Source organism: Lygodium microphyllum, chromosome 22, assembly GCF_053477565.2.
Source record: "Lygodium microphyllum isolate KBCC chromosome 22, Lygodium_microphyllum_v1.1.10, whole genome shotgun sequence".
Taxonomy (NCBI): Eukaryota; Viridiplantae; Streptophyta; class Polypodiopsida; order Schizaeales; family Lygodiaceae; genus Lygodium; species Lygodium microphyllum.
In genome coordinates, this window is record NC_141156.1 from 127,887,881 (window position 1) to 128,032,059 (window position 144,179).

Here is a 144,179-nt window from a genome sequence, read left to right on the forward strand (position 1 = left end):
TATGTCTTCATCTTCCAGGTCTTGGCTTGTAAATTTAAGCCTTCTGACAAATGCCCTTGAGTCCCCCACTGCATGACCAGATGTGGATTCTCCACTGATGTCTTGGCTTGTCAGTGTAGGACTATTCAAGGAGCATCTATTGTCAGGACTGTCACATCTAGTCATTCTCGCTATTGTAGCCTGATATTGTTGCCTTCCGCTTTGACTAGATGTAGTCCAAATGCAACACGTATGTGTTTTTGTAGTGTGGCCTCCTTGCCCTTGTTGGCTAGAGTGGCCCATTGAGGTTCTAGGGTCTCTGTTTCTCTCGGTTTGAGTATGGGATTTTGGTTGCTCTTTTGTTAGCGAGGATCCACGTTCGTGTAGAGCCACTACTACACTGAGGTCTAATTTGGGGGACCTATCACAGCGCGCGTTTTCTCTCCCACCTACTTGGGGGAGGTGCGAAGGGGGCAGAGCCCCCTCTGCGGGGGTCCGGTGTTTTTCTAATATATTACCTCGTTTGTTTTTGGCCAATCAGATTTTAGCTGCTCAGCGTTTTGCATCTAGGTCCCTGGGTTTCGCTGCTGCCTACCCCAAACTGCTAAGTGGCTGCTCCCTACGATTTCCATGTGCCAGAATCAAGTTCTGAGCGTCAGAAGGACTTTCGACAGTTTGCGCTGCTGAGCTCCAACCAGGTCAGGTCAAATTTCTGAGAAGTTGACAACAATTTACACTCGGCCCAGCTGGTTCGAATTGCAGGGTCCGAGTGGGTCACTCTGACGGGCCGAGGTGTTTGGGCCGAGGGCCAAATTCGTGACTCAGACAAGGTAGACTCAGATGGGCCGAGGCACTTGGGCCAAGGGCTGAATTTGACACGTGGTCGAGGGCCGAATTGGTCGATGGTCCGAATGATCGACTCGCACGGGCCGAGTAGGTCTGGGCCGAGGGCCGATTAGGATTTCGGGCTGAGTGGGCTGAGCAAAAGAGGGCTGAGGACCGATTTTGTGACTCGGCCTAGAAGCGGCCACTCGGACGGGCCGAATGCGGTGTGAAGACGACAGTGAGATGTCGATCTTGCTCGATTCGTGCGATTTACCCAATCATAGCAAGCATAAACCTCCAGATCCTATCTAGGGGGATAGGGAAAGGGATTCATATACCTGGATAGAGCAGTAGGCTCGTCGATGGCGAGATCGGAGCGAATCGTGCAATGGCTCTCTCTCTCCCTCTCTCTCTCTCTCTCTCACACTGAAATGGTCACAAATGAGCTCTCCCTTGGCCTCTTGGCTCTTATGCCCCTTCCCGGGTATGGTGTTGATGCCCCCAATCACTCACTTGCCGACCTTAGGTATCACAAGCGATCTTTTTATCATTTTTGGCACAATTTTTGCCTTGTTTTACCCTATTTTGCAACAGTAAACCCTAATGCTTATTTTCTTTGTTTTTCTTTGTTTTCTCCTACTCTAATGCATCCAATTCACAAAGTAAATACCTACACTACTCCATCTCACAACATAGATCTCAAAAAATCAAAAAATCTACTTGCCAAGGAGATTGAATACCATCTTCAACCCCCTCACTTCCTACCTATCTCAAGCATCGGTTCGGGGAAAGCCCTTACTTTGAAGCGTGCAAGCACTCAAGGCTTGAATCCATAGGTCTTGGCAACGGAACCAAAATGTGGGAGCTTTCGCTCAACTGCCAAGACCCATGGACCACTAATTGTTTCAAGTGTTCCAAGCTGAGCACTAATGGCTACCTCTCACATAATCGATGTGCCATCCATATTTACGGGTGTAGTGAGCTTACCTCCATGCCGTTCAAGTTACCTCCTCTCCTGCGCACTTCGATAGCTCCACAATCCAAGTGCAAGCTTCAAGCAAGCTCCATCCTCAAGCCCCATGCTCCAAGATTCATCACTGCGAGCAAGAGAAGAGAAGAGAAGAGAAGAGAGGAAGAGAGGAGAAGATGGAGAGCTTCTCCACCCCACGGTCCCTCACCCTCACACACTCACCCCCTCACACTCTTACACTCCCTCTCTCAAGCACAAGCTCAAGCAAGCAAGTAAGAAAAAGAAGAGGAGAGCCACTTTTTGCCACACACAAGAATAAGCTTCTCATTCACTTTTCAATTTTATATACAAAACCCTAAATCCCTTTTGGGCGGTCATCCCCTTTTCCCTTTTTTTACATGGCCGACTGTAGCCTAGGCCCTTTTTCCCATTGTTCTTCTATCTTCCTAGCTTCCTTTCCACCGCCTGTCTACATTTATAAATTGCACGGGTGAGAGCCCAACACTCCTTGAATTAAACCATGATGCACTTGCGCTCTTTTACAAAAGTTTTAACTTGCGCTTTTCCTTGTGCACCTTTCTCCCTTATTTAGGACTCTTCTTCTTGTGCGTCTTTGTCTTCCGTTTCTCTTTGCCTTGGCCTTTGTATGCTCTCGACCACTACATTCAACCCCCATACATGAGTAGCATCTCCTTCTTTTGCTAGATCAAAACCTTCAGCTCTGACAACCTATTCAATGTACTCTTGGTCTTGCTAGGCATTCTCTCCAACAATGACTCCAAGTTAGCAATGTAATCATAAACTAGCCTTGCATACCCAAGCCCCGACATTGTACAAATATCACTCATAGGCTTTATGAAGTAAGGCTTCTTTCTATGAGGGACACTAGCTTGTGAGGCACCATTTTCCCTTCTCCATGTCTCAATCTTCTTTTTCAACCCCTCTAGCCTACTCATGCACATCCAAATTACTATTTTCCCAAACCTAGCCCATGCCACTTTGTGGCCTACAGAGTCTTCCATCCCATCATGGCATCACTCAAATGCATAGCACCATGCAAACCTAGCTGTGATCTCACCACAAGATAGAGGTACTTGATGCACCTTGTGGAAAAGCAACCTGCAATCTTTCACCAAGTGAGGGTGCACGTGGCTCAGGTAGATCTTTGCACCTTTTTGGTGCTTATGCTTGAAGACGATCAACCACTGGTCTTTGTAGAGGGCGTCTTCACTTAAGTCCTTTGGAAGCACGCCTTTCAAACTCAAGCCATACTCATCATGCAGCTCCTCTACTATGTAGAAATTTTTGCTTAGTTGTGGGTATGTTGTAGATTCTAGGTATTGGTCAATGGATGATTAAAAATTTCCCCTTGACCATATTTAAATGGTTCCCAGGTTTTGACCGGCGCACAGAGACAAGCCATCTAAAGTCCTTGTTTGGGTTGAGCTCACTAACCTGCTAAGAAACCTCTTCCCCTTTGTCAAAACCCTAGTAGCTCCATTAGGAAGATTATTAAGACAAAGACCAACGAATCTTGTTAACCCTCCCATGGGCAACCTCTGATTCTATCTAGTTCAACATCTTCCATGGCTACATAAAGGAGGATCAAATAGGGCAAGCCTATAGACTAGCCAATAAAGGTCTAACATCTTAGAAAGATCTATGGGACTATGACAGGGGGCAATGGAAGAATCTCAAACAGCTAAGAGTAACAAAGAGTCTTGGGCAAGAAGACTTAATACTCATCCAACAAAGAAATACTTGTTGGACACTATGCTAGCTAAACAATCCAACTGAATATGAGTTTATATGTAAGAGGCCTATGTTGGCAAGAGAAAAAACCTCTAGTTCCCTTGCCCAACATCAAATACCTACGAATTACTTTGTTCAACAAACTCAACAACATATGGAAACTAAACTAGTGTCCCAACCAATAGAATTACAGATTCAAAATGATATGGAACAGTGTAATACAACCAAAAATCTCATTTTTAATGTGGCTAATCATGCACCAAGCAGTGTGGACAAATAGCAAGGCAAACAAATTAGATATTATTTTTGGTATATGTCAATGATGTCACAAAGGTATGGAAACTATCCCTTATTTATTTCTCAATTATGAAGCCAATACTAATATCTTGAATGTTATGTAGCTACTAATAGCTCTTTCCACACCTCTACAATCACATTGAAAGAACTGCTAATGGGAAAAATCTATGGATTGCCCCCAATAATTTGGAATTGTTAAGAAGCCTCTTTTTGTGGTGCATCTAGTTATTAAGGAATAAGCAAATATTTGAAAAGAGTATGCGAGATCTAGTTCACACATTCATTTTTTGAGTTCATGTGCAGGTTATGCAGGTCAACAAGCCTGAGAAGGAAGACGACAAATGGTTGAACACCAAAGCAGATTAGCCAAGAGTTGTGGATGCAAATCAGAAGATTGCATGAAAATGTAGACAAGAGGCTCACAGACTGGAGATTGTAGGGAGAGAAGCTCAGATGGAAGACTTAACCACCACTTCATCCTCTGCTGAAGTAATGGATACCCTTCTTGAGAGAGCACATGACTGCATATTCATTCAAATCAAATGAATCATAGAACAAGCCTACCACTAATGACTACCACTGTAAATAATTATACATAACTTTGGACTTACCAACAAAATAGCCAATGTGACCGCCTTCAAGATGTCAATTTTGGTTCAAGTCATTGTTTTGGTTCAAGTTAGGTTAGTAATGTTAGTAGAGATCGGCAAGACACCCTAGCTAATCAAGTTAAGTCCAAGGTTAGATTTCCTAGTTAAAAAGTCGTAGATTTAACAACTTTCTTTTTATCATTTTAATACAAATTAACATTCACAAAAAAATAGATGCAAAAAGTTAGAGTTGAATTAATGAATATCAAGCATTACATATAACTATGGCCACTTGGCATGGGTATCAATCATAGTAAATCCGTGCCTATTACCACTTGAAGTTCAAAGTTACAAAATAGAGAACCCACTTTAACCTTTAAGAGTAAAAATATTATATATTTATCAAGCACATATGATATGCTTTAAATTATTTTTGATTTTGGATGGGTATTCCTTGTTATTGGTCATCCATAAACATTTTTCCAAAAACTTTACAGCTTCATATAGATTTACAATCTTTCAAGTTGACAACCTGATGAAAAGTTCCATGTTACTTTGCCATCCTTATGACTAGTGGACTAGCTTTGCATCTTAAGTTTAATCTTGCCATATAGACAATTGAATCTATGCTTTATCCGACCCCAATCACATTGGGGTAAAAGGCCCTTGGGTCTCTGCCCATGTACACTGACCACCCATATTCTTTATTCATATATATGCGATAGTGCATTAAGGCTGTCATATATCATTCTTGATAGCACCTACATTGTGTGTGCTCTTCTCTCCTGCATCTTCCTCTTCTCCTTCTCCACTGCCATTGCATCCCCTTCAAGGTATTAGAGCTTTAGATCAAAGCTTGATCGTGGAACTTGGCCCGGCATTACTTCAGCCCAAATTGAAGACCTAGAGCTTGGAGCTTCAATGCTAGCCATGGCTTCTTCCCCCCAAGGTAAGATTTCATCTCCCGCCTCTCCCCGACCCTCATAGGCTCTTTGCAAGTGTTCCTTGGCTTCATTGGGCACCTTGTATGGCCCCATTTTCCCCCTTATCCTCAGGATAACTAGCAGGCCCCACGGTAGCAGCTCACGTTTTTTTTGTGTCTATTTCAAAATCTGGCTCAAAAATCCCATTTTTTCTCATATCTTGGGCATCCGGAACTCAATTTAGGCAAAGAGATTCTAACTTGGGGTTTTGGCACGCTTCGGACGTAATGACAACGTCAGATCTGCCAAATTCTGATTGAATTTTTTGCAATAGATCTGTGTTTGATTTACAGTAAGAAAATGTCATGCTCTTAGCTTATGTGATGCTCTCGAGGCTTGATATTTGATGCCCAGATGCTTTGGGGATGTTTGCCCAATGTTTTGAGATGCTTTGGGACTTGGGTTTGAGCTTCCATAGCTTTATTTATGTAGGGATTTATTGCTATACATTGTTTGGGCAGCAAGGTTTTATCAAGGACTGCTTATGCATAATGCTCTTTATTGACATTCGGATGTCATTTTGGATGTATTGATGCTTGATCATCATGGTTTATGCCCGGATATGCTATTTGAGAGCTATTGAGCCTTGATTTGGATGCAGACACTTCATTGGTGGTTGGGATTTATGCTAGCTTGGTTGACAGGTTATTTTACCTCCAATTTGGTTATGCTTATGGTCTATGGGTATTCCCGACTACTCGGGATGATATTGATGATGTATTTGGATGATGCCAATTTGATGTTTATACTTCCGAATGCTTCTTGAGCAATGAGGAGAGCTCAATTCTTGGTTCACTATCATTTTCTTTGCAGTTGGCATTTCACTTGACAAGGTTTATGCCCCGTGCTACCCATTATGGGACTGATGTCTGATGTGGATGCTTTTGGGTATGGCTGTAGTATGGCAGATGTTTGGGCTTGAATCGACTTGCATTTGAGAATTTTGTGGAGCAGTTTGCATTTGGTCGGCTTATCACTTATGCAACTTGGATGTTATTTGGCCTTTAATGCCCCGATTATGGATCTTGGATTTACTTGGATGAAGATACATGTTTGAGCAGTGCTTGCTCCATTGTCTTGGTAGTTGGTTATTGAGCTTTCATTGCTCATTGATGCTTGGTTCTTTGCAGGTTACTCCTTGATCAGTGGACTTCTTGACAATGCTTGGATTTAGCAGTTATGGCTTTGTTGCTTCTATGTTGCTTAGCTTCTATGCTAGTTGGGTTGCTTTTGCCCATACAGGTCAGAGAGCAATTACTCTTGATGCTTACCCGGCTATGCACTTTGTCTATTGTCATGTACTTTATAGAGCCACTTATTTGGATGTTGTTGAACAGATACTTGGGCTTTTCTTGGAGCTTGACTCTTGCAGGATTTTTTGCCTCTTGCTGATCTTGGCTTGACTTGGATTTTCCAGATGGCATTATGTGCTGCAGAGCTATGCTTATGTGTATGGCTACAGGCTGATTTATGGTTGAAATCCATATGCTCTTATGATAGATGTCTTTTGCTTTATGCTACTATGATTGGCTATGTCATGCAGTTAGCTACGAGGTTTGTTCATGTGGGAGCTTCTGCATCTTTGCTTAATACCTCTGTGTTCCCTTTTTCGTTGTGGATGGATGAGTCCTTGCAGCAACATGCTTCTTCAACTGATGTACTTGCATATGGTTGTCTTGATGAGCAGGTTCCCTCTGTTGGGACATCCCTACACTCCTTGAGATCTTCAGATGTCTTGAATAGCCCTATTGATGAGACTTCAAATGCTTCATCATCTTCTTCTTCTATAGATGTATGCTTCCATTGTGGGAAGCTTGGGCATGTTAAAAGACAATGTTTTAGATGGATTAGAGGGCAGTAGAGACAGAGACGGACTCGACATGAGCAAAGAGTCAGCGATGCAGCAGGTGTTACCCCTCTAGTGGTGAGGTACATGAAGTTACCCATGATGATGCAATTGAGCATGTCCTCCTATCATCTAGTTTCCCTACAGTTTACTTGCTCAATGATCAGGCCTATGTCTTTGATTGGCTGTTGGATTCTTCAGTCTCTTGTCATGTTTCCATTGTGCAGTTTATGGACCTATGACTACCCAGTCACTTGGTGGAGCTTTGCATTTTGTGACATTTGTGGATCATGCTACCCACTGTGTTTGGGCTTTTCCCTTGGTACGGATTGAGGATGCTGTAGTTATGCTTGATAGGTTTATGGATTCTGCTGGTTGGAGGCCTAGGTGCTTGTGCATATGGATTATGAGAGTCATGCTATCTCTCCCACCTTTCAGTCCTATTGTCAGGAATCTGGCATTGATTTCCTATGCCCACGGTATTACGAGATTGCTCATGGCATGTGCCTAACTCCAGAGGCAAAGGTTGCTTCTATGCTTACCACAGCTGGGTTATCTTATGGCTTTTGGACTGAGGCCCTTATGACAGCAATCTACTTGCTTAATAGGATGCCGTGCTTGACTTTGGATGGTATTACACCACACGAGGCATGGAGTGGCATGAGACCCTCCTATGATTACTTGAGGATGTTTGGCTGCCAGGCATTTGTATGTATGCCAGATATGCCTATGTTACATAAATGTGTCCTCCTTGGTTATGGAGATGGTGACTTTCAAGCTTACAGGTTATGGGATTTGGATGCCCAACAGGCTATATGCAGCCGTCATGGTGTCTTTTATGAGATGTAGACATCTCTCAAGCATCTTGATGCGCATTCAATGTGCTTTATGGTTGATGCTACAGCCGTATGTCAGTCTTCCGCTTTGCTGAGGCCACATACTATCTTGAGACCTCGTTTGACATGTGTCCGAATGCTAGCCCTCCTTCTATGATTGACTTTGGAGAGTCTATGTGCTCTTAGCTATCTCCTATGCACCACACGGATGCTATGCACTACTTTGATTCTTATGCATTATAGCCTTGCACTCATGAGTTGTGCTTGCTTTATGAGAAGCATTCTTGGATTGCTCCGCTGTATGGAGCTACGAGATCGCTTATCTCCTGGATGTCATGGGCTCGGGGATGCTTGGCTCTTCTTTCACAGAGGTTTCCACTTATTGCACAGCTCGCTTTCCAATTGGGCATTAGGTGAGATGTCATGATTCCTCACCTTGTCTCTTTTCCTTTTTTCTTTGTTTTTTCACTCCCTGGCCCATTGGCCTTTTAGTGGGAGGTTGTCAGGGTAAAAGGCCCTTGGGCTTGCCCGTGTACACTGACCGCCCATATTCTTTATTCATATATATGAGATAGTGCAATCAGTTGTTATATATCATTCTTGACAGCACCTACATTGTGTGTGGTCTTCTCTCTCGCATCTTCCTCTTTTCCTTCTCCACTATCATTGCATCCCCTTCAAATCAGTCAATCAAGATATCTTAGTGGTGTCCCAAGTTATACAGTCTTAAAGCTGATCTCTATGAGTCAGCTTGGGGGAGTGTCCCATGAGAGCATGATCATGTCTATTTTTGTCCTCCTGATTTTAAAGCCAGATGAGACAATAAAGTCTTCATATGTTTGAAAGAGTTCTTTCATGGAAGATTACCAAAAACCCCATCACCTAAGGCTAAAGGTTGCTCCAGACCCTGTCACTTGTAAAACGTTGCCCCAAACCCCATCACTTGGAGGGTTCCTAGTAGAAAGGATCATGAAAGCCTATCATAAGCTTTTTTGAAATCCATGATAAAAACAAGGTCTCCAATTTGCAGGCTTTTCTCACTCCTGAACACAATTCTCACAGTCACCATATACGAGGGTCGCAACCGTACGATATGAGGGACTTTTGCCATTGACATGGGGATCTCTTGCTTGGTGGTGACCCATGTATGGTTCACCTCACAAAAGGGTCACCACCAAGCGATATGGTACTCTTCGCCCTTGGGAGGGGCCTCTTTTGCTTCACAGTGACCCATTGTGGGTTTAAACAATGTGAGGGCCACCACCGAGCAACAAGCTCTTAGGAATTGAAATAGTAAGATCAAGCAATAATGTTGCTTTAATGTCACCATTCACCATATGTGCCAGTATAGTTGACTACATGAAGTCTTAGCTAAATGTGAAAAAATACAGGACAAAAGTGAATCTTAAATAAAGTAATACCATGGAAGCTTACCTCTAGGTTTCGTTAATGACTTGTCTTCATCACCAAATAGGATTGGCATTTTCTCATATTGCTCCATGGAGTAGCTATCCTTGCTTGCACCAATGTTTGGGGTCTGCGTCTCCTCTAGCACGGATCATGGTGTCTTGTTGATACTGTGAGGGGATTTTGTCCCCTCCTTATGCTTCATCATTGGGGGCTTCACTAGGGTGGATTTAACAGCCCCCTTCCTTGATGAAGTCCTCATGACAATAGGAAAACATACAAACAGGGTGCAAAGCACCAAGAAGAGAGTTTGATTAGCACAGTAAAGAGGCCTGGGGGTTACATTGAGAGCTTGATGGCTAGAGGGGGCTCATGCTGTATTTGGGGAGTGATCTTTAGCATGTCTTCTATGCCCCGTCAATTAGATGATGTTGAGATTCATTTGTGGGATAATACATTTCTCAATATTTCAAACTTGAGTCTACTTAACTAAACTCCATCCATATGTGATCATAATGACACCATACACGTACGTTGTAGCTTGACATCATTTGGGCTGGCAACTTGCTCAAAATTCTTTACAATTTTAACTTTTCTTACTTAGGGATTTCCCTCCAAAATCCAAATCAATGGAAGCACCAGCCAAGCAGAGAAAAAATTGGTCCTTTTCTTGTACCACCAAACCGTGCTTTTACCCACCAAGGGCTAATTTTCTTATATTGCAATTTTTTTCTAATGGTATATTTTATAAATTGCATAGCATATTCTGTCTCCTCAATTGCTTACAGGGCCAAAAATTGACCTCAAATCTCCCATAATAGCTAAAATATCTACAATTTGATAATAGGGGTGAATATGTCTCTAAGGCATTTGAGTTGTTTTGTGATGAGTGGGGTATTAAGCATCAATTGGCCGCCACATACACCCCACCCCAAAATGGTATTACAGAGCACATGAATATGACTATTTAGGAAAGAGTCCATAGTATGCTTAGTCAGGTAGGTTTACCATAGTACTTTTGGGCAGAGGTGGTTACTATTGTCATTCATTTGATTAATAGATCCCCATGCGCACTAATCTTGGTGATAGAGTTGAAGAGTAAGAGTAGGTATAGTCTGGTAAACCTCCCTCATATGCATACTTGCAAGGTCTCTGGATGTAAAGCTTTTTGTCATATTCCCAAAGACAAACACAATAAGCTAGATATGAAGTCTGTCAAATGCATCTTTCTTAGACATGGTGATGTAGATGAGATGCGTTATCGCCTTTGGGATCCATGGGCTTGGAAGGTTATCCATCTGCACAGTGGACAAAATCCGAGCAAGGAGTAGAGAACACACTACAAATATGAGAAGAATAGACATTGCTTTAATCTCAAATAAGCGAATACAAAGATGAGTCTATCCATCCATGCGCTTCTAGTATGAAGCTTAGATGTTGATCTAGATATATGATAGACGAAGAGCTTAAGGGTAGCTAAAAGAACTTTGATTGGGTAAAAGATAGATCAATAATGACTTTGGAGGGGTCTTCCTTTTATAGCCTGGAAAGGTAGTCTAGTTATTCTATTCGATCATATTATGAATATTTCCTAGTCGACCAGGGTCCCTAATAAGTCCTATACCCCGCAACTTGATGCATTGGGCCTTGAGTTGCTACCAACATAACTACTCTATCTAACCCAAAGGCTAGATCCACAAATGTCACATTTTTTCCATCCGATCACATAGACCTCATTTGACATATAAGTCAAGACCCAATTGTGCTCACACATGACTTCTCCTCATAATTGGAACCTTACAACTTAGAGAACCATGGATCGTCAGTGGGACCTTACGAGGGTGGAACATTGAGCATATATAACAAAGGAGTCATGTGGTTTGAGTATGATTTATGGCACAAAAACCATATATGAGATTTGGTTCCTTTTCCCAATGAGAAACATGCATTGCCATGTAAGTGGATGTATAAGTTAAAGAGAACCCTTGATCGTCATTGGTTGATAAGGCTCTTAAGCAAGAGAAGGGAATTGATTTTGATGAGAAATTCTCTCCTATGGTAAAGATGACTACTCTACACTTGGTATTGGCCTTCGTTACACTGATGGATCTGGACTTATACCAAATGGATGTGAAAATGATTTTTCTTCATGGGGACTTGCATGAGATATCTATATGTAGTAGTCTAAGGGCTTTGAGAAAAAGGGCAAGGAACACCCAGTGTGTAAGTTGAGAAAGAGTCTTTATGGACTTAAGCAAGCATCTAAGGAATGGTATCATGAGTTTGATGCATTTACGCATTCACTAGGTTACTACTGTAATGATATGAATCCATGTCTTTACACAAAGAAAGCTTGTGATGGTAGCTTTATCATATCGGTTCTATATATTGATGACATGTTGATTGTTGGGAGTGCTTATGATGAGCTAGGTATTTTAAAGAATTAGCTTAAGAAGAGCTTTGAGGTGAAGGACATGGGGTATGTTTCTCACATATTTGGTATGTGTCTTACATGCAATTACTCTAAAAGACTCCTCTACCTATCATAGATGGAGTACATTCATAAAGTTCTTAAGTGGTTCCATATATAGGGTAGTAAGCCTATTGGTTGCCTATTACCTTCTCATGTGAAAATCAATCAGGTAGATTGCTCCTAGTTAGATTATGATAGGGCCAAGATGACCAAGATTCCATATGTATCCATGGTGGGTAGCTTGATGTATGCCATGATAGCCACTAGACTTGGCATAGCATTTACAGTAGGAGTTATAACTCATTATATTGCAATACCTAGTATATGACATTGGGATACTGTGAAGGGTATTATGATATATCTTAAGGGCACTACATATATGTGCATTTATTATGATAGCCAAGATATCAGGGCTATGGGCCATATAGATTATACATGATATGCAAATAGTAGGAAGTCCCCACCTTTGGCTACTTCTTGGAGGTGCTATTTCTTGGATGTCTAGGGTGCAAAAATATACGGTCTTATCTACTATTGAGACCAAGTATATTGCAGCCATTGAGGCTTGCAAGGAGATTGTAATGAAGTAAATTATCAACATGAGAGTTAAAGCCTTTTCCAAGTATAAACTTTGTAAATACTTGAGCCAAGAGAAAAGAGGACTTAGGATTTAATATAAAAAGGCAAGAAGTGCTAATGTAGCGTCATTCTTTGGCATTATCAAAATTTCATCCTTTTTGTCTTTCACATTCTTGTACTTTGTTGACAATCCATGGCTACACTGTGCTATGGTAATGGAAGTTGTTCCATGGCATGGCCATGCTGGAATCTCAATTTGGTTTATTTCCTGTTATCTGTAGCTTAGAATAATTTGATTTCTTATTCATTTCCATTGTTAGATTAGACTCCTTTTACAGAGACCCTATGGTTAGGCCATTTGGTGGTAATGATCATGACTCCTACATTGCATTTGGACTCTATGAGTACTATTCAACTAGCACATAATCTGGTCTTTCATGTGAAGACCAAGCACATTAAGGTCATCATTAGAGAGGTGGTTGAGAAAAAGTAGATAGAGCTTGTCAAAATCTTAACTAATGAGAATTCTATAGATTTGCTCACTAAAAGTCTCCTAGTGGAATGTTATGTTTTCATTAGGAAGATGATGGGCGTAGAATGAAGTGATACCTATTCCTCATCCTATTATACTTCTATACACACTTTATTCTTTATCACTTTTTAAAAAAAAATTCTATACACTCAAATACATTTGCATTTAAATGGGAGGTTATTGGGGGTTAAAGGTTACACGTGCCTAGTTACCTAGATTTACTTATACAAACTACTCTAACACTTATACATTACAAGTGATGGCCACTTGTTATTATCTCTTTATTCTTTATATGACAATAGAATAAGGGAAGACAAGTCACAGATTATGATTGTTGGAGTTTCCATATATTATCTTACTTTCTCTTGCTTGAACTTCTATAGTTTTTATTTCTCTCTTGCTTCCACTCTTGCTCCACCTTTCACACACTTAGTGATCGCATGTACATATGTTTTAGTAGTTTCATAATGTATTTTATCATGTTGCAAGCTAAGTATTTTGGTTTCTAATATTCATAGAGAATTAAATGTGTTTTGAACACACACACACACACAGAGAGAGAGAGAGAGAGAGAGAGAGAGAGAGAGAGAGAGAGAGAGAGAGAGAGAGAGAGAGAGAGAGAGAGAGAGAGAGAGAGAGAGAGAGATCCAACCTCTTCAAGCTCAAGAAGAGAGGAGGACGACAACTTCACAATGCATATTTTTAAGGGGTGTTTAACTTGCAAAAAAAAAAGGATAAAATCCCTATACTCAAACACATTTGCCTTTAAGTGGAAGGTTGTTGGGGTTTAAAGATTATCTGTGTCTAGCTACCTACATTTACTTGTACTTATTGCTCTTACACGTATATATTGCAAGTGATGATTGATCATCATTCGCTAATTCTTTATTTTTTATATGACAATAAAATAAAGAAAAGTAAGTCACACATTATGACTGTTGAAGTCTCCATATGCTATCTTGCTTGACATGCAATGGACTGCGGGACCAACTTTTGGGTGGCATTTTAAATGGGGATCATTGCCCATTTTGGTTTCATTTGGGAGTATCGTTGGCGAGCCACCCGTAATGTGACGGACCTTCTCAAATGCGAACGTTAAACTGCACCTTTTGCCCATGAACGAAGCGCGTGCGAAGCCCCTCTTAGCCTTAGCCCCCGGTGCCTTTCCCAAAGTGATCATCGAGAGGAGTTGGCCAGCAGTTGGCCAGCAGTTGGCCAGCACCTTTAGCCCCCGGTGCCTTTCCCAAAGTGATCATCGAGAGGAGTTGGCCAGCACCTTTCTATTCTCACCAACGAGAGCAACAAACGACCATTTACGTTTAAATTCGAGAGCGAGCGAGCGAGGCGTATCGCCAATAAAGAAGACAACAATGGCGACCAAGCAGATGGAGGAGATCCAGCAGAAGCTCGTCGCTCTGAACTACCCAAGGGCCACCGCCCCTGCCCAGTCCCTGCTCTACGCCGGCCTCGAGCGCTACGCCCTGCTTGAGTGGCTCTTCTTCAAGTGAGCGTGCCGTTTTTGCTTGTTACATGTTTCTGCTGAGTGATCATGGCGTATTTTCACCTGTTTTTTTCCTCTGCGATGGCATGCCCTCACACAAGATAGTCTTTGATCTGTTCATGCTACAGATGAAAATGCAGTCGATTGAAGGGACATTTACCTTCCTTGTTTGTTCTCTTTGGTTGGGGGCAAAAGGTGGGGACGGAGGGTTTAAACCGGTGTTCTGATTAAGTTATTTACAATAGGGAGATGAAATGCTAAATTCACAGTACATCGATCCTGTTTCACAACGACTTTTGTGTGCCAGTGTCCTCAATCATACATGCCAATTCACATTATAAAGCGCGTGTTGGTTGCATGGATTTGGAGATCCAGGCCATTCCCAGCTAGAGACTTGTATGAAAGCCTGCAGGAGATTAGTTCCTTCTTCAAGGAGGAGGCCATGAGGAGGAGGTAGGGCCTTCCAAAGAGGGAGAGGACCGATTTGCGAGAGCAAAGATTTATACTATGAAGGAAGTGAGATCAAAGTACATGTTTCATACAAGGGCTTCCTTCCAGACTTAGTTTGGAGATAGGGTTAACAAGGATTTCTTTAGCCAAAACAGTCTAGATCGGATATGAGCCGTAGATAGGGTATGCGGAGGCCCAGAAGAGTGGATGGATCCATTGCGTAGGGCCCGCTAGAGGTGAGGTAGATGGCTAAAGAGTATTATACAACTTTGCTATTGTTGGCTTATTGCTCAGCCCCTTTACCATCCAATGGAGAGAAACTTAGTTGAATTCAAACCAGGGACTAAAGAAGGAGGTGGTCAAATCTGTGTATATATTGCTTATTTACTTTCCTTGATTTGTATAGTATTCAAAGTGTGACCCGAATCCCCATCACCAATCTCGGTCCTAGTAGATCTAGACTAGTTCACCAACTTGAATTCCATGTGATGGAGGAGCAAGAGATTTGGAGCATGTCTTCTTTTTTTCAAAATGCACAAGGGGAGGTCTATTACAAAGCTTGAATGAATAACTAATCAAGAGGTTTATAACGCCAAACAACTTGCCATCAATCTTGAAGCTAAAGAGCAGAGGAAATTGGTCAAACTTGAGCTCCTTCTCCATAACAAGGAGTAATCGTGAGCTTGTGAATAGATAATGCTTTGGAAACACTTTGCCATGCCTCAAAAGTGGATGATTTTGGATTGACAATGAGAAGAGGTTGCTAGGGTTGCATCTTGTTCATGTATGAAACTGTCCAAATCTGCTCTGCCTAGTTCGGTCAAAATCTGTTTGATCTAACTGAACAAAAAAAGGTGATTGTTGCTATTTGAAAAAAAGAGGCCTAATGACGATTTTTATTTTTGGCATGTTTATGACTAACAATCTACTTCTTTTTTGGCTGGCCCTCCTTTAAAAAAGAAGCTTGCCACCTCAAATTCCATCCTCAATCTCTCGACTTTCAAGATCCATCTCTACTCAAGCTCTCGCCTCAACTTCAAGTAGGCTCCATAACTCTACCTATCAAGTTTCTCTTTCTCTACCTCTATATACTCTACCTATCAAGTTTCTCTTCCTCTTCCTCTACCTCTACCTCTACCTCTACCTCTACCTCTACTTCTTACTAACTCCTCTTCCTCTACCTCTCTTACCACCTTCTCTTTCCTTGCGTCTTCACAAAGACTTTGCCTTGCACACCTCTCGTGTGCAAGTATTGCCCAAGCTCAAGAGGAGATTGTATTGATTAGAAGACTCGCCCTCTGTCATAGATGACCAATCCTCGCTAAAACTCCATTCATTAGCAGTGGTCTCTAACAAGAGGCCCAAGAGATAAGTCACTCTTATTGAGGCCATGGGAGGTGTTTTGAGCTTATTGCTGTTCCTTAGGAAGTGGCAAAGAAATGTAAAAATAGAGATTGCACTTATAATCATGAGTGCAATTTGCCTTTTAACATTTCTAGAGTGAATCATGGAAGAGAATGGTAAAGGCCATAGCTATGGTAGGTCCACGCGAGGGATGACATGGAGTTATCTACAGTGACATGTGCATAAAGAAGCTAGATGAGAAGAGGGAGAGAATGAACAAGTCCCTCAAGCCTGTTTGTGCTAGTTGCATAAAGTGTACATGCTCCATTCATTCGGAGCTTTGACTGTATTCTCTTCTTAGTTTTGTGTTATTTCGAGTGTTTTGTTAGCTTGTGTTGCCTTGCTGGATACTATTTAGCCTTATAGTGCTTGTGATTTGCCATGACATCATTTGTGGCTGCATTAAATACAGTTGTTCAGCAGCAATCGACCAATTTTTTGAGTTTACTACTATTTACAGACAAGGGGTGTTGAGCTAAAATACACTTTTTAGCTGATTAGCATTCTTAAACAGCCCCAAAACACACTTAATTAATGAAAAACCCTAAAAAGAGGAGCGGTCCGAGAGAGTTTCAATGGTCTTCCAAAAACCCTGATTTTTCGGGCACCCTTCCACATCTATAAATAGACAGGCTGCCCCCATTCAGCATCAAGAGGAGATTGTATTGATTAGAAGACTCGCCCTCTGTCATAGATGACCAATCCTCGCTAAAACTCCATTCATTAGCAGTGGTCTCTAACAAGAGGCCCAAGAGATAAGTCACTCTTATTGAGGCCATGGGAGGTGTTTTGAGCTTATTGCTGTTCCTTAGGAAGTGGCAAAGAAATGTAAAAATAGAGATTGCACTTATAATCATGAGTGCAATTTGCCTTTTAACATTTCTAGAGTGAATCATGGAAGAGAATGGTAAAGGCCATAGCTATGGTAGGTCCACGCGAGGGATGACATGGAGTTATCTACAGTGACATGTGCATAAAGAAGCTAGATGAGAAGAGGGAGAGAATGAACAAGTCCCTCAAGCCTGTTTGTGCTAGTTGCATAAAGTGTACATGCTCCATTCATTCGGAGCTTTGACTGTATTCTCTTCTTAGTTTTGTGTTATTTCGAGTGTTTTGTTAGCTTGTGTTGCCTTGCTGGATACTATTTAGCCTTATAGTGCTTGTGATTTGCCATGACATCATTTGTGGCTGCATTAAATACAGTTGTTCAGCAGCAATCGACCAATTTTTTGAGTTTACTACTATTTACAGACAAGGGGTGTTGAGCTAAAATACACTTTTTAGCTGATTAGCATTCTTAAACAGCCCCAAAACACACTTAATTAATGAAAAACCCTAAAAAGAGGAGCGGTCCGAGAGAGTTTCAATGGTCTTCCAAAAACCCTGATTTTTCGGGCACCCTTCCACATCTATAAATAGACAGGCTGCCCCCATTCAGCATCATTCCATCTGTACAAGTTTCTCACTCCATGTGCAGATTTCAACCATCAGCCTCCTCCCACGTGGCCATCCAGTCCTCGTGACTGCTGCCACTCCATCCATGTTTGCTCTTGCTGTTGGCACCTTCATCCATGTTGACGTCAGCTGTTGGCGATATCATCTGCTGTGATTTGATCATCCAACCATAGCTAGCCACATCAAACACTATTTCAATTTGCGTTTGCACCTGTGCAGTCTAGGCATCAACTATTCATTAACTTGCGGCAATTTCAAATCTGCATTTGGTGTCTGGGACAACCGCTAGCCATCACATACGCTACTACTATTTGCGTTTGCTGATCAACATCTGCTGTCACTTGCGTTTACAGCATCTACCTCCTCAGACACACTGATTAGTAGTTAGACTTGGGATTTGTCTCCGGTGGATGTCACACTCTGACATTGCTCTGCCCTTGAGCACACTGTATGCTCTTATATTCATTTACAACATTCATTCACTTCAGAGTTGTGTTCTCTCTTTCCCTTCTTCTGTTTGTATTTGAGGTTTGAGTTTTGCGTTTAGAGTTTGAGTTTTGTGAGTTTTGCTCTCTGTGTCTACGTCTGTCTCTTTGTGTTTCTATTGTGGTTGTACACTTTGTGTCCTCTGTGCAAACCCTAGCAGTTTTTTTCACATGGTATCAGAGTTGGTGCTCTTGTAAAGAGTATCCTACGGATATTGTAAAGAGCTAGTCTTTGTGCGAGGCACACAATACGACTCTAAACCGAATCACAATGTCCCAGATACCTTTTTCTCCAGTTTCTATGATGTCCTATCAGGCTTCTCCATCATTGGAGACCTTGAGATGGTATTATGGACTCAGTGAGGAGGACGACACTCCACTTTCACCTTCATCTTTTTTTTTCTACTTTTATTTCAGATTTTACTAACATGGCAGAGAGGAGGACTTTGAGGAGTACTATCGCAACAAGTACGTTGATGTTTACACCTCTCCTACAAGCTTTGCTACCACATTCGGATTGGTTGGTGAGATTGGCTACCTCTCCGATCATAGTCCATAAGAAATCCTTATCATAGTCTTATTTAGGAGCAGAGGGGGTTGGTTGCCTTTTCTTCAGGAGGAAAAACCACCAGTGGCAAGAATTCGCAAGATGTGAAGACAAGCCAATCAAAGGGTGACTCATTTTCCTCAGATGGAACCAAAGAATCTAGACCTATCTAGCAGCAACTCCTTAAGAAAAACCATTTTTGCACACACTGCTAGAGAGTAGGCCATGTGGACGAGGAGTGTCGCTCCAAGGCCCAAGGTCTTTCACCTAAAAAGCCTCAGCAGATTGTTGCAACTGCACAGTCTAGTGGGGATACGCCTTCTGCTCGTGCTTCATCTGCTCCTTCAACACCTGTTGTTGTTGTTGGATATGTGGCTTGAGTACAACCTCAACAACCCATCTCTTTTACTATCCCTGAGGGATTGGCTGATTGGTCTGCAGGTTTTGATCTCATTGCACTTCATACATCCATCTCATCTTCCTCTCCACCTCGTTACCTTGACAGAGCCCTACTATTGGACGTACGCAATGTTTGCCACCTTCTTAGCCTAGCATGTCTCTAGGTCCTTTCGGATACCCTAGGTCAATCTAGTATTCATTTTTTGCACTCTTAGAGTCAGGCCCATAGGATTCATTGTCCTTAGTTTTTCCATTCTTTTGTCTTCCGCTACATTTACTCACACACATACACATTCATTGCATTTTTTGAGTTAGATTTTCTTTGTGTTATATTTTGCTTTGGAGCATCTCACCACTAATCTTTGTGTTTGCAGATTCTCATCTCTTTTGCAGGGTTTTGTCTTTTAGTGTAGGGCTAACTTGCAGATTGCTTTGGTCCTACCTGGGCTAGAGACGTGGGGATGCGCACCGTTCCTTTCATGGTTTCATCATCGTAGGAGTGCTTGCTCTTCTTCTAGCATAGCGGTTTCCCCTCCTGAGACGGATCGTGCTGCATCTCTCTTGATGCTATCATGGCGGTGACTTCTACCTTGCTCTTCTAGCAGGGTGTTTCATCCACTTCATCTTCTTTCATTTCTTATGGTTCTCGGCACCATACGAAGACTGACATTAGGCTCCCCTTCCTTCTTCGGCATCTACATCCAGGTTGAGAGGAGGTTCCTACCCTTCTTGGTATTCTACAAGCTTTAGCACTTTGTCTTCGACATCGGTTTCTTTCCCCTATTGTATCTTACCCTTTGCATTGCGTGATTTCATCATCTTTGTACTGGGGTGCTTGGGCAAGTGAACAATTTTTCCATGAGGGACACTGTCCAAGTGGCACTTGTTGCATGAGCATTCTGCAAGATGTAGTATATTTTGCATCTCATTGTGCAGAGCACTACTTGAGCGGATCCTAAGCTGTTTCCATCGGCGGCTATTGTTTGATCACATGGATACCTCATTACCTATTTTTCCTCATCACATTGACACCTTGAGTGGTAGGGTAAGCTTGTTTTGTTTTGTGATGTGTTGGGTGCACCCTTCCTACTCCCGTCTTTTGGGTCACTATTACTCAATTGGCTGCATCCCATAAAATTTAACTCACTTATTAAAAAAAAACAAGTTCAATGTGGTTCCATCCGCCTTTGTAGGGTTTGGTAGGCCACTGGGTAGCCGACGTGCACCCTTTGTTTGATGCCTTGTCCTCTCTGGGGCGACTACTTGGATTCCCTTGGTAAGATAACCATTGCCTCTATAGTCTTGGTAGGCCACTGGGCACCCAACGTGCACCCTTTGTCTGATGCCCTGGTTGCTTTGGGGTGGGACGCCTTGGGGTCAATAAACATCACAGTGGTTGGCCTAACCTTTCGGCTCAGTTTTGGGCTTGAGAGTGGGTGTTGAGCTAAAACATGCTTTTCAGCTGATTAGCATTCTTAAACAGTCAAAAAACACACTTAATTGATGAAAAACCCTAAAAAGGGGAGCTGTCTGAGAGAGTTTCAATGGTCTCCCAAAAACCCTCATTTTTTGGGCACCCTTCCACATCTATAAATAGATAGGTTGCTCCCATTCAACATCATTCCGTCAGTGCATGTTTCTCACTCCACGTGCAGATTTCAGCCATTAGCCTCCTCTCACGTGGCTGTCCAGCCCTCGTGACTTCTGCCACTCCATCCGTGTTTGCTCCTGTTGTTGGTGTCTTCATCCATGTTGACATCAGCTGCTGGCGACATCATCATCTGCTGTGATTTGATCATCCAATCATTGCCAACCACATCAGACATTGTTTCAGCCTGTGTTTGCACTTGTGCAGCCTAGGCATCAGCTATTCAATTTCAGATCTGCGTTTGCTGTCTGGGACAACCGCCAGCCATCACACACACTGCTATTATTTGCGTTTGCTGATCAGCATCTGCTGTCACTTGCGTTTACAGCATCTACCTCCTCAGTCACACTGATTGGTGGCCACAGACTCGAGATCTGTCTTTGGTGGACATCACACTCCAACATTGCTTTGCCCTTGAGCACACTGTACACTCTTACATTCATTTACAACATTCATTCACTTCAGAGTTGTGTTCTCTCTCTTCTTTCTTCTGTTTGTGTTTGAGTTTTGAGTTTTGCGTTTAGGGTTTGAGTTTTGAGTTTTGCGTTTAGGGTTTGAGTTTTACTCTCTATGTCTACGTTTGTCTGTTTGTGTTTTTGTCGTGGTCGCACACTTTGTGTGTCCTCAGTGCAAACCCTAACAGTTTTCTTCACAGGGGGCAGATCCCTTCTCTTTTGACTCTTGTAGGTGCTCCATTAGGTGGTTGCAGTCTTCCTTGTCTCCGTTAGGTGCTTGCACACACTCCGTCACTGCATAAAGTATGCATGCTCCATTCATTTGGAGCTCTGTCTGTGTTCTCTTCTCAATTTTGTGTTATTTCGAGTGTTTTGTTAGCTTGTGTTGCCTTGGTGGATGCTATTCAGCCTCACACTGCTTGTGATTTGCCACTTCATCATTTGTGGCTTCATTAAATACAATCATCAAGCAGCAATCGGCCAATTTTTTGAGTTTACTGCTATCTACAAGCAGGGGGCAGATCCCTTCTCTTGATGCTTGTAGGTGCTCCATTAGGTGGCTGCAGTCTTCTCTGTCTCTGTTAGGTGCTTGCACACTCTCCTCATTGTCACCGTCACCTTCACTATCATAGGTGGTGTCTGTTCGTAGTTTTGTCAGCTTGTGAGTGAGTTTGGTGGGCTAAGCATGTGGGCTAGGCATTTGGCATTTTTTATTGGTCATTTCTATGATTATTTTGGCATTTATTGCTGCTTGACACTTATGGCACTATTTTGTGCTATATATTTTGGCTCTTGAGTCGTCCTCCATAGTTCATGCACTTTACCACTTGCAGATTCGATTGCACGGTTTTGTTGGAGAGAGGGAGCTGGTGCCAATGGCCATGCAGTCAGTGACTCACTATTATACATGTTTGGACTCTTGTCTCATTGATATATGGGTTCCATTTCCCGAGTATATCTTTCTCCTTTGTAGTATTCTCGTGTTTTCACTTCCCTCTCACTTCTATCTTGTGTTCAGCAATCTATTTCAAGATTCTTTCATACTTCCATTGTTGCACCCACTTTTGACACGGTATGAGAGCTCAAGATCTTCATTTGCATTGCTGTTTTTTTTGCTGATTAATATTGATCATCTTTGTCTGCTGCTGCCAATGCGCGACTTCTTTTTGGGACTTTTCAGTCATTAGATATTTGTGCTTTGTTGGTGTGATTCTCAATCCAGGCTGCGTTGACAACATTTAATGCTTGCTTGTTTGCGTGTTTCCCCTGCAGCATTTGCGTTTTCAGCCTCTTGGGCTCTTGACGGCCGGTGACAAGGCTTTTGACCTCTGTCCGTCTTATCTTGGCTGATTCTTCTCGTTTTTTGCAGATTTTGTGATCCATTACCCTCCACACTGCGTGTGAACTCTGTTTAGTGGTATGTGCTGTGCTTCACTTGTACTCTCTCTCTCCTTTTTTCCTTTATTTTCTCTTTCTATTCTCTCCAAATGGCTGCCCCTTGTCGTTCTATTCATGACAAACTTTATGGCCTTGATTACCTAATATGGAGTGTTGTTATGAAAGTATGGTTTGTGCAAAAGCCGTTATTTTTATGTTGTTTTTGGAGCTATTGAGCCTCATGAGCCTCCCACTCATAGTTTCCAGGTACAAAAGGTACGATACCGTATGGTACGATAAAATACAATACTAAATGGTACTTTAAGATTTTATAAGGTATGGTACGATATTACTACGAAAAAAGGGCATCTTGGATATTTTGTACTAAAGATGATAGAATAAATGTGTAAAGTCTAAATAGCAATGCTATTAGAGTATACAGGATGATTACTTGAGGGCATGTGCAATATGTGCTATGACATACAAGTTATGAGTACATAGATGGGATTGGATACATCATACATAAATGATCTTACAAATAAGAGAAGTATATATATATATATATATATATATATATATATATATATATATATATATATATATATATATATATATATATATATATATAGAGAGAGAGAGAGAGAGAGAGAGAGAGAGAGAGAGAGAGAGAGAGAGAGAGAGAGAGAGAGAGAGATCGCACGGAAGGTTTGGTCACTACTATCTGTTGGGATAACGGCCCGGTTTAACCTCCGTGTATAGTATACGCACATTGTACATGTGAATTCACCCTTACATGCCCTAAGTATAAATACATTTTATTCTTTGTGTATCAACAGAATTGTTAGTATACTCATATCGAATCGTACTTCACTCTGCTCTCTCTCTCTCTCTCTCTTTCTCTCTCCAGCCGTCACACTCACTCGAACTTTTGTCACTCTCAGCTGAGCTTTCCAACAACTGGTATCGGAGTTGTAGATTCTACACGTTTCCCGAGACCAAGGGCAATTGACAGCGCAGGCAGCTCGCGAATAGGTTGTCGTGGCCTGTGCAGCACAGGTCGTGCTGAAAATGACCACCGGGGAGTGGGCACCACCAACAGTTGACCAGCCGGTAGGCGGACTAGGACCATAGGCGGCAAGCACTGCACGTGTGGCAAACAGTGTGATGCGTGCAATGGGAGGCGACTGTTGCACGTGGGATGGCAACCAGTGTGATAGGCACCGGCGGGTTTCAGCCTAATGCGACGCAGTTTGACGTCCGTCAAATGCGCCTGACATACAAGTCAACGGACTCGTCATCCTGGTTCTTTTTTTCAAAATCAAAACCATTATTCTCTTCAAAATCTTTTCTTTTGAAACTCCTTCCTCTAACCGGGGTTCATGCGTGAAAGCACAATTGTCAATTTTGTGCGAAATTGAGCCAAAAATTTGGGGCTTTTCCCAAATTTGATTTTGTTTATGCCTGTCAGTGATTTTAAAGTCAGAAATTGCAGACATTGCGTGTGGTAACCTCAATTAATTTGGGGATTTTGCCAAATTGGTTAGAATTTTGCTCTTTTGAGCAAAATCTCTTGACATTGGATCCCATAAATTTGGGACTTTTTATGTATTGGCGAAATTTTGCTCAACTGGATCAGATTGGCTGACATTTATGCCATTTTGGACTTGAAATTTTGGGGGTTTGTGCAGAATCTAGTAAATTTCTGCATTTTTGCCCGTGTGGTTTGGCTGGTTCATGTACAAACAACAGAGATTTACTACTGTTTGAGGAAGAACAACAAGGTGTTTGCTGGTTAAGCACAAATTTGCTGGTTCAGCTTGTGCTTTTGCATTTCAGGGGCATTTACTCTCGTGTTCATGATAAATGGCTGTAACTTCTTCCAATTCAGACATCAAGAGCTTGATGGAAATCAAACGGTTTGATGGTCATGGCTTTGAACTCTGGAAAGATCGTATGCTGGGCATTTCGTTCCTAAAGAATTGTGAGGATGCTTTGCAAGAAGATAAACCCGCACTAATGTCTGATGCAGATTAGGCTAGAGTAAATAAAAAAGCTGTGGCTTACATAAAGATGGATGTCATTGATGACATCTTGACAGACATTAAGGGTTTAGATACATGTTATGCAATATAGGAGAAGCTGAAAACTACCTATGAGATCACCACACCTGTTAATAAGATGTATTTAATGCGCAAGTTGGTGAATATGCGATTGGATGAGTCAAAGCCTGCAACTGAGCACTTGAGTGTATTTACAGGGATTCTAAATTAGCTCAAAGATGCAAATTTGGATTTTGATGATAAGTTAAGGGCGATCTTTTTGATCATGACATTGCTTGACTCTTGGGAGACCTTGGTGGTTTCACTCAGCAATAACCCCAATCTCTCATATGATGGGTGAGGGGTTCTATCTTGAATGAAGAATTTAGACATATGTCTAGTGGAGAAGGCATCAACTCAACTTATAATGTAAGAGGCAGGGCTGAAAAGAAAAATGCAAATGCAGGACAGAGAATCAGGAGTAAGAGCAAAGGAAAGAAAAAGAGTGGCATTACTTGCTATCATTGTGGTCGGAAGGGCCGCAAGAAACTTGATTGCAGGTATTACAAGGAACAAGAGAGAAAGAAGAATGCAGGAGATAAAAAGAAGAAGGAAGATAAGACAGATGCATTTGAGGCAACCAAAGGCAAATAAAAAGGCCAATGTGGCCTCTAGTGTGGTCATAGAAGAGCTTTCAGATACAGAGATTGATGTATTATGTATAGTTGATTATGATGCCCTTGCATGTGACATGTAGGATATGCAGATTACCAAGACTGATGCGATTGATGCACTTTTGTTAGTTGATGATGGTGTTACTCAAACTTGGATTGTAAACTTTGGCGCCTCTTTCCATGTAACTCCTTGCTTGGAGTGTTTTGCTATGTTCAATGGAGGCAGTTATGGAAAGGTGTATCTTGGAAATAACCATGCTTGCAGCATTGATGGGATTGACACTGTACACTTGTCTTTAGACAATGGTCAAGAGCTTGTGTTGAACGATGTCAAATATATGCCTGGCATTAAAAAGAGCTTACTATTTGTTGGTCAGCTTGACTTGCATGGCTGCACCACATTGTTTGGTGGTGGTTTGTGGAAAGTGAAAAAGGGTTCCATGCTGATTGCAAAAGGAACCAAGAAGGGCACTTTGTATTGTTTGCACTGTAAAGCCTTGAATGGCAAGTTTCTTGTAGTTGCTGAAATTTGCAGCCACTTGGAGTTATGGCATAAGAGATTAGGCCATATGAGCCAAAAAGGACTTGACGTCCTTACCTCTCTAAAGAGGGTTGATGGAAAAGGCTCTAAACTTGATTTTTGTAATGCGTGTCAGTTTGGAAAGCAAATAAAAAAATCCTTTTGCTTTGGTGTCTCTTGTAAGTCCAATGTCTTGGACTTAGTGCATTCTGATGTATGTAGTATGCCCTTGAAATCGTTGGGTGGTGATGCATATTTTATCTCCTTTATTGATGACTGTTCCAAGTAGATTTGGGTATACTTGCTGAAAAAGAAAAGTGAAGTGTTTATTGTTTTTAAAACTTTTCATGCATTTGTGACCACTTAGACAAGTAGAACGCTGAAATGCTTGAGAACTGATAATGGGGGTGAATTCACATCAACTGAATTCAAGTCCTTTTGTGACTTGCATGGTATTAAGAGGGAGCTTACAGCCCCTTACAGTCCTTCAAATGGGGTGGTTGAAAGATATAATAGGACTTTATGTGAAAGAGTATGGTGCATGCTGTCCACTGCTAATCTCCCTCGTGAATTTTGGGGAGAGGCACTCAAAACCGTGGTTCACATTTGCAACTGCTCTCCAAACATGTTCTTAAATAATGGGATCCTTGAGGAGGTTTGGTTTGGCAAATCGGCCTCATATGACCATTTACGCATATTTGGTTATGATGCTTTTGTGCATGTTAGGGATGAGCTGAGGAACAAACTTGACCCAAAATCCACCAAAGGCATTTTCATGGGCTATGGTGATGAGGGTGAATTTTGCTACAGAGTGTGGTTACTTTAGTCCAAGAAAATTATTCGTAGCTGTAATGTTGTGTTTAATGAGGCAAAATTGCTGAAAGGTATTTTAGCCTCTAATGTAGATATGAAAAACGTCAAATTTCAGAGTTTGCAGCCACCTATTCCTTCAAAAAATGAGCCTCATGGTGCTGTACCATAGGTTGAAATTGATGATCAGTCGGATTTTTGAGCTAGATGATGATGGACAGCAAATAGGAGCACAAGGAGGTCATGGACAGCAAGATAGGCTTGCTGATTATGAAAATGCAGGTGCTAGTAATGGAAATGAAGGTGCTATACAGTATGAACAGCATGCTGAAAATGGCTTATAGTAGCCAATAAATGTTGAAAATAATATACCTCCAGATGTAGACCCGATTCCTGAAAATGTTGATCATTGGGTACGTTGGTCTATACGCGTAAGAAGGCAACCACACAGGTTTGACCCCTCGCATTATGTGATGCTTACAGATAAGGGTGAGCCTCTTAGATACAAAGAGGCCAAGTCATGTGAATTCAGCAGTAAGTGGGAGTTAGCTATGTAGGAAGAGATTAAATCTCTATATGTAAATGATACTTGGGATCTTGTGTCATTGCCTAAGGGAAGTAAGGCACTTCCAAACAAATGGGTAAGTACAAGGCAAGACTAGTTGCCAAAGGGTATGCACAAAAGAAAGGGATCGACTTTCAAGTCGTCTTTTCACTTGTTGTGAAGATGACCACTCTGCGTGTGCTTTTTGCTTCCAATGCTGTATTAGATTTAGAGCTGTATCAAATGGATATAAAAACAACTTTCTTGCATGGTGACATTGATGGGGAAATTTACATGAAATAGCTCGAGGGCTTTGTAGTTTCTAGAAAAGAGCAGATGGTGTGTAAGCTAAAACGCAGCCTATATGGGCTGAAGTAAGCACCACGACAGTGGTACAAAAAGTTTGACACTTTTATGCTATCTCATGGGTTTACATGCAGCCATGCAGATCATTGCTTGTACATGAAAAAGGATACAGATGGCAGCCCCATCATACTTGTTTTGTATGTGGATGATATGTTGCTAGCTGGGAAAAGAAAGACTAGCTTGGATGCTCTCAAAAATCAGCTGAAATCAGTTTTCTCCATGAAAGATTTAGGGAATGCAGAGCATATTTTGGGCATGAGGATTAGTAGAGATAGAATGCAGAAATTGCTGTTTTTATCTTAAGAAAAGTACATTGAAAAGGTACTAGACAGATTTAACATGGCTGAAGCTAAGTCTTTTGGGGTACTCTTACCTCCTTATCTTAAGCTTAGCAAAGCCAACAGCCCAAAAGATGACGTGGAAGCAAATTCTATGAAGGGAGTCCCTTCTGCATCAACTTGTGGCTCTCTTATGTATGCTATGGTTGCTACTCGTCCAAACATTGCTCATGCAGTGGGAGTTGTTAGCAGGTTTATGTCAAATCCTGGCAAAACACATTGGGAGGCTGTCAAGTGTATCCTTCGATACCTAAAGGGTACACAAAGAAAGTGTATTTGCTATGGGCAGGGTGCACTTAGTTTGCAGGATTATTGTGATGCAGACATGGCAGGTGACTTGGACACTCGTAGGTCCACCAGCGGGTATGTCTTCACAGTTGTTGGTGGAGCTGTTTCTTGGTGTTCCAGGTTGCAGAATATCGTTGCATTGAGTACCACTGAAGCTGAATACATATTAGCTACTACTGAAGCTTCTAAGGAAGCTATATGGTTAAGCAGACTTGCAAAGGATCTCAACATGTCTATGGATACTGCAATTTTGGGATGTGATAGCTAGAGTGCTGTGTATCTGGCTAAGAATGCCATGTATCATTCACGCACAAAGCATATAGATGTGCGATATCACTTCATCGGACAGATTCTAGAAGATGGTCAAATCACATTGACCAAGATCAAAACACAAGACAACCTTGTAGATGTTCTCACTAAAAGTCTAAGCAAAACTCAGCACGAGCATTGTATACGACTAGTGGGAGTTGGTTAGAGGTTCACATTGGACCTTTGAGTGGGAGGTTATTGGGATAAAGGTCCGATTTAACCTCCGTGTATAGTATATACACATTGTACATGTGAATGCATCCTTCCGTGCCCTAAGTATAAATACATTTTATTCTTTGTGTACCAACACAATTGTTGGTACACTCATATCGAATCGTACTTCACTTTGCTCTCTCTCTCTCTCTCCAGCCGTCACACTCTCACACTCACTCCTTGAACTTCTGTCACTCAGCTGAACTTCCCAACACTCAGCCATTTGGTTTTGAGTGGTTGGGCTATTGATGTCTTCAAAGGACTGGGTCTTTGGACGTCCCAAGTTTGTGGACTTTGTGCAGGCTGACATGAAAGTGCTCTTTCCTTTCATACACTTCTAGGATTGTTAGCATATACGGACCATAAGGAATGGATTTATCTTTGATGCTTCATCAAGCATGTAGAGTCATATAGCCTGCTTGAAAGGGCTTCTTCATTGGCAACTAGACTTGATTGAGTTAATATATATTCTCCTAGACAAGATTTGCTTGCTTGGCACACTGCAGTTTCTTCTATCTCCCTTTAGTCACCGTGCTTCCTTTGTACCTTCACTATGACTATGCATGATGGCCTAGAGCCATCCTACATCTTATAATCTCTTATAATCATGTAATCTTATACTTTTTTCATAATTATTATGATTACCTTTTATGAGAGAGAGAGAGAGAGAGAGAGAGAGAGAGAGAGAGAGAGGGTGGAAGCCAAGAGATGGGTTACTGGGAAAGTTAATAAATTATGGCATCTTCGGGATAGCAAAAAGAAGTGGCGGGAAAGATTTATCTAGCTTTGGAAGTCTTAAGGTTCCGTATCAAGGTAAAGTGTTCATGTGGAGGCTGCTCATTGGGGTTCTTCCAACGGGAGATGTCCTTCGTGTTCGAAAGATCTCTGCAGGTCGTCGTGTTTTCTGCACTACATGTGATGAGACATTGCTTCACCTCTTTGTCTCTTGCCTTGTTGCGTGACAGATCTGGAGTTTCATTTTCCGAGTGTGGTCCTCGGTGACTCAGCACCGCATACTAGCTTGTTTGTGGATTATGAGAAATATGTCCTCTATGTCTTCTTTGCATTCAGATTGTTCTTGCCTTTTCCATTTCCTTAGATGGACAGCCCTGTGGCATATATGGTATACTCATAATGCCTTTATTTTTTTATTCAACGTTAGGCACCCATGGGCATGTGGCCCGTGTGTGTGGATTAGTGCTATGGCAAATCTCTTCTATGATGTCAGCTGACCTAGTTCTTCTAGATATTGCTGCTCCCTAGTTGGCTATTGTTCACTCTACTCCAGCTGTTCTTTCTGTGTGATTTATTAGTGCTACTCATGTAATAGGTTGTTCTGATAGCTTACAGGCCTCATGTAAATATCTCCACAGAGAGAGTTTATATCTGTTAGTTCTATGCTGACTTGATGGTTTGATGTAGATATTTGCTACTTAATTTAATTATCTTCACGAGAGAGAGAGAGAGAGAGAGAGAGAGAGAGAGAGAGAGAGAGAGAGAGAGAGTAGAGTAGAGTAGTTTATTATCGTCCATGGAAGGCCAAATTATGACCCATGGGACCTTTCCAGATATACAATGATCCCCCTTCCCCCCCCCCATGGTAAGAAAAGGGCAGCTACAGTGAAAGAACGATTTATGTAGCGTGGTTCTTCCGAAAGCGTAATATGCGGGTGATGAGAGCCCATAACTTTGATATAGGAGTAGTGGTCAAAAATTGGTGAAGTGGCCCCTGTAAAGGGATATCAAAGTCAGCTCGTATGTGTGTATATGCTGGGCATGTCATAATCATGTGCTTCTCTGATTCTACACTCTATAGTCTACACAACTTGCATAACCTCTCTTTCTTGCCTTTCCACTCCATGCACCTGTCTCGATCAATAAAGTGTGTGATTGAGTTCGAAGTCGTGCAATACTCTGTCTAAATACCACAGAGAGCGGGTTGGCTATGTATGGCTGCATGTGTGCCTTTGCTTGCATGTAGGATTCCCAACATGAAGGATAGATATGCATATTGTAATAAGCAAGTTTGCCATTTGCTCCCTTGCTTTGATGTTTTGCTTGATGTGCTCATAATAGGTTTGATTGAAATGTGTCCATGCATATATCTTCGGATGCCATATCTAGATATCTATCCACTCTCCAACCTTTAAACCATTTTCGCATATCCAACACCCATCCTGTTGAAAGCACTTTACTTTTCCACGTTTTTTGTAGGCGTGTGTTAGTATCCCATACCCGTTTGGGGAGCCTATTGTCATCCATTTGACGTACCTGGGTGACATATCTCAGTACTCGGATCATAGCATGTATCTCAATTGGCCAACGGCCAGTTTCCAAAAGCATAAGTACGAAACATCATTGTTGAAGTCATCAAAGCCTTGGAACCGGGGATCAGCCGTCTTCTTATAATATGCAAACACACAAAGGAGGTTGTGTTTTGCTTTAGGAGAGCTTGAATGGAGGAAAAATCAGCAACAACTACAGAAAAAGAGTTGTGGATGTCCCACCTTTGTTGAACGTCACTTATAAAATGCTGTAGGAGAGCCTGAATGGAGGGAAAATTAGCAACAACTACAAAAGAAGAGTTGTGGATGTCCTGGCTTTGTCGAATGTCACTTCTAAAATGCAAAGAAATTGCGTTTACAGCAGCAAACAGCAGGCTGAAGTTTGAGTTTTCAGCAATAGTGTGGTCTCCTCTTTAGTTAGAAACTCCATGTCCTCACATAGGTAATGATACCATGTGTGAGTGCGCAATGGAAGAGAGTCACAAACACAAAGAGAAAAGGAGAGAAGAAGAGAAAGCAAGAAGAGAAGTATGATTTGCATTGAACAATGAAGGAAAGCTGAATACAATGAATGAGGACTAATCAGTCCTTGCACGCAGCCCAAGGTGTTAGTGAGGGCACCGGACCAAGTTGAATAGATGGTGATAGAGTTGGTGATGGTGATGGAGATAGAGAGTGTGTAGCCTGCTGTCCATGACGGAGATGGAGAAGATTGCGGCCACTTGATGGAGCACCTGCTAGAGAGAGAGAGAGAGAGAGGTGATTTGTTCACTGCTGTGAACTGCTATATATAGTAGAAAATTGACAAAACCGGCTGCAGCAATTCAGCTGTAAAATGCGAACATGGCAATCGTAGGCAGTTCGGGGAAAAGCGAAGGTAGTCTGGGGCTAAATATCATCTGGCAAGGCACACAAGTTGACAAACACACAAAATTGAGAAGAAAACATAGTCAGAGCTCCAAATGTCCTTGTCAGACTTCGACTAGGGCGGTGTTTCTTCTTCTCCCATTTCTTTCTTTTCTTCTCCTTGTGTTCTTTGTTTCTGTTTCTCACTCTCACACTCTCATCTCTGATTCAGTTCAGAATTGCTGCTGGTCTTCTTCAAGCTTGTGGGCTTATGATTGGTAGGGTGAAAGCTCTCTTTGAAGAAAACCTTCAAGATTCTACTATGGCTGGCCACTATTTATATTATTCAGCTTGCAAAATCTTGATTTTTTATCTATCCTTGTCCTATTCTTGTATCAGAGCGTTCACTAAAGCTTTGCACACAAACACTCGTCATATGTAGTCATCATCTGTTAGAGTGCAGCGAATGCGGAAGCGTATGGACAAGATTGAAAGAAAATGAACATGAGAGAAAAGGAAAGAGAAAGAGACAGAAGAACGCAGAAATGTGTAGTCAATGAATGTTGAAATGAAGAGGGCAGGTATACAAGGGTTGTAGACGTATCTCCTTGAGCCGAATCTCTCCCACTAGCACTTGGAAAACAAGTGTGTGGGGCAGGCTGCCAAGTGGGCCTAAATAGGAGAAAAGAATGCAATAAAATAATGTAGTCAGCTAGCAAAAACTGGCCGACTTGATAAAAAATTGCCGACTACAACATAAATGAATAAAATAATCAGCTATCAGACCTTTGAGAGAATTGACTGTACCAATAGTAACTTGAGAAATGCTAGTCTAGGGGATGAATAAACTCTAACACCCCCTCTCAGATCCTAGATGTGGCATAAGGCTTAGGGATTTGGAGTGCTGTTGTAGAAGAAGCTGAGTAAGTGCCTTTGCAAACAAATCTGCAAGTTTATCCTTTGTCTTGCAGTAAACCATATCAATGGTCTCATCCAAGATCATCTCCCGAATGAAATGATACTGAATCTCAATGTGCTTCGACCTAGCATGAAACATTGGGTTTTGTGCCAATACTATGCAACTCTCGTTGTTGCAATGAAGTATCGTTGGACCTGTCTGAAGATAGCCAAGCTCACCTAGTAACCTCTAAAGCTAGATTGTCTCACATGTGGTAGAAGATGCCACTCTATACTTTGCCTTTCTGGAGGAAAGGGCAACAATGGGCTGCTTGGTTTTTCTTCATTTTGTAGCAGTCGGCCTTCGTTTTTAATTAGATTTTTGGTTACACTTCATGTAAACTCTCATTTTGTAAAGTCTTTGTTGTTGGTTTGGTTGTATTCCCTCTCCGTATACCTTCTATTCTCTATCTTCTCTTCTTATTCTCTCCCAATGGCTCCTTCGCGCACTTCTATAGATGATAAGTTACATGGACCTAACTATCTTGCATGGAGGGCTGTGATGAAAGCTTGATTTGTGTAGAAGCGGATTTGGTACATTGTCAGTGGAGCTATTCCTCAGCCTCAACGACCTTTTCCTCTTCTCGACGATTTTGATGAGGAGAACCATGAGAAAGTTGTGCTTACATGGGATTTGGACGATGCACATGCGTATTCTGCACTACTTTGGTGTATTTCTAAAGAAGTTCTCTCGATGATTATCTCTTGCTAGATCTCACCAGAAATACGGTCCAAGCTTCCGATGTTGTACGAGACACCTTGTCCCATGTGCACTATGACCCTTTATGGACAGCTTTAGCAGATAAAGTTTGAGTTGAAGGACACCGTTCAGTCATTTTTGCTCCATGTTACACAGTACAAGATCAGCTTCGACACATATAGTCTACCCTTCCCGAGGCACATCTAGTGGGAACAACACCCTACAAGCTTCCCCCGAAATTTGAGCACGGTGGTCCTTTATTCCCAACAACCTCTCACCTAAAGGTAGCATGCCTTAAGGTTGAGAAAAGAATCAGCTATGTATAAAGTTGAAATACATATACTATCCAACTTCCATCATCTGTTGGTAATGAGCAAACCGCTCTACTAGTAGACCCTTCGTGAGAAGATTTGCATGATTATCATTTATATGTACCTTGACAAGCCCAATACTTTTGTTGTCAAGTACATCCCTGATAAAGTGATACTTCACCTGTATGTGCTTCGTTTTTGCATAAAAGACGGGATTCCATGCTAGCATGATAGCACTTTGGCTATCGCAATGGAGGACAGGGGTCTTGGTAATGCCAAGCACTCCCACTAGACATGAAAGCCATAAAGTCTCCTTGCATGCCTCAATGGCAGCCACATACTCTATCTCTATAGTAGACAATGCAACACACTTTTGTAGCCCGGAGATCCATGAAACTGCTCCCCCTATGAAGGTGAATATATATCTTGAAGTAGACTTCCTGTAGTCAACATGACCAGCATAGTCTGCATCCGTAAAACCAACGCCAGATGCCTTCTGCTTTCCAAAGCAAATGCACAAATCCTTTGTGCCCTTAAGATATCTCATGATATCTTTCATTGCTTCCCAATGCTTTCTATCGGGATGTGTCATATACCTGCTAATCGCTTCCACCCTAAATGGTATATTAAGACATGTAGCAACCATAGTATACATCAAGCTACCCATAGTTGAAGCATACGAAATCTTGGCCATTTCAGTCTTTTTATCATCAAATGTAGGGTTGTTCTCTGCACTGAGTTTCATATATGGAGGCGATGGTACACCAATTGCTTGTTTTTCCCTCCTCCATATTGAAACGCCAGAAAATCTTGGATAAATACTCCTGCTGTGACAAATAAAGAAAACCTTTCAATCAGTCCCTGAGCATATGCATGTCAAGAATGTAATTTGCCTCACCAAGATCCTTTATGTCAAACTGCTGTATAGGTTTTGCTTCAATGTGTCCAAGGCATGAACATCCCTACCACCAATTAGCATGTTGTCCACATACAAAATTAGCATAATAAGGCTACCATTTGCTGTCTTCTTGGTATATAAGCAGTGATCCACTTGACTTCTTTTAAACCCTTGAGATTGCATGAATGTATCAAACTTATGATACCATTCATGTGGTGCATGTTTCAACCCATACAAGCTTTTGTTGAGTTTACATACTATCTTTTCTTGCCCCTTGGCCACAAAACCTTTTGGCTGTTGCATATATATGTCCTCATATAGATCACCATGTAAGAAAGCAGTTTTTACATCCATTTGTATGAGTTTCATATCCTCATATGCAACCAAGCCCAATATGGTTCGTAAAGTAGTCATCTTGACTACAAGAGAAAAGATCTCGTCAAAGTCAGTTCCATGTTCTTGCTTGTACCCTTTTGCAACAAGTCATGCTTTGTACTTTAGCGAGGAACCATAAGCGACCTTGATCTTGCAAATCCATTTGCATGGAAGGACTTTTTGCCCCTTGGGAAAATGCACCAAATCCTAAGTATCATTCTTCTTTAGAGATTTCATCTTTGACAGCGTAGCTTTATGCCATTTCTTGTTGTCCTCTCTGTCCTTTGCTTTCTTGAAGCATGATGGTTTACCACAGTCTGTCAACATGACATAATCTGCAACATAATTTGTATCAAGAACAAATCTATGTGGTTGTTTTTTATTTTTGGTTGACCTACGGAACCAATGATCAATGTTTGTTGGTTGTTTAGCCTGCAAATTTGCATTAACAACTTGCTATTCAAGTGGTTCAGCATGTTGTCCCGGCTGCTCTAAAGGCACATTTTCTTGTTGAAACTATGGCATATCATGGAAAACTTCTTGCTGATTGATTTCAGCATCATTCCCTGCATTTATAGGATCATTTACAACAGGTATTTGCTGCTGTATAAGAGGCACTCTTTGTTGTCCTACAAGTATCTCTTCTTGAAACACAACCCTTTTGATTTCCTTAGTCTTTTCGGGCTATTAATACATGTGATCTTCTTGGAAGATAACATCATTGCTGCATAAAATTTTCATTTTCTCGGGATCAATTTATACCCCATTTCACCCTTGTCACCATATCCTAGGAAGATGTACTTATAGGACTTTGGCTTCAATTTGTTGCGTTGTTCCTTGCGTATGTGCACAAATGCCTTGTAGCCAAACACTCTTAAGTGTGCATACGAAGGTGGCTTGCTCGACCACACTTCTTGAGGGACTCTCTCCCCAAAAGACTTGTTCAGTGACTGATTTAACAAGTGTATAGCTGTCATAACAGCCTCTGCCCAAAATCCATGAGGTAATGCAACATGAGACAGCATGGTACAGACCTTCTAAATAGCCCTATTCATACGCTTTGCAACACCATTTTGGGGTGGATTATAAGGGGTAGCGAGCTCCCTTTTTATCCCTTTGCTGTCACAAAAGGCTTGAAAGGCCTTTGACACATTAATGTCTTACTGGTTATATTTTCAGTAAGTGCCAGTAAATTTTTTAACTTATCCAATGTCTTGTCTTTATGATGGATCAGATAAACCCATACTTTGCGTGTGGCATCATCAACAAATGTGATGAAATATTTCTTCCCCCCAAGAGACAACCCTGGCATCTCACATACATTTGAATGTACCAATTCTAAGGGTAAAGATTTTAATGAAAGAGACTTTTTATGTGATGTTTGAGAATGTTTGCCAATTATACAATGATCACAATGGTCAAAATTAGTATACCTCAAACACAGCAAATAGCCCAAAGGAGAGATCACTTTCATTCCAGTTTGGCTCATGTGTCCCAACTAGCTATGCCACAAAGACACACTTGGTTGCTCGGTTATAGCAACAACATGATTATGTACGCTAGATACGTGTAATGGATACAGAGTGTCACTCTTAGAGCCTTTAGCAACAATCCTAGATCCCTTACATATCTTCCATTTGCTATCCCCAAAGGTGGTGTGATAGCCTTTATCATCTAGTTGCCTTGTGCTTATCAAACTCTTCTTGAGTTGAGGTATTTGCCTCACATTAGCTTGGCTGCTCGGTTACGACGACAACATGATTACGCACACTAGATATATGTAATGGATACAGCGTGTCTCTCTTAGAGCCTTTAGCAACAATCCTAGATCTCTTACATATCTTTCATTTGCTATCCTCGAAGATGGTATGATAGCCTTTATCATCTAGTTACCTTGTGCTTATCAAACTCTTCTTGAGCTGAGGTACATGCCTTACATTATGCAAAGTGAACACTGAACCATGTTGAAATGCCAATTGCACACCACCAATCCCTGCAATGTCACATGCATAGTTGTCCCTCAAGTGGACAACGCCATGTCTACCGCCACCGTTGTCAGAAAGCCACTCAAGGTGTGGTGTTACACGGAATGAAGCACTTGAATCAAGGATCCAAGTGTGCATGTCATCATCAAAATCTACAATTAATGACTGTGCACTAAGAGAAGAAGCAAAGAGTACGTCACTGCCATTGTCACTCTTGTGATTGAGTACATTGACTTCCTCTTATCTTCACACTGCTCTTCTTTGCATGTTTGCTGTTCTTTTTCTCATCTTTGTTATCATCGGTGCTTTTGCCTTTGTCCTTCTCTTTCTTCCACTTAAAGCAATCCTGTTTGAAATGCCCTTTCTTGCCACAATGATGGCACTCTACATTTTTTCCATGAGACTTGTTGCGTGCTTTGTTTTTAGAATTACCCTTCTACTGGGATTTGCCTCTAGTATGCAGTAATCCTATTTGGAAGATTTTTTGTTGAAATATTTTGCCTATTTAGCTCTTCCATGAGTAAAGAGCTCTCCACATTTGAATATAATATCATGGCATTGGAGTTACTCATTACTATCCTAAAAGTGTCCCAACTCTTAGGCAAAGTGTATAGCAAAAATGTTGCCTTGAACTCCTCATCAATGTGGAACTCCAAAGCAATCAGCTGGCTGAAAACAGAGTTAAACTCATTCAAATGTATAGACATGGCTGCATCTTCCTTCATACGAAGATCCATAAACTTTTTCAACCAATAAACCTTGCTTGCTGCACTTTTCTAAGCATATAATTCCTCAAGTCTTTGCCACATATCATAAGCAAATTTCAATTTCTCTATGTTGAAGAGCAAAGTGATTGACACTGAAAGCTCCATGGTAGAGTGTGTAAGCTCATCTAATTCATCCCACGTATCTGGATCCGTGGTTGCTGGTCTTATCCCTTTTGTCTTTATGGGCTTCACTTGTTTCTTTTGTACCAAGACATTATAGCATTGCTTTTGCGATATAGCAAAGTTGTGTGCACCCTCAAGAGTAATGTGCAAAAGATTGATGCTATCATTGCTCCCAGCCATGATTTATTGCTCAAAAGTGACTCAAAAATCAACAAATGTGAGGCCAATTGTCACACAAATGACCAAGGTACAAAGCAATACCAACTAGCAATGAAAAAACAAGTAACTGCAGAAATTTCAGATCTGCAAATTGATTTTCAGAGTCATAAAATGTGTGCTACAGCACACCACAAGTAATTGCAGCTGTTCCACGGGCTAATACATCAAATTGCATGAGAAAGCGCCAAATTTTAGCTGCAATTTTTGCTCTAAATGTATCCATGGGCACAAATTTGATTCACATGATCAAAAGGCCCAAAATTTATGTGCCCAAAGTGCTCAAATTACATCAAACGTAACTCTTGAGTAGATTGCATAAGTCAATTTTGCCAAAATTTCACAAATTTTGTAAAAGTTTCAAATTTGTCCGAGGTTCAATCTGCGCAATTTGCATAGAAGTTGCACTGCAAGTACATACCAAGATTAAATTTGACCCAAACTTTGCAAATTTTGCGAAATCCCCAAATTATGCAAGGTCCAATGTGTCAAATTTTCAAGAAATTATACTTGTTTCACTGTAACTTTCACAACTACATGAAAAGCCTCAAATTTTGAGACATGAGAGAGTGCAAATTTCACAAATTTTACTCAACCAAGTAAAATCTTTAAGCATTTGCCAAAAGCCCCAATTTCCAAGAGTAGATGCGTGCCCAATCTCTTAGATTTGTCAAATTGTGCTTGTACATGCGTGATAGCTTGTAGAAATTTAATCGAGGATAAGCCCTTCAAGAAAAACACTGCCCCATAGCTTGCACGAGTCTTGCACTGATTGTGCGACTTGTTGCTTGATTGCCAAACAGTCTTCGTGAATTGTGACCTGTGCTTGCACCGTGCGCCTGACTCAAATTGATGACCTGTTGTTGGTACGGCTTGGACTAGCTCTAGGAAGCATGGTCGGGATGGCCTTCAGCTTTGACACCAATTTGTAGTGATGGGTGCGTAGTGGAGATGCGACGTTCAGCAATGGCAATGGCAAAGAGAGAGCAGCAGTAGAGAGTGAGAGTAAGAGAGATGCACGATATGTGGGTACAATGAGTTTTACCTCTTTTAGGTTTTTGTGGTAGTTATATGTAAAGTACAAGTGCTAAGGGTGTGTTCACACCCGAGCACGTATAAAAGGCACAGTGGCTCTTTATTCCCAACATAGCTGAGGTATGGACATACAACTAGGGATTGGAAGAGGAATGTTGATACCCCAACTTCCCTTGGAGGAATGAGTCAATCTTCTCATTCCAAGTAGTGGAAAGAGTCTTTTTTAACCTGTACACCTGCCTATCTAATGAGGAAAAGCTAGGAGGTTGTTCAAGATAGATCTCCTTCTTCAAATCACATTTAAAGAAGGAAGACTTCATATCAAGTTGATAAACCGGCGATCTCCTATGACTGGCTAAGGCAAGAATGGCTCTAATGGTAGCCATTTGAGCTGTAGGTGCAAAGGTGTCATGGAAATCCACCCCTGGTCGTTTTGCGAAGCCCTTTGCAACGAGCCGTGCCTTGTGCTTATCCAGAGTACCATCATTGTGGTATTTGGTCTTGAAGACCCATTTTACATCAATCACCTTCTTATGAATGGATCAAGGCACAAGATTCCAAGTGCCATTCTGCCCAATAGCATTCAACTCTTGCTCTTGAGCCGTCTTTTAATGTTGTGATTGCAAAGCCTCCTTCATAGAGGTGGGCTTCCTATCCTATATGGCAATCAATCCACTCACAAGGATATGGGCCCGTCAATGCAACATTAGAAGTTCTAGGGATCGATGCCTCAATCACTGTCAAGTGGAGGAAGATAGTTGATGATGGAGCAACCATTGCTCCGGAATTCTTTGAAGACTTCTTCTCCTTGTCCTTCTCCTTGTTGGAGCAATCCTTCTTCCGGTGACTTGTCTTGCCACAGATGTGACAAGTGGAATCCTTCTCTTTGTCCTTCTCTTTGTCCTCCTTTTTCTTTTGGTCCTTTCCCTTCTTCTGAGAGGATTGACCTGTCAATGCCTTTGATTTGGAAGCATTTTGTCCTTTCAATTGCTCCTTTTGGTCCAAAACCATAGGAACCAACTCTTCCCAATAAAGAGTCTTTGTCCGCTCTGAAGCAATCAAGGCAGAGTAAAATGCACAAAATTGGGGCGGTAATTGAGAAAGAAGAGTTATCGCCATGTCCTCGGAGGTAATCACCTTCCTTGCATTTTGGACCTGCATCTGTAATTGCCGAAGCTTATTAACACGCTCTTGCATAGAAGAAGACTTGTTAGGATCCAAAGTCCTCATTTGAACCTCCAGGGACAGCCACTTTATCACAATCATCTGATTGTACATTTGATCAAGCTCTAGCCATATGTCCCGAGCCGCAGTCAAATGCTCGATGTGACCAATGACGGCTATAGTGCAGGGGAGAAAGAGGAAAGAATGGATATGGGCATTCGATTTGTCCTAATGTGCCCGTACCTCCATCAACTCGGCTTTCTCATTTGAAGAAAGCTTGGAGGCATCACAAGCTGCAGGACGGTCTATAGCCTCGATCACAAGCTCTGCCAAATCATAAGACTCCAAGATGGAAAGCATCATTACACGCCAGATGAGATAATTCTTCCCATCTAGCTTTTGATTTGAAGAAAGAGTTGGCAACACAGGGATCTTATGGTCCATAATAGCTAGAAACTCTACGGCAAATTTGGTCAACATTGTAAATAGAATGACCTGCACAAAAACAAGGGCAGCCCCCTCTGACTTCGTGCACGGTGCTAGTGCCTAATAGGGCTTCCTTCACTCGTCCTCAAAGAGTTTCACTTGCCGGAGGCGATGAAAACTCAAAATCTGCAGCAAAAGGCTGAAAACACAGCCTTTCCTCCTTCACGAACAGCAAGGACCTGCAAAAAATAGCAACTTCGCTCCTACTCTGTGCACAACTTGTTCACTGCAGCCTCCAAAGGCTGAAAACTCAAACTTTTGTCATGAAGAATCCTCCCGATCAGGTCTGCCCATGATCAATTAGATTGAAAGAAAATGAACATGAGAGAAAGGGAGAGAAAAAAGAGAGGAGAATACAGAAATCTGCAGTCAATGAATGCTAAAATGAAGAGGGCAGATATACAAGGGCTGTAGATGTATGTCCTCGAGTCGAATCTGTCCCATCAGCACCTAGAACCCGATCAAAAATTGTAGACTACAACACAACATAAATGAATAAAATAATCAGCAATCAATCCTCCAGCTGCCACATGGCACCATCGCCTACTTGACAAACTGCTCATACACTGTGTTTGCTGAAAATGCCCACTAACTGATAGGAATAATTCAATAATGAATAATGCCCTCCGAGAGTACATCCAGTATTGCACCAATGGTAACCTAAGAAATGCTAGTTCAGGGCATGAATTCTAACACCATCTCTTTGTTATTATTTGTGTAACCAAACCTCTATACGTGGAATATATTATGTTGTGCTTTCATTCTATAGAATTTCTTTTGTGGCTTGTTATCATAAATTATTAAGTTGAGATTTCCCATGTGTTTTTCTGCATATTTTCAACATGCATCACACAACTCAAGTTATACCTTGGAGCTTTGATGCTTGAGTCATGTTAAAAAAATCTCAAAGATTTTGAACAAATCATAGAAATCCAAAATAACTTTTACATGTGCATATGAAGGCCACCATAATGGTGACATGGGGGATTGTTTTTGGCTAGGTTTCTGGACAGCTTTCTTACTTTGACACATAATTGGCATAGCCAACTTTTTAGGAATATATCCTGTCATAGTTCACACATGAATAGGTTACTAGCGTACATGCCATTAGTTCAAATTTGTTTAGCTATGTGCAGACTATCACATGACACATGTTGCACCATATGAATTCATTTCAGTGATATGTGTTAACCTCACTTTGATCTTGATATCAATTGATTCATGATCATGTGTCCCACATGGAAATCTCTTTGTATGATACACACACATCACATCATGATTCATGCTACATTGATCACATCATACTCTGTGCCACTGTGTAGCTCAGGTTAGGTTTTGATTCACAGTAGGTTTAGGGTTTCCAGTTAATTTAGAACATGTACAAACCCTATTCTATACATAGTAAACTGTAGGGCAATCCTAGTGTTCAGAAATCATATTTTTATTGTGACCGAAAGTCAGGCGATGGAAACAATGGTGTCACATTTGAAGAGAATGAAGATGCCAAAAACATTTTGCTGCTCCATGCAGTCTGCAATCAAAATCTTGTTTTAGTATGAGATCATGCAAAGTCTCCATTTCTCACTATGAGCCTACTTGTGATTCTGAGTGAAAGGATTTTTCTTTTTGTACTTGTTGCATCACCCTCACATGCTGCTAGCAAGAAAGGGCAAGTACGAGGGTGGGGAGAGGGGTATGCTAATGCTCTTTAGTGTTTTGGTTGCCTTCGTGTTTATATTTGAACTTGTTGTGGCACATGTTATGGACCTTGACTATAGGGAGAGTTTATGGACCAAAGATCTTCGAGTGTTGTGTCATTTTGAAGTGAAAAACATCCGCATAAGGTGCTACCATTAGTCCTTTTATGTCTCATACCAGTCTGCAGGTTGGTGCCTTTTAATTTTCCCCTCTGCTCACAGATTCTGTGAAGGATGTGTGTGCACTAGTATCCACTGTGAGGCTTAACAGTTCTGAGCTAATTTCTATTAGCTATCATATTTCATTTCAGCACGGGGCTTTTTAGGTGTAATAGTAAGTGATAAGCTGATGGTCTTACAGCATTGCGAATGAATATTAGATACATCAACGATTTTTGGAATTATGTTTAACAGGATCTGTCTATTGGCTGGGTATTTGTACTGAATATAACTTAATTGAGCAGTATCTCCTCTAACCTTGGTATTTTTGCTTCTCATCTGATGATGCAAAAGTTTGTTTAGAATTGTTGCAAGATGATAATGTGGAAGAATGAAGGACATTCAAAACTAGAACGCAATTGATGGTTAAGAATTGTTGCCAGAGAATGCTAATGCTAGGCCACTTTTAAAATGAATGCAATTGAACTTCATCTTGGCCACTTTCTAAACTAGAATGAAAACCAGTGGTTAACACCAAAAGTGTAAAATTTGCTTAAGGATAAACATCTTCCTTTGTATTCAGAAGTTGTATCTCTCTGGTCTTCGCAAGAGAGGCCAAGGTTGACAAGGAAGAAGTCCCTTGAACTACAGATCGTCTGCATAATTTAAGTACAAAATTTGAGATATTGCTTTCAACAAGATGGCTTTTCTTGTGATGCTCCTATAGGCTTCTTGGGGAGAAATCACCTTTCACACAACAAAGTTTACATGGAGATGGTGTTGACAGGGATGAGGAAGCATCCAGGATCCAATGTGCTTCTCTTAACCTCAAAAGTCTTAATCTTTGGCAACTTCTTGGAACACAAAAATGATGAAAAACATCTTGCTGGTACTTTGTGTTTGCTACACTATCTTAGTCTTATTTTTGTTGAAAGACCTGTCTTACAGTCTTACTAACAATTGCATTATTTTTTGATGAGATCTCGAACTGATGCATTGCATTTAGCAGAGTTATCATATGCATGTTGTGGCTTCTCAAACGTTGCACATCCAATCTGTTTGGAGTTTTTCTATATCTGTAATGATAATTTTGTGCATGTTGAATATCCATGCAGGGTGTGAACTATGTATATACTTGTATGGTAACACTATATGCGCATAGAATGGGCACAAATAGAGAGTGCTGCAGAACATTTACAAATGTATCGGGATCAGCAGTGACATAGTGAATCTGGAGTGGGTGGAGCAATAGGTACAGTGCACAAAAGAGAAGGTTGGGACAAAGCCTGGGAGATGACATGCAATAGCACTAGCCTACTGTGGTCAGTCTAGTTTACTCCTACTTCTTGTTCTGTTTAAGGCATCCATTGGAACAACTTTTAGCAAATTAGATAGAGTCCAGCTTCCCAAGCTATCAATTTTGCATTCAGCCTATAAGGTTTATAGACAACAAATCTGAGCCTAGTGTTTAGCCCGAGTTAGTGTCATTTACCAGCTGTGGTTTGCGGTAGTTAAGCCCACTTTGGGTTCATTTCATCGGCATATATTTATCACACCAAAAATTTAGAAGCAATAATGCATCTGATAAGGAGGTAGCATTTATCATTGCACTGTTTAGAACTATCAATTGGATCTATCTGCAATTGGATGGGGCAAGCCTTCTCTTTTGGCGAGACCAATTATGAAACACTCAGCATCTTGCAGTTCATTGGGGCAAGTCAGCTTTCTCCGTGAGACACTTCTAATGTTGGAGTCCATGAGGACTCAACATTTTGTGTACATGCTTTATAGAATGATGAACATGTGAAAGTAAGCAGGGGGATGGGTATTCAAATTGGCCAAAAAAGGAGACAAGTATTCAATTGGTTCAAACCCATTTGCTAATTGGATTGGAGGAACGTTTCTAGAAGTAGCGTTTTGCTCTTTGGTCCAAACGAGAACTAAGAGTTGGATCTATGGAATAATTTAACAGGGTTACATTAAAGTACCTGTAACAAGTTTGGAGTAGTGAAGCCAGCTTAGTCTACTTAGTTGATATCATATTTAGTGTTCTTTAGTAGCAATGCGTCTTTAGTTTGCAGTATTATTCTCACTTGGGCTTGTACAATTTCTGATCACTGAGCAGTACTAATATTCAGTAATCAGTTTGCAATAGTAAAGTACTTGGGATTGCTAAGAGTACTGCCTCTCTAGTACTTGTTCTTGTGCAGGCCATGCATTCTAAGATTTGATTTAACTCTGGTTAGCTCATTTAACTTATCTAAGAGCTTTATTACTTCCTTACAATAGCAGCTATGACCGTCTGCAATAATTTATCTTTATTAGATTATTTATTTATTTATTTATTTTTGCTCTTCCATGGAACCTAAATGGCAGTTATACCATAAGCTATTGAATCCTCTCACCTCCATCTCACTTACTATCAACTGCATTACGCTATTGGCACTTTTTTTTTCCTCATGAGAAGAGAATTCTATTAACAAATTTCTGTGGGACATTGTATGTACATGTCTTTGTATCTTGCCTTTTTCTTTGGTTTCTTGATCTTGAAGTTACAGACCAACCATTCACTCAAAATAATCAGACCTTATATACTTGGTGGCCAAGAGCTTGTTAGCAGTTCAATGAGCGTTTGGCATACATTTGTTTCCTCCATTCAAAACTTGGGACTTATGGTTCTCGGCTCATTTTTAATCATGCCACTATGCTTTTAAGTTTATACTGTATAATTATCAACCCTGACTTGTTTTATATGTAATTTGTTGGAGGTAGTGTTAACACTATGCTGTATTCTAGAGCTTGAGTATGTTGGGTGTCTATGTATTAAACTATGCTCACAATATTAATTTGTTTTTCTTGGAAAGATTTTTATGAATATGTTTTCTTGTAATTTTACATACATCTCACCTCATAAAGCAAGATGGTTGCATATATCTCCCAAAGCAAGGCTTGCCTGGTGGTTTTATCAGCTGAAAGGCTGTTGTTTACAAGGTTTCAATTAGCTGTGACTTCATTGTTGTATTGCTGGTGATAAATCTTGCAGAGATTGCGAAATTCCTAGGTTTGACACCCACTGTGGACACAAAAGCTATTCAAGTAAGTCCTCCCCTTCGTCCCAGAACCCCTTGGGATAGCGACATACTTTGAAGTTTTTAGGTAAAAAAATCTGTTAGGCAACATTGGAAGAATAAATTGATGCATGCAGTGTGCTTGTCCTGGGAGTGAAAAAATGTTGTTTTTCCCTTTTAGGTGATGCTGTATAGCATATATTGGGAAGCTTAGGATTAGATTACTTAATCCGTTCAGCATATATTGGGAAGCTATATATTGGGTCTGGCTCATTTATCTTGGGTCTTGTCCTAGGAACTATAGCTCCTAATAAATTTATAGTTCCTAGGACAAGACCCAAGATAAATGAGCCAGACCTAAATGAGCCACCCAACTGCCCATAAACACGCCCAATAACATGCCCAAGAAATAGTCTAACACCATGAAATATACACCGTTAACAGAACATAATTTTTTCACTCCCGGGACAAGCACACAGCATGCATTAGTTTATTCTTCCAATGTTGCCTAACATATTTTTTACCTAAAAACTTCAAAGTATGTCTTGCTATCCCAAGGGGTTCTCGGACAAAGGGGAGGACTTACTTGAATAGCTTCTGTGTCCACAGTGGGTGTCAAACCTAGGAATTTCGCAATCTTTGCAAGATCTATCACCAGCAATACAACAATAAAGTCACAGCTGATTGAAACCTTGTAAACAACAGCCTTTCAGCTGACAAAACCACCAGGCAAGCCTTGCTTTGGGAGATATGAAACCGGCCTGTTCATTGGGAAGGGCGGTAGTGTACAACCAAAATATATAAATGCTTTCACCCAATTTACAGTCGTCCACTTTACCTGAACTTAAAGACACAGAATCAAGAAGACATACAGGAAGCTAGAATGCTCGTGTTGCAACACTTACACCCTGTTGGCCGCTAAGGTAGGCGCCCCTTGCGGTATTTCTTTATTCATTAACAAAGGGATAATCCCACAATAACTTGCCTACAAGCTGTCCTTGTACAAAGTGGAGAAGGAAACACAGTTCCAACCCGATTTTGACACCATAACGGTAGTACAACTTGACCTGGTCATTATCCCTACTCAATTGGTGCCTCCATACACCTAAACACACTCAATGAAGTGCCTGGTAAGAAATTCAGCATGCTGCATTTTCTGGTTTTTGTCTTTAAACTGCTCCAAAATACATGTACAGTGTCCCTGGAGCTTCCTTGAAAGCTTCTGGAGCAAATAGACACCAAAAATGTCCAAAAACCAAAACCTGCAAAAATATACAGCAGGCTGTAATTTCCTGTTTTGGGCCCTGTTTTACCTGCCAATCACTTGTGTGCGTAGCCAGCGGGCTCCTGCACCTTATGGGCCACTTGCCCTTTGAATCCTGTGAGATTTCACGCGAGAAATCTCAGGAAAACAGCGTTTTCCACACAAGTATCTGCTTGGGAATGCAGTTAGCAAACCCTGTACCTGTTCAAGAGGCTCTTGCCTCGGCAATTATGCATAATAGTACAATTATTGACCCAAAACAAGTTGACCAAGAGGGGAAACTCTGCCCAAGTCTGAAACTTCTGATTGGAGTGCAGAATTGACCATTTCAGCCTGCTGAAATTACTGGTTCAGACCTGCAACTCTGCTGTAATCACTGGTTCTGACCTGCAATTCTACTGTAATTACTGGTTCAGACCTGCAATTCTGCTGTAATTACTGGTTCAGACCTGTTCTGAAACCTGATTACAACTCTTACTGTTCCCTATACTATTCAGCCCTCTGTAATTACTGGTTCAGACCTGTTCTGAAACCTGTTTTCAGTTCATACTGCTCCCTGCACTGTCCTGCATCATCTGGGCCAAATGCCCCTTGATTCTGGCATCAATTGGGCTCTAAAATAGCCTCTGAACAGTCCAAAAACAGTACTGATTCAGTGTTGTTTCAGACACTTACTTGGTGAGATTACCACCCTCACCTGTCCCTGCTGGGACAGCATACAATTGCTCCTGTTCCTGGAGAAAGGAGGCTCTTGCCTCATGCAAAAACAACATATTCCACACAGCTGTACCTGAATCAGAAGAAAGGCCCTTGATTCTGCAGCATAACCATACTGTCAGGGAGAGAAAGAGAGAGAATAGGAAGCAAGCTCAGCCCTCTGTGTAGCATAGACAAGGTAGACCAGCTCTCAAGAGCTCTCCATCTGCAGCTGTCCATCTCAAATGAGCCCCTTTCTGCCCCTCATGCATTGAAACTCGTTTTTGTGCTGCTGCTCTCTCTCTCTTTTGGGAAATTTTCCCCAAATTGTGACACATGGCATACATGTAGCAATTTCCCTGTTTAAACCTTTCGGTCTAAAATTCTCTATGATCGGTGCAAAATTTGACCTCGGCACAGACCAGAGAATTAATCCTCGTGCAAAAACGAAGATAATGACGCGAACAGATTCTGAGGTCCAAAAATAGTAACTCCCTAAATTTTAGGAGTTGCTTCCATTGCATCCCACTAGTCTTCTGACCATCTTTGCAAACTATAGCTACACCCAAATTTGTAATGTAGCTCAACTGAAAGTGAATTTCCATTGATGACTCCACATGGACTAATCTCTTGAAGATTTGTCCATCTTCACTTTGAACTAGTCTCTTCCAGGCTAGTTCTTCAACACACTTGTCCATATACACTTTCACAAGTCTCTTCCAAGCTTGTCAATCTACAGTGCCATCAGTCTCTTCCAGACTTGTACTGGACCTTAACTGTCCAGTCTTGACTCACTAGACATTCTTGTCCGTTTCACATACTGGCCATGCAACTCAGGCGTTTAGATTTGAAGAGGGATCCTTCCAAAAAGAAAAACCAAATAAAGTAGTAATAAAGAAATTAGCAAAAAGATAATAGTTGTCACAGTCTTGTGACAAATATGCAACCATCTTGCTTTATGAGGTGAGATGCATGTAAAATTACAAGAAAACATATTCATAAAAATCTTTCCAAGAAAAACAAATTAACATTGTGAGCATAGTTTAATACATAGACACCGAACATACTCAAGCTCTAGAATACAACATATTGTTAACACTACCTCCAACAAATTACATATGAAACAAGCCAGGGTTGATAATTATATAGTGTAAACTTAAAAGCATAGTGGCATGATTAAAAATGAGCGGAGAACCATAAGTCCCAAGTTTTGAATGGAGGAAACAAATGTATGCCAAACGCTCATTCAACTGCTAACAAGCTCTTGGCCACCAAGTATATAAGGTGTGATTATTTTGAGTGAATGGCTGGTCTGTAACTTCGGGGTCAAGAAACCAAAGAAACAGGCAGGATACAAAGACATGTACATACAATGTCCCACAGAAATTTATGAATAGAATTCTCTTCTCATGAGGGCAATGCAGTTGATAGTGAGTGAGATGGAGGTGAGAGGATTCAATAGCTTATGGTATAATTGCCATTTAGGTTCCATGGAAGAACAAAAATAAATAAATAAATAAATAAATAATCTAATAAAGATAAATTATTGCAGACGGTCATAGCTGCTATTGTAAGGAAGCAATAAAGCTCTTAGATAAGTTAAATGAGCTAACCAGAGTTAAATCAAATCTTAGAATGCATGGCCTGCACAAGAACAAGTACTAGAGAGGCAGTACTCTTAGCAATCCCAAGTGCTTTACTATTGCAAACTGGTTACTGAAGTGATCAGAAATTGTACAAGCCCAAGTGAGAATAATACTACAAACTGAAGACGCATTGCTACTAAAGAACACTAAATATGATATCAACTAAGTAGACTAAGCTGGCTTCACTACTCCAAACTTGTTACATGTACTTTAATGTAACCCCGTTGAATTATTCCATAGATCCAACTCTTAGTTCTCGTTTGGACCAAAGTGCAAAACGCTACTTCTAAAAACGTTCCTCCAGTCCAATTAGCAAATGGGTTTGAACCAATTGAATACTTGTCTCCTTTTTTGACCAATTTGAATACCCATCCCCTTGCTTACTTTCACGTGTTTATCATTCTATAAAGCATGTACACAAAACGTTGAGTCCTTGTGGACTCCAACATTAGAAGTGTCTCATGGGGAAAGCTGACCGGCCCCAATGAACTGCAAGATGCTGAGTGTTTCATAATTGGTCTCGCCAAAAGAGAAGGATTGTCCCATCCAATTGCAGATAGATCCAATTGATAATTCTAAACAGTGCAATGATAAATGCTGCCTCCTTATCAGATGCATTATTGCTTCTGAATTTTTGGTGTGATAAATATATGCCGATGAAATGAACCCAAAGTGGGCTTAACTACCGCAAATCACAGCTGGTAAAAGACACTAACTCAGGCTAAACACTAGGCTCAAATTTGTTGTCTATAAATCTTATAGACTGAATGCAAAATTGATAGCTTGGGAAGTTGGACTCTATCTAATTTGCTAAAAGTTGTTCCAATGGATGCCTTAAACAGAACAAGAAGTAGGAGTGAACTAGACTAACTATGCACATACAATGTTACCATACAAGTATATACATAGTTCGCACCCTGCATGGTCATTCAACGTGCACTAAATTATCATTACAGATACAGAAAGACTCCAAATAAATTGGATGTGCAACGTTTGAGAAGCCACAACGTGCATATGATAACTCTCCTAAAAGCAATGCATCAATTCAAGATCTCATAAAAAAATACATGCAATTGTTAGTAAGACTGTAACACAGGTCTTGTAACAAAAATAAGACTAAGATAGTGTAGCAAACACAAAGTCCAGCAAGATGCTTTACATCAATTTGTCTTAATCTTTGGCAACTTTTTAATTTTTGGTGTTTACAAGGTTTCAATCAGCTATGACTTTGTTGTTGTATTGCTGGTGATAGATCTTGCAGAGATTGCGAAATTCCTAGGTTTGACACCCACTGTGGACACAGAAGCTATTCAAGTAAGTCCTCCCCTTCATCCGTGAATCCCTTGAGATAGCAATACATACTGTGAAGTTTTTAGGTAAAGAATTTGCTAGGTAACATTGGAAGAATAAATTGATACATGTTGTGTGCTTGTCTCGGGAGTGAAAAAAATGCTGTTTTCCCCTTTTAGGTGATGCTGTATAGCATATATTGGGAAGCTTAGGATTAGATTACTTAATCCGTTCAAGATCTTAGCGCCCATTCATGTGCTTGCCAATCAAGTTGTGATAAAATCATCTTAATTAGTTTTTTAAAATTTGGCAACAAGTTCATTGCCAAGATGATCTTGAGTGCCTTTGGAGCTATGTGGCATACTCTGTAAATGCAGGCATTTACAGAAATTGTGTTGCCCAAATTTGTTTGCTGGAAGTTGGTGAAGGCAGATTTGGTCTGTAAGGTCTTTCACAATAGATGATTTTGTTAATTTACCTAAATTTTCCTTCTAAATGATCATATTCCTGTGTCTTTTTTCTAGCTCATTAGACAGCCCCAAAAGGCATTTTTACTTTTTTTGTACAATGCACGGGACTTTTTTGGGCTCCAGCATGTGCTAGAAATAGGGACTTTAAAGATGAAAGTGCACACACCAGTTTCACCTTTAATCTCCACATTCAATGCAATCACATTGATCTGTTAACGGTATATATTTCATGGTGTTAGACTATTTCTTGGGCTTGTTATTGGGTGTGTTTATGGGCAGTTGGGTGGCTCATTTAGGTCTGGCTCATTTATGTTGGGTCTTGTCCTAGGAACTATAAATACTTCACTCCTCTTCCACTCTTTTTGCATCAAATCACATCCGCTTGGAGAGAAGGAGACCGGATTTATTACTGGTCACCACACGTGCCATTGCTTGTATGATCTGTATGGTACATCTCATGCCTTATGTCATGGATTCCATTGCTTGTTCATTCATTTTTTGAGCTCTTGTAAGAAGCTGGGAAGAAGATATATTTTAGTGTGGAATTATTAGTAATACCTTGTCACATTGACATAGGTATAAAAGGGGTGAAACATGTAAATTTTCATATCTTTTGAACATTAATACATTGATTGTCTCTTACCTCATCTTCTTGTTCACAGCTTCTATGGCTTCTCTCTCTTCTTTCCGACCTTTTAGTCTTTCTCTGTTCTTTGCTCTTCTCTCTTTCACCTCTCAGTCCTCTCCTTGATAAGTGGTATCAAAACATAGGCTTTTGATCCATTTGATTTTCTCATTTTCAGGCATATTTTCTCCAAATTTCCACCATTAAATCTTTGATAGTAGGTATAGGAGCCACATGGCAGGTACTTGCAAGAGTTCTATTGGAGCAAAGACTAATCTTGGAGCTCTGATAAAGATCTTGGAGAGATTTGGCCAAACTGTGGCTAAAATGGCAGGTTATGCATCCATTACATGTCATTTTGGAGGTAACTTTGAGAAAGAAGAGGTAACTAGACTTGGAGAAGACTAAAATCTTAGTTACTTTTTGGAGTAGAGCGTTCTTTTTCTTCCCACATTCGGCAAGGACTGAATCCTCAAGTTTCTAGAGGTTCTCTACCATTTGGAAGGTTCCACACTAACTCTCAGCCACCTTTTGGAAGAGTACCATTTCATTTTTGAGGTTCAATGCCTACTAATCATGATCAGCCTATTTTGGGACAACAATCTTTCCATGAAAGAGAATTGAAAGACAAAAGCATTTCGGTAAAGTACAATGGCCAGTCATCTTCACCATCTAACCTAGAGGAATGGATTTCAAAATTAGAGTCTTATTCTGATATATTCCTTAGAACTGATGATATGAAGATCCATTTTGCCTCATTACATTTGAAATGGTTTGTGTATACTTGGTAGAGATATATTAAGAAAGAGAACATACTAGTAGAGAGTTGGGATGCATTCAATATACTTATGGTTGAGGTCTTTGTCCTCCTCTTGAAAAAGAGAAATTGACATGAAGATGGTATGGATTAGAGCAAAGAGGCTTAAGTGTATGGGATTATATAAACCAATTCCTTAATCTCACCATGTATGTAGAGAGTACAAGTGATAAAGCTAACCTCCACAAGTATATGTATGGTTTAGAACATTCTTTATTAGCTAATGTTATGGTGCAAAAACCTACTACTCTTTTCAAACTCATTGAGCTTGCGAAATGTCATAGAAGAAAGTATGGAAGAGAGTCCTCATTTCAATCTACTTTTGGACAGTGAAGGACTGTTTTAAAACAGGGACAAGCTGGTAATGTTTATGGCAGCAATCATACACCAAGTGGGACCTTTAGTGTACCAACTTATCCATCATTCAATGCTTCAAGTCCTCAATGCAATTTCAAGATAGCAAATAGTCCAAGAGTGGATTTAAAACAAGGGGACAACAAGTTTAGGTTTAGTGTAGCTAATGTTAATCCAAAGTCTATTCTTATAGACCTCTACAAAGAAATGAAAAAAAAGGCTTATGTTTCAAATGTGGAGAGAAGTATACAACTAATAATGCAACAAAGTGTGTATATAAGAATGCAAAAGCCAGGGTCTATAGTATGCTAGTCTTTGAAGACTTAGAGGATGATAATGATGAGAGAAATGCATTTGTGATTACCATTGAAAATGAGGATGTTGAAGAGGAAGTTGGACAAGAACAATTTTATGATCTTGCTAACACTTTTCCTTTTGATCTGGGTGGTAGTATTCCTTTTGACCCGAGCTTGATGAGCCACATACTGCCACTAATTGTTCCGCCTCGATGGATTCTTGGATAGGTTCTAAGAGTCCTCATATACTTCGTATGAAGGGTAATATTCATGGAAAGGATGTGTTTATCTTGATAGACAATGGCGGTACACATAGTTTTGTTAATAGGTCAGTTGTAGATAGATTGAATTGTCTTTCCACTAATTTACAACAGCCCATAAGAGTTCAAGTAGCAAATGGTGAGGAAGAAATCAATACTCAAATATGCTCGCAGGTTTCTTGACTGTTGGTTGAAAATTGTGAAGCAAAGGTAAACCTGATTACTTTTTGGAAATGGGACCCCATAGACGTACTCGGATGTGATTTGCTGATGACCTTAGGAAAGATTACTATGGATTTCTCACAGTTGTATATAGAGTTTGTCTTTGATGGGCAACTTATTCATTTACAAGAAATCTCTAGTAAATCTGATTTTCAACTTATCACCATTCAACAACTCAAGAAGGAGTACAAGAGATGCTCACAGATTTTTGTCTTACACTTGAATAAAGAGGTTGAAGATCAGTCCAAAAATTTAGCATATCATCTAGCTTTGAAAGCTCTTCTTAAGGAGTATAGGGATTTGTTTGAAGTACCTACTTCATTATCTTCTAAAAGAGAAGTGGATCACCCTATCAATTCGGAGCCAAACTCAAAGCCAATCAATAAGCTACCCTACAGATTGTCCAAGTGTGAGCGTGAAGAAGTAGCCAAGCAAATCAAGGATAGAGATGGGATTCATTGAACCTAGTTCTTCACCTTATGCATCTCTGGTCTTGTTAGTGAAGAAGAAAGATGGATCCTTTAGGACGTGTATTGATTACAGGGATCTAAACAAGATCACAGTGAAGAACATGTAGATATTCAATACCTAGAGTTGATGATTTGCTTGATGAGCTCAAGGGGGCTAGATTCTTTACTAAGATTGATTTGAGATCAAGATATCATTAGATCTGTATGCGAGAGGGTAATGAAGTTAAAACTGCCTTTAGGATTGATCATGGGCTATACCATTTTCTAGTGATGCCATTTGGGCTAACTAATGCTCCAACTACCTTGCAGACTTTGATGAACAAGGTTTTACGGCCTTTTCTATTTCAATTTGTTCTAGTTTTCTTTGATGACATATTGATTTACAGCAAGATTGTACAAGACCGTTTATCACATATGAGGTGGAGTACTCAGGCCATATTGTCAGTAAAAAAGGGATACAGGCTGACCCTAAGAAGGTGCAATGCGTTAGAGATTGACCAACATCTATTACCACTACTTTACTTCGAGGGTTTCTTGGTCTATCATCATTTTATCGTAGATTCATTAAGCATTATGCGGCTATTGCAGCTTCTTTGATTGACAGGTTGAAGAAGAAAGCTTTCTTTTGGGATGCACTTGCAGATAGTAGCTTCAACTAGTTAAAGGAACTCCTTACTTCTGCTCCTATTCTAGTATGCTCGGATTTTTTCGAAAGAGTTTACCATACAGTGTGATGCCAGTGGCCATGGCATATGGATTGTTTTGTTATAGGAGCATGGAGTTATTGCCTTTGAAAATTGCAAGCTTACAAATAAGGAAATGATTATGAATGTCTATGACCAAGAGATGTTAGTTATTTTACATGCAATAAAGAAGTTGCACTATTACTTATATGGTTGCTGGTTTAGAGTTCAAAGCGATCACAGGGTCCTAAAGTATTTCCTCACTCAGCCAAATCTCACTCCTTAGCAGCATAGGTGGATAGCTACTCCGCAAAATTATAATTTTGACATTACTCATACGAGGGGAAAAGACAATGCTCTAGCTGATTCTTTTTCTCGTATGTGGGCATGGTGAGCTACATAGTGATTGGATTGAATAATTATAAGAAGTCTATTTTTTGGATGATAAGCTCAGCCATGTTTTTCAAAAATTACAGTAGGTCTTATGAAAGAAAGCTCACATTATCAGCTTAAAAATGGCCTAATCTAATTTAATAGCAAGATTATTATTCCCTCTAGTTCTTCTTTCACACGGAAAACTATATAGGAGTTGTATGCTTCGCCTTTAGTTGAACATTTTGGAGTTTTTCAAACCTATAATAAGATCAATAAAAGCTTTTATTGAAAAGGACCGTGGAAAGATGTTAAGTATTTTGTTATGAAGTGTATGCCTTGTTAGCAAAATAAGGACAACACCCATAAGCCGGGTGGTTTGTTGCAACCACTATCTATTCTTGAGGGTAAGTGGATGCACATTACCATGGATTTCATTACTGGTTTATCTACTACCAAAGGGGATGTAATAGTATCTATGTGGTAGGGCATGGATTACCGCAGGTGATTGTATATGACAGGGATTCAAAGTTCATGAGTAACTTTTGATAGGAAGTATAAAGCTCCATGGATACTAAATTGGCTCCTTCTATTACCTATCATCCACAGTTTGATGACTAGATAGAAAGGGTAAATAGGTGGTTGGAGACTTACCTTCGCCATTTCTATCATGATGTGCAGTATGCGTGGGATTCTTGGTTGCATTTGGCTGAGTTTGCCTATGATAACTCCACTCATGCTAGTATTGGAGTTTCACTCTTTGAGGCTTGTATGGTTATAAGGTGCCCTTATCCACAATCATTTTCAATGAGAAAATTAATCCTCATGGGAAAAGAAGAATTGGAAAGCCCTTGCTCACAGTCATTTTCAATGAGAAAATTAATCCTCATGGGAAAAGAAGAAAAGAATGCAAACTCTTCTTCAGTAGTGTAAGATGAATCTTAGGAAGGCCCAAGATCAAATGAAGATGTATACAGATGAGAAGAGGCAATCTTTAGAGTTCCAAGAATGAGAATGAGTTTTTTTGAAAGTGCTCAAGTCTCGTTACTCTACCTTGAAGAATGGATCCAGTAATAAGCTTGCTTACAGGTTTTATGGACCCTACAAGATTCTAAAACACATTGAAGACTTGGAATATAGATTGAAACTACCCTGTTCTACTAAGATTCATAGTGTATTCTATGTTAGTCAGCACAAGCCCTTCTATGGTACTCTTGTGGATAGAGTTAATGAGCTGCCACCTATAGATGAATGTCTTATTTAGTACATCCCTGAGGCGATTATAGGTCAGTGTGAGAAGAAGCTTCATTCTTGTTCTATCATTGAATATTTGATTAGATGGACAGGTTTGTCCTCTGAAGAAGCTTCTCGAAGGCCCGAATCTATATTAGACGAGTTTTCTTATCTATGAGATGCATTGGTGGCTGAAGCATAACTATAGTGGAGCGAGTTATGGAGCAGACAAGGCCCTGAGAGCAATCTAATTTAGAACATTTTTTATTTTTCCAAATTTTCAGAAATATGTCATCTACATAGGGTCAAAGTACTCTTCAAAAGTTATGTTTTGACATGTGGCATGGTTCATTTGGATATTTCAAAGTTATGGTAGATTTTGTTCAATAGGGTCTGTTTTTATAGCAAGCTGTCCTCTCATTCTTGAGATTATTTCTTGAAGGTTTATAGACTTTGAACTCTTTTGAAGATATCGAGATCATGTTTTGTTTCATTAGATCAAGAGAGCCATGTGTCTGCTTGGTGCAAGTGTGTTTGATGTTTTTTTTTTCCAGTGTTGCACTAGATAGGTTTGAAGAAGCACCTGGAGGGAGCCAATTGCTGTGGGATTTTAGGCCAAATAAAGGGCGAAAGTATGCCAAAATTTATCACGTGCAAACACGTCCTAAAGGAACGAAAAAGAAAAAAAACCATGCACACGCAAAAACTCTTGTGATAAGAGTTCTCATGGGGTAGAAGACTTTGTTTCATCCATCCTTTCCAACCATTGTAAGTATGTTTTTGTAGGCAAAAACCTTTGAAAAGGATGGATTGTAAGAAGCTGGGAAGAAGATATATTTTAGTGTGGAATTATTAATAATACCTTGTCACACTGACATAGCTGTAAAAGGGGTGAGACATGTAATTTTTCATATCTTTTGAACATTAATACATTTATGTTCTTGTTAACAGCTTCTTTGGCTTCTCTCTCTTCTTTCCTAAATTTCTAGTCTTGCTCTCTCCTCTGCTCTTCTTTCTCTCACCTCTTAGTTCTCTCCTTGACAGTTCTTGTGTTCTACCTTTGACAGTTTATTCTTCTCAATGTTCATCACTTGCCGTTCTCCTAGTTCCATTGCTCATTCTCACATGGTATTAGATGGCCAGTGTTGTTGTTGGTGGTACGTTGTGCCGCTATTCCTATGGTTGATAGATGTTCTCTAGGCTGGTCTATTGTTCAAGAGGCTGTCCATTCTTGTGTTGACTTGGGCAACCTGTTGTATATGATGTGTTTCTTGTTCCAGGGGCTGAAACCACTTGCATTTTGCTGCTGTACGCTCTATGATGGCTGGGCGACCTGCTGGACCACTTGCTTTTACCTTGTGCCCTGTGTTTCCAGCTGGTCAATGACTTGATTTCTGCATTCTCCAGTGGCCATATACCTTGTGCTTCATGCTTCAGCTTCCTCGTGGCCTTCCTATGCAGTTGACTACCTCCAACCCTAGATGTGATGATAGTGTTTTTTGCTTGATTGGCGACGTTTTGATTACAGCTATTGACTTTGACTCTTGTGTTGATGTTTTTAATGGTTTCCAGCTGTCGCGAGGTTCTTTCATACATGTGATCTTTGTGTTTCTATGGATTGTGAAAATATGACCATATTTTAGCTTCATAGAGATTTCATATGTGTCAGTTGTTGTGCTCATTCATTGCACGCTCTACACTATCATTCCCCTTTCTGTGTGCTTTGTTTGAAGTGTGTTATTGAACTGTTGAGCCATTCTTGTTGGTTGACTTTGAGTACACTAGGTATCTCTACCTCTCTATTCTCTATTAATTATCTTGTATATCATTGTTTCTCATTTTGACTTTTCTACTTAAATGGCTTGAGATTTCTTAATCATGGGCTAACCTTGATCTTTTGAGGCTTTGTTTTTGAGCTTGGATGATGCTTTGTCTTTTATTCGTAGTCGTAGGGTCTTCATTCCCTACTTTAACCATGTTTTGAGTGCTGAGCTAAAAATTCATTAGCTTGACTTAAACAACCCCAAAACACGCTTAATTAATGAAGAAACCAATTTATTTTAAAAAGAAACGCGATCCTAGAGAGTAGCTGTGTCCCACATGCAAAACCCTAATTTGGGAGCCTAAACTTTTTATGAATAGGCATATAATCGACCACTCTCCCTTAGTCTCATTTTTGCAGGTTTTAGGAGCCGTATCTTTGTTGCTTACATCCCGTTCATGGAGGACATCACAGTCAAAGCTTCTCCCAGCTATCTACTACCATCTGGCTCTTGATTCCAGCCTTCACCTTCATTCTATAGCTGTCGTTTGGTACCTCGGAGCTGTCGCCTACTGTCAGATTGCTATGTTTGCTACTGACGTCATCATGTGGTACTATTGCTATTAGTTAGATATTGTCGCCATCTCCAAAATCTGCATTTGCTAAGTTTCTCTCTCCTCCAATTGTCGCTTGCACTTTCTGCATAGTTGTCTGCTAATTGTAGCTGTCACTCACTTTTTTTCTCTTCTTAGGTATTTGCGTTTTTAGTCTTTGTCTCTCTTGCATTGCCATCTGCATTAGATCCAATCTTCCGTGGTTGCGTTTGTTGGTGTATGACACAGAGGTTGCCTTGTTGCGTTTCGGGATCCGTTTGAAGTATGAGACACTCTAAAGCTCATAATCTCTACCTTAATCCCAAAGATATGAGAGTTCAAGGTTCAATATTCACTACATAGTGTGTTTGCTGTATGAGCATTGGATATTCAATATTCATTCACTTTATTATTTATCGTGTTCATTGTCTTTGAGTTATCCTAACCCTAACCCTAACCCTAACTGTGTTTTGTGTATATTAGTCTGTGCTTTGTTCTATGCTTGGTTTTGTGTTTTCTGCATTTAGAGCATTTCTTCACATGGTATCAGAGCTAGGTACTCTCTGAGAAACCTTGGCCTTTGATGAGAAAGCTCATCCGTAAAACCAAGAACAACAGAAGGGTTGAATGACTTTGAACACTTCTTCAGTCTCCACAGCGAAACATGGACAAAAACGATCAACAGTGGGCCTCCTAGCTTACTTCTGCTCGATGTGACATGGGTGGAGAACTATTGGACTAGAATAGAGTCCACAAATCATATCAGATTTTTGCCGCTGAGTATAATCTCATCCTTATGCATAGGTCTTAGTAGGAGGTAGAAGGTAAGCCTAAGTTTTTCTCTTTAGTTTCAGTGCATAGAACTAATGATCTTGCAGGACCTTTGGAATCTCTACTATGGACTGGGCATTCACAAGTGAAACCTGGCTCAAATTACTATCACTTCCATAGTATATCTCGTCTCTAATGCCGGATATGAATCCTAATATTTTATATTCTATGCCAATTGATTATGTATTTTTTGTTGAATTGAGAGATACTCTCAAGAAGGGACTCTTTAAAACAACCTTTGGTTTTTGCGTAATCAGAAAGACATGTATTTCTTTATGAACTCAAAACTAGGTAAGAAGTTGAAAGAAGAACTTGTAAGTATTCCATCCCTTCCTTTTCCTTCAAATGATTTTATTGCTCATGGTCAATTTGGAGTAGGTACATCTTCATCTAATGGATTTAATGGACAAAAGGAATTGATCATGTTTCCCACAACAACATTCTTCACAAATCCATTTGGACTCCCATCCATGCCTCCCTCATCTTCCGCTGTACATTCCTTGCCACTTTCATTAAGTACATCACATTATTTACCACATATCACATCGGGGGGTTCTGCACATTTAGACATAACCTTTAGGGCCTCTACATACCTGTTTTCGGGTGGTGTACTTATGACGAAGGCTCGACCTTCCATATACACTTTTGAGTTCTCTCTCTGGGAGTGTATCCTAGACATACTCGAGTGTGGATTGTTTGGTATCGCGGTTTGTCTCTATGGCATTATCTAGTGGACCATCCGGTCATTGTGTTGTGCCCCAGTCAACATTTGGACAGGGCTACCATGTCCCAATGCCTCCACCTACACCTACAGTATCATATGGACCTATGGCGTTTGGTACCTCTAGAACAATCAATACTCATGGATATTAACAGTCTATTTTTGCCTATCTACCTTTATCTCCTCCTCCTCCTTATCCATCACCACCATCTTATCCTCCATCATATCCCATCTATCCCTCTTCCTAGACACCTGATAATTCTAGCTCCTCATTCGCCAAGTATGCTTTTAGTGACAAGACTCGTTTAAATGTGTCAAACTATACCACTTGGTCAAACTTCATAGACACCTCATGATTCTAGCTTCTCATTGAGGCATGTCTTAGGCTCTCAGAAGTTATGGGATTAGTGCAGGGGTTAGAATCCCAACCTGATCTTGCACTTGTTTCATATGAGGTCGCCCGCTCATGGAAGGCTCGTAACGTCTCTGCTATTGTTGAGCTTATATAGGGCTTTTTGCTTGAGTTTTACTCTCTCAGCTTCAACATTTCGACTTAGCATCTGAGCGTTGGGCACACTTGACTGACCGCTATGTGGGTTGGAATAGGATGCGTCACATCAATTTGGATTATGAGCTCCAAAACTTTAAAATCATAGGCAAGGATGACTTGAAAGTCAAATTACTTGAGTATCGGTGTCTCCTCGTTGAGTTTACAACCATTGGGGCTCCTAAGTCCTTTAACAATTAGGTTACCGTGTTCCTTAACAAGTTGCTAAGAAAATATTTTCATTTCGTGCAGTAGGTGATTTCACAGCCTTAGATGCTCACATTTTATGAGTTTGAGTATCAGCTGTTGCATTACGTATGGTTGTTCGATCAATTTCATAACATGTCCTTGATAGAGGGGGGCTCTCGTTGCATCTTCTTAGTGGGGGCAACAAGGCAAGGATAAACAAATCTCAAATCAAAATCAAAATCAAACCAAGGATAGTGAATCCCAAGGGGCAACAAGGCAAGGGCAAACAAACCTCAAATCAAAATCAAAATCAACCAAGGCTAGTGAATCCCAAGGAGCCCCTCAATCTACTCTTAAACTTGGAAGATAGAATGTACCCAAGAAGAATAAGTATTGTCAACATTGTCAAAAGGCTGGCCATTATGACAATGAGTGTTGATCTAAGGCAAGAGGCACACATCCAAAATCCAATAATCAGACCTCGGCACCCAAGTTTGGTAGCCTCCATCTGCTGGGAAAGCATGGTGGTGGCAACCCCTAGCAAAGGTAGTGGCAAGGCTGGATCCACATTGCCACTGGTCAATCATCACGGTCGGTGAACCACTCAACTCCAGAGGGTTTGTTTGATTGGTCTGTAGAGGCCCATATCATCTCCTTAGGCATCAAATGCAAGTCTAGTTTACATTTGCGAGTTGCCTCCTGATGAGGTGCGTGTAGAGGCCCACCTGTTTTGGCTTATTGACAGTGGAGCTACCCATCACATGACTCTTATAGTGGATGTTTTCATTTCCTAAGCCCGTGGAGCTGGGAGTGTTTGCGTAGGAAAGAACTCCTTGGTTAAGATTCAAGCCGAGGGTCGTGTTGGTTTTCCCATTGTCCTGGGTCTAGATCATCTAACTTTGCTGGATGATGTCTATCATGTCTTTCAGCTTGGGATGAACTTGTTGTTTGTTTGGTAGCTTTGCTAGTTGGGACAAGTAGTTCAAATCAATATAAAGAGCTTCTCTCTCATGGCTCAGTTTTGGGCGGCCTGAGAGGGGGTGTCGAGTCAAAAATGCATTAGTTTGACTCAAACAGCCCCAAAACATGCTTAATTAATGAAGAAACCAACTTATTTTAAAGAGAAACACGATCCTAGAGAGTTACTGTGTCCCACATGCAAAATCCTAAGTTGGGAGTCCCAAACTTTTTATGATAGGCATGCAGCCCACCACTCTCCCTTAATCTTGTTTTTTGTAGGTTTTAGGAGCCCTATCTTTGTTGCATACATCCCGTATCTTTGTTGCGTACATTCCAATCTTTGTCTTTATCCTACAGCTGTCGCCTGATATCCTAGAGATGTTGCCTACTGTCAAATTGCTATGTTTGCTACTGATGTCATCATGTGGTGCTGTTGCCATCGGTTAGATACAGTCGCCATCTCCAAAATATGCATTGGCTGAGTATCTATCTCCTCCAGCAATCACCTACACTTTTTGCACAGCTGCCTTCTGATTACAGCAGTCGCCCAGTTTTTCTCTCTTCTTAGGTACCTGTTTTTTTAGTCTCTCTCTCTCTCTCTCTCTCTCTCTCTCTGTCTCTCTCTCTCTCGCACTATCGTTAGGATTAGATATAGTCTTCCTTGGCTGCGTTTCTTGGTGTTCGACACACGGAGACTACCTTTGTTGCGTTTCGAGATCCATTCGGAGTATGATATACTCTACAGCTCATAACCTCTGTCTTGATCCTGGAGATACGAGAGTTCAAGGTTCACTTTTCACTACATAGTGTGTTTGTTGCATGATCATTGTATATTCAATATTCATTCACTTCATTATTTATCGTGTTCACTATCTTTGAGCTATCCTAACCCTAACCCTAACTATATTCTGTGTTTATCAGTGTGTGCTTAGTCATACGATTGGTTGTGTGCTTTATACATGTAGAGCATTTCTTCATACCGAGCTTCATGGATTCTCTTCACATCTTGGGTGCTCTTAGAGTCTTCTTTGGAGGATGGTGGTTTCCAACATGCTTCATAAAGTTTTCTTGGTGACTGCTTTCTTGTGGCCCCATCTCTATGCTATCGAGATGAGATGGTGTCATGCTTCTTTCATGGTGATCATGATGATTGATTGATAGTCGTGATAATGTAGAGAGGGTCACTGTGTTGTTTGGTAGCATGGATGGTTTTGTTAGGCTGATGAATGGATGGCTGCTATATCGACTCTTGACCCCTCGGACAGTAGATCTGTGTCAGAGAGGGAAGTAAAATTCTCTTATGGTATCACTAGGAGTGCTTGGTGGGTTTGCTTATGTGAAATCTAGCATTTCTTGATCTTGTATACTGTGACACCTATTCTCATTCGGTGCATGTCATGGCACAAAGTAGGGATGTCCTTGTCTATAGTTGTGGAATGGTGCTTCTCATGTATCTCTAGGCCAAAGTAGGATGATTGTGAGAGGGCAGATGTAGGGTATATTGATGTTTGTCATACATCCATATGATTTGAGGGACCCCTAGGGTTGCTTTCTACATGTATTAGATTGGTTTGATGGCTCAAATCTTGGAGCTGGTTTGACTTTGAGATCCATGATGTAAGGTTTTGACGACAACCAATGTTTGCCCATACTTTGTTCTCACATGGGGGGGCACTTTGCTTGTCTAGCTGAAGGCGGAATCCATGGTCATGATGTTCTTTTGTAGGGCATTAGTTGCAGATATAGAGATTCAACTATTTTCACTTTCTATGATTAGGGTTTGAGTATGATCGACATCGACTTGGTGTTTCTTCTTCACATGTCTTTTGGATTGGGTGTCATGATTTAGAGTTGGAGTCTTGGAGTAGTTTTGGTGGTGCAATTGGGTACTTCAAGCATCACTTGTTATTGTCGTATGTATTATGGCGGTACATGTTTTTGGTAGATCATTGTATGAGAAGTGAGAGAATGCACAGAGATCGAAGCTCAGCTGAGAGTACAATTGACAGTGAAGAGAGTGTGTGTGAGTGAAGGCATGACACCCAATGCAATAATCTCAAGAGTGTAAGGTGCAAGTATAAAGTACAACCCTTAAACCTTAGGGTTGCTAGAGTGTGTTCTCACCCGAAAGGTGTAAAACATGATGAGTACCCAAACTCTGTAACACAGGTACGTAAAATAAAAGAGAATAAATCTAGGGGAAAAAACCTCTCGTAAGGCGAGTAAAAAGTGTCCTAGTGTCCTACCTAGGATTAACAACACTCCTCTGTGAGCGTGGGCGTGAGTCAAATCCAACAAACCCCCCTAGAGGAAAAATGATCAATATACAAGGGTCATCCACCAAAGAAGATCAAATTTAAAGCGTTGCAGAATGCTTCAAATTTGTCACGAGAAAGAGCGTTGGTGAAGATGTCAGCCACATTACTAGTAGGACAATAGACAAGGCTGATATCACTTGCATGTAGCCTATCTTTGAGAAAGTGATAGTGGATCTCTATGTGTTTCGTGCGTACATGAAACACTGGGTTCCGTGCCATTGCAATGGCCTTTTTGACTATCAGTAAACAAAGGAGTAGGCTCCGTGAAATATACATCTAAATCGGCCAACAAACGTCTTAACCATACATATTCAACTATGGTAGTGAAAGTTGCCTTGTATTCAACTTCACATGACTATGTGGCAATAGTGAATTGTTTCTTTCTAAGCCAAGAGATGCAAGATGAGCCAAGAAAGAAACATTTACCACTAGTAGAGTGACATGAATCATAATCACTAGCCTAATCAGAATCACTGTAAGCATGTAGTTGCAGTGGTCCCCCCTTGGCATAAAGGAATCCAAGAGTCCTAATACCTTGCAAGTAATGAAAAACACAATTGACAGCTTGCCAATGTGACGTACGTGGCTAGTGCATATATCTGCTCAGGGTTGAAATTGCAAATTGAATGTCTAGCCTTGTGTTGCATAAGTAAATGAGACATCTAATTGCTGGAGCATACATATGGATATCAAACAAATCACTGTCAACGTGCAAAGACAGCTTGAGTCAAGGTTCCATTGGTGTACAAACTGGCTTGTAATCTTGTAAGCCAAACCTCTCAAGAAGTCTACCAATGTATCTAGATTGTAACAATCCAATGCCTCTAGCATCATGAATGAACTGAATGCCCCAATAATAGTGCAAAGGCCCAAATTAGACATCTCAAAATTTTGCTGCAAATTTTATTTGAATGCTGAAATCTGATCAGCATGTGTCCCTGTAAGATGCATATCATCAACATAAAGACATATGACTTGCAAGGATCCCCCCTCTTTACGTATGTAAAGTGTAGACTCTAATGAGCTGTTAATGAACCCCTAGCTGAGTAAAAATGCATCAATCGTTGCATACCAAGCTCGGGGAGCTTGCTTCAAATCATACAAGGCCTTATTCAGCTTACATACCAAGTGTTTGGATCCCATAACTGCAAAACCAATGAGTTGCTGTACATACACTTCTTCTTGAAGTTCCCCATGTAAAAATGCAATCTTTATATCAAGCTGGTGCATAGTCCATCCATAATGGGCAGCCAAAGCAATCATAGACTGAATGGTAGTCATGCGGGATGTAGGAGCAAATGTCTCCTCATAGTCAATGCCTTTCTTATCTTCATAGCCTTTAACCACAAGCCTGGCCTTATATTAGTCAATGGATCCATTTGCATTCCTTTTCGGCTTATAGAATCACTTTGTACCAATGGCTTTCTTTCTAATAGGCAAGGGCATTAAATCCCATGTTTGATTCTTTATGATAGAATCAAACTTAGCTTGCATTGCTACCATCTGATGCACACTATGTTGTGCATCCTCAAAACATCCAAGCTCCTCATCATCAAGTGTTTGCTACCATAACAAACTCCATTGTATATGCACCATCATGCATACGAGCTTGCCTTCTAGTATGACCAGCAATAGGAGCATCCAAATGACTATCTTTCATAGTCTGCAAATACCATCTAGGCATCTACCTAGCTTCTTGACTGTGTACAAGCTCCTATTGAATTTCAAATTCAGCACCTTGCTGAATTTTCAGATCGGCCATAGGCTGATTTTTTGCATTATCCAATGGAGGAGCTGGCTGAACATTAAGTTCACTTGTTGAAGCTCAAGTGTATCATCAAAAGAAATGAGCACCAGCCCTTCAAATACATAATTGGCAGCCTGATATGTATCGAAACTAGCAAGGGATAGTTCAGATTTTTCATCAAAAACCACATCCCTACTGACAAATACCTTCTTAGAGACATGATCATATAATCTATATCCTTTGCTCTCACTGTTGTATCCCACAAAATTGCATTTAACAGCCTTGTTATCCAACTTCTTTCTTAGTACCTTGGGAATGTGTGCATACACAAGACATCCAAAAGTACGAAAATGCCCAACAGAAGGTTTCTAGTCGTTCCAAGCCTCAAAAGGCATTATATTCTTTAATGGCTTCATAGGACACCTGTTCAAAACATGGCAGACACACATAATTACTTCCATCCAAAAACTATGTGGCAAGCACCTGTTCAAAACATGACAAGTACATATAATTGTTTCCATCCAAAAACTATGTGGCAAGCTCTTTGCTTTAAGCATACATTTGGCCATCTCCATGAGTGACCGATTCTTCCTCTCTGCAATCCCATTCTGCTGTAATGGCTTCATAGGACACCTGTTCAAAACATGGCAGACACACATAATTACTTCCATCCAAAAACTATTTGGCAAGCACCTGTTCAAAACATGACAAGTACATATAATTGTTTCCATCCAAAAACTATGTGGCAAGCTCTTTGCTTTAAGCATACATTTGGCCATCTCCATGAGTGACCGATTCTTCCTCTCTGCAATCCCATTCTGCTGTGGAGTATAAGCAGTAGTGTACTGATGGATTGCCTTTCTGCTTCAAAAAAGAATTCAGCATAGAGGACATGTATTTCCCCCCTTGGTCCGAATGGGGAGTCTTAATCTTGCAGCTAGATTGATTTTTAGCAAGTGCTACGAAAGCCAAAAATGCATCATACACCTTTGACTTTTCCACCAAAGACTAGACCCAGCAAAAATGAGTAAAGTCATTAATAAAAGTAACAAAGTAGTAACAACTACCCAATGACTTTGTTTGCATAGGGCCATATACGTCCGAATGCACAATCTGTAATCTGACAATTTCTCTCAAAGCAACATGATGAGGAAACAAAAAACAATGCATTTTTTTCAAAATACGTCCCTTGCATATATGCTCAGGAGGTCTCTCCAAGAGAGGTGAGCCATCAAGCATCTATATATATTGCATAAGCATCAAGCTACTATAGTTTATATGCCCCATGCGAGCATGCCAGAACTTTGCATGTGACATAATGGGAGTGAGAGTAGACGCTAGATAGACCGACTGATCAACTGAATAAGCATCTAACTCATATAACCTATGACATAAAGTGTTGAGTCAAAACCAAAGTCATGTGTTCCTTATCTGTGACCATATATCTATCATCATCAAAGGTGACTTGCAAACCACACTTTACCAAATAAAAAATAGACAACAAATTCTTCTTTATGCTTGGCACAAATAATGCATCTTGCAAGTGGAGAATAGAGCCATCAATGGCTATCAACACAATCTCCCCAATACCGCTAACAAGGTATGATGCATTGTTGGCACACTGCACAAACTTGCCAAGAGGAGCTGCAATAATGAAGGAAAACAAATCCCTGCGGGATGCAATATGCTGAGAAGGGTTGCTATCAAAGAACCACATGCTCGCATCCTCAGTAGAGCTAAATGCTCTAGTAGCCCAAGAAGAGTCATAACTGCATGTGTACAAACAATAGGCACGGTTTGCAACAAAAGATGTGGACTCGGTAGCAATGGAAGGTGCATCAGAAATAGACATCCTTGACTCCTCCTCCTCCTTGGCTATGCACTTTCTACATTCTATGATGTAGTGACCTGGCTTCTTGCAATAGTGGCACTTGCCTTTCTTGGCTTGCGTACCTCCGTGTTTCTTGCTACTTTGTGAAGTATTTGATATCCTAGAGCTTTGCGGAGCATTTTTTGCTTGGTTGCCCTTACCCTTCTGCCTTGCTATAAAAGTCTGCTTAGAGGCTATAACATTTGCTCTAGTGTTTTTTCTCGTTTGCTTTTCCTCTAAGAGTAAACTGACTAATTGAAGGAAAGTAAGTGGCTGTGGGAAAATTCTCATGGTGAGGTTCAAGGCCATATAAAAGGCCAAATACGAGGGTGGCAATGAAAAATGTGCTGAGTTGGAGCGGGTTGAATAGGCTGAGCGGGATGAGTTGCCCTTTGTCCACATCCTCTTGGAGGAGGTGTAGCAGGAGCCACAACTCCAAGCCAAACTTCTTCAGTGCTAACATCATCCCAAAGATTCTTTGTAATTAACACATTTTTCATCATAAAAGACCATAGGGAATAGTTGTTGCCATCACCTCCTTGGACAAATATGGGAATACATCACCTCCTTGATTGGCCATGATAAACGTCACTGATCAAGGAGAAAAAGAGCAATACTTCAAGCTGGACCAACTTGGAAATCTCAAAATTTCCAAAAATTACAACAAGCGCTTTGCTGTAATTAGCAAATCTAATCACACTTTGTCAAAAATTATCTGAAGTACATGCTGTCCAAGGCATAAACAATGCTTAGCAACACAAAAAATGCAAAAGCCCAAATATTTCTTGTCCCAAAATGCACAAATTCAGTCTATTAGAGATTGTCATTGATTGAAATTTGCCAATCTGTGAGCTGACATCAAAAGTCTTAAATTTCAAACCCGAAATTTCACCAAATCTTTACGAGAAATGTGTGTCAAACACTTGCAAGAACAGAGATATGCTGCTCGGGTACAAGCCCTTTTTTGAAGATCAAATGTGAATAAAACTTGATAAAACTTTTTCTATTACCTCCTTGAATTGAGCTGTGGTGGCAGACCTAATAGTGCGGGTGGCAGTTCGGTGGCTGAGTGGTGCAGGTAGCACCTGGAGGTCGAGCTGGAGTGGCGGGCGGCTGCTGGTTAGGGAGTAGGGGGGGCATGTGGGAACAGGTGGACTAGCGGGAGGGCGGTGCATTGGACAAGACGGGTGGCGTTTCAGGTGGCGGGTACAGGGAGCAAACCAGAGGGTGGGCGCTTGTAGCGTTGGCGGCGGGGGCAGGTAGAGGCAGGGCGTCTGTTGGTGGTGACTTTCCTTGGTGGTAGGTTGGCTCTGGTGGTAGACTGTAGGTGGTGGATTGTGGTTGGCAGGCGCTTGTTTGGAGGCATAGAGAACTGAGGTGCATCTGTTGGTGGCAACTTTGCTTGGCGGCAGGCTAGCTCTGGTGGTAGACTGCAGGTGGTGGATTATGGTTGACGGACGCTTGTTTGGAGGTGGAGGTGGGCAGAAGCAAGTGCAAGTGACTGGAGTAGCAACTCTGCACAGGGAGCTGGAGTTGTGAGCTAACAGACAATAGCTGGGGAGCTCAGCTGGGGATGGTGGCCACTGGTTGAGTTGAGCTGAGGGCTAGCTCTGATACCAAATGTGAGAGGTGAGAGAACGCATAGAGATTGAAGCTCAACTAAGAGTATAGTTGATAGTGAAGAGAGTGTATGAGAGTGAAGGCACGACACCCAATGCAATCATCTCAAGAGTGTAAGGTGCAAGTACAAAGTACAACCTCTGGGTTGCTAGAATGTGTTCACACTTGAAAGATGTAAAACACATAAGTGCCCAAGCTGTGTAACATCGGCACATAAAATAAAAGAGAATAAATCTGGGGGGAAAAACCTATCGTAAGGATAGTAAAAAGTGCTCGAGTATCCTACCGAGGATCATCGGCACTCCTTTATGAGCGTAGGTGTGAGTGAAACCCAACACATTGTTGTGGTAGGGGATTGTTTTTTCCCATCATTGTATATTTTATTAGGATTGACTACTTGTGATTTGATAGAGGGTGTTAGCGGTGTACATTTCATGGGTGATAGGCTCTTTATTAGGCTTGATATTGGGTGTCTTTATGCGTAGTTGATTGGCTTATTTAGGACTGCCTCATTTGTCTTAGTTCTCATCCTAGAGCCTATATATACTCTACTGCTCCACCCTTGTATTAGATTACATGTTGAGTTCACAATTCATTCCATATTGATTAGCTCTTTAAAACAGCCCCAAAACATGTAAATGACAAAAAATGTCATTAAACAAGGAGCAGTTTTAGATATTTCTGTCCCGCATGCATAACCCTAATTTGGGAGGATCCTTCCATGTCTATAAATAGATAAGCTGCCCACCATTTAGCTTGATCCTTGTCTTGCAAGTTTCAGCCATCAGCCCATAGTTGCTAGGAAATGCGTTTCCTAACATTAGGAACCGTCAGCCTATTTCACAAATCTTAGGAACGGCTGAATTTGTTTTTCAGCCCCAAACATTAAATGCTCCTTTTTTTTGGGTAGATGTTTTGTATGTGTTTTTTTAAATTAATGTTTTTTTAATGTCCAAGTAGTCATCAAGCGATGATCACTAGCTATTTAAAGCCTTGACAAATTGACGATCCAATTGTGGAATTTGGACGATACAATTGTGGAGTTTGGATGAATTGACAATTTTGTTCCTGGTGAATCGTGGGAATTGCGCTTGTCAATTATGAGTGATTCATGACTACCCTTGAGTCCCATTGTGGCCTGCGCCCACATGCGTTGGTTGTTTGGCCTCCTATTGCATGCGGTAAGTCTCGACTCATGACAGATTACTCTTTCTTCTTCTTGTATTTTTTGCAAACAACACTTGTGTAACTACTGTCCATGAACCATGATAGGCTACAGCCAATAAAAGCATTCCGATTTCAGATTTGTGATTGTTGCCTATTCATAGCTGAACCCAGTCTACTATAGGAATCACACCGAACACGTGTGACACAACGTGCAAGTCTTGAAACATGATAGTGAGAACCTTATAGATACAATAAGTATTCACGAATTATTTTATTTTTTATTTTCCTATTTACATTCTTCTTTTTCTATTCTCTTTGTCATGGGGACGTGAAATTTTGAGATGCTTTAATCTTGTTGATAACATTTGATTTAGTTATTGATCAAATGTGCAAGGTTATTTAGCACATGTGATGCGCATGGTCGTTATTTCATAATAGGCCAAGGGCCTTGAGGATGTATTGGGTGTCAAAGGCAAAAGTTGTGGCAAGTTATGCTAGTTGGGCTTTAATGGTCACTCGGTGTTAGTTTTGACCTTAGGACAGTTGTTTGGAAAATAAGTGTCAGTGGTGACATTAGAGACTCGCATTAATTAATTAATTAATACCAGTCTAAGGGTCAACAGAGGTTGGGAACCAATCTAGGTTGCAAATAGCCTAGCCAATTTAATTATGGATAGGCACATTTAATTTTAGGGAAGGCCAAAAGGGCTGAAATTAATTTTTAGAATTATTTAATTCTGAAAATTAATTTAATGGCTAGTTAATGCCGAAAATTGGGTTTAGAAGGCTATCTAAATGCCTCATAGATCTCGTACGGTCATGCGGTCCTTTTGCTGGTGATGATGGCCCAGCCATTCCTATAAATAGCCCATTTTTCCTCTTTGCAAGCTTCCAATACTTTGGGCATGTGTTCTTTGTGATGTGCTATATCGTACCGTCATGTGGTTCTTTTGTCAATGATGATGACCTATCCATCCTTATAACCAACCCATTTTCCCTCTTTGTGGGCTTACAATACTTTGGGCACGTGTTCTCTCCGATTTGCTATTTGTACTGGGGTAAGGTCCTCATCTAAATAAATCTTCACCTTTGAAGGCTCTCCTCTTAGAGAGGAAGGCCCTTTTTTTTTCTCTGTGTCCCCAAAGCAAAGGATTAAAGCCTTGGACTTAAGAGTCCTCTTTTTCCACTCTCCAATCACTAACTATAGATACATTTGAAGCCCCAATGTTGTCGGCAAGTATCTTAGCATCGTGGGTTGCTCTTCTCCTCCTATCCTACTACTCGTACATGTAGTATCCTAGCTCATCTCCTGGCCTCTTCTTCCAGAGTAGCATTCATTATCTCTGTTTTGTTCATTGATATTCCTTTATTCTTTTTTACTACCTCAATCCATGGGTTGGTCTCTTCTATTTGCTTCTATGTTGTCTTTGCCACTTCTACCTATGAGTGAACCTCCCTTTTACATGCCTTCAGTGGCTCTTTTCCTTTTTGTAGTTCTTCTTGTACGTTTATTTATTTTTTCTTAAATGTGTTCAATTCTTCCCTCAATTCCAAGATTTCAGATTTGCAAGCATCTACCACTTTTTACATTTCAGTTTTCAGCGTGTGTATCTTGGATAGCACAAATGCCCGCAATTCATTCTTAATCTTTATCTGTATATCTTGCATTTTTGCCTTTTGATCTGCTATTAGTTTGACCCTAATCCGCTCTCGTATTTCTTTTCCCAATTCCTGTATCATAATTCGTAGTTCAGAGCGAATCATGAGATGAATTTCTTTGTACTTCTTTTCATTCATGGTGCGTGAGGTCTTTTCATGCCTATCAAATCCTCGGGAGATGGTCTAGTCACGGCCCTATAGCCATATGTCTTATACCATGTGTTCTTAGGAGTGTGGAACATCGCTTCCTTGGTTGGTTGTGTTAGTTCTTGATTAGTTTTGTCTCCTAAATATTCATTTTCCATGGTTCAATTTTTACATTTGTTTATATCATCCATCCCCATAGTTAATTGTATTTACACACACTATGCAAGGCCACTCAGCTTGTATTTTGTATACGCCAAATCAGAGCAATGTTTGTCACGGGGATGTGAAATTTTAAGATGCTTTAATCTTGCCAATAATATTTGATTAAGTTATTAATCAAGTGTGCAATGTTGTTTAACACATGTGATGCACATGCCAATTATTTTATGGTAACAGGTCAAGGACCCCCAGGATATAGTGGGTGTCAAGGTAGAAGTTGTGATAAGTTATGCCAGCTAGGCTTTGGAGGTCAATTGGTGTCAGTTTTAACCCTAGCACAATTTTTTGGCCAATTTGTGTCAGTGTTGTGTTGACACTAGGGACTAAGCATTAATTAATTAATGCCAGTCTAAGGATCAACAGAGGTTGGGACCACTCTAGGTTGCAAATGGCCTAGCCAATTTAATTATGGATAGGCACATTTAATTTTGGGTAGGGTCAGAAGGATTGAAATTAATATTTAATATGATTTAATTTTGAAAATTAATGAAATGGCTGGATAATGCTGAAAAATGGGTTTAGAAGGCTGCCACTTGGCAAAAATGCCAATGCAAACTGAAAAAACGTTTTTGGGGGGCTGGGTCTCAGCCATTTAGTTAGTTCACAACCTTGGAGAGAGAGAGAGGGAGTTGCTAGTTCATTTTTTGATCAGAGAACAACAATTTGTTGTAGAAGACAGCCATTTGGGGGCCTCAGCAAGCCGGGGACAGTAGGGAGACACTTCTAGGGGCTGGCAACAATATTGCTGATCAGGTGACAGCTTTTTGGGGGTGCCTAGCAGTACCGATGTTCATTGAGAGCCCACTATCTAGTGCATAAGAGTACAATGCATCCAAATGTCTCCAAATAGGGCGACAATCAGCTCCACTAGAGCGCCTCTTTGTGCTCACTATTACTGTGCGTCTCCATGCAAATGGTGGCCGTGCAGCTATTGGATGGGCTGCTTGGTTTGCTCTCTCAGATTTTGTTGCTTCCAACAACCCCTTTATCTCGTAGAAAATAGACATGCTGTTGCAATTGTGTGTCTTGCTACCTCTGAATTACTCTCGCTGCTGTAACCGTTTCTGGCCTGCTTAGCTTGTCACTATTCCAGATCCGCTCGGGTTGTTGTTCTGTATGGGTAGAAGATGGAAAATTTTGTAAGACTCTTCAAGATAAATAAAAGATGTTTACATGACTGCTAACAGAATTGGGATGACCTTTTGGGCAGATTGCTCCTATTCTTTGATTGACAGTTGGTGCATGTGGTGCCATGGAGACCTATGGCTGATTTTCAATGTTTGCTAAAATAGGAATGTCCAGTGTGGGTTAAGGTGGAAAGTTGTCGTGGTTTCATAGTTGTTTCTATATGTAGTACGGCACAATCCGTATGGTACGATATTGTACGTACTAGTATTTTGTACAAAAAAATAGGGTATTTTTGGCCACATCACCCCAACCTCTTTTTTTTTCAAGCATTGATCTTCCACACACACACACACACATCCATCCCACCATCACCCCCCGCCCCCCCTTCTCTCTCTCTCTCTCATGATCAAGCCTTTCCCCCCCCCTCTTTCTCTCAAGCCTCACTCTCTCTCTCTCTCTCTCTCTCTTTTTTTTTTTTCGCAAAGGGTAATTGTATTAATTACGAAGAAAAAGTACAATTGTACTTGATTACAAGATACATGATGGCACTAAGCCATTATGTGAAACAGTTCTAGTTCTACGAGTTACAAGGTCATGGCATTATGTGAAACAGTTCTAGTTCTAGTTCTACAGTTCTAGTTCTCTCTCTCTCTCTCTCTCTCTCTCTCTCTCTCTAGCCTACACTTCTCTTATTTGTATGATCATTTATGTTTGATGTATCCAATCCCATCTATTTACTTGTAACTTGTATATTGTAGCGCATATTGCACATGAGGCCTATACCATAGAGGTTTTGGCATGTTACTCTCAAGCAATCATCTTATATATTCTAATAGCATTGCTCTTTAGACTTTACACACGTATTTTATCATCTTTAGTTCAAAATACCCAAGATGATTATTTTGTTTTGAGCTAATATCGTACCGTACCTTATGAAATCTTGAGATATCATTTAATACCATATTTTATCGTACCTTACGGTATCATGTCTTTCGTACCTGACAACTATGTGTGGTTTATTAACCTCTACTAAGGGGTGCAATGTCAGCTATTGGTATTGTTTTGGTGCCTCCAAGTATGAGGGTAGACAACAACAATCGATTGTGCATATTGTGGGATACCTCAAGGAAAAGGTCCAATTGGTTGCGTCTTAATTGCAATGGTTTGCATCCACTATAGTTTAGACTCAAGTGGGGCACATTTGTAGGTCATTGCTTCTCTTATAGCAAGCTTGGCTGGCCGGCCTTTATGTGCCTAACAACTCATTGCATCGTCAGGCCTTGTGGAGCAGTCTTCAGGATTCTCTGACCGTGGGAAGACCGGGTTTGCTTATGTGTGATTTTAACATTGGTGTTGACTTGTCCTAGTCTACTTTGGAAGACTCTCTGATGGATGCTCTGGAAAGCAAGGCTTGGAATGCTTTTGCGACCCAGTTTGACATGATTATGTAGTTGGCAGATGCTTTTATGGGTCTTTTGGGCACATTGCCCCTGCGATTCAACTGTTCCTTTTTGAGTCATGTTGTTTTCAAGGATTACATAACCTTGCTGTTACTGGAGAGAATTTTATGTGATTTTTCACTAGAGGGTTTGGACTCTTTTAAAAGACTAATGTCTAATGTGTAGAAGGTGTCAAGATAATATGGGATTTACCATGCTTCACTTACTAGGCAGCGCTTGCATGCTACATGTTGGCCCTAGTTCGTCTATTGTTGCTTGATTTGCCATGTGATGCTTTTTTGGTCTCGTTATTGGGATAATTGGGTGAACTTATTGAAGGTTTTCAATTGTGGTTTTATCAACAAGTGAAGCTCAGGGATTTGACCGATAGCCTTCGCGACAATTCTTGTCAAACTCATAAATTCTTTTGAGGATTTGCATATATCCTCTCTGTAGGAGAAATGTGCTGAGATTGCAACATGTTGATGGTCACATGGTCACGGACCCTAGATCTCTTGTATGCATGTGTTTGGAACACTTTGCAAATATTTTAGGTTTGTGACATGCATGTCCTCCTCAGGCTTCTAAGGCATGTGCGGCCTTTTTTGCTTTGGTCAAAGATTAGGTCCCTCACAACATGCAAGACTTCCTGGAGGCTGATATTCGTGAGGGTGAGGTTATGGATGTCTTGTTACATTTGCCTGTTGATGGATGATATTACCAATTTTTTTGCACTTATGCATCTCTTTTGGCAAAACCTTTGGCTGCCATGTGCCAATAGGTTTGGGCTTCGGGCAGCATGCCTGCTTGGTTAGTATGTTTTTTATCACATGTTAAGTCACTTTTTTCGCAGTTTCCATTGACTATTATGCTGAAGATATGTTTGACTTCAGATATTTGCATGATAACTGATGGTGCTGACTATGGTTTTGTTAGATTGATGTGAGTGTATACACTCAGTCTGGTCAGTATGTTGTTTGTCATGCTTTTAAGGTGCCAGTTTAGACTTGTGTCTAGGACTAAAGCTTAATACAAACATACATATATCTATATAGGTGCATCATGTGATAGATTAAGTAATAGAGACTATTACTTGCATATTCAACTATGATTCATATAGCACATTCTCATATGCTGCATAATGCCCAATATTCATATCCTTGCTTTGGGACATATTATCTATAGTACTTTATGTATCTGTTTCTGACATCAGGGAAGAGGCACATATGAAAGCCGTGCTGAAATGTTGCGCCTAGTTGTGGATTTAGTAGAAGCAAGCTGTTTTGCTGACAATCCAGAGTGGAGGTAACAAGTTGACGTGGCACCTGTTATTGGACGTTTTAGAGTCCTTTTTAGTCTTCAGTGCCATCACTCTCAAAATGCTTTTAGTTATTTGAGAGTGTTTACTAATGTTGTTTTGGGGCAGTGTGGATGATCAGGTAGCGAAGGACATTTTACTTGTGGATGCACTGGCAGAAAGACAGGCTCAGATATTTTCAGATGAGTGTAGATTATTTCCAGCAGATGTACAAATTCAGTCCAGTTTTCCAGTGTAAACTTCTTTCTAAAAAATGACTGAAGTTGCTTACAAGTGTTGATTAATTTGAACTTTTTTTCTTTTGTTTCCATCTCTAGGTGATTCAAAATGAGGAAAAATGCCTCAAAATCTGAACAGAATGAATGGAAAATACCAAGTACTTTTTGTTAAGTAAAATAAGCCATGCTGGGCACATCATTACATAAGTCATGCTGGTCACAAAAGTTCACTAAGGCACACAAGCTTGTGTTCACATAAGGCATGCTCATCACATTGGTCATTGAGCAGTTTTGATAGATAAGTTTGTGGTCACCTTATTCTTGCTAGTAGTATTTAATTTGAGAACTTGAATGATTGTTGCAAAGTCAAACACTGGTTTGTAGAAGTAATCTGAAAGGCTGTCAATATAAACCAACTTGCATAGATGAAATAAATCAGAAAATAAACAGAAGACTCACTGAATAGGAGAGCTAGAATGCTCTTACACGGTAGACGACACACGATAGGCCCCAAAGTTTGACACCCCTTACAATATTTCTTTATCATCATTGAAAGCTTACATGAATCACAAGTGACTATGTTGTCACAAACCAGCACTCTCTCAATGCTAGTGATCCCCATGTGCCTTGCTTTTGAATCAGTTCTAAGACTTGTGTCCAATGTGGTGTCCTTGGTTGCTCTCAACAACCTTGACCAAAATGCATGCCAATCTATGCATTCACACCCTGCCAAGTGCAATGCATATGGATATATTCTGTCCTCATTCCAACTGGCATGCAAAGGTAACATTGGATGTGCAAACTTGGTCCCGCATTGCCATTTAGCACTGGAGACAATGTGTTCCAAAATGATCTGATCTCTTATACATAGTGGCAGCCCTATTCATGCATCAATCACATGTTAATGTTGTGCATCTCATGGCTATTAGGCTATTTATTAGGTTTGTTATTGGGTCCCTTGAAGAGCGGGAGACTAGAGGTACTACTACTGGTCACCACATGTGCCATTCACCTATGTGGTTTGTAAGTACATCTCATGTATTATGTTATGGATTCCATTGCTTGTTCATTCATTGTTTGAGTTCTTGTGTTCTCTCTTTCACTATTCATTCTTCTTGGTTTTAGATGACTAGTTTTGTTGGTTTTGTGCCTTCGTGTGTTTCTGTTCTTGACTGATACAGCTCTGCAAACATTGTGTTTTGTCGATTTCCAGCATGTCTGCTGCTAGGCAACCAGGTCATAGTTGCCTTCTATGCAGTACGAACCAGTTTGTTCCGTATGATGCGTACTGTATGGTACCATATGCATTCACACAAAAATACTGACCACTTTTGGCCACCCCTTTTGGCATGTTCTTGTGTGATGAAAATGCATTCTGATAGTGCGTTTATGCAACGGTGATCTCATGTGTGCAAGTTTAGGGAGTGGCAAAGCCTTGGAATACTACAATCCACCCCCTTTTCCAGCTATGTACTTCTCCTCTAGCCCTGTTGGATTCCAGCTAGCTCTCTTTGATTGTTTGACCCTTCTTAGATGCCTCTCTTTTTCCACACTCTTCCCTCATCTACAAAAGGTGCTCCTCTTCTCCATGCTTCCATATCAAATCATCATTCTCATCTCCCTCTCCTAAGCATCACTTGGATCTTGGTGGTGAAGCTCTCACGAGTCACTCTGTCCTCTTCGCTCCACTTTCTCCCTCTTGAAGCATCAATCTATCAAGCCTCTCCCACCCCCTCTCTCTCACTCTTTCTCCTTCAAGTATCGTCCCAACCCTCTCCTGCTCTCCCAAGAGTCAAGCTTCTCACTCTCCCTCTCTCTCCTAAGCCTCTCTTTCTCTCGCCCTCCCTTAACTCTCCATCCGCATCATGACACATGAGAAGCATAAGACCTTCAATTTGCATGCTATCCATGTGGAGAAAGACACAAAGAAGTGCAATTCCCACCGTTGGACATGTAAGTATTGTGAAAAGCATTACACAAGTGGTGCAACCCGACTTCTCCTGCATTTTTCCAAGACGGCGGGGGGGGGGGGGGGGGGGGGGGGGGAGAGGTAAGTTGCTCCATGAAAGAAAATCCCTCAAAATATTGTGGAGGAGATTCTCGCCAAGATGAGAGGGGGATCCACCAGAAGGGGAGGAAGTGGCGTATTGGCACCAACACCTATGTCTACTCATGAGGAAGCATTGAATGTGGACGTATCTTCAACCGATGCGGGTGAGGCATCCAACATTGGTGGTGTTGACTCCATATCCGCATCTGGGTTTGGCTTGGCAAAAGACAAGCAAAAGACAGAGTGGAGCTCATGCGGTAGCAAAGAAACAATCCTCTCTCTTTGAAGTTCTTGGTCATGTGCATGGATTGGTTGCCTTTCTTAGAGATATTCAACGACTTCTTGACATTGAGATTGTATGCATAGTGATTAAGTGCAATCTTGCATTCCATGTCCTAAAACAAGAGCAATGGAAGAAGATGGTAAAAGCCATTGCCAATATGGGTTCATGCGAAGGATGGATTGATGCCACCTATAATGACATGAGAATGAAGAAGACTGATGAAGAGAAGGAGAGGATTGATAGAGCCCTTGATCTTGTTTGGGCCGCATGGACAAAATATGGTTGCTCCATTCTCATTGATGGGATGAAGTGATCATAAGAAACGGGGCATCATCAACCCCAGGCTCTCTCCCTCTCATACTCCCTCTCTCATGCACAAGCATGAAGTAAGAGCAAGAAGCAAGAAGAGAACAAGTTTAGCCACACACAAGAATGAGATTCTTCATTCATTTCTTGACTGTTGTCAATTCCTCTAGTCTCTTTTCTTCTCCTTCCTATTAGTGTAGGCCTCAACCATGCCTCTCATTCTTGGTATATTCATCTACCGCTACATTCGTTGCAAGCTATCATTGAGGTATACATTGTCTTTTTGAAGTTCTTTTCTCCTACTATTTCATCCGGGATGTATGACATACTCTATCCATTGATCATGACTGGGTGAAACTAGATATAGGGATATCATTTAGCCACATAACTGGACATGTACTATCTCATTCTCCCATTGTATCCCTATATGAGCACTATTTTATTAATATATATCACTTTGGCTTCTTTTCATAGTATATCATTGGCCATCTTTTAGCACATCACACATTGATACCCAATGATGATCAGTATTGTACATGTTTGTCTCATAGGTCGATTTCGGTCTCATCAAGCATTAATTTTTTTTTTCTCTCTCTCTCTCTCTCTCTCTCTCTCGATTCTTGAATCTTTCAAGGCTCAACTCTCTTTCTTTATCTTTGTCTTTGTCTTTCTCTCATCATTGCAATTTGTGGTTATAGGTGGACCCCTCAAATGTGGCACAAGTTGTTATAAAAAATGGATTCAATTGTAGACGCTTGGTACGTTTGCTTGAGGCCGAGTTTCTTACGATTGTGTGGACTCGATGTGCAAGTCATTGTTTGAACTTTCTCATAGAGAACATTATTGGGTTTTTCACTTATGCCTCACTTACGCCTACGCTCACATAGGAGTGTCGGTGATCAGTAGGACACTGGGACACTTTTTACTCTCGGTATGAGAGGTTTTTTCCCCTAGACTTATTGTCTTATTTCGTATGTGCTTATGTCACACACTTATGGGCACTTATCGTGTTCAGGTGTGAATACCCCCTACAATCCTAAGGTTTAAGGGTTGTACCTTGTAATTTTAGATTATATTCTTTCAGTCTATTGCATTGGGTGTCGTGTTTCACTTTTACATTGTCTATTGCACTCTGAGCTGAGCTTCGATCCTCTCTTCATCTCACATTTGATATCAGAGCAGATCTCAGCTCAACTAAGCTCTGCTCAGTTCATCAGCATTTAGGAGTGCCTATGAGCTCCAAAGGTCTGTAGCTCCATCTGCTCTGCTCTCAACACCTGTAGAGTGCCGCCTTGTGGTGCTCGTTTTACAGCCTCCCAGCCAGCGCCAGTCAGCAAGGGAGCCTGTCCGCTAGGTTGTCCTGCACCCGCTAGGCCACCTTTGCCTTTCCTCCCCCCCCGCTTGTGTTGGCTGCGCCGCTCCTGGTTAGCACTTGTCAAGCCCGCCTCTGCTGACGCCTGCTTGTGCCACACGCTTCTCTTGTCCTGTGCTACGTTCGTCTGGGAGCGCAGTCAGCCAGCGCCGCCTGCGCCTGTACCTACGCCAACTGCTTGCACCTGTCTTTGCCAGTGCTTGTACCTACGCCACCTTGTCTTCAATGGCCGCTCGTCTGAGCTCTTGTGTCCAGTGCAGAGCGTGTTGGCCATTTTTCTCAGTCCGCCAACCCACCATTAGTTCAACTCCACAAAGTGTATTTTTTCTTTTAGAAAAATGTACTTTTTAATTCCAGAAATCATCTCTAGAAAAGGGGGCTTTTGCCCAAGCAGACACAGAATTGTGAGTACGTGTCTGGGACACGGTTGATGCAAATTTATCAGAAATTTTGGGACTTTTGAGTTTTTTGAAGACATTGGCACATGTATTGTAGTCTCAGTCAGTGATAGACTGTTTTGGACAATTTTGGGGCAAGAAATTTTAGGGATTTTGCACATACAGTGTTACTGAACGCTAAATGAACCTTGGACTGCGTGCATTATAGATAGTTTTAACAGAGTGTATCTCAGTGTACTAATTGCAGCAAGCTACTTGCTGTAATTTTTGGAAATTTTGAGATTTCTAGTTTGGTTCAGCTTGGACATTGCTATTTTGCTTCTTTTGGCATTGATTATCATGGCAAATTAGGGAGGTGATGTCTTTACTGATGTATCCAAGGAGGACAGATTGGATGGTAACAACTACTCACTTTGATCCTTCATGATGAAGAATGTGCTTGTAGCGAAAAATCTTTGGGATTATGTAAGTGGGGAAGAAATTAGGTGAGGAGTTGTGGCTCTAGCTACTCCTCCTCGAGGAGGACGTGGACAGCGGGCACCTCAGCCTGTTCAGCGTGCTCCACTTCAGCCACCTCCCCAAAGATCAACAGCTCAAAAAGCATGGGATGCACAGGCTTTGTCGCTGATTGCATTCGAAGTTCAACGGTCCATCATCTCCCACATTCGTTCGGCAGCTTCTTCACGAGAAGCTTGGCTAACTTTGGAGCAGATGTTTGCTGGTAAGAATGAGACTCATATCTCTTTCTTAAAGAAAGAGCTAGAGACATTGAAGATGGATGAGGGTGATTCTATACAAGATCACTTGAACAAAATTCAGGACTTGTGTGAGCAACTTATGAATGTTGATGAGTACTATTCAAATACACAGCTAATATCTACTACATTAAACTCATTACCTCCTTCGTACTTAGCTTTCCACGCTGCCCTAAACCTCACAATGAGGATAGCCCCACAGCCTATCTTCTTTGTTTAGTTAGACAGTTTGCTTCTAGAGGAAGAGTAAACAAGAAGAAATAGTGGTGTGGATGTCATAGCCTCTGAGTAGGCTTTTATGGCCAGACAGAAGAGCAAAGGCAGCCAAGTAAAGAATGCTCCGTAGAGCTCTGGGATTTCAGGCACCTCATAGGGAAGTAAAAAACAAGGGGACACATAAGCCAAAAATGGAAAATGCCATTATTGCAAGAAGCTAGGCCACTACATCACTGAGTATAGAAAGCGCATCGCCAAGGAGAAGGAGGAGTTAGGAATGTCTGTTTTTGATGCTCCTTCCGCTACTACTGAGTCCGAGTTCTTTGTTGTAGACAAGGACTATTGCTTTTACACATGCAATTATGATACTTCATGAGCTGATCAAGCATTTAGCTCTATTGAGGATGCAAGCACTTGGTTTTTTGACAGTGATGCTTCTAGGCACATCACATCTTGTAGAGATTTATTTGCTTCTGTTGGTGCAGCTCCAGTTGGCAAGTCTGTACAGTGTACCAACAATGCATCATACCCTGTTAGAGGTATTGGGGAAATTATGCTCACATCCATTGATGGGTCTATTCTCTGTCTACAGGATGCTTTGTTTGTGTCAAGTATTAAGAAGAATCTGCTCTCTATTTCTTCTTTGGCACCTTGTGGATTGCAGGTCACATTTGATGATGATAGATGCATGGTGAGAGACAAGGAACACATGACTTTGATCTTGATTGGCACTTTATATCATGGGTTATATGAGTTGGATGCTCTTTCGGTTGATCAGTCAGCGTACTTGACATCCACTCTTACTCTTTCTATAATACATGCAGAGTTATGGCATGCTCGCATGGGGTATGTAAACTTTGGTAGCTTGATGCTCTTACAGTATACACAGATGCTAGATGGATTACCTCTTTTGGAGAGACCTCTTGAGCACTTGTGCGAGGGATGCATTTTGGAAAAAATGCATCGATTTTCGTTTCCCCATGATGTTGCTTTTAGAGCCACAGCCAGGTTACAGTTAGTGCATTTAGATGTATGTGGGTCTATGCAGACAAAGTCATTGGGAGGATGTCACTATTTTGTGACTTTTATTGATGATTTTACTCGATTCTGTTGGGTCTACTCTTTGGTGAAAAAGTCAGAAGTGTATGATGCATTCTTGGCTTTTGTTGCACTTGTTGAGAGCCAATATGGTTGTAAAATTAAGTCTCTCCGTTCGGACTGACTGGGAGGGGGGGATATATGTCCTCTATGCTGAATTCTTTTTTGAAGCAAAAGGGCATTATCCATCAGTTCACTACTGCCTATACTCGACAACAAAATGGGATTGCAGAGAGGAAGAATCGGTCACTCATGGAGATGCCAGATGTATGCTGAAAGCAAAGAGTTTGTCACACAGTTTTTGGATGGAAGCTGTTATGTGTGCTTGCCATGTTTTGAACAGATGCCCCACCAAAGCTTTAAAGAAAGTTACACCTTTTGAGGCTTGGAACAGCTGGAAACCTTCCGTTGGACACTTTTGTACCTTTGGGTGTCTTGCATATGCACACATTCCCCAGGTACTCAGGAAAAAGTTGGATAACAAGGTTGTCAAATGCATTTTTGTGGGATATAGTAGTGAGAGCAAAGGCTATAGACTCTATGATCCTGTCTCTAAAAAGGTGTTTGTCAGTAGGGATGTACTATTTGATGAAAAATTAGAATTGTCCCTTGCTGGTTTAGACACATATTAGGTTGCGTGTGATGTATTTGAAGGGCTGCTGCCATTTGGTGATTCAACTGGAGTTTCAGCAAGTGGACTCAATGGTCAGCCAGCTGCTCCATTGGAAAATGCAGAAAATTAGCCATTGGCTGATTTGAATATTCAGCAAAGTGCTGAAACTGAAATTCAGCAAGAGCTCATGCACAGTGAGGAGGCAAGACAAATGCCTAGATGGTATTTACAGACTATGAAAGATAGATGGCTGGTCGTACTAGAAGGCAAGCTCGTATGCATGATACTGCACATACCATGGAGTTTGTTATGGCAGCAAGCACACTTGATGATGAGGAGTTTGAATGTTTTGAGGATGCACAACAAAGTGTGCATTGGGTGGCATCAATGCAAGCTGAATTGGATTCTATAATTAAGAATCAAACATGGGATTTAGTGTCTTTGCCTTTTGGGAAGAAAGCCATCGGAACAAAATGGGTCTACAAGCTAAAACGGAATGCAGACGGGATCCATTGACAAATATAAGGCAAGGCTTGTAGCTAAAGGCTATGCATAGAAGAAAGGCATTGACTATGAGGAGACATTTGTTCCTACCTCCCGAATGACGGCCATCAAGTTTATGGTTGCTTTGGCTGCCCATTATGGATGGATTGGACATTAGTTGGATATTAAAACTGCATTTTTACATAGGGAACTTCATGAGGAAGTATATGTACAACAACCCATTGGTTTTGCAGTTAAGGGATCCGAACACTTGGTTTGCAAGCTAAAAAAGACTTTATATGGTTTGAAACAAGCTCCTAGAGCTTGGTATGCAAAGATAGATGCCTTTTTGCTCAGCCAAGGGTTTATAAACAGCTCATCTGAGTCTACCCTTTACGTATGTAAAGAGGGGGGGTCCATGCTGATCATTTGTCTATATGTTGTTGATCTTTTACTTACAGGGACACATGCTGATCAGATTTCAGCATGCAAACAAAATTTGCAGCAAAATTTTGACATGTCAGCATTTGCAGCAAAATTTTGACATGTCAGCAGAGTTGGAGTCTTTGCATTATCACTTGGGCATTTAGTTCATACATGATGCTAGAGGTATTGGTTTATCACAGTTGAGATACATTGGTAAACTTCTTGAGAAGTTTGGCTTATAGGATTGCAAGCCAGTTTGTACACCAATGGAACCTGGACTAAAGCTGTCATTACATAATGACAGTGATTTGTTTGATATACATGCATATGCTCTAGCAGTTGAATGTCTTATTTACCTATGCAACACTAGGCGGGACATACAGTTTGCAGTTTCAGCCTTGAGCAGATATATGCATTAGCCACACATGTCACATTGGCAAGTTGTTAAGCGTGTCTTTCGTTACTTGTAGGGTACTAGATCCCTTGGATTGCTTTATACCAAGGAGAGACCACTGCAGTTACATGCTTACAGTGATTTTGATCGTGTTGGTGATTATGATTCACGTCACTTTACTAGTGGCAATTGTTTCTTTCTTGGCTCATCTTGCATATCTTGGCTTAGCAAGAAACAATCCACTGTTGCCACATCGTCATGTGAAGCTAAATACAAGGCAGCTTTCACTATCACAGTTGAATGCGTATGGATTAGACACTTGCTAGTTGATCTAGATGTATCTATTACGGAGCCTACTCTTTTGTTCATTGACAGTTAGAGTGCCATTGCAGTGGCACGGAACCCAGTGTTTCATGCACGCACGAAACACATTGAGATACATTATCACTTTGTCAGAGAGAGGCTACATGCAGGTGATATTAGCCTTGTCTATTGTCCTACCACCAGTAATGTGGCAAACATCTTCACCAAAGCTCTTTCTCGTGACAAATTTGAAGCATTTCGCAATGCTTTAAATTTGATCTCCTTTGGTGGCGGATGATCCTTGTACTTTTGATCACTCTTCACTCTAGGGGGGTTTATTGGGTTTTTCACTTACGCCTCACTTACGCCTACGCTCACATAGGAGTGTCGGTGATCGGTAGGACACTGGGATACTTTCTACTCTCGGTACGAGAGGTTTTTTCCCCCAAACTTAGTCTTATTTTGTATGTGCTTATGTCACATACTTACGGACACTTATCGTGTTCGGGTGTGAACATCCCCTACAACTCTAAGGTTTAAGGGTTGTACCTTGTACTTTCAAATTACACTTTTTCAGTCTATTGCTTTGGGTGTCGTGTTTCACTCTCACACTGTCTACTGCACTTTGAGTTGAGCTTCGATCCTCTCTTCATCTCACAAACATTAGGGAGCTTAAGTGGTAAAGCTACATTGGTTCTCTCTCTTTACAGTAAAGGTAAATGTGCTTACAATATATCGTGAGTATAGTACACTTGAGTTGAAGAAGCCTTCTTCAACTTAATTTGCTTACATGCGGTTGTTGTTGGAGTGCCTTTATGAGTTGCGGTCTGCCCTATGCCAAACAGTAGTGTCCACTCTATGGAATGAGTAGGATGAGCATGAGACAAAGGAGGCCAAAGCTAAGTAGTGCTTGTGCCTCAATGAGCAATTTAGACAGAAAATATTTGCCATGGTGATTGTTCTGACTCCTTTTTATAGGGTGTTGCATATGAGTGATTGCAAGGGGTCCACCATGTGCTTTTTTGTTGAGTTCTTTAAATGCTGCATTGGTGGTGGCGTGGGCTTGCATAATGATCACAAAGATATAGTGTGCACATGTTTAGAGATAGCAAAGAGGAGATGGTCACGGATGCATAAGCCCATCCATGGTTTTGCAGCGGTTATAGATGATAGAGAAATTTGTTCAAATTAGTTGGTATATTTGATTCGTGTGGTTGCCATGGATGACCACAATGCAATGTCAGAGGATCTAGGATGCTGCGTAGATTAGAGAGGGCATGTGGCATTTGCTTATTCCAATTATTGGAGGAGATGACATATGGTAGAATTTTGGATATGTGTTGGAGACCCTTCAATCCTTAGCCACGAGACTCTTTGTTCAGGATTGTTGTTTGGCCATAGATAAAAGAAACTGGAGTGTTTATTCTCTCAATCACATGAAGATTCCCTATTGGTTTAGCACACGACAATTAGAGTTGCTAGTCTATTGCTACACTAACGTATGCATGATGAGGACCATGATGAGCATGGGTAGTCCAAAGTAAGTAAACACTTAACCATAAATCATGATTCATAAATTTAAAATGATAAGGGGAATTTTAATTTGTTGTTTTGAACTTTATACTTTACAATTTAGTATTTACAATCTTATGTGCATTGTGTAGGTGAATGTGGATACATTCAAGTTAATGGGTGATACTCTTCGGAGTGTATAGGTATATTTAAAGGTTGTTGAGAAGGAGATGATCTTTGCGGAGCTCTATAGAGAGCTTATAGTAGGAAACACTTGTGACACTCATTGTGAGTGTGCTTGTGGGCGAGGAGTTTTAAGTAGGTAGTAGTTGGGGCATAGAAACATGAAACGGGGAACGAGGATGGGGATGCCAAACCTAGGGAACAAGGACATGGGAACAAGAACGACATTTAAAAAATTAAAATTTATGAAAAAAATTTAATATTCACTCATAATCCATGTGGAGTGTTAAAACCAATGTATATAATTCACAAGGACAAATCATTTTAAGTTTTAACTTTAAGGATATTGTGCATCATTCTAAAACTAGTCATTACAAATTGAATTACAACTTATAAGGTTCAAGAATTAAGGTAGTCAATTATGAAACACATAATACATATGTCATAAAACAATGAACAATGAACTAAAATTTAAAGTCTAAGTCTGAAAAAACATGCCCATTGCCAAAAAACTTAGAAGACTACAAATATGAAGTCAAATTTGTGAAAGAACATGCTCATTGTTCCAAAAAAGACTACAAATATGAAGTCTAATCTCTAGACTGAAGCAAAATGCGACATGCTAAAATAGCCCAAAGGGCAACTGCAAGATTGCAAGTACAAATATAATGTTGGCATGGCACAATGGCCCAAGTGTCACATTGTCATCAATGATCATAATATCATATTCAATGTATATGTGTCGTGAGACTCATGATAAGCAAACTAAATTAAAGATCATCATCATGATCTGAGATTGCTCTAGCTACTCCTGAAGAGCCAGCCTCATCATCATGCATACCATGAACTGTTGCATCTCTCTCAACATCAGCGTGTGTCTTCTCTTCTTGCTGCATCTCCCACTTTGTGAATGGATCGGACTTTGTTATCATATTGTCACATAACATCCTCATATTAGCAGTAACAAATACCAGATCGTTTGCCCTCTCCACACCAAGACGGTTCCTCTTCTTTGAAGCAATGCGAGCGTATATACTCCACAATTGCTCCAAACAAGAGGAACTAACTGACTAACTTAAAATACGGATGGCTAGTTGCTGCAACTTAGGACCATCCGAACCATAGTCCTCCCACCACAAAGCTACCCCAATCTTGCAATGATTCTCCTATGTATCCCCATAAGCAAAAGAATCCCGAAAGGTCCTATAACATGAAAGATGGTCTTTGATCTTTTGTCTAGTGTCATGATCAGACACTAGACGAGACAATATAAGTCTCCATGCATCCATAACCTCAGTGTCATTCTCGTGACCCTTGCCTTGGAACTTAGGATCCACAACAAATGTAGCTGCATGCATGGGTGAGCTATAGGGGTTTCACCTCGTCACAACTAAATGGCTTATCTCCTCATATGCCTCATCATTTGGTGGCAACTCTTGTAGCTTTTTATTTAGCCTATCCATAGCCTCATATACCTTGCTAATGCAAGGTTGCATAGCATCCATAACCCTCAATAAATGTACAATAGGTGATACCATAGCATCTATCTGCACGTTACCCCAAAAAGCGGAGTTATTTACTTTCCCCAAGCATAAGATGCCTGTAGGAGTATCTGCCAATGCTGATGAGGTGAACTCATCACTAAGAAATAAATGTCTCAAGGCACCATTGCATTCTCTTAATCTGCTTGGCATCAAGAAGTTAAAGACAAATCTGTTATTAGAGTATTTTAAAAGTGTCTTCTTGGACTGCAAAGAGAACTGATGGCAAAGAAACTGGTGGTTCAAAATAAAGCTAACCATTTGAGCTCTTTGCTCTATGACAGGTGCAATCCATGATAGGTTACCAATATCCTTTAGTAGGTTATTCAAGCAATGAGCCATACAATATGAAATTGTGATATGCGGATAATTTCTTTGGATAATAGTACATACTATCCTATTTGTGGGCTATCCATCTGTAACAAATCCTACAACATGCTTTGGGCTAATAAGCTCAATACCTGTAACCCACTCTGCTACAAGTACATTTGCTGACTTTTGTGTCCGCGATGCATCATGCGAAGATATGAAATACATTTCCCCACGAGAATAAGCAACCATGCCATGAATGGATTGCTTGCATGTATCACTCTAACCATCAGCTTCATTTTTAGCCCACAAGCTCTTTCTAGTCATTACTGCTTGCTCAACAAGGTGCTTTTCCTTGTCGAGCAAAGTGGTGCATAAGGTCTCTGATGATGGAGGTAATACGAAGGGCCATACTCACCAATCTTCTTGCTCATTAATTTAAAATACTTTGATTTGGCTGCATGAAATAGAATGTGGTCATGATAGAAAAAACATGCCACTGATGTATCCATTTCTTCCTTTTTCTTGGGATCCCAACTAGTATCAAGTGTGCTTTGTCTACGTGCAACATGTGGTGCTGTTGATGCCATGGCCGATGCAATGTGTGTAGTAGGTGTGGAGGTAGGACTTCCTAATACTGATCCTGCTCTAGATATATCTAATGGGGATGGTGTTGTAAAGAAATACCCTAACAAAGAAACATAAATAGAAACCGTACGACAAAGCACAGATTGATAAAAGAACACAGTTAGGGTTAGGGTAACTTAGGGACAATGAATACAGTGAATAAATGAAGTGATATAACTACTGAATAATACGATGCTCATGCAATAAACACACTATGCAGTGAATGAATACTGAAACTTGAACTCCTGTATCTCAAGGATCAGGGCAGGGATAATGAGCTAGAGAGTGTGTTGTACTCCGAACGGATCCCGAATCGTAGCAAGGCAACTTTCGGATGTCGAATACCAGCAAATGTAGCAGTGAGAAGCTGGATTTGATGCAGACAGCAGTGAGGAGAGAGAAAGACTAAAAACGCAGACAGCAGGTGAGAGAGACTAGAAATGGAGGCCGGACAGCCTGCAGGAGAGAGAAAGACTAAAAACGTAGGCATGACAGCTTGCAGGAGAGAGAAATACTAAAAACCTAGGCAGCAGGTGAGAGAAAGACGAAAAATGCAGGCAGGACAGTCTACAGGAGAGAGAAAGACTAAAAACGCAGGCAACAGGACTGTGATGACGTGGCAGGCTGTACGGCAGCAGGTTTGCATAGGAACAACAGTCACTTGATTGGAATCAGCTCCAAACTGCGTGAAGAGGCCTGGAAATCAGGCGCCAACTGATGGAGACAGCAATGGACACTGGCTTTTCCACTCTCATCATAGTCTTTTGCTTCCCCTTTGGGAGTCAAGTTGTCATACACTGACTGCTACAAAAAGGGTGCATTTGCTGTATTTACATCATGACCAAGCCCAAATGAAGCATTTGGATGACCAAATATTCCACTTTGTGCCCCAGGCATCAAGCCAATGCTACCATACATAGGGTTTTGCACATTTCCAGCCATACCCGAAAACAATGGGCCTTGCACACCATGCATTGGCTGCTGCATACCATAGGATTTGTGCCATGCATTCCCTTATGCGGCCCTTGGCCAACCATTGCATGAAAAATCGTGTTACCTCTAAAGTATCTTGGCTGCCCCATCATAGCATGCATGCCCGGCTGTCCAAAATCCATTGGATTGGCACTTCCATAATGGTCTTGCATTTGCATTCCTTGCCCCATAGATACCAACTGTTTAGCTTCATTGGCCTCTTTAGGAGCTTCAAGTGAAGGATTTGGCACTACCTTCGGTGCATCTTGCTGTCTCAAAGGTGTAGAAGTTGACTTCTTCTTCTTGCCCTTGCTGTCTTCTTCGGAGCATTCAAAAATCGGGTGAAATGAGGATCCTTTAATTCAGCAAAGAGATTTGTTGCTATCCTCATCCGATTCTTGAACTGGTCATCAAATTCCTCTTCACTTTGCTGGTCATCTACCTCATGACGGCTTGAAGGCCCTACATCTTGCCCAACAGTAACATTTTCAGCTTGTTGTCCATCATGAGAGCCTTGTCCAAGATTAGGCATTGCATTTCCTTCATTCCCATGAGACTATCCATAGTGAGAGGCATCATCACTGCTTGATTCCATCTCACTATATGAAGACATGTTGCTGTAATTTCTCAGCTGAGCATAAAAATCAGCACTAGCACAAAGCTTTGGCTTGCAATCAGGTGCCTCGAGCTCACCAAATCAAGAGATTGAGTGATTATCCTGGCAATGGAACCATGAAACCAGCCTTCCTTCTCGGATAGGGTGGTTTAACCTGATTAAGCACTTAATTACAACAATTAGCAAATGAACATAAACCGAAATGCTCACTTTACCTTCATAAGCTTGGACAGTGGACACCCTGTTGGCCCCAAAACTGGTGCCCCTTTTGGTATTTCTTTAATTTCAATTGCTGATGGATAAATTACAAGCCAAGATTTCACAATCTCCTTGGCTGATTCAAAAGCCCCTTGCTGTTCCAATAATCAGCAAAGGATTCGGGCAAATCGCCTCTTGATTTTCACCCAGGACTTGCTCTAATGGAACCCCAATTGGTCAAATGTTGCCCCAAATTCACAATAGATGGGTTGGCATCTGAAATCCTCACAATTCCACGAATTTCCGGTGCTGATTTCAATGTACAATGCCTTTGATTGATGGCATGGGTCCCAAGGTGGTTGCTAAACCCTAATTACTGCTGTAATTTGGGTTTACAGCAGTAAACTCTCTACTGTCCACAAAATTTGGCTATACTCTGCTACCCATGGCTGAGAATTGTTGAGAATACTTGAGTATAGACTGGAGAAGATGAGAGAATGCTATAGAAAGAGAGAAAACCAGCTGAAATGTATCTTCTGATTCGTAGCTCTGATGACAAATCTGATGGCACCAATAGCTTCAAAAGGGGGGTAAAACACTAGCTCGGTTGGCGAGCCCTCCTCTCCTATCGCCGCCTCTCTTGAGGCGGAAGAGAAAACTTGTTGCCCCCTGTCCTGTCGCGGCGCGCGATCAGTCGTCGTCGCATCTCAGAGCCAAATCTAATCACCTCCTCTCCCTCCACTAAGCTCCGAATGGCTGCCATTCAGCTTCCACCACCCTCCAACAGCCTTCTTCCTAGTTGCATGGGAAAGTTTTGCCAAGTGGCAGCCTTCCTAATGCATTTTCAGCCATTAAATTAATTTTTCAGAATTAATTAATTCTGAAAATTAATTTCAGCCCTTTTGACCCTGCCCAAAATTAAACATGCCCATCTGGAATGAAATTGGCTAGGCCATTTGCAACTTGGAGTGGTTCCCAACCTCTGTTGACCCTTAGACTATTAATTAATGCTAGTCCCTAGTGTCACCACTGACACTTAATGACCAAACAATTGTCCTAGGGTCCAACCTGGTACCAACTGACCACCAAGACCCAGTTGGCATAACTTAACACAACTTTTGCCTTTAACACCCACTGCATCCTTGGGGTCCTTGGCCCATTCCCATGAAATAATTGCCATGTGCATCACATGTGCTAAACAACCTTGCACATTTGATTAGTAACTTAATCAAATGTTACTAGCAAGATTAAAGTATCTCAAAATTTCACGTCCCCGTGACAGAAGCCTAGTTCATTCCACCTAGCATCAACTTCCCTTTGCTTGGTGAGCACCCTTCTCCTTCAGGCTTCACCTTCACTTGCATTTTTCAGCTTGGAGATTTGCTTCACATTTGGCATCATCTTCCCCAGCTAGGCGTTAGCATCTTCTTGCTTGGTGTCACCTCCACACCTGGTGTTAGTTTCTATAGCCCTAGGTACCTATGTTTCTGGGTTGATATGCCTTCATAGGTTGCGTTTACCCTCTAGGTGGCTGTCCCTTCATTTGGTGATCTCCATCTCATTAGGCGTCAACTCACATAGACCTCTGGCATCTGCATTTGTAGCCCTGGCCCATCTCTTAGCGTCTTAGGATTGTGCTTTGCTCCCTCGATTGATCATCTTCCTCATCTCCAACGACATTTGAGGATTGTGATTGGCTCCCTTAACAGCTGTCCTTCACCTTACAGTGAATACTTTGATAGCCCATTGCTCGAAGGACTGCGTTTCCCTCCCTTCACTATGTAGATTCCTAGAGGTGTTGCAGCCTGATTCAGATAAGACAGTGCATACATCTTCTGAGCTTCGGCTTTGCTGTATTAGCTTTTCTTCTCATAGCATGATTCAGCACATCATTACTGTGTTCTTGTTCTTTTGAGTTTCTCTTCTCTCTTAGTGTTTGTCGTATACAATCTATGTTTCTCCCTACAAATCCTAGTGTCTCTCTGCATTGTTGCATATCTTGATATGGTATCATAGCATACCTATTATCTTGACATGTTATGAGAGCGTAGGAGCTCAAAGAGCTAAAGGCCCCGTTCATTAGAGAAGGCAAAGAAAGATTGTGGATTTGACATAATCTATTGATTTTCCCCTTCATTTTCATTGCATTACCAAGAAGACAGAGATATCCTTCGCTTTCTCTCCCTCCCACCCTTCCTTTTACAGGTGGAGACTTTGGTGCTATGATTTTTCCAGAGGTAGATTGAGAGACTATTGGGTGCTCCTCTTCCAGCATCATCGGATCTCCCACTGATGCTTGCCGATATGCGACCTTTGCTCCCTACACCGTTGGAGTATATGTGTCTACCCCCGGCACTAGTGTCACAAGACTATGACAACTATTATCTTTTTGTTGATTTCTTTATTACATATTTAATTTGGTTTGTCTTGTTGGAAGGATCCCTCTTGAAATCTAAATGCCTGAGTTGCATGGCCAGTATGTGAAACGGACAGGAATGTCTAGTGAGTCAAGACTGGACAGTTAAGGTCCAGTACAAGTCTGGAAGGGACTGATGGCACTGTAGATTGACAAGCCTGGAAGAGACTTGTGAAAGTGTATATGGACAAGTGTGCTGAACAACTAGCCTGGAAGAGACTAGTTCAAAGTGAAGATGGACAAATCTCCAAGAGATTAGTCCATGTGGGGTCATCAGTGAAAATTCACTTTCAGTTGAGCTACATTACAAATTTGGATGTAGCCATAGTCTGCAAAGATGATCAAAAGACTAGTGGGATGCAATGGAAGCAACTCCTAAAATTTAGGGAGTTACTATTTTTGGACCCCAGAATCTGTTCGTGTCATTATCTTCGTTTTTGCACGAGGATTAATCCTCTGGTCTGTGCCGAGGTCAAATTCTGCACCGAGCATGGAGAATTTTAGACCGAAAGGCTAGAACGGGAAATACCTTCTAGTGCTGCCATTTGGCACAAATTTGTGCACTTACCTCTTTAAAGAGGGGCTGGCGTGCAGTTTTTTGAGCATGGAGGGCTCATTTGTGAAAGGGAGGAGGAACAGTTGCAGATGGAGAGCTATGGAGAGTTGGTCTACCTTGTCTATGATGCATAGAGGGTTGAGCTTGCTCCTTACTTTCTCTTTCTCTCTCCTTGACAGTATGGTTATGCTTCAGAATCAAGGGCCTTTCTTCTGATGCATGTACAATTGTGTGGGAATATGCTGTTTTTGCATGAGGCAAGAGCCTTTTTTTTTTCCAAGAACAGGAGCAGTTGTTTGCTGCCCTCAAGCAGGAACAGGTGAGGGCGGTAACCTCACCAAGTAAGTGTCTGAAACACTGATTTCAGTACTAAATCAGTACTGTTTCTGGACTGTTCAGAGGTTATTTCAGAGCCCAATTGATGTCAGAATCAAGGGGCACTTGGCACAGATGATGCAGAACAGTGCAGGGAACAATATGAGCTGAAACAGGTGTCAAAACAGGTCTGAACCAGTAATTACAGTGGGCTGAACAGTACAGGGAACAGTATGAACTGAAAACAGGTTTCAAAACAGATCTGAACCAGTAATTACAGCGGGCTGAAATGGTCAATTCTGCACTCCAACTAGAAGTTTTAGACTTAGGCAGAGTTTCCCCTCCTGGTCAGCTTGTTTTGGGTCAGCGATTGTACTGTTATGTTGCCAAATTTCACCCAGAATAGGTGAAAGACAGCTCATTGTACTTTCTCCCTTTTAAAAAATAAATAAATACCGCAAGGGGCGCCTAACTTAGGGGCCAATAGGGTGTCTATGTTGCAACAGGAGCATTCTAGCTTCCTGTATGTCTTCTTGATTCTGTGTCTTTAAGTTCAGGTTAAGTGGGCGACTGTGAATTGGGTGAAAGCATTTATATATTTTGGTTGTACACTACCGCCCTTTTCAGTGAACAGGCCGGTTACACTAGTGCCACTTCTGCCTTCTTGGCCACACAGTTTGTTTTGCACGAGCTTTTAGATTTTTATGCTCGAGGCAATAAGACGCATCCGATGCGCCGTAAGTCCTCTTGAGGAACAAAAGGAACAAAAAGATCATCAGGTGCCATGACCTCGTGACCAGAATAATGCACTACGGAGGTTGCTTTTTCTTCTTCTAGGGTTTCAGAAATGCCACCTTAACAACCCGTGGTTCTATAGTCCAGTCCCCTGAGAGACGGTGATTATTGGATACTGTCCCCTCGGTAGTCCGCTCCTTCAAGAGACGGTGGTTGTTTGACACCTTCCATTACCTTGCTCCGCAGTCCGCTCCATATGAGCCTTCCCTTTTCCCTTGCTCAACTATTTTGGTTTGAGAGGCCACCTCTGGGAGCTCTTCGACATCTTCGACACCCCAAGTACATTCTTCGGCATGATTGGCGGCATTTCCTTTGTCATCAAATGATCCAAGGTTTGTGATCCATGAGTTTTTAGATTCCCTTTCTATTGCATGGGTCGATTTAGAGGGGGATGTACTCTCTTTGCCCTTGCCCTCAGAAGGGGTTTCTACTTCTTCTTCGGCTTCAGAGGGGGCCTCTATGTCTCCACCCTTAGAGGGGGTACCTACTCATCGTGAAGTCCTTTAGCTACCATTTACTCTTTAGGGATGATTATTTTCGAGTAGTCATTTCTCTTATTGATACCCGGGATATTTAGGTACCATCTAGATCAGGGCCTTGGCCACGATTTGGTGATGAGGCCTTCAAATTCCTTCTAGCATGGAGTTACAGAGCTAGTGGCTTCACTCCCGAGGTGAAGTCAGGTTCTATAGTTCATCCTGTCTCGTGTTCCTCATTATAGGTTACTTTTTAGGTGGAAATTTTGGATCTCCACGGTCCTCTACATCTTCTTTGTATCTCTCTTCACTCCTATTTGTTCATCTCTTTTTGGGCCTAAGAGGGGGTGTTGAGAAACCACTTCTTCAATTTCCACACTTAAGTTAGGGTTTCGCACTGACAGCCCCAAAAAGGGATGTGTCCATGTTTTGGTCATTTTCATTAGTTGGTGGCCACTTAGTGGTGCGCTATCGTAGATAGCTTAGGTCTATAAATAGGTTGTTAGTTCATTCATTCTTAACTTCTTTTGTCATTCTTCACTCCACCTCTTGGTCACATTTCCTCTCTCTAGCCCTTCCACTATCCTCACACCCCTTCACAAGGACAATGTGGTTTATGGCTGGTGGCTTTTCTCCATCAGCATCTTCTCCCTCAGCTTCAGGCGCCATCACTCTTTGCATTTGGAGCATCTTCCACTTGGCGTCACCATCCCTCTGCTCGGTGTCAGCACCCTTCTCCTTTATGCTCCACCTTCACTTACGTTTTCAGATTGGAGACTTTCTCCACATCTAGCATCACCTTTCCCAACTAGGCGTCAATACCTTCACACCTGGCGTTAGTTTCTGTAGCCCCAGGTATTTATGTTTTTGGATTGATAGGGCTTCACATGTTGCGTTTACCCTCCAGGTGGGCGCCCCTTCATTTGACAACCTTCATCTCATTAGAATTAACTGACATAGGCCTTTGGCATCTGCGTTTGCAGCCTTGGGCCACCTTTTGCCGTTCGAGGACTGCGCTTTGATCCCTCGACAACAGAGATGTGGCGTTTAATGGTACCTAACACCGATCTAATGGTCAAAGATAGCACAGAGAACTCGGGAGTGGAAGATGCCTAGCCGATTTAATTATTGGCCAGTCAGTTTATTTTTCTGAGCACTCAAATAATTATTAGATTAATTTTTAGTAATTAAAAAGCTGAAAATTAATATTTAATGATGGATAATGTTGGAAAAACCATTTGGGAAGGCTGCCACTTGGCAAACTTGCCCATACAGGTTGGTAAAAGGCTGAAGAAGAGGAAAAACGAGATGATTCTGGTTGTAGCAAATGTGGGAGAGCTGTGAGCAGCCATGGCCAGTCTATTTTCAGCTATTGCAGCCAGCCACGAGTGAGTTTTGAAGAGGCGATTGCAGTTTCAGGCCCTCCACAGCCGGGCAATTGCATCGAGGTACAAGGTGACAACTGATTTTATGTCTCAACTGTAGGCAATAGCATTTAATGCTGTTGTGGCAAGGAAGCAGTTGCATTTGACTGATTTTCAGTCATTCTTCGTGACAAAACTCTGAATTTTCTCTCTCTACAGCTTTCACTCTCATCTCCCAGCCATTTCATAGCCTTGCTCCGAAGATCTCTGCATTTGGATCCTTGGAGGCTGAGAAATTGCAAGTTTCTTTGCTGTAAACCCTAATTTACAGCAGAAATTAGGGTTTAGCAGCAGCCTCGGGAAGCCTGCCAGAAATTGGAAGCTCTAAGACTTGGATTTTTAGGGCTTACAGCAGAAATTCGGGTTTAGCAGCAGCCTCGGGAAGCATGCCAAAAATTGGAAGCTCTAAGACTTGGATTTTTCGTGGTTGAAGGTGAATCTTAGCTAAATTCAGGTGGAGGATTAGCCAGCCATTGAATTTGGGGCATTTCCATCGTCTATGAAATGGGTGAAGGCCAATTAAGTGCGTGAATCAAGGGGCAAATCAAATTGAAAACTTGCTGGTCACTTTGGACAGCAAGGGAAGTTTGGATTGCGAATGGGATCGAAAGAATCCCATTGTAAATCAACTTCTTCAATAAAGTTAAAGTAATACTGAAAGGGGTGCCAATTTTGGGGCCAATCGGGTGTGCATTGTCCAAGACTGGTAGGTAAATTTGTATTTTCAGTTTTGCATTTATTGTTTGCTGTTGTAATTAAGTTGTTATCAGGAATTTACCACCCATCCATGGATGGAAGGCTGGTTTCAGTGGAGCTTCAGTGGGTGAGGAATTGTTGGCTGGTATGGTACATCATATAGTTCCTCTACATAGGAATGCTATGTTTTTGGGTTACTGATGGGTGTGGGTTGGCGTGGCTCTTGTAGTCTACCCTATACTCTGGTTACATCTCTACTTATGAATAAATGGTACAAATCCCAATACTTTACCTCCTCTTATGCTTGCCATTTACGGCGAGTCTAGGTCCTCGTTTACCTGTGGTTTTTCTCTTTGTAATAGATCCAAGTCTTCTCTTGTTCCAAAGGTGCGTGTATAGATCCGTGCACTCAGCATAGTGCCTCCTGTATATGTTAGCTAGCTCGTGCATGAAATGGAAAGTGGTGGGCTAGGTTTTGGGTGGTGGCTAGTACCTGTGGGCATGGGGAGGAGGATATGGTGAGCGATGTGTAGGTATAATCTACTCTGATTAGACAAGTACAGATGGTGATGGATCTGGAGACATTGTTAGAGAGAGTTAAACCCAGGTGGGATCAGTCTCGATATGAGAGTGTTAAATCAAGGCGAGATCAGCCTCGATCCTGATTCTCTTTTGTTGATCGACGAAGATTGCCGCTTAGAATGTTTGTGGGATTTGCTTAGGCAGCAAGTAGCATGACATGTAGCGCATTTTGCATTAGAACAATTGGGATGCATTATGTGTTGTTGAACGTAAGAGTCACATTGAAGCAAGTAGGTTTTTGAATTGCCATGGGTTTTATGAAGGGGGCACTACAATGCATTAGTCTAGTGTCGTCATGATTGTTCATGAGAAATGTCAGGCGATTCTTATAAAGAATGATGTGTTTGGGCGATTTTTAGTAATGTTGGGCTATCTGTCGAGGCTTTGAGGGTGAGGTTTTATGGTTGGTTGGGGTTTATGCACTGAATGGTTCCTTGCACCACTGTAATTTGTGGGATTGCTTGAAAGCATGCCTATCTCTTGGTAGATAGGGCCTACCAATGGATGAGTGTTCTCAATATGTGTGTTAACCCTTTGCAGTCTACCTTTGAGCACTCAGTGATGGATCCATTGTTGACTGTTTACAAAAAAAATTGAGTAATTATGTAAATATTCAATCCTTGGCTATGAACCGAGGGTTGTGTTCCTTAGATATGGAAAAGGAACTCCTAGAGTCCCAAGATGCCTAATCTCCTCCTTTTGATGACGTCAATTATTTCTGCTCCTCCCATCCTCCAAGGCCTCTACAACACTAAAGTTGCCAACATCTATTGACTTATGGACATGGGGTAAATACTATTGAGGGTGGTCCAGAACAATCTTTTATCTCGCTATGCATTGGAGATGTAAATGAGCATAATGGGTGCCTCATCTAGTCTTATAGATAGTGCCTCATTTGCTCTTACACAGAACCATAACTTTCTTCTTGGGATTAGGTTGTCCTAGTGCTGAACTGTCTGAAGCCAATGCTCTCCTATACAAATGCAAATTGCAGCGTGAATCTTTGTAGCATCTCCTGCCCAATAAGTGAAACTTTGCGGTGACAACTTCCCGACATAGTAGTGGGATATCTTCTCTACAGAGAGGTGATGCTCTCGGATCATGAGAAAACCAATAGTTCCTACAATCAATGTTCTATGGAGAATCAAGTCCTTGATTTGTGCGGTTCTGACCCCAACGAGACAGATGCTTGCCAAAGCTTTGAACACTCCACGAGAGGATTCTCATGGGGAATGTCCAAGTCTCTTAGACCAGCATGGCTTTACAGCTCATCTATGTGTCTTCTCGATCTCTTGGTACAGACTTTATCTTGTCTCACCTCGCATTAGACTGACTCCCCCAATTATGCCATCTTATTAACTGTAAATGCTTGTCTATTGGATGTTCCACACACTTAAAAGGCATTTATCTATGGCTCTGCTGTATTTAACTTACAACAACATCATGCTCATGTTCAACTTATATAGGTTTGACTATGCACTATTTCTAACCCATTGGGTGGGCCCACCATGACCTATGGTTACCCCAAAAACAGCCAGCGTTATTGCAGGATTGTTTGTATGAACCTGAACAAGAGAAAAAAGTGGATTTTAAATTACAGCAAGTTAGGATACAATAAGAGAATTTTTGTTCAGTCATGACAGCAGTCTAAAAGTTGGATCACTTGCAAATGCTTAATGTGACTTTGATGTGAGGAAAAGGTCGATTTCTTCTCAAGTTCCTATTCTTGGTTTTAGGCCAGCGTTATCTGATTTGGAGCATAAATTGTCTGAAAACATGAAGCAACTGGCCAGTCTACAGCAATTTGTAAACGAACTAGCTTCCAAGGTAGTTCACAGCAAACATTTCTAAAGAAGCCTTATATTTTGTACTTTTAATTGTATTTTGGTAACTGAAAAGTGGTATGAGATCTTGTGACAGCAAAGCTACAACCCTAATGAGGATCACACAGCAGCAGAAGCACAGTTACAAGCACATCTGGATACCTTTTTAGAGACTGTGAAAGCTTTCAATACTATTTACACAAAGGTAATTGAGCGAGGATGGTGCTTTTGCTAGCCAAACTTGTTTAAGCCATTGTTTGTGAATGCTCTATACAAGAATGCATGAAAGTTTGTAAGGAGATGACAAATTGAATGAGCTGCATCTCTATCCTGTTTCTACTCTTGATTGCCTCATAACTTAACACTGTTTCATTTCATTAAACACTTTCAGAACCTTGCATGGCTTTCCCAGGCATTTTTATGACATACAATTAGGCTGCAAGCTAGCTACAAGCTTTTGGTATTTCTTAGTACAAGACAGCTAAGCTTGGATATTGTAGTTTAGATGCTATATTCTTAACTCTCTGCCCTATAGTGGTCAGCAAGACTCGATTTCATAACTTGTCTAGGATGTTTGATGTTCTTACTGTATGGGTATGGGGACTTTGGGATGTGTATTGTAGCAAGTGGCACTTTCAATAGTTGTGGTTTGTTGAATCTACAAGTGTAGATTGCTGCCATTTCTGTCTCCTGCTGCTCTCTTCTTTTAACTAGTGCAATTTTGTTTCCTTTCCATTTTTGTTGAATGAGACTTGATTTGCTGCTTAATCTAACTTTTCTTGGTACTGTACATAATCTCTCTCTGAGAAGGGCAAAAAAAGAAGAAGGAATAAAACCAGATTAATGCCTACCGGAGGCCAAAATTACTGATGAAACCAAAGTGGTGGGTGCAACTAATCCATGGTATGTGACGTCATCAATGTGTAAACGAACTCCTAGCTTTCCTACCATCTAAAAGGTCCACCTTAGGGTTATGCTGGATGGTTCTGTGAAGCAGAGTAGCTTGGGCCAGAGACAGGTGCAGCATGCGGATACGATGATTTTTTGGGGAGCCACTCTCTTCTCATCATTGGCAAGCGTTTGAGCGGGATGCCCACTTTAAATTACTTGCATGCATAGTGGACTCGGGGACACTTTCATAGATGGGAGCTGATTGCCAGTATTATTGCTTGGTACATTTGGACTGCAAGATATAGCCATGTTATTCACTGTCAGGATGTTTCCACTACAGACTCTCTTTCTAGGATTTGGATAGGGATCATCCATACACTCCATCCATGTGAGATGGGAGACACTGCACAGTGGTTTTGAGTGGATGAAGAGGAGATATCCTTTCATGTGGACAATGATGGATTCCAGCACCTTTTTTCACCTACGTCTCACATGGTCTGGCTCTATTGTCGACCAAATTGATTGTTCATGCAACCATTGTATGTATGATGTATTGAGTTGTTCTTACATGGCTTCTTTCCATTATGTATTTTTACCTCAGGTGGGGTTTTTCTCCAAGATGTTATTAAGAGATTTTTTTCTTTTCTTTGAAAAAAAAAGTAGGCTCCTTGTCCTCCATTATCCTGTGCATAAGAGCATAGTTCACTAAGCCAGCAAATATGTTGTTACTGCTCTTGTTGATGTGGTAACTTGTGTGATCTCCTACATCTATCCTAATGGGGCCGAATAAAGGAATGGATCCCAGACTCCTGCCTAGGAGTCCTACGGTTTAGAGGATGATTGTTGAGTGCAATTTGCGGCCTTTATACCTAGGACTCAATAGTATCTGGCTTTGCTTGGGCACCTATCTTTCAACTTCAGCTCGGTCTCACTCAATCTTATTGTCTACTTTTAGGGTTGGCACATCTGCAAGAGGTAGTTTTGGCTCGACCAACATGCATCTATGGAAAGGATGGATGAACTTGTGTGAAAATGGAAGTGGGGTGGGAATCCTCTGTGGAATAAGAAGGGTGGAAGTGGGGGTGGATCCAGTGCCTCCTTAGAAGCACCACTATTTGAAGACCAAGGACCACAGGGCCTTTTCAGTCATATGGCAGTGCATACCGAATTTGATACTGAGCAGTTTGACTAGGCAGACTAAGCTGATTGGGTACAGGTGCACGTTAGCTGTGCCATTGTATTCAAGGCTGCAGTCAAGCATGCCAACCCAATGTGCATATCTGATTTGATACTGAGCAGTCAGACTAAATTGATTGGGCACAGGTGTAGGCTAGCTGTGCCATTGGATTCAAGGCTGCAGTCAAGCATGCCGACACAATGCAGCAACACGCTAATCAAGCTCTTTTAAGGGCACACTATTCAAGGAACTCTTTTCAAGGGTCTCTCTCCTTATATTATCAACATCAACTCCAATGATTCCAGGCCCTCACAAACCATTCATGAATGCAGGGCCATTTGTCTATAATTGATGAAAGGAGTTGCATTCTTTGTTATCAATTTCTAAGCCTTGTACAATCTATGATTGACTCTGATCTTAACCTTTCATGTATGTCTACTTTTTGCAACATAATATGCATGTATCCTTTGGCCTTCTTCTTTGTGGTTTTTGACTTCTTAGATGCAGCTTTGTCATTATTCGACAATTCTGACCCTTCATCCTGTAGGTTCATACAAGTCTAGACCAGGCTAAAGGGCCTTGTCTTATTCTGGTTTCTCTATCTGCAGCTGCCTGGAGAGTCTTCACTTGCATTTTGGGTCTCGATGTTGGATGATCTTGTTGATCTTGAGTATTATAAAAGATTATAATGGGTGTGTAATGCACAATTGATGGTGATGCTCTGCTGCATGTATGCCTTACATCCTGAAAAGGCTTTGTAGCTAACAAATGACTTCTAATTTATGGCAGGAGATATGCCCATGGACACACATGATGGAACTTCCACAGCTACATGGATTGGGACCTGCAGCAAATCGCCTACTGGAGTCTTATAAGCTGCTCTTGAAGGTCTTATATAGCAGTTCAAGTATGGTGTTCATTATTTCTCAAAATGTGCAGCATCATTTAATGTTAAGTCCTTGAATGTGCAGTTGCTCCGCAGTCTGAGAAACTTGAGGGATTCTTATGCTGCCGTTGCAGCTGGATCTGATCTGCTTAACAATGAGGGTTTAGCAACATCTACTGAATCTAGTTCTGTTTCTAAGCTTATTGCAGAATGTGAGGATGCGTTGGTTCTGTTGAACCATGATCTTAGTATTATATCTGCATCACGAACTCGGGAACAAGGTGGGCTTTCATCTGATGATCCCTTGAGAAAGTTCTAGAGAGCAAATTGAACTGGTTTTGCCAAAGGGAACTGAAGTTTTGATTTGGAATCACAAGTTTTTAGTTGAGCTCTTGTAAGAAGAATGTATGCTCTTACTTTTATTTTCTCTCTTTTTCTTTCTTTCTTACTCTTCTTCTTTATCTCCCCTCTCTCTCTCTCTCTCTCTCTCAAAAACAAGCTCTCTTTCACTCTCTACGTTCTCACTCTCTTCCTCTTTCTATCTCTATCTTCCTATTCTTGTATCTTTACACACACACACACACACACACTCTCTCTCTCTCTCTCTCTTCGTAAAAGGTAATTGTATTAATTACGAAAAAAGATACAAGTTTACTTGATTACAAGATACACGATGACACTAAGCCATCATGTGTAAAGGCCCAATACTAAACTACAAAAGAGTTATAAAAGTCATGGCAAAGATGTAGAGAAAATTGCCATATGCCAGGGAAATAAGTCCTCCCGAGGGAGTAAGCCAGAGTGCCGAATGAGATCTATCTGCCAATGCAAGAGACCTTTAAGGCTCACAATTAGAGGCCGAATAAAAAAGAAAGGCATTTCGAGTGGTCCAATTGTGCCAGCATCCCCAGTATTTAAGAAAGTGAAACAAGATCTTCATATGTGACTGTGCCGGTGTGGGGTATTTTGGTCGTGCAAAAACCCAATCAAAAGGGATTAGCGAGAAGCCAACCACTGCTTGCCAAACCGCTGACAAGAGCGACCAGATATTCTTAGCGAGAGGGTACGAAATAAATCGATGACGGGCCGATTCCACAGTAGTGCAAAAGAAACAATGGCCGTCAGAGATTCGACGCTTGGAGAGGGTTGAAGCAAGCGGAAGACCACCAATCATCACCCTCCAAAGAAAGACCTTGCATTTGAAAGGTGTCTTGTTCAACCAGCTCTCCATTACAGTTGTCTTTCATGATTGAGATTTCCGCAATGCCATACAGTATTAGATTTAGTAACCAGCCATTGATGGTTTTTAATCAGAAGATGATACACTTGGTTAGTTGAGGCATTTTCTAAATTCAATCAACCCGCAAGGTCCAAGTCCTGCCAAGGATAATCCAAAGCAAGGGCAAGAAAGGGTTGCCTACTCTGGAGCACTGACAAAAGCTGTTTTCATAAATCACGGTATCCATGAGGGATTCTGAAAAGCCTCTTGGCTGTACGAAAGGATACCAAGACATTACGACTGGCAAGGGTGGCATCTGCAATTGAATTCAAGCCCAAACGTGCCATGCGGTTAAATTTTGGTCTGAGCTCACGTTTGCCTTCCCAAGAAAATAATCGCGAGGCTGCCAACAATTCCAGTTGAAAAGAGTTAGCATATAAGCGGTCCTCCGCTGGATGTCAACGCGCCTTCTGGAAAACCAATTTCCAGGAGCAGACCAAATGAACAAGCAGGGATGAGGAAGGACTAGAAAACTGAGAGTCTGCATTAAGAATATGCCACCAGGAGCTCCGAATTTGTGTATTACCATGCAGAAGTCCGTGATTCTCAAGAAAATAACAGGCTATAACGACCCACGGGTGATGATCCATGCACATGGCACGAAAAAGAGACCAACGAAGTGCCAGCATATGAGTTTCGGCATCCAAAATAGCCCCATCACCCATGCGTTTGGGGATACATGTATGCGACCAAGAAATCCATGAAATGTCTGCTTGCAAGGGATCCTTCTTCCATAACATGAAATGAATGTGCTGAGTGAGAGCATTCAAAGTAGTAGTAGTCCAAGGCAGCAATGGCAAGAAATATGTGAGCATTGGCAACATAATTGTCTGTGCCACTTTGAGACGAACATGAAAGGGCCAAGGCTGCGACTTCCAATATAGAAACTTAGCTGTCAGTTTCTGTGAAATCTACTCGAGAAGTTGCTTTGGCCGAACATCAACGCCCAAAGGGTACCCAAGATGCCTGACAATGGAACCACGGGGAACAACCTATCCCTGTCAGCCCAATGACTGTAAATTGGACTCCGTGCAACTAAGAATGACTGATTTAAAAGCATTGATATGAAGATCAGAAGCATGACCAAAGAGCGTCCAAACATCTAATGCTTTGCGAAGATTGTCCTTGTCTGCACGCAAAATCATAAAGCTATCATCAGCCAAAGATTGAGTAATGAAGTGTTGTCCAAAAGGAAGGGACAATCTAGCCAACTGAGTAGAAGCTGCCATAGAAGATAATATCGAAAGAACCGGATGAGTCGCAAGGGCAAAGAAGAGAGGACTCAAAGGGCAACCTTGTCTCACAGAGTGTGCAAGGACAAATGGCTCGGTAATACCACCATTTAGCATAACTCGCGAAGAAGCCGCAGTACTAATGGTGTAGATCAAGCAGGACATCCGAGTACCAAAGCCCATAGTAAACCCTGTAGAAGAAGGGTGTAGCCAAGACCAGAGATCTTGAAGTACAGCAAGAGTAAACGCATTCCACATACGACTTTCCGGAGCGTCCATCATCGAATGTTTCGACGTGGACTGTGAAGAATCAACTTTAAAATCCCCCATCAAAAGACCCCGTCTGCCAAGTGACAAGGTCTGCAAAGTATTCCAAAGATCCCGGCGGGATAACGAGTCATTTGGAGTATAGAGGCCCAGCAACCATAAGATCTCTCCTTCAAATAAAACTTCAATCACCACAAAACGGTCATGCACATCATTTTTAATAAGAACAGGCTGATATTTCTCATGTACAATCATAAGCACACCAGAATAATGTATGGTATGTGTCCCTACATAAAATAAGCGAAACCCATGGCAATCCACAACTTTTTCTACTTCACCGTGACTCTTGTGCTCAACAGCACACAAGACATCCCACTGATTCTCATGCAATACAGTCCACATGGCATGTTGCTTATGGCGAGAACAAATGCCTCGCACATTCCACGTGGCTATCTTCATGTGTATTCAAAAGAAAATCAAGAATGAGGCATAGCTTGCCTTGATTTAACATTTTCTGCTAGAATATCAAGGACTTTCTCATCCAAAAAATTAGCTAACATAGCAAAAGATTTCTGACGGCTGGCTTTAGAGGTAGACGGAATATCCACTCTCTTGGGGATGGAGCGAGGATAACGACGATCCCATGGGGTAATCACATTACCTCTAGTATCAAAAGCCAACTCATTTGTTGGGCCCTTTGGATCGTCCGAATATACTTTCCTAGTAGATTGATTATGAGGTGCAGAAGAAACCATAGGATGAGTAGGATGCTCTGAAGACACCATCTCTTTCCGGCGCGTATAAGTGCACATGGAATCTTGTGAAGCATTAGGCCCAGTATCTGCCAGGCCATCATCAAACCTTTTACCTTTTTTTGCACGTACATCCACCCAATCATTGCCAGAGGAATCCAAACTCGAAACATGTTTACCTTTATCCAAAACTTTAGGTGACTGGGTGGCATCCTGCGACGGAGCATCACACACCATATCTTCCATGGGCAGCGCAACATGCTCAACATCTGAAGTCTGTTGCTTCTCTGGGCATTCGGCCATAAAATGCCCCAATTTTCCACACGAAAAGCAATGTTCTGCAAAGTTGTCCATTTCAAACGAAAGTGCAAAGGATGCATGCCAGAGCAATTAAGACGTAGCCAAGCAGGCCTTTGCCTAGCAATGTTCCATAACATTCACAAACGGTTACGATTCATGGCCCTTAGGCTCAGGGGGGACCAGAACAGTGCCCACAATGGCCATGGCATCCTTTAACAGTGGCCAATAGACAGCCGTATAATTTTCCACTTCAACCCACACGGGGCATTCACGTTGAAGTAGGCACTAAAAATTTGCCATTGGGTGCCATGGCACAACATGGACCAAACGGCGATCAAAGAACAATGGTAGTTTAGACAGGAGATCAGCACGGTGCTTCTCAAATTTCAACAACACCTCATAGAAACCTTGGGGCCCAATAAAAATCTCCTCAACACACTCCCCTTGTAGATTGTGCAGCCACTGGCGAATATGGGAAAGCATTGGGATCCTGCTAGTGAAGAAGAGTATAACAGCACGGTCATAAAACACCGAAAATGGGCGCAAGAATTTTTCGGGTCCACCGTGGCTTCCAGTACATCTTCAGTTCTAGAGTCAGAAAAAGCTTCATGATTATGTTAGACATAATTGCCAAGCAGAGTGTTGGCAAATTCCAGCAAATGCTCCTAGTCAACATCCTGAGAATCCACAGAATCAGAGGCAACCTGAGCATAAGAACGTTCCTGATGATCCGTTGTCGCTTCCGAAGTATGCTTGGTGCATTTGCCCGCAGGCTGGAAATCAGGACCAGGGGGCATCTCCAATGTGTAAGGAACCATATCCTCTAGTTTCTTTGTATCAGAATCCGAACCAAGGGCTGCCACCGTTTGGTCGATAAAAGCTATATCCAGACCAGCCATGTTGTATCACCACTTGTGCAGGTCAGATGCAGAGCCAGGAGCACACGAGAGGTAGAAACGAATGCAGTCCAGTCACACAGGAGGTCAGCGCAGGCTAGACGAAACCGGGAAGGCAAGGTGTGGCTGTTGAGGGAGGCCGTTCGTCTGCAGAGCAGATAAGCATCGCCAAGCAGGGGCGGACTACTGGCTGTCTGAGTGGTGTTGGTCCTCTGTCTATCTCTGCACTTTAGTGCAGAAGCACAGGAGCAGTAGGGAAGGTCTGTTTTTCAGCGACGAGTAACAGGTCTAGTTGTCAGACAGGGTAGCGGGCTCTCTCTCTCTCTCTCTCTCTCAAGCGGCACAAGATTGGTTTACAACCAGGCGTGCCGGTATGGCAAGTGAGACCTCAGGCTGAAAGCAGCTGTGCATAGGTGGAATAGGTGAGCGTCCGTTTAAGTCGATGCAGACGGCTAGTGGCGACAGGTCTCCATCGATCCTTTAGATCGATTGCGCTTCTCTCTCTCTGCGCGTTGACACAGTGCAGGACACCGCAGGCTGCATGCGTCGACGAGGTCAAGGGAAGGTCTCTCTCTCTCTCTCTCTCCACACACACACATACACACACACACACTCTCTCTCTCTCTCTCTAATGTAATAAGCAATCATATGTAGTTCTAAGCCTTATAGACTAAGGCTTTTATAGCCTTTGCCAACGTCGCTCTTCCAATGTACCCTTTCCTCCATGTCCATGCTTTGTGTCCAATTGATCAAGATGATGATTATAACTACTCTTCACGTGATTGTGATTGTTTTATGGATTTCTAAGGAGCATGAGATGGAGATGACATTTATACTTGATATTGTTGATGACCTCAATGTAGATGATAAGGCTGATAACGATTGCATTGTTGACAGCTTGTCCAACATGATGTATAACTTTAAGCTTGTATTAAGTCTTTACTTTTATCATTTATTTAATTTTTTTAAAATTAAATTTTAAGGCTCCCTTAGATGAATGGAGATCATACTTGTAGGTACAATATCAATGCAAATTGGTATGTTAAGTCTTGGGCTCACAACCACACATAAACCCCTCCTAATTATTCCTCTTAGCTTCTTGTGAGATGATCCTTTAGGTGCATATTTTCACCTTTTGTACTTGTCCTCTTGACAAGAACACTCAAATGTTAGGACATCACTCACTCTTATGGTCTTCTTGCCCACTTTCTCATAATCTTGTGGTCTTCCATTTCCATGACTTTGTTCATTTGTAATTTTTCTATCCAACACTTAAAACTTTAAAATATTTGCATATTTGAGTAACTAGTGTTGATTGAATAATTGATTAAAGGTACAAGTGGCCCCTAGTTTTAAAAGAGTGCTTTATCATATGGTTATTGAGGATCAATTTACTTATAATATGATGAAAAGACTTGCAAACATTAGTGAAATAATTCTATAGTATAAAATATATTCCCTTATAAATTATTGGCATGCATTGAGGGTTGCTATGTTTGGTCAGGGATTGTAAATACATTTGAGATTAAGGTTAGATATTTTATTAAATTAATTAATTTATAATAAATACTAAGTAAATATAATTAAGTGTTGTGAGGGTTATTTTTTATTTTAAAATTTTGTTAATTATTTTAACTTTGTATTTTTTAAAAGAAATTTATTAATTTTTTATTAGTTTGTTGATATACATTTGAAAAAATATTCATTTATTAAAATTTTTGACGTAGTTGTAGTAGTCTAAACATTTAAAATGTTAGATTTTTGAATTTAAAAAATAAGTCTCAAATGTTTGATTATTAAATGTGAAATATGTAGCTTCAAATTTTTGATAAGTCATTAAGATCGACTAATAAGTTATATGAGTAATTATAGTTGCAATTCAATTGTTTAATGAAAACTTAAAATATTAATTTAACATGTATTTAAGTAACTCTTTGAAGTGTGAGAAAAATAACATAGAAAAGAGGTGATAGTAACAACTCTATTTGATGAATTTATTCTTTAAGTATACTTGTAATGAATGAAGTTGAGAGGAGAGAGGAGAATGAGCTGAAGAGAGAGAAAGAGAGCAAGAAGAAGAGAAAGACTAGAAGAGAAAAGAGAAAGACAGAAAAGAGGGGAGGATGAAGGGGGAAGCCATGGAAGCTGAAGATGAAGGTAAAGAGTATGTTCGAGTATATTCTTGATAATGACTGGTTTTCCTAAACTAGAACTCTTACACCTTATATATCATGGTCAGTGTGACTGGGTGTCTAAACCCTAGTTCTTATGTATCCTACTCATTACAATCCATCGCCACCTTGAAGGTTTTTTTCCCAAAAAACGAAGACAAATGGAGGGAAGTGATAGAGAGGCTTGAGGAGTGGGGTGTAGAGTACTACTCTAGGCCACATTATAATGAAAATGGATGGGTAAAGACTAGGGACATCATGTTGTCCATGATAGGCCTACTGAGGTAAAATTGTCATAACTTTTGATAGGCTATTCCAAATGGGCTGTGCCACATGTCGAAATGGAGCTTATGACATGTACTTTTAGCCCATGTAGAAGGCACATTCTTGTGATTTGGGCAAGTATAAAAGTTTTTTAAAATAATGTGTAATTTGTAGACAGGGGATGGTCAAATGGGGGCATAAGTGGCTAGTCTTGAACTTGTTGGGCATCTTGGAGGTGAGAAAATTCATTGATAATAGTGATTAGGCACCATGATGCTTTTTTCAAGGGTAGGACTTGCCATTTAATGAGGTACTCCTTGATGGATTGAGATCTTAGGTGCTTATCTCATTGCCCAATGATTGCCTCAGGGATATACTGAATGATACCTTCTTCATCTATGGGGGCAAGTTCTTCCACATAGTCCATTGAGGTGCCAATGAAGGGCCTCAATCGGTTGACATGAAACACATTGTGAATCTTGGTAGTAAGGGGAAGCTCTAATTGGTAGGCCAAGTCACCAACTCTCTTAAGGATTCGGTAGGGGCCATAGAAATGGTGGGCTAGCTTGTTATTGCTACTCTCTTTGAGAGTGGAGTAATGGGACTTAGTCACTTTTGAGAGGACTAGTTCCCCTTCCTACAATTTCAAATGCCTTCTTTTCATCATGAGCACAAAGTTTTGTGTGCGTTTGTCCCTTTTGAAGATTCACTTTGTATTACTGAAGCAGGATCTGCATGTGATCCAACTTGGCTTTGTTTTGAGGGTTGGCCTTATCATTGAATATGACTATAGGGAGGGGAATCTTATACTCGTGTAATGTCTCAAAAGGGGAAACCCCAATGCTATAGTGGGTGGAGTTATTATAAGAAAACTTAGCCAAGTGGAGCCAAGTATCCCAATTGTGCTCTACATCATGGTAAATGTGTCGCAAGTATGTCTCAAGCCATTTATTTACTCTTTCAGTCTGGCCATTTGTTTGGGGATGGTATGTAGTGGATGGACCAAGCTTGGTATCCATAGATGTGAAAATTGTCTACTAAAAGTTGCTCATAAACTTAGCGTCTCGATCATGCACTAACACTTGTGGTAAGCCAATGTAACTTGACGACATATTCCATAAATTGAGTGGCCACTTAAGAGGCAGTGTATTGTGTCTTAGTGGGGATGGAGCCATGCAACTTGAAGACATATTTCATAAATTGAGTGGTCACTTGAGAGGCCGTGTATTGTGTCTTAGTGGGGATGGAGTGGGCAGCTTTTGTGAGGCGATCAACTATCACATATATATTGCTCCATCCTTTCTTGGTAACAGGGAGACCCATGATGAAGTCCATTGTGATATGAGTCCATTTCCCTTCAGGAATAGGAAGGGGCTACAAGAGGCCAACGGGCCTAAGTGTGCTATCCTTGTTCTGTTGGCATGAAACACATTTGGTTACAAAATCCTTGACATCCCCGCATAAGCCTTTCCAATGAAAGCTCTTGGCAATCCTGTCATATATTTTGAAAACACCCAAGCGATTAGCAATGGGGCAAGAATGCATCTCTTCCATGATCTTCTATGTGGAAGGAAAAGTGTGTGGGATGATAATCTTACCATTGGACCAAATAAGTCCATGCTTGAGTTGATATTGGGAGTTTTCAACAATTACCCCATACTGTAATTTCTAGAAGATGTGGTTGAACTCATCATTCGACAAATAAGCTTCTCAAAGATCTTCAATCCAATCACTATGCAACTCTGAAATGGATGATACTTTGCACACCCACATTTGAGAGAGTGAATCAGCCACTATATTATCTTTGCCTTGATTATTTGAGAAATGTCAAATTCATAGATTTGCAATGTCACCACCCATCTCCTTTGCTTAGGAGTCAAAGTAGATTGAGTCAAAAAGTACTAGAGGACTCAATGGTTACTCTTTACTTGAAAGTAGTTGCCATACAAATAGTGGTGCCATTTCTTGATAGTTTGGAGGATGGCCAATATCTACTGGTCATACATATTCATTTGCATCTCCCTGTCATCAAGCTTATGGCTCTCAAATGCAATCACACTATGCTCTTGCAGTAATACTACACCAATACTCTTACCACTGGCATCACATTGAATGGTAAACATCTTGGAGAAATCATGGAAGACGAGGATGGGGGCAAATGTAAGCATTTCCTTCAACTGTTTGAAGCTATGATCAGCAGTGGCATTCTAGAACAATGATTCATTTTTAACTGATCAGTCAAAAGTGTCGCAATGGTGGCATAATGCTTCATGAAGCGTCTATAAAATGAAGAGAGACCAAGGAAGCCACGTAATGAAGCAGTGATGGATGGAATGGGCAATTCCTTAACACATTGCACCTTCTTAGGGTTAGCATGTATGCCATTTTTTGACAACAATGTGTCCCAAGTACTCCACAGATGTTTGCATGAAGATACATTTGCTTTCCTTAGCAGAGAGTCGATGCTCTCTCAATATATCAAGCACCCTTTTAACATGTGTCAAGTGCTCCTCTTGTGACTTGTTGTAAATGAGGATGTCGTCAAAGAAAATGAGTACAAACTTGAACAAGAAGGGTCGAAGAATTTTATTCATGAGGCTCTGAAATGTGGCGGAGGCATTAGTTAACCCAAAAGGCATCACTAGAAAATGATAAAGCCCACGATCAGTCAAGAAAGCCATTTTGATCTCATCACCTTCCCTCATATGGATCTAATGGTAGCCAAAGCGTTGATCAAACTTAGTGAAAAAGCATGCCCCTTTGAACTCATGCAATAAGTCATTAATCTGTGGGATGGGGTAGCGGTTCTTCATTGTGATTTCGTTCAAGTCTCTGTAGTCGATGCACATGCGAAAAGAGCTATCTTTCTTTTTGACTAATATGATAGGGGATGCATAAGGGGAAAAACTCAATTCAATGAAACCTATCTCCAACAACTCCTTGACTTGCTTTGCAACCTCTTAAATAATGATCAAGTACTCATCATATTTCCACTTCAAATTAGTGACTTTAGAATTAATTAAGGGAAACAATGTTTAAAAACATAGATGATTTTTTAATAATCATAAAGTTCTTTGAATATTACATTTCCTCATCATTAATCAATGATAGATAATGTCATAAATAAACACGATTATAGGATAAAGGATGATTACCATGTTAAAATAATCAATAGGACATTGTCTTCTATGTACAATACTAATGTTCTTGAAAAAATTGAATAAATAAATCAAATTACTAAGTAAAATATTCATATATTTTAAAAATTAGTATTGTGGAAAATAAAACAATAACTAGGTCGATTAAACAATGGATGTTTTCAAAATCAAGCTATACTAGCTTTAAAAAAATGAATGGTTCCCTTTGACATTTGTCTAATACAAGAAATACTGCATAAACCATGGAGTAAACCAACAACGGTCTAAGTTATACTCTCTTGCTTATGATAAAAGGCCATAATGGTCCTATAAACCCAAATAGCGAATAGTGAAAATGAGTAATTTCGTTATCTCTATTTGATATGATGATAGTCTAGAGAACATGTATAATTCACATATATTTCAAGTTTAGAGGTTAGCCTTAGAATTTATAGACTACTAGAACAATTAAAATTAGTTAGTATAACTATATAAGTTAGTCATTAGAATTCAATAGTTAGCTAAGAAGATTGACATGGGCGCTAGCATTAAAATAAATCACTCATGCTAGTTTAGAATAGTATATTAGCAAATAAATCTTAACCTATGATGCCTATACAAACTATTAATAAATTCTAATTGAACAATTTGAACCTCCTTGAATAAAAAGTCCAGGGCACAAAAGCCAAGAAACTTCATCCCTCTTGAATCTAGCAAACCTCATTGAAGTTAAGCCCTAGGAATTAGACTCACTTAAAACCTCCTCAGAATACGTGATTCTTACTTTCTATCATTAGAACTATGAACTTGTAGCTAGCAAGGATCCATCCATGAAACTAAGAAATGTTATAAAATTTAGTTGTATTAGACACAAGAAAAAGCCAACTCTTGACTTAAAAGACCTTAACAAAGTATCTTAGATCAAAAAATAAATATCCGAAGCACTAGCCTTATTCCATACATGAAATAAATTTAGTATGAGCAAAGTAGGATGTTAACAGTTGTATTAAAATTTGTATAGATCTTATGATTTAGATAAAATATGCTAATACCACTGAAAGAGGGAACCCTTCAGTTATTAACATTTATTTAAAAAGACCTAGTATGAATCACTAGACTTAGGGATTGATAAAAGTCCCACTCTGTGTATACGATAATGAACTTATCAATTACCCATTTGAAATTAGAGCTACAAATAGAATATAGGAAGTAGAATAGAATGTGAGTTCCGCTCTATTACCATGAGGAATAACAATAAGAGACCAGGGAAAGATGGCTCATTGCCCTTTACCCTAGAATAAAAGTAAGTAATAAAGTGAAGGGAATATATTTTAGTCTAGTATCTTAGGGATCCAAGTTAATCCAAACTGATGGTTTATTCTTGTGAGAGAAAAAAATTATTTGTAATTGCGCAATGAATAATGATTGGTTTCAATGATTTGTTAATAGCATTGTTAGGAGAAAAATAGCATTTTTTTGAGAGATCTTGGTTGTATTTTTACTACTAGAAAGGATTCTAAATCAAGTCCATGTCCCAAATGTTGGATGAAATTGATTAGCATTGTGCCTTGCCAAGGGCAACAATTATGGCTTTTACACCTGAGAGAGTTTTTTACCTTCCTATAAGCTCCTATCTAACATCTAGATAGGAGATCACACTTTTGACCACCCATGGCTTTGGGGGGCATAGTTGAGACATCAAAGTCGGTAGCATGCTGAAATCTATCGTCGATGGTGGCTTGAAAGTTGTCAAAGGCTCCCCCTAAAGTCTTGGCTCATTCCATTGTACTTAGTATGGCTTCCATGGTCTCTCAGTTAACTAGTGGTTTGACTTGATTGATTGATCACGTCATGGAAAGGGGTGTTTTATATCAAGAAATCAGTTAAAACTAGGGTTTTGGGTAGTAGCACAAGTCAGAAGCTCACGTTCACTTTACAAGTGCATGCACCTACGCTGTGGGTTCAAGTCGGTTGGGGTGAAGACAAGGATATTATGGAAAATAGCAAAGCAAAAGGTGATTGATTGATGCTGTTGATGATGATTAGCAACATGTGCCAATTAGTGTTGAACATGATGATGATCTTAACAATGGAGAGGATGATGTTGTTGTACACAAAGACTAATTGAATATGATGATGCAAGGTAGTGTAATGCTAAAGGTGGCCTTGAACATGATGCTAAAGGTGATGCAAAATGAGATGATATCTAATCTAGATTGGTGTGATGCCATAGGCAGGAGGGAGGCAACTCCAAAAAAATGGGATGAAGGTGACAAGATTGCTATAGTCAGTGAAGAGGATTATGATGGTTGTTGAGATGATGAAGACAATGCTTTTGAAGATGTTTTTTGTGTAGACGAGGGCATTTTGACAATAGTAGTAGGCAATTTGAAGCATAAGGTAGAGAAAATGATGATGTTGCAAATGTGAAGATATTGATGATGGTGGGAGCAATGCTATTGTTGCAATTAGACAACTATGCAAGCCAATGTGCTAATTTAGATAGGAGGCCACTAGTGATGATGATGTTGGAAATGACCCTAGTGGAGAAGACAATGTTATAGTTGGGCATGTTGCTCTAGAACAAGGTGCTTTTAACAAAGGGAAGGAGTATGAAGAGAGGCTGCAAAAGGATGGGGAGCAACAAGAAGAAGCAAGAAGTTTAGGAAAAGGGAACGATAATCTATGTAAGGCAACCTTGTCTTCTAGGTACAATCTACACAATAAACTCAAACTTATTTACGGCCAAGAAATGGTCATAAAATAGTTGATTGCAAAAGCAAAGTGATTGGAGAAGTAACCAACTAACAAAGTTACAATAGCTTTAGCTACAAAAATATTGGCTAACACGAAAGATAAAATAGAGAGATTCTGCTCCAAATTGAATCATATGCAGGAGAGTACCATGCTCTAGAGGACCATTCTCATGAGAGCTACAAGAAGATAAGGGCATAACAATGATAGAGTGTTAGGAGGGTCAAAATCAACTTGATGGGGAGAAGAAGGCTTAACATAGACCAATAGAAAGAAAGTAGCCAAGGAGATCCTAGAGAAAACCTTAGGAGATAGAGGTCATATAGAACGGCGAATGGAAAAGTGAAAGACTGATCAAATGCAAAGCCCAATCCCTAGAGATCTAGGGTACACTTAGCATATATTGCACAGCCCCAAGTACTATCAACATGAATATGCAAAGACTAGATTACTGAGTCCAAATCTTCAATTTGTAAAGTAGAGAAATCAAGAGACTAGTTGGGAAGGGCCTTAAGGCACTTGAAGGTACTATGAGAGGATTCTTACTAAAGAGCACTATGACCACGAAAAAGGAGGTGAAGCAAGTGCAAAAAAGAAGAAAAGCTCAGCTCAAACTTAGCATGAACTATGCCAGAAAGAGACTTATTGAGGAAATAAGAGGGTATGACAACTGATTTCATATTCACTTAGTAGAAGATGAACTTGAATTCAATAAAGATACTTGCCAATCCCATTGAGAGGGAAATTATATTGAGTCTAAGGAATATGCAGCTTCTATGCAAGCTACTCTCAACTATAACTTTAACACTATACTTGCAAGAATTGAATATGATTGTGCCAAGGAAGACATGATATAAACAATTAGAGATGTCTACTACATTAAGTGGAATAACAAAGAGAGAGGTTTTACAACATCAATCACACTAAGAGAGCCACCCTCTTCCAATCTCCATGGAATAATCAAATCACAAGGATATTATAATCAGAGACACTATAATTTATGCAAGTATCTAGACACACAAACTTTGGAGATGGTGAAAAAGGCTATGACTAAAAGCCTTGAAGTGGCCTCACAACCACAAGTGCTTAATAATCCTTTGGGGCATGGAGTCACCCACAATAAAAAAGCCATATTTGGAGCAATTCCAAGTGCACTCTAAAGTACTAGTTGTCCAAGAACCCATACCATCTTAGGAATAACCACTTCTCTAGCCTAACACAAAGTAGGTTAGCAGACATTTAAGTATTTAGATCTTTCACCTAGTCACAATATATCATTCTACATAAATGTGACTAAAGAAAAGGAGGGTTTTGACCACCCAACTAAGAAGTTTGAAGCATTCTAAATAAAGGAAAACTCTTCCATTATGCTTGACTTTTTCATTCTTCAAAATCTCAGGAGAGTGCGGCCCATCACCACAATCCACCATCTTATTGCAATGGGAGCATTCATTGTTAGATAGGGTTTGAACAAGTGGATAAGGAAGCTTATTTCCAATAAGATTTTTTCTAGGCTTGAACAAGTGGACAACAAATATTTTTTCCATGTGTGCAAATATAGCAAGGCTAAATTGAAACTAAGAGAGATAGAGTATAAGGAGACATTGTGCATAATATCCCATCCCCACATCATCCAAACACCCATAGTATCTTGAACGCATTTCTTTGTCCTTATTTTCCACTCCCTCTCTCAATACCCACTCAACATTCTAACTTTTGTATGCACATGGCAACATCCAAACCCTTCACAATCCACTTCAATTCTATGCAAGATCTCTTACCACATGCAATTACGCACTCTCTTGGCTCTAACATACACATTTGGCCTTCTCAATATGTTCCTAAGTCCACGTGAAAGTCCTCTATATGTATCTTTTTCACATTCAAATCCCAAATTTCCAATGCTCACTTGCATATCCCTAGATATCTACACAAACTACCTTAGATGGATAAAAGAGCACAACAACACTAAGTACACTAAAAATGAAGATATTGTGCACAAATCTTGGACTCTTCTCAAAGACAATATGCTTCAAATCCCTTTTCAATTGCTAGCTATATTCATACTCATCAACTACCTTTTACAAGATCAAGTCACAATAACCTCATTATCCTCTCTCTTACTATGATATCTAGTTAGATCGGCATCATCTTTGGATTTCCAAACCAACATATGTTAGTGAGAAATTCACCATAGATTTTACTTCAATAGGCCATCATATTAGATTAGATGTTAGAGTTTTTGAATGAAAGTTAGTGGAGAGAGAGAGAGAGAGAGAGAGAGAGAGAGAGAGAGAGAGAGAGAGAGAGAGAGAGAGAGAGATTAGTATGCGGGGCTAATAAGAAGAAAAACTAGGAAACATTGCATGTACTCTTCTTCTTCTTATCCTCTTCTTCTTTCAATTACCATTAGAAAATATGAAGGTAGGTATTTTAGATGCTTCTATTTGTTGCGTGGCATCAACACCTCCTTGTTGAGATATCGAGCTCCACTCGTGATATGCGAGGGTGACCGTTGTGCATTTATGTCACCGACTTATTAGTTGCAGATACGGTTGGTACACCGCCCATGAATAATAGCTAGATGATAGCTATCCTTATCTACTCTAGTTCGTGGCTCAGGTAGTATGCCACCTTAGTTAGTTGAGTTTGGTTTGAGACCCATATATAGGGTTCTTCTATTTATATGTACTTGAGTTCTTTTTGGCTTACACAACTAAGAAGAGGAAAACTGTTTTCAGCCTCTACCTTTGTGTGTATTCCCCCATTGTGCAAGCAAGAAAGCTATAAGTGAGACTCCTTCCTTCTCTCCCACAATCTTGACATGGTATCAGAGCCTTGTTCGTGGTAAGGAGCTCAAGAAAGCAAGCCAAGTTCGCAGTGTTCTGGTAAGAGGACCAGCGTTGCTTTCATTTTTTCTGTTTTGGGAGCAAGTCTCTACAGGTAGCACAGCCGGAAAGTGCAAGAGTGCATTGTCTCAGATTGAGACGCCCTTCGCGGTGTAGCAGGAGGGCAGTATATGCTGTGGGAGAGAGCTTTAACTCTTGGTTGCTCTGTTTGTTTGATTTGAGGCCATTTCGGGGCCTGTTTTGGAGGTGGAAGTTTTCTGCACGCACTCAAGAAAAGGCCATGTTTTATGCTGTGCGACCACTATTCTACAGGTCGGTGAAAAGTTATTGTAGAAATTGCATCGTATGCTTGTGCGCAGAGACATTGGGAGTTACAGAATCATCCTTGTTGCCTGTTGATGCAAAATCGTCACTAGGAAGTGACTGTGTGGTCAAATACCACTTTCGTCAGTTTTGTAGATTTGCCCTTGTGAGGCTGAAGCTGTGTTCTTTGCAGTGACATAATTTTTTGCAGTGTTTTGTAATGGCGTCTAATTCTCTTTCACAGATTGTCACTGAAAAGCTTGACAAGAACAACTTCCAAGCATGGAAGTTTAGAATGACAAATTTCCTTATGGGAAAAGGATATTGGGAATTCGTTGCAGGAAATGAAGAAGAACCAGTTCTTCCTGATGTTCCCAATCAATAGCAAATGCCGGCATTTAAAGCATGGCATGAGAGAGCCAGAAAAGTTATGTACTGGCTGTCTATCAGCATTTTAGACTCTATGATTGTGCATATTCAAGATGCAAGTACGCCAAAGGAGGCATGGGATACTTTGTCAAAAATGTATAGCACAAATACGCAAGCCAAGAAAATGCATCTCAAGCAAGAGTTGCACAATGTGCAAAGAGAAAATATGAGCATCAATGACTACCACATGAAGGTGAAGAAGATTGTAGATGCACTTGCTTCCATTGGGTCGCCAGTGGAAGATGATGATTTAGTTTCTGTGACCTTGAATGGCCTAGGAAAGGATTATGCACAGTTTCGAACATCCATTTCCGTCCGTGAAAGATTTCCTGATTTTGAGGAGTTGATTGCTCTTCTAATTTCTGAGGAGCAGAGAAATGGTGGTGCATCTTCTTCAGGAGGAACTTCAAAAGAAGCTGTCTTCTACTCAAATGCTAGAAGAGGTAGAGGCAGAGGTAGAAGAGGCCGATCTGGAGGCCGTGGTAGAAATCAGAATATGCAGCAAACTCAAGAAAACTAGTCCTATGGAGGAGGACATGGTAACTCTAGAGGCAGGGGGAGCTAAAGAGGTCGTGGTGGATGGCAAAGAGGCCAAAATACAAACAATAATGTTAAATGCTACTACTGTGGTAAAATGGGTCATATGGCTAAAGACTGCTATAAAAAGCAGAATGACATCATGAATGGAAAATTGCAACAAGAAAATTATGCATCTTCTAGTAGATAGGGTGATTACAGAAATGAGCATTTATTTATGGTGCAGCACATGACCAATTCTGTGATAAGTGTAGAAGAAAGCAACGATGTATGGTATGTTGACTCAGGTGCATCCAACCACATGACAGGTCATGCAGAATGGATGGAGGATGCAAGGAAAATGGAAAAACCAGGATTTGCGGAGACCGGTGATGATACTGCACATCCTATTGTGCAGATTGGAAGTTGAGGATATGAAAAATAAAGGTCGCTTGATAGCAAAAGGAAAGAAGAAGGGCAGAATGTTTACGTTGGATGCAGACATGCCTGAATTGAGTGTAACAATGTTTGCATATGGGACCGGTGTAGTTGCAAATATTGATATCTGGCATAAACGCATTAGTCATGTTAATGTACAGCGACTTAAATCAATGTAGGCCCAAAATATTGTTGCAAGATTGCCTAAATTCAAGGTTGCAGAAATGCATAAGGTATGTGAAGCCTGCCAATTTGGAAAACAGGCAAGGAAACCATTTCCTAGACATGTTCAAGAGAGTAAGAAACCATTGGAATTAATCCACTTTGATGTGTGGACTACTAAAGCTGCATCACTTGGAGGCTGTCATTATTTTGTCACTTTTATTGATGACTATAGCAGAAAAGTTTGGGTGTATTTTATGAAAAAGAAAAGTGAAGTTTTTGGGCATTTCAAAACTCTTAAAGCTATTGTTGAAAAAGAAACAGGCCTGCAAATAAAATGCCTAAGGTCAGATGGAGGGGGAGAGTACCTCTCAAATGAGTTTGCAAGGTTCCTGCAGGAGCATGGCATAAAGCAGCAATATTCATGCAATCATATCCCACAACAAAATGGAATTGCAGAAAGGAAAAACATGCATATTGGAGAGGTATCTCGTGCCATGCTCAACGAAAAAGACTTGCCATATTTTTACTGGGCTGAAGCAGTTGCTACAGCAGTCTACATAATGAATAGGACTCCCATTGCATCAATACATGGGATGACTCCAGAGGAGAGGTATACTGGTAGGAAACCAGATATTTCTCATTTGAAGATTTTTTGTTGCATTGCCTATGTTCATATGCCATATGAGTTGAGATCCAAGTTGGATCCAAAAGCTGAGAAGTGCATCTTTATTGGTTACTCTCTACAGCAGAAAGGGTATAGATGCTATAACCTTCTACTCGTAAGTTTACAGTGAGCAGAGATGTTGTTTTTGATGAGATGAGTAGCTGGTATAGACCAGTAAATGTGATTGATGATGTAGATGCACAAAATGGTAATGTTGCACAGAATTCACAGCAGGAGTCACAAAGTATTAGTGGACCTGGAGTGTCCTCTAGCAGTGGTTCACATTCTTCGCGATGGACACGCAGATTGAGATCAGGAGAATCTCCTCAAAACAATGCAGATAGTGGTATGCATGTTTCAGGAAAAGGAAAAGAGAAGGTAGATCAGCCCATGTTTGATGTGAATGCATGTCACTCTTATGTAGATGGTGAATCCAGTGGCTCAGAACAGAGCATTGATGATGAGTTGGGTATTCCTTCTATTGTTACACTTGGAGTAAGGAAGACTAGGGATGTTTTGAGAGCACCTGGGAGTGAACCTACTTTGCGCAGGTCTACCAGAGCTAGGTATCCTATGGATAGACTGAAATATGATGGATTTACAGCCATTCACTATGCCTATATGGTCCAAGTAATACAGGAACCAGAATCCACTTCTTTTGAGCAAGCCATGGGAAAAGAAAAATGGGAGAAAGCCATGGATGAAGAAATAGATGCCTTGGAAGCAAATGCTACATGGAAATTGGTGCCTTTGCCTAAAGATAAGAATGCAATTGGTTGTAAGTGGGTTTATAAGATGAAGCACAATGCAGATGGTTCTGTGAACAGATACAAGGCAAGATTAGTAGTCAAGGGGTATGCACAAACATGTGGCATTGATTATGAAGAAACATTCAGTCCGGTTGCAAGGATGGCAATCGTAAGAGCAGTCATTGCTATGGCTGCATCAAAGGAATGGCCTTTACATCAGATGGATGTAAATAATTCCTTCTTGCATGGTGATTTGCAAGAAGAGGTCTACATGGAGCAGCCACCAGGTTATGTGCATGCTGTTCATCGTGAGTTTGTTTGCAGGTTGAAGAAAGCCTTGTATGGCTTGAAGCAAGCACCTAGAGCATGGTCTGACAAGATAGGACAGTATCTTGTTACTATTGGCTTTCAGATTTCCAAGGCAGATTTCTCACTTTATGTGAGAAAAACAGAGAAAGGTATTATGCTGCTTGTCATTTATGTTGATGATTTGATTATCACAGGTGACAGTGATGAAGATATCCTTCATGTGAAAATGCTATTGAAGCAGAAGTTTGAGATGAAGGATTTGGGAGAGCTGCGTTATTTCTTGGGCATTGAGGTGATTAGATCACCAAGTGGGATATGGCTCTTACAGAGGCAGTATGGATTGGACATGCTGTCCAAATATGGGATGACAGGCTGTAAGCCTATTTCAGTTCCTTTGGAGCAGAATGTGAAGCTGAGCGCAGATGCAGGTGAGCTTCTGGAAGACCCTACTATGTACAGATGCATAGTAGGAAGTTTGATTTTTATGACTATTACCAGGCTAGATTTGAGCTATGTTGTTGGATTGGTAAGTCAGTTTATGCAAGCTCCAAGGAAACTGCATTTAGATGTGGCTAGACGCATACTCAGGTATGTGAAGTCCACATTGCAGTATGGACTATTTTATGAGAGTGGGGTTTAGATACAGTTGCATGGATACACTGATGCTGATTGGGCTGGTAGTATTTCTGATAGACGATCTACCAGTGGATATATGTTCTCTTTTGGGAGTGCTGCAATCACTTGGAGCAGCAAGAAACAGCCTATAGTTGCCTTGTCGAGCACAGAGGCTGAGTACAGGGGCGCAACAATGGCTGCATGTGAGGTAGCTTGGTTGCATAAGCTACTTTATGATATGCATCAGCCTACGGATGGGCCAGTTGTCATTTATTGTGACAACATGAGTAGTATACACTTGGCAAATAACCCAGTCTATCATGCTAGAACAAAGCACATTGAGGTGCATTATCACTATGTGCGGGAGAGGGTTTTAGTAGGTCTTATTGATCTAGTTTATGTCAGCACAGAGGATCAGGTAGCTGACATATTTACGAAGGCATTGGGTGTAGAGAAGCTGCGTAAGTTCAGAGACCTACTTGGTGTGCAGGAATTAGGATTGAGCTCGAGGGGGAGTGTTGAGATATCGAGCTCCACTCGTGATATGTCAGGGTGACCGTTGTGCATTTATGTCACTGACTTGTCAGTTGTTGCAGATGCGGTTGGTACACCGCCCATGAATAATAGCTAGATGGCAGTTATCCTTATCTACTCTAGTTCGTGGCTCAGTTAGTATGCCACCTTAGTTAGTTGAGTTTGGTTTGAGACCCATATATAGGGTTCTTCTATTTCTATGTACTTGAGTTCTTTTTGGCTTACACAACTAAGAAGAGGAAAACTGTTTTTAGCCTCCACCTTTGTGTGTATTCCCCCATTGTGCAAGCAAGAAAGTTACAAGTGAGACTCCTTCCTTCTCTCCCACAATCTTGACACTCCTTGCAATCCATATTCAAATTGTCTTATGTCTACAATAGTGGGTGGCTCTATGCCTTCATAGTTCTCTATAATCATTGTTCAATATTGTTAACTATCGAGATATGAGCCATCCACAACCACAAACAAAGCACATCTTGAACAAAGATTGCAGGGTGGTTCATGATGTATTTCTAAGAAGGAGCTTGATAAGTGGAAGTAACAGGAGAAGATAGCATGGGACTGGGCAGGAAGGGGATCATTATTGCAACTGGCAATAGGCTTTGGCCATCAAAAGCAGCGGTGTGTCCATGGCAAAGATTATGAAGAGAATGTCAACAAGTACGACATCAACTACAACCTATGATAGTATAGAGTGTGACAGATCATGGAACAAATGAAATTAAGTTCAAAGCTTGCCGAAAAGCATGGAACTTGGGCCGAGAAAGAGCCTTCGTGAAAATCTTTTTTGCCAAGTTGTCTTTGGTGGGTATGTAAGACAACTCTTTTTCTCGAGCTGACATTTGCTTACAAACATAGTGGTGATGAACTTCTATATGCTTTGTGTGGGTATGGAACACTAGTTTTCACACAATGGCCAAAGCACTCTGGTTGTCAGTGTAGATAAGTCTATATTTTATTGCTTTAATGTTGTTATTGTGACATGTACCCAACAAATTGAGAAAGGTCATACTAGAGCAAGACAAGGCTTGTTAGTGCTTATTGATAAGTTATGGGCCTACAACATACCCAAATTTTATGTTTCACTCTTCATGAATGATATTTATAGTTATCTTTGAAGCAATTTACTGAACATATAGCTTGTTTAATTTTCAAAATCCACTTAGCACTTTGTTTACAGGATGATGAGATCTTTGAATAGAAGATACATATTGTGGTGATCATGGCTTTGGGAAGCTTTGGCACACATGAGCTTTAGGAGGCTTGGCCTCCATCATGCTTTGTTTGAGATCCTTGATCTCCTCCATTCTTTAGGCTTGTAAGCATAAACCTCAAACATGTGTAGTTCATGAAAATGTAATTTATGATCAAATTTTCTCTTATTGGATCACTATTATCAAACTAATGTAATTATAGATCCATCCTCTATTAGATGAGCACTAGTAGGGGTCTGATTACCATGCCTTATCACCCACAAAAGAAAACCATTAGGGAACTTTTTAGGTCTCGAAACTACCTTTTAAGATGTAGCCTATTTATAAATACCCTTATTTGTGAACATTTTCTAAATAAAATACTACCCTTTTGTATTCGCTCTATAAGTAATTCCTTTATATGGCACTTTTTTGTATGTGAAAAACCATTAGGGAACTTTTTAGGTCTCGAAACTACATTTTAAGATGTAGCCTATTTATAAATACCTATATTTGTGAACATTTTCTAAATAAAATACTACCCTTTTCTATTCGTTCTATAAGTAATTCCTTTATATGACACTTTTTTGTATGTGAAAAATATATAAAAATAATGTTTAAAAAATCTATTATTTTGAATCCACTTGATACATACGTATGTTCATGAGTGACCCCTCCCCCTCCCCAATGCATTTTCCCTCTCTCTCTCTCTCTCTCTCTCTCTCTCATTTGGATACAAAAATTTAAAGTTCAACAAGGTATCCAAGCTCTCAAATCACATCCATACTAGTATCTAATTCAATTCAAAATGTTAGAAACTGAATCCATATTTGATTCAACTTCTTTAATGATAAACATATGTGTTGAAAATTTTTGCAAATATCAAAGAGGAGGAGAAGAATATACAATGCAAAGATATTGAAGAAAATCTTTCATTACTTTCAATATAGTTTCAAGTATTGATATTGAAGCAAGTATCTTTTCTTTCATCATAATTACATACAAGAGTATGTATAAGGCAATACAAAAAAGCTATTGATTTTTGCAAGGACTTTTCTTAGAAGAGACATCTAGGAGTCCTTTAGGCTTTCTTTGATAAGTTAGTTTCTAGAGTTATTGAGGGCATGCCTTTAGTTTGCTATGGTTTTGGATAGATCTTCTTCCTTGTCCACTTTCACAGTCTCCATGGCCTTCTTGTCTCTTTGGTCAACGTACTTTTTGTATCTTTTTTAACCTTCTTATTGCCCTGATCATCTTTCTCTTCTTGTGATTGGATACAATTAATGACCATATACTTCAATAGCTTTGCTCTTAGATACCAAACATGCTCACTACTATAACAAACCCATAAGAACTAAATACGTTTGAATAAAAAGAGTGTTGCTTCACCATTATGTTGCAAAGGACTAGCTTTTGAGAAAAAGTCTACCTTAAAGCTTGCTTTCTTTTATCTTATCTTTATAAGTTTGTCATTATTAAGAATAATAACATGAATCAATCTTCTTATATTTGTAATTACTCTCCAGCCACATGAATCACTATCTTCTTAATGAGGACTCTAAAATCAACAATAGAGTGATTATATCAAGTTATTTATGGTAGTTTATGTCATCAACTATCTTAACATCTTTTAATTAAAGACTTATCACAACTTGTTTATACTCCATCTTTACAAGAAGATTAGAAGGCATTGGAGAGCTCTTTAATCAATCTTTTTGGACTTCTATATCAAAAATTAAAAAAATTAAAAACTTTATAAGTAGTAAAAGTTCAATTGGTGAGGGAGGTCTTGAACCATTGCAATTGCATCTTGGCATTTCTTTGAGTTTCATTCAAAGAATTAATAAAATAACATTACTTGGCCTAGAAAGTTTAGCTGACTTTAAGGCCTTATGAATATGCTAAGATAGTCTAAGACATATTTTGTCTTCCTAGCAATTGATTTTGTCCTTGCCATACTAAAATTATTTATAAAATAAACATGAAAAAAATTTGCAAGATCTTACAATATCCATTTTCATTGATTGCTTTGCTAAAAATCAAATGTTGATGATGGAAAAAATTATTTGAATCTAATAGTATCCCATGATTAGTTTAAAACTTTGGATCCATACACAAAATGTTTAAGACTACAAAATTTGATGATTTTGACTCCAAATTTAAGCTCAAAACACCTTAAATCCTTAAGATAACATATAACCATGTACTATTTCAGCTTTGGATAAAGTTTCAAGGAAACAATCTTGCAGTTGTCTTATAAAAAGACCATATTCACATTTTTCAAAACAATCGGGAAGAAGAATACCAATTAGATGCTTTAGACCCTTGTCTTTAGAAACATTTATTTTTCGGCCAACAGCATGCATTGACCCCCCAAAAATCATATTCCTCATGACAATTAGCTAACTAACTACCGATCTCACAAATCTATAGATTTCTAACTGTCAAACTTACCAAAATCATAGTTCTATAGATTTACTCTACCATCAAAGTTAGCAGTAGCTTATTTTTGCTAATTCAAAGAAGGATACCCATTTTTGAAGAAAGCAATGTTTGCAAGGATTGAAAGCCTAAGCAACAATTTATTTAGCAATATTCAATATCAATGTTTCATTAATGCTTGGGAGGTAGAGATTAGACCCAAAGATATGTGTCTATCCTAGTTGTTGATATCTTCTAAGAGGTATGCATTTGCCAAAACTAGACTTCTCCTCATGGAAGTAGACTTGAAATGCAATGAACTAAGCCCTTATAAAAGTCTTACTTGAAATATAGAGCTTTTTTATATAGTGCTTCTAAAAAGGTGGTCAATAGCCCTAGATCCAAATCAAATGCAATATGTATTTGGAACTAATATTGAGAAATTTCTCATGTAAATATTTTTTGAAATCTTTAGATTCAAATAGAAACTTGGTTTTTTCATGAAATACAAATTATATTTGCTTCAACTAATAGTGTAGATTTATATTATTCATGCCTTATAACAAGATTTGGTCAGTTTAGTACTTAAAATCTAGTGTTTCTCTTTTATATTAAGAAATGCAATTTTAGTTCATGGCTATTAGTATGTCTCTAGGAAATTTGTATTTTTTACATTAGTCTAACTTTTTGTTTGGGTTTTTATTTTGGGTAGAGAAAAAAAGTATTTATGATAAAAATTGACAAAAAAGAGGCCATCCTTTGAAGGAATGGAGCAATAATTAATTGAGTAGACAAGTGATGACATGTTTTTTTATTTCTTCACAAAATAGAAAATTTATCCACTATATCAAGGCAAACTTGAATGCTCCTTTTAACCTTTAAGAGCTTCTAGAGGATCTTATTTGATAAGCTTTAAGTTACAAGGAAGATTATATTATGCATGCAGAGAGTCTTACAATTGACAATTATGTGCATTACACTGATTTAAGTAACCAATGCTCCCAAGATAATTTGTATTAGTAGTAGCTGGAAACTCATTAATGAGGAGTTCAATCTCAGAATATGTTGGAGATTCAATGAATGGATCGTTTGTTGACAAAGTGGGAAATTCATCTATGTTCAACTATATCAAGGCAATGTTGAATGTTCCTTTCAACCTTCAAGAACTTCTAGAGGATCTTATTGTCGAGTTGCAAGTCTATATGGAATATTATATTAGGCATGCAAAGACTCTTACAATTGACAATTATGTGCATTACACTGATTCATGCAACCAATGCTCCTAAGACAACTCTTATTACTAGGTGGAACCTCATTGAAAGTAGGTTAACCTTTACATAATAACATATCTATGGACATGCTAACTAGCACAAATTTGACATGTGTTAACTAGACATAGATAAAATCAAGAATGTTAAATTTTCTATCGTGTTATGTATAATTAGAAAGCCCTTCAAACAAGGAATCTTGATGTGTAATTTGCGACAAGTTATGATTTGATTTGTAAAAATTTCACCATACATCTATTTTCTTAGCATATTATTGCTAATAAGCATAAAAAGTATATTAGGTTAACTTGTTTCTATGCACAGCAACTCATCTCTATGTTTTATTAATAAGTGATTCTCCAATCTCAAAATATCTTTCTCTACAATACGATTAAGTTATATCATAAAAAATCATTATAATCATCACAATGAATCTCATCAATGAAGAGCTGTTGTAGAAAGAAGATGCACTAATTTTTATGGGACCTTTAGGATATAACCTTCCATCCAACCAAAGATGAAGTTTTTTATTCCCTTCAAATCTCCACACATGCTTCATGGACTCTGAAATGATGTTGAGTTTTGTTCATCTTTATAATCGCTTCATCCTCACATTCTAGCTTAATATGAAGACGATAAAGGGGTCTTTTTACTAGACATTATAAAGATCATATGATGATTGATCTATAGCTAAAGATGTGATTTAAAGATCTATATTAGAAAACTATGTGAATTTGGAAAAGAAAAATAACGAGGAAGAAACTAGCAAGGAGAAGGAGAAAGGAAGAAGGAAATGAGAATAGAGGGAGGCAATCAGAAGTTGAAAAAAAAAAAATTCAAATTGAGTATTCATTGTCACTTTTATAAAGAAAAAGTAAGATCATTATTGGGCCAATCATTGTCACCTTTATGGAGGCCTAGATTCCTAGTTTGATGTAAGCCACAATAATATCATGATAATGATATTTTACCATTTTAGATATACTTATATATTAAAAATGATTTAAAAAAAACCACCGATTAATTTTTTTCCCCAAACATTTTTTCTCTCTAGGATCTCTTACATGGCTTTTTCGAGACCTCATAGCTCCCCTAATGCCAAAGTTAGTGTATGCTTTGAGATGTACTTTGATATCTTACGAACTTTTTTGGCCTTTGTGTATCCATGCTAATGTGCATTCTGTGGCATACATTGTAACCAAGGCTTGACAACCCTTGACAACTACCAAGAATACATTGATTGGGAGGGCAGTTGGAATATCCACCAAATGTAGTAGTGACCAGTGAAATAGGCTTCGAACAGGTGCATGCAACAATAAAATCATCAGGTCCCTTGTGCTAACCCCTAAAAGTTCATGCCAGTGTCGAAGAGCTGCAATTGTGAATATATGAGTGAATTACAAGCTTCTCGCGTCTAGCACCCACCCTCGCCGTGAAAATCTAACCCGCCCCGGCGCTTTGGGCGAGTCTAGGCGCAGAGCGCCGACTCAAAGATGACCAAGACAATAGATTATAGGGGCCTCGAGAGAGCAACACGTGTATGAATAACTCAGAGGGGGAGGTGACACGATCAAGAAAGATCAAGGGCAGGCTCGTGGGCAAGAAGACATGATGACATATCGTCATCATGCAGGCAGGCTATAAAAAAGTTTCAGTGGAAATGTCGATAGCAGCAACATTCTTTCTAAGGGGCATAATATCTCTTGCAATCCCGGGGAGAGAGAGAGAGAGAGCATGTCGGCGATGAAGGAAGCGTTGCAGGATGCTTACACAGACGTTGAGAAGTCGGTGGGGTATGTCGATGCAGGCGTAGGCGAACTGGTACTCTTTCTGTCTGTCTCTCTGTCTGTCTGTCTCGTATATCTTGTGAATGTTGTGTGTGCGCGCGTGCGTGTGTATTTGCAGATGGACAAAGTTAAGGCTGGCAACGAAGAAGAGAGAAGCCAGGCCGAGGTGAAGGCGGATAGGAAGAGAGTGGAGGCGGAGGACAAGGCTCAGGCCCGGAAGGTCGAGCACCATGCGCAGAACGCCCCTTATTTGAAAGATGTGGAGGGCAAACCTTTTACTTAACCCTAACAACAGACAGCCAGACGCCAGACGCAGAGAGAGAGAGCTAGACACCAGACACACAGAGAGAGGGAGAGAGAGATCTATGTACGATTGTAGATGCAGTCTTACTATAGCGATTCACCATACCATACATGTGAACAATTTAAGGGCAAGAGTCTGCTGGTGAAACTCTTTGGATTAAGTTGGTGATGGATGATTGTTGTTTCTACGGTGAGAGTGATGAGATAAAGGTGGAATTGAACCTGATGAGATAGTGGAATGCCAACAGTCTTTCTCAATTCATCGTACTGTTGCTGGCTGGTTCTCGTTACAATTAGCTGGACCAATGATGGGGGTTCTTCTCTGCTTTCTTTAAACACGCAGTATGGCAAAACCCTACTGAAATACAGGCCCCATGCTATTAATAGGGCACTTATACGCATCAGATCACCGATTTTTGTGGTCAGATACAAAACAAGGTTTCACTCCTTGCATCATTGCTATGGACTTTGAAATAAGGAGAATGTAGATCCAATTGGGATTGGCGAAATGGGAATATTACAATGCTTGCTTTGAGCATGTCGGTGCTCCCACATATAACTCAGGCCTTAAAAGCTTCAACAGGGAACACAATTATTCATTTGACCAATGAAATCAAGACATCTATATCTATATGTACACCCAAGTAATCTTCAAGCCTCTCAAAGCTTCCCCAAACCTAACTAATGATAGCCAACAAAGCCTCTCAAAGCTTTCCCGTACCTAAATCTCCCCAAAACTGGGAAGTGGCAACAAATGATAGCCAACAAAACTGGGAAGTGGCAACAAATGATAGTTGTTGGCTATCCTTTGACTGTTGCTAGCTCTAGTAAGAGATTTGAATTTGAATCTAACTTTTAACAGTCAAAACTTCTCACATGATGAACATGGGGGAAAAGCTCTAGAAGTTGCAAAAAAGAGAGGAGGTTTTAGTAAGAGAGATGGAAGTTTTTTTTTTTTTCAAAGTGTGAGTAGTGGAGGGAAAAATACATCGGAACCAAGATCCAAGGGCCAAGCACTGACAACTTGGAAAAGAAGAATGAGGATTTGGGCAAGCATCCTTTCAAGGAGGCTCAACCTAGTTTTACAGAGGACAACCATGAACAATGGGCAACTCAAGAGATGCTAGCCAATGTTCATAGAAAACCATCATTTAGTGTATTTTTTAAAGGCAAGATCTTCAAAAAATTGGTTGAAATTGAAGCCCATCTTAATGAAAACTACTTGTTTTTTGCCGTTTTAGTTTTAAAACATGATATTTTTCCTTAAAACTAGCCGGGGTTAAGCCTCTTTCTTTTTTTCCATTGGATGGGAAAAAAGTTGGCCTTGAGCATTGATGTTGGCCAAGGTTGGAAAACCCTCTCTTTTTTGTGGCCTTTGCAAAAAGCCACGTGGAGTTACTGTTGCAACACCTATTTTGGGAATGCCAAGAAACAAGGTGACTATGGTGAAAGCTTACGAATTGGGTGGAGCGGGTTGGCTCCTACGCTCAAATTGTCAAAAACACGGATCTAGAGTATGGCAGCTATGGAGGTTGGAAGATGAAGATTAGATTCATAGTGAGATGGACAATGAATAGATCAACTGTTACACAAGTGAATTAGGTTTCAAGATGGAAGCTTGGACTCATAAACATAATCTTGTGTAAGAGTGATAATGACAATGACACTAACTGAAAGTATAAAATATCATGATATTGCATTACTCATCATTGAAAGTGATAGTCAAGTACAATGTTTTATAGTAGTTGGATAATAGCATTTTGTCTCATTGTGCATATGGGATTTACGACAACTCTTCTTGGAGTATACATCATTTGTCATATCTTTCAACACCTCTCCTCAAATGATGAGTTCCTATACTTGCTAGCTTTTGCCTCTCCTACATGATGATATGGCATAGGAGATTAGCTCATAAGCAGCTTAGTTAAGTTAAAGCTTGAAACTTTACATCTTTGGCAAGGGTTTAAAAAAAAAAGTAAATCCACTATGGAAAAACATAAGATCCATTATGGGAAAGCATAAGATCCACTATGGGAAATATAATTTCTTTAAAACAATATTCAGAGTTGTTAATAACGGAAGCATCTTCTTCATTCATGAAGTGATTTTGATGGTTAGCATTGTATACATGTGCTCTTTTACGGTGGACACATTCATTGGCTATGTGGCCAGTCTATTACAATAATTACATGTCATTCAATCTTTCTTGTCGGTGTTAAATCTTTGGACTTTGCCTTTTGCTCCATAAGTTCCCTTGGTGTACAAGAGATTGTCCTTTGAGGCGGTCTCTTTTTCTTCGTGTTCTTCTCTATGGCTTTTCTAGTCTTCTTCATGGTCTTCGTTCTCATCGACTCTGCTTGTATTAGTCTTCATGTCTCTCTCAAGCAAAGGTACCATTATCTTTAAGCTTTGCATGATGTCCAAGGCAGTTGGAATGTCTTCAAAATCTTCTAATAGATTCATCGATAGCTCTTTGATGTAGGCAACTCTATATCTTCTTAGAAGTAGATCAAACAATTCTTCCATGTAGTAGAAATGAGCAAGAAGAGTCGTGTTAGCCTTTATGAGAAGCATCCGTTTAAAAATCTTCATGTTTGTCATTAGTATGACTTGGAATTAGCATCTAATAACTGAGTATAACTAGTAAGAGAGTTGATTTTGAAGTGCTAAAAAGCACAAGTGCCAAGACGCACTAGGCTAGTATTAGGAGATACTAGCTTGATTTCAGGCGTGATGTTTGATTTCAAGTGGTCTTCTTGATCTTCAGGCGGACTACTTGAATTTAATTGGATTGCTCTAAATCTTCTTCTTAAAGTTTGCACTTGCTAGAACTGATTAGATTTCAATGACATAAATTCCAGTTGATTGAGAAGGATGAGAAATTAAAGCGAGAAAAGAGCTTGAGCTTGGTGGCTATGGATGCTTGGTTTTCTCTTGAATCTTTTTCTTGCTAATGTAGAGGGTAAATCTTGCTGGGAACTTCAATGACTTAGTAAATCAGAGTAGCATGGACGTCTTTGAGTTGAGAGAGGTGAGAAAGTGAAGAGATTTTTGAGCCTGAAGCTCAAGGCTATGGTGGACTAGGGTTTTAGAAACAAACGATTGGTTTTTCGTCTGCTGTAGCTCATGCGATCTCGGTAAAATATTGGATGACAAGTGAGCCTATACGGTGGGGCTTTAAAAGCCTTATGACCACAGGATGCTTCACGGCTTGTATTTGTAAATCGATTTGTACGAACAGAGATTGGTGCAGGTTTAAACAATGATATTGAATTTCAACAATGTCGAGTTGTAGAGGGGCTAATGTCTTGTTGTGATGTGCCAGGGAGAAGTGTCTTGAGTAGAGGAGAAATGTTTAGAAGAGAGCTTGCTAAGATTTGGCCTGTAGAGAAAGATACGAGAGCTCAAAGTGCTACAGGTCCAGTCTAGATATGGTAGACAAGAAGATAAAGTGGAGATGGAGGTGAGAAATGAGATTATGAGCTGGGTCTAAGCTGATTGGAGATGGAGAGAGACCGGAGGAGCAGAGAGGAGAGCTAAGCCATGCTCAACTGAGCTCTAATACCTTGTCAAAAACACGAATCTAGAGCATGACAGATATGGAGGTTGGAAGATGAAGATTAGATTCATAGTGACATGGACAATGAATAGACCAATTGTTACACAAGTGAATTAGGTTCTAAGATGGAAGCTTGGACTCATAAACACGAACTTGTGTAAGAGACTAACAATGACAATGACACTAATTGAAAGTGCAAAGCATCGTGATATTGTATTACTCATCATTGGAAGTGATAGTTAAGTACAATGCTTTATATTAGTTGGATAGTAGCATTCTACCTCATTGTTTATATGGGATTCCGGACATCTCTTCCTTGAGCATACATCATTTGTCATATCTTTCAACATGAATCAATAGTGAAAGAGCCTTTTTTGGAGACTATGGAGACTTTAATGAATCCATGGGTGGCTGAGCTATGGGATACTATTAGGGGTGTATCACTTTGCTAAATTTAGTAGTTTAGAAATGCTAGGCTTTTAGGAACGACAATGAAGAGGGACATAAAACGTTGCTTGCAAGATTGAGATTCTGCGAGTTCTTAAAGAGCTAGGTAAAAGAAAAGCTAGTTTTAGGGTTTACCATAGGTTTATTTTTAAAAGCTTCACATCGATTCCCCCCCCCTCTCTCTCTCTCTCTCTCTCTCTCTCTCTCTCTCTCTCACGGCCTACGATAGCCGAGAGTACACTTTCATCGTTAACACATCAAGAGCATCTCTCATCAACATGGTAGCTAAAAGGCCTATAAACTACAATATCATGTGAGGACCTCATGGCTCCCATTGACATGATAGTAGTGGCCTTGAAGAAGGACCTCATGGTTGCAGACACCCAATGCACCCCAACATAGTCTATTGTGCAATTCACACACAAGGAACACGAGTGTTTTTTATGGGTGCCAAAATTATTAGGTGGTGAAAAAGTTACCCAATAAAAATCAAAGTATGTCCATGGGTTGGGGGGGTGAGTATATCTCAAATCACTTCTCATCACCATATCCTCTCCTTTTTAGTGCATATCAACTTGAAAGAGGATATGTCAATAACTAGAATCCCTTTTTCATTAGACACCTTGTCTCCCTTTGGTGGCTTGTCTTGCTTTAGGTCCAAGGAAGAAAAATTTAAAGAAGGTTGGGCTAGTTCTTTCTATTTGAATGTCATAACCTCATTTGCAAGTGGGATGTGGGAACGATGTGAATTGATTCTTAATGAGTCCTTCATGTATGTTGTTTCAAGAATGAGGCAAATTAACCCTTAAATGTGTCCTTCATGTATGTTGTTTCTAGCCTTAATGCTAAGATTAGTACTAGGGATCGAAAAAATGGGATAAATAAAATGTTTGTGTAGCTTTAATCTTGGTATTAATGCTTACATAATCATTAGTATCTTTCATCTTTATGCTGAATGGATAATATATTTATATTAGATTGTATATTGGCATGGAGGAATGGGATAAATAAAGCATCGTGCCACCATATAAATAAATCATACTCTTAGATCTTCTTGGACCATAGTTATGAGTTTCATCGGCTCCAACTAAAAATCTGTGGTCTTGAATTGAAAAGATTATATGTCTATCTTGAATTGGAGAAATGGGATAAATATGGCTTAGTATTGTTGTGTCAATAGATCATGTTTTTAGTGTTTGATGGGAGGAAATGTGAAAAGAGGACTCCTATCAACTTATGGACAAAGAGATGATGTGCTTTTCTAATCTTCTCCTTAAAAGTGTGAAGTGATTTCCTTTCCTTTTCTAGTAATCCATCATTCCTTGGATGGGGATGAGGATGAGGAAGATGCACTTTCATTGTATTATTGTATTGCATATGGGCATGGAGGAATGAGATTTTTAAAAAAAGATGGTGTTGCCATATTAAAGATCGTACCACCCTTAGAACTTATTGGATCACAATTTTGAATTTCATAAAATTCCACAAAAAATTATGGTCTTGAATGGAAAAAAATATTTTGTCTACTCGAATTGGGAGACCCATGTTGAAATGTTGGTTAGTGCTACCATGTAAATGGATCATGTCCTTGGAGTTTGATTTTGAGGTATAATGTGAAAAGAGGAAGATCATTGATCTATAGATAGAAAGGCACTACACTTTTCTATTCTTCTTCTTGAGATCATGGCACCACTTGCCTTCTTGCTATGTACTAATCCCTCATGACTTGGATAAAGACAAGGAAGGGTACATAATGATAATGTACAACAGAGCCTTGGTGAATATCTTTCAAGAAACAATTATGAGCCCCATCCCATGGGTATAGCAAGAAATAGACCCAAGGGTGGCACGTTGTCATAAGTATCTTGATATTGTATATAAGGCTCATAAAATCTAAGGCTATGTTTGAAAACAATTCAATCTATAGCTTCATAATTTGTGAATGCATTATTATGAGAAGTAAGACCCCCTTTTCTCAAATCAATGTATTTTCCTAAGAAATCGGTATTAAAAGATTAATCATTTCTCCATAATTCATTTATCCTTTTAATCAAGTGTAAATTACAATGCCAACTTATACTCATATGAGGGCGGGTTATTAAATTATCCACATATAAAAGCATCCCCAAACAATGGTCATGTCGGTAGGTTGAGCCACTCTTTGAGCTCCCACACTAGTGGCAAGCCTCAATGCATTGATTGTTCCCCAATAAGCCATGTGGTTGGACCCTTTGACCATGAGTGGAAGTTAGTGTGTTGCAATGTTGAGTTTACTCATTGTGTTCCATTGAAGCAAATGATGGATTTACCTCAAGCTTCTAACACTCCACTTAATTGCCTATTTAGACCTTCCTTCCACATGCTTCTCCCTTATATCCATTAGGGGAGTTTTGAGGTTTGGAAGCAACTTTTTAAGAAATCCTACACAGAGAAACTTTGGTAAAAAATCATGTGGGTTTTCAAAAAGTTGTATTTGATAAATAACAATACCTAAAATTGTGAAATGTTATAATCATAACATGCTCTTGGCTTATATCAAGCATAGAAATATAGGCCCCATAAAGGTGGAAATGATTGGGAAATAGAGATCATACATTTTAAAAGAGTGAAAATAAATACTCAATTTGATTTTTAAAAAAACTTTTGATTGCTTCTCTCCGTTCTCATTACCTTCTTTTCTCCTCCTCCTTGTTAATGTCTTTCTCATTCTTCTTTTTCAATTTATATAATTTTCTTAGATATTTATATCACATCCTTACCATGGATCAATCATCCAATAATCCCTATATTGCTAGTAAAAGAGTTCTTTATCATCTTTGAATTGAGCTAGAAAGTGAGTATGAATTGATTAGGAAAAAAACAAAACCAACACTATTTCAGAGCCCATGAAGCATGTTTGAGTCTCAAGGAAAGAAATGATTTGATCTTTCTTTGGATGGAAGATTATATAAAAAATATCCTATCAAAATAGTATACCACCTTTGTACAACTACCCATCATTAATGAGGTTTCTGGATAATAGTTATAACAATCTTATAGGATATACACTCAATCTCATTGCAAAGAGAGATATTTTACTAGATTTTGAGAACCCCTTAATAACAGAACATAGAGACAAGTTGTTGCAAAATGATATGATTGTTAATTGAACATCAATTTATTGGAGAAACATTTCAAAGCATATTAGCGAAAACAAACCATCTTAGGTCTTCTATCCTAACAAACAACTCTCAAGAATATTGAGAAACTCCAACAAGGAGGTTGCAGAGTTGCACTAAAAGAACTCTAGCTTCCATTTAGTTAGAATTATATTATTGATCTTGTTTGGGTTTCTTTTTTAACCAAATATTTGTGAGAATGATGGTTTAAAATCATCTCAATTTTGTTATGATCTTATGCCTTCAACAATTCCAAAGAATATTCTTGAGGGTAAAATTTTCAAAAAAGTAAAAACACACTGCTTGATTTCTTTCTTTAAGCATAATTTTGAGTAAGTGTAGAAGACCGTGGATAGTGTTGGTATAAGTTTAAATGGATATACATAAAATTTTCAAGTACCATTATCAAATATAAAACAATGTAAGTGTGCAATTATTTTCTTTCAAGATTGTCTTTGGTGAAGACAATTCAAAAAAGAATCAATGGTAAAGTGTTGGAGCTTTTGGGTGGGCCTTTTCATAGGAGAGCTAGTTTTAAGGGCAAGAAAAAAGAGACTAAAAGAGAAACTCTTGGCATGATATATGCTTTATGGAAGTTTAGGCATTACTTATTGGTAAATCATGTGGTGTTTCATGTGGATCATCAAGCCCTATTATATATGGTAAATAAGCCTTAGCTTATAGGAAGACTTGCTTGGTGGATGTTACTTTTGCAAGAATTTGCTTGTAAGGTGATTCATACACTAGGCAAGAAGCATGCCATAGTTGATTTCTTAAGTAGATTGGAGGGAAAGGAGTCCAAAGAATTGATCAATGATCGTCCACCCAATGTTGAATTATTTGAAAATCAAGTTATTAATGCAAATTCATATTATGATTAGATGATACCGTTCCTTTTACTAAAGGAACAATGTCTAATTATCTTACCAAAGACTAGCATAGAAAGCTAGCATTGCATAGTAGATATTTTCAAGATATATAGAGTGTGTTGTATAAGAAAGGCATAGATCATGTTTTCAAGAGATGCATACTTGAATTTGGAAAAGTTTGCATTACTTTAGGAAGCACATGAAAAATTTTTAAGAGGTCATTTCTCTTTAGAAATCATAGGTAGAAAAATAACTTTAAGTAGGGTTATAGTGGCCAACAATGTTGAAGGATACTTATGAGTATTCCAAGCAGTGTGTCACATGCCTTAAAGAAGAACAATTGCAAGCACAAGGTCAAATGTAGATCTATCTAGTGTTGCGATTGGAACCATTCCAAAAGTGAGGCATAGAGTGTATAGGTCTAATTAAGCCTATAGTAAAGCACACTCAAAATAGATACATCAGGGTGTGTATTGATTTTTGTATGAACTGGATGTAGAAGCTTAGGCACCACGAGACAACAAACAATAAGGAGTGTAGAAAATTTATTATACTCAAACATAATGACTATGTTTGCTTGTCCTATTGAGCTTGTATGCTATTAGGGCAAGCATTTTTTGAATCATGTCATTGAGAAGTTAACTAACACACATATGATCTTATATGAGAAATCAACCTTATATCACCAACAAGCAAATGGTCATGCTGAAAGCTCTGATAAGATATTGTTGAGAATTCTAAAGTTGTGTAGGGGAATAGGGAAGACTTGGGTATTAAGTTGGATTTGGAAATGTGGGCATTCATAATTGCATATAAGATCACTACAAGATTAACTCCTTTTAGGCTAGTGTATAGCTTGGAAGCAGCCATACCAATGGAGTTTGTGGTCCCAAGTTTAGAGTAGTAATGGAGCATAGATTGTCTCCAAAATATTATCTTCTATATCGATTGAAGTAGTTGATGCAAATGGAGGAGGACTATATTATGGCTTCATATGTTTCAAGCATTATCTAGAATATGAGAAAGCCTAAGGTGTAGAGGCATATTAAGAAGAAGATTTTTGAAGGAGCTATAGTGGTAATGTATAATTCCAAGTTGGGCATGCCACCCAAGAAAGCTAAAACTCATGTATGGATGTCTGTACCACATGTAGCAGGATATTGGTAGGGGGACATTTCTCCTGGAGGACATGCAAGGAGTTCCATTGAAGACAACAATCAATGGGTTTCAGATTGAAGAAGGTTTTGATAAGCTCTCAAGTGATAGCTAGTTTGGTGATGGTTTTTACTAATGGTGGACAAGTGATAGGTGACACGATGGAAGGGTATCATGACAGTGACGAAGGGAAGGGAGGTGTGAAAAGTCTTGTCAAAGACCCATTCATGGCTAAACATAGTCGTCCTTGTCAGCACTTCTCCTTGCTCACGTGATTGAATCATCTTGTTGGGGATAATGGGCCACTTGTGTATCATGACATGTATTTTTGAAACCTCACTTAACATGTGGATCAATTTTAATCACATGGTTAAGTAAATATTACACATGTGAGATGTAACTACGATTAGAGTAAATTTACGAGCCCGGGACCTGAGGAAATCACGGGATGTCAAAGGCAAAAGTTGTTATAAGTTATGCCACACATATACTTGGTGGTATCTGGTGCTAGTTGTTGGCCTAGGCCATTCATTTGACCATAAGTGTCAGTTGGTGACTCTAGAGAAGTGGCGTTTAATGGTACCTAACACCAATTTGATGGTCAAAGATGGTGTAGAGACACTCAGGAATGGAAGTTGCCTAGCCAATTTAATTATTGACCAGTTAGATTATTTTTCTAGGCATCGAAATAATTATTAGATTAATTTTTAGTATTTAAAGATTAAAAATTAATATTTAATTATAGATAATGCTAGAAAAACCATTTGGAAAGACATCACTTGTCAAAAATGCCCATGTAAGATTGAAAAACGTCATTAGAGGTTGCAGAGAGGCATTTTTAGTGCATTCAGCTTGCAAGAGAGAGAGAGGAGAGGCTGCTGGTCTGATTTACAGCCATTGGAGGACTGTCTGAGGTAGCCAAGGGCAAGAGAAGACCAATCAATAGCAAGTGACAGCATCTACAGGTTGTTGAGATGGAGCAGCAGTAGTAAATGACTGATTTTCTTTAGTTATTTGCATCTACAAGTTGTTGTGGCAGGGCAGCAACTGCATTTGATTGATTTTCAGTCATTCTTCATGATAAAACTTTGAATTTTCTCTCTCTACAGATGCTCTCTCATCTCCCAACCATTGTAGAGCCTTGCTCCAAAGATCTCAGCATTTAGACCCTTGGAGGCTGAGAAATTGCAAATTTCTCTACTATAAACCCTAATGTACAACGAAAATGAGAGTTTAGTAGTAGCCTCGAGAAGCGTGCCAAAAATTGGAAGCTCCAAGACTTGGATTTTTTAGGGCTGAAGGTGATTTTCGGCTAAATTCAGGTAGAGGGCTTGCCAACCATTGAATTTGGGGCATTTCCATCATCCATGAAGTGGGCGAAGGCCAATTAAGTGCCCAAATCAAGGGGCAAAATAGATTGAAGACTTGCTGGTCACTTTGGATAACAAGGGGAGTTTGGATTGCGAAGGGGATCGGGAGAATCCCATTGTAAATCAGCTTCTTCTTCAACAAAGCTAAAGAAATAACGAAAGGGGTGCCAATTTTGGGGCCAATCGAGTATGCATTGTCCAAGATTAGTAGGTAAATTTGTATTTTCAGATTTGCATTAATTGTTTGTTGCTATAATTAAGCTGTAATCAAGGATTTACCACATCTCCACGGAAGGAAGGTTGGTTTCATGGTTCTGTTGCTAGGACATCATAAAATCCTTTGAATTGGTGGGCTCGTAGTACTTGATTGCAACTTGGGACTAATGCATTATTGCTGAAATTGTTCTCAACAGTGAATTACAACAAGCATGTCTTCACATGGTGATACGGGATCAAGTGGAGAGGATGCATCACTCCTTAGTCAATGACGAGGTGAAAGGGGAAATGCAATGACTGATGTTGGGCATAGTTCTTAACATGGACATCATGTTGAAAATGTGGGAAATGACCCAATTGTTGGTACTTCAATGCATAAAGAGGCTAATGACCAACAGGGGGCCGAAGAATTTGATGATAGCTTCAACGATTGAATGTGTATAATAGCAAAATATTTTTTTTGAATTGGCAAAGGATCCCCACTTTGCTCGATTCTTGAATGCCCCAAAGAAGGATAGCAAAGGCAAAGAGAAGAAGACACCTTCTACAACTTCAGGACAACCACAAGAACCGAAAGAAATGCCTAAGCCTTCTTTAGAAGAGCCCAAAATGCCTGATGAGCACAAACAGTTGGTATCCGTGGGACAGCAAGTGCAAATGCACGGCCAACTTGGTAGTGCCAATCCATGGAAACATGGGTAGTAAGGCAATTATGCACATGCAAGCATGGGACATCAATGATACTTTGGTGGTGGTACCATTTTTCATGCTATGATTGGACATGCATTGCATACGGGAATGTGTGGCACAAATCCCTATGGTATGTAACAACCAATGCATGACTCACAACACCCAATGTATATGGGTAATGCAAGTGGAATGCCTAATCCCATGTATGGCAGCATAGGCATGATGCTAAGGCACAAAGCGGGCCATATGGATATGTATCGGCACCCCCAGAGACTGTTGGAGCACAAGGATTTGGTGATGGTCATGTTGGTGCTTTAGATAGTGTTTGTTTTTATGCAAATACAACCAATATACCCTTTTTATAGCAGCCCATTTATGATAACTTGACTCCCATAGGTCCGCTGAATAACTATGATGAAGGTGACAAAAGCGTGAAGTTCGAGCTTTTCAATGGTGCACAAAATAGACTGAAAGCACTTGTTTTTATTTAGCAGTTTGATGTAGCCTATTCTGGAGACAACTTCACAGAGGCATCTAAAATATGCAAGGTAGCCACATTTTTGAAGGGAAATGCATTGCGGTGGTGGACTACACTTCTTATTCAAGGGAAGTCACCTACCACTTGGGTCCAGTTCAAGCAAATGTTTGCTTCAAATTGGTTGACAAGTACCTTTGAAGTAGACATTATGACAGCTTGGAATTAGTTGAATTCCAAAGATTGTAAGAACTTGGATTAGTACAATAAGAAGTTTTGGGATGCATTATTGCCAGTTACTTCTTATTGCACAGTACCCCTCCATGAGCAGGTGGAGAAGTATATTTGTGGTTTGCCAAAGGGTATTCTAGATTTTTGCATTAAGTCCATTGTTTCCAACATGTCTCGGCTTATATAAACTGCTACTACAACTGACACATTGATGTGTGGAAAGGATTCATGATTCCATGATGATGATGCCAAGTCACATATCGAAGAGGAAAAGATTGAGAAAAAGGGTAAATCTGAAAATAAAGCTAAAAATCAAGGCAGATCTGAAAATAGGGCTGGAAAGAGGAACGGATCGCAGGGAAAGAGTGAAAAAAGTGATGCACGACGTAAGGAGTTGATGGCTACAAATAAATGCTATATTTATAAACATGAAGGGCATATGGCACGCAACTGTCCTAATAAACATCAAGCTGAAAAGAATGATAATAAGGGAAAGAAATGAAAAATCGTTGTTGGTTTAGTGCTTGATGTAGTGGTTGATCAACCTAATCAAGATAATACTGAACTTTGCAGGACATGAGGCAAAATTAGAGATCAATATATGCATT

At 40.3% G+C, this 144,179-nt stretch overlaps 2 protein-coding genes across 2 annotated transcripts; both read left to right on the top strand.

Annotated features, from left to right (window-relative positions):
• Positions 1 to 14,327: 14,327 nt before the first annotated feature.
• AUG7 (nuclear matrix protein) lies at positions 14,328 to 104,228 on the top strand. The gene is made up of 9 exons (XM_087663444.1): positions 14,328 to 14,573; positions 43,623 to 43,708; positions 50,822 to 50,883; positions 76,792 to 76,883; positions 77,005 to 77,130; positions 100,766 to 100,856; positions 100,950 to 101,057; positions 103,710 to 103,808; positions 103,892 to 104,228. The coding sequence occupies exons 1-9, from the start codon at positions 14,440 to 14,442 to the stop codon at positions 104,123 to 104,125; spliced, it is 1,032 nt and encodes a 343-aa protein (XP_087519570.1). The 5' UTR covers positions 14,328 to 14,439; the 3' UTR covers positions 104,126 to 104,228.
• A 26,661-nt stretch (positions 104,229 to 130,889) lies between these two features.
• On the top strand, positions 130,890 to 131,661 carry LOC148017603 (uncharacterized). Its single transcript, XM_087663403.1, has 2 exons — positions 130,890 to 131,132; positions 131,217 to 131,661. Exons 1-2 carry the CDS (start codon positions 131,046 to 131,048, stop codon positions 131,379 to 131,381), a joined length of 252 nt encoding a protein of 83 aa, XP_087519529.1. The 5' UTR covers positions 130,890 to 131,045; the 3' UTR covers positions 131,382 to 131,661.
• Positions 131,662 to 144,179: the final 12,518 nt, after the last annotated feature.

Coding starts and splice junctions, on each gene's coding strand:
- AUG7 (XM_087663444.1), top strand. CDS start 14,440: ATGGCGACCAAGCAGATGGAGGAGATCCAGCAGAAGCTCGTCGCTCTG. Junction 50,884..76,791: donor TGGACACAGAAGCTATTCAA/GTAAGTCCTCCC, acceptor TTCTGACATCAG/GGAAGAGGCACATATGAAAG. Junction 76,884..77,004: donor GCTGACAATCCAGAGTGGAG/GTAACAAGTTGA, acceptor GTTTTGGGGCAG/TGTGGATGATCAGGTAGCGA.
- LOC148017603 (XM_087663403.1), top strand. CDS start 131,046: ATGTCGGCGATGAAGGAAGCGTTGCAGGATGCTTACACAGACGTTGAG. Junction 131,133..131,216: donor ATGCAGGCGTAGGCGAACTG/GTACTCTTTCTG, acceptor GTGTATTTGCAG/ATGGACAAAGTTAAGGCTGG.